The sequence below is a fragment of the Oxyura jamaicensis genome, chromosome 2, assembly GCF_011077185.1.
Source record: "Oxyura jamaicensis isolate SHBP4307 breed ruddy duck chromosome 2, BPBGC_Ojam_1.0, whole genome shotgun sequence".
Lineage (NCBI taxonomy): Eukaryota > Metazoa > Chordata > Aves > Anseriformes > Anatidae > Oxyura > Oxyura jamaicensis.
The window spans coordinates 44510862-44615405 of NC_048894.1; the positions used below are offsets into that span (position 1 = coordinate 44510862).

At 41.4% G+C, this 104544-nt stretch overlaps 2 protein-coding genes across 4 annotated transcripts; one reads left to right on the top strand and one right to left on the bottom strand.

Moving 5' to 3' along the window:
* Window positions 1-9312: 9312 nt before the first annotated feature.
* Window positions 9313-57285, top strand: SH3BP5 (SH3 domain binding protein 5). Its single transcript, XM_035316352.1, has 9 exons — window positions 9313-9606; window positions 11179-11241; window positions 20772-20900; window positions 40876-41040; window positions 48634-48764; window positions 52155-52197; window positions 52708-52927; window positions 54935-55195; window positions 55849-57285. Exons 1-9 carry the CDS (start codon window positions 9490-9492, stop codon window positions 56028-56030), a joined length of 1311 nt encoding a protein of 436 aa, XP_035172243.1. The 5' UTR covers window positions 9313-9489; the 3' UTR covers window positions 56031-57285.
* A 1028-nt stretch (window positions 57286-58313) lies between these two features.
* On the bottom strand, window positions 58314-91227 carry CAPN7 (calpain 7). Of its 3 annotated transcripts, XM_035316349.1 has the most exons (21): window positions 91061-91226; window positions 88154-88262; window positions 86391-86548; window positions 84057-84124; window positions 82995-83195; window positions 81481-81567; window positions 80488-80614; window positions 79618-79703; window positions 78498-78591; window positions 76801-76947; window positions 75070-75176; window positions 73483-73603; window positions 73096-73240; window positions 72004-72103; window positions 70263-70398; window positions 69724-69799; window positions 67194-67339; window positions 66655-66717; window positions 63944-64074; window positions 62350-62442; window positions 58314-62270 (listed from the first exon to the last, which is right to left on the bottom strand). In XM_035316349.1, exons 1-21 carry the CDS (start codon window positions 91160-91162, stop codon window positions 62126-62128), a joined length of 2442 nt encoding a protein of 813 aa, XP_035172240.1. In that variant the 5' UTR covers window positions 91163-91226; the 3' UTR covers window positions 58314-62125. The 3 variants fall into 3 exon arrangements, with proteins under 3 accessions (XP_035172240.1, XP_035172242.1, XP_035172241.1); XM_035316351.1 differs by lacking the exons at window positions 67194-67339; window positions 70263-70398 and having other exon boundaries at window positions 91061-91227; XM_035316350.1 differs by lacking the exons at window positions 88154-88262; window positions 91061-91226 and having other exon boundaries at window positions 86350-86531.
* Window positions 91228-104544: the final 13317 nt, after the last annotated feature.

Genomic DNA, 104544 nt, shown 5'->3' on the forward strand with positions numbered 1-104544 from the left:
TGCTCCTGAGATATACACCGCCTATTGCAGCCAGGACATGGCCTGTCTGCACATATGAGCTGGAAAAGTGCTGGTCTGACGCAGTCAGTGGCTGAGAATGAGGGAAATGCCACCTTTCCTCCTTGTGCCAACAGAGCAAGGGAAACAAAACAATGAATGGCCTTTTGGCACAGTGAAGGGAGCAGCTTTTGTATCCAGCTCTTTGAAGCCACTGTTGCCTGGCACGTAGCAGCCCTATGTATCTCCCTCTCTAGAAGTCTAGAGGGTGTCTCAAAAAAAAAAAAAAAAAAAAAAAAGAAGAGAGGGAAAATGAGTTTTCTGACCAATGGGTGGGTTGCAGGGACTCCCAAGGTGAAATGCTTCTCTTCTGACCCTACAAACTTTTATCAAGCAGGTTTGTAAAACTGCCCTCATATCAGAGAGATTTCAATAGAGATGAAGTTGCAACATCATACTTTATTCTTTCCTAGGGTTAAGGTTTTTTTTTTTTGTTTGTTTTGTTTTGTTTTGTTTTTGTTTTTTGTGGTAAAAGAGACTGGTCTGATGAGGATAAGTGTACTTCAGACTGTACTGCAAGAATTCTCTGGTATCTGCAACAGGCAAGGAAACACTTCTCCAAAGTGGAAGTCAAAATGCTGTAGCTACACTGTTTGCACAAACACTTGTGCTGAAAAGGGGCTAACAGTAAGGGTGTTGCTATAGTTCATATGTAAGCAAAACCTGTTTTTGAATTAATTTATTGCCATACCAAGGCTTACCTTCTGGGGGAATTTGTTTTGCTGTGTAACTTCTGCTATGGAAATTTTAGTAAGTTTTTCAAAAACTATGCAGTAAGGCATGGGTGCTAAATATGCAATTCTAGTTCAAAATGAGAGAAGACCTTTTGCAGAACCAGAGGAATGGAGCAAGGGTGAAGCATGCTAAAAATGAAAGTCTAGAGGAGAGGTGAAGCTAGAATTAAAGAGACTAGAGGTCTGACTTTCAATTTTGCCATGAGTTTCTTATGTGTGGCCTTTTTGCAGCAATTTAGCCTCTTCGTATTTTCACAGGTTTGTTTGAAAAGTAGATATAACAATAATACTAGAAGAGGTCTTCTCTTGGTCTCTTACCCAAAGCCACTTCTGATAGCATTCTCTGTTATAGTGCTTGCTTTTGCCATCTGGGAGAGGCCAGAGCTAGCCTGGCCTTGGAAAGAGACTTTTCGTGGTGTTAATATTCTTAACCATAGGACTAGAACTAGTAAAAGAAAAAAAATGTGAAGCAGTTCAGTTTATACTGAGACCAGAATCAGGTGCCTGTGACCTGGTAACTTTAAGGATCTGATGCTGTGCCTATAGTGCTCCTCAGCTGATGGAGATCTGAACCACTCACTGTCACAAAGCTCTGCAGACACCTTTTTCCATAACTATGCAGTACTTTCCAAACGTGGCAAGTTGCAGAGGCGGTAGGGATATTCCCTCATCCTCAGAAGTCCCCAAAGTGGTGGGCAGCTCTGCTTTCATTTTTGCAGAGCCTACACCATGTCTTGGTGCTGCTGTCTCCATTCCTCACTGGGTGACTCAGGAGTATCCCCAGCCTCTGGTTTATGGAGGCAGTAGCAGCAAAATGTTGGGTGGCTGAGGGACCTGTGGGGAAGGGCTGATGAGGGATTGGATGGGTGAAGGGCAGCCCAAGGGCTGGTGCCTGGTCTGGGTTGCAAGGTTCAGAGAGCGCCACTGAAACTGTGTTGTTGTGGTGGAAAGCTGGGGTGTGATGAAGTGGGTGAGAGATGGGGTAAAAGAGAGATATGAGAGGAAAAACCTCAACAAGGGAGAGTGAACAGCAAATGCTGCCTCTAAGAAAGATTTCCAGGATGCAAAGCTGGGAGGTCAGGAGAAGGGAAAAAGAGAAAGGACGGACAAGGGCAAATGAAAGAAAGGAGTTAATGATACTTCAGGCAGAAGAAAGAAAGGGAAGGTGATAAGACTGTGGAAAAGAAGAGGCTGAGCCAGAGTGGTGAGGTAGAAGTAGAGATGGCAGAGCTGAGGAAGGAGCAGAGATGACAGGGAGAGACCCTGTATCTACATCACAATCCCAAAACATTTGTTCAGCTCTTAGAGTTGTGAGACCATTACTTGGATGCTGCTAGCAGCACAGCTTTGTCAGTGAGGCTTCAGAACCTCCCCTGTGTCACCGCCTTTGTACCTGGGCAGGTCTCACAGCCCTGGAGCTAGCTCTGAGCTGCCAGGGCCGGGCTGCTATCGGTGACCCCAGCGGGAGGGCACGTAGGCCGCTCTGCAGCGGTGCCCGGAGCCTGTGGCATGCGGGGCGGGCAGGAGAGGGAGCACAGACAGGCACTGCTTCTCCTCCTGAAGTACGAAGTTGGGTGCTAAAGCAGACTCTGCTTCCCTCCCACACACAATGTGCTCAGTCGCTTGGTTTTTATGTAACGGGAAGCACTGAAGACTGAGATTCTGCCAGGTGGTGGGTGGGGGGCAGAAAACCTCGCTGTTAATGGTGGGAGAGGGGGCAAAGGTTCTTGGTACACAGGAAGCATCTCACCTCTATGAGGCTGATACGGATTTTTACATCTGAGTATTCGAATGGCTTTTGGATTTCCTTACTTAGGAAACACTCAAAGCGTGGACCCATCATGCAGGCATGAAACTCAGATTAGTTACACTGACAAGTGTTTCTGTGTCTAGATACTGCAAGAGCTCATATTTTCTGGCACAAGGTAAATTAGGCTATAACGAGCCTCAGAAGGATACTGAAGAGGAGGGTAGAGAAACACTTCCCATTTCTCCTATCATGACTTATGGCTCAGCCAAACACGGTTAGGAAGCACAGAGACTGTGCAAAGACCTTGGTGAATACCTTGCTAATTGGGCTTGGCTGTGGAAGGGCCCATCCCCACATCTGGATTTCCCCCTTGGCTGCTGTTTTTTCTCCACAACTCCGAGTCAGGAGTTCCCCTGTGTGGTTGCCAGCCCTTCTTTTATTTCTCTAGATACACACTGGTTTCTGCCTTTTCTCTTTGCACATTAATTGGCCACGACGATAATGAGGTCCCAAATCCCTCTGCCTTTCTATAACTATCTGGGCTACTCAGCCTCCTGTTTGAAAATTTATTTTCAGTCTGTTTTGGTGGTTCTCTGGGCCATCTTGTACTTGAAATATCTCTGCTGCTTCCCTCTGTTGAATCAATTAGTACCTCTAAGATGTGGGATTTGTGCAGGAAAACAAAAGGAAAGCTTCCCTGAATAGCTGGTGCTGGAGTGCTTTGAGGTCCTCTGATGAAAGTTGATCTGGAGGCTCACGTTGTTAATGCTGTATGCTCATCAGCTTAAAATGGGAGATCAGTGAATTTCCTGTCTGGTGGCAAGATTACTGAGAAGCAATGTCTGTGGTCAGAGAGCTTTTAGCAGCCACGAGGTCGCTCTTGTGCAGAGCTGTGCTTCCATCCTACACACACGAGGTAGCTTCGCCCTACGGGTGATGGCTCCTTGGTGGCAGGGAGAAGCACAGGGCAGTGCCCCAAAGCACTTCTCAGGAGGAGTATTGCATGCAGTGGAGAGGTGTGAGAGCCCTTTCCTCCTGAGCTGGGAAACTGTGCTGAAAGGACAAGTGGGGACCCTGTGTGAGGGAAGGGCTGACAAATCTGCCAGCTTTGAGCAACTGTTCATGGCTATCACTGAACTACACTGGTCTAGTGAATACTCTGAACCAGGCCCACCTGAGCTTCCCTAGCTGGGGTTTCATGTTTACCATCACATTTTCATAGTGCTGTGTTGCAGGGATTTCTGTCTGTCAGTGTTGCTCTGAGTGTTGAGAGCAGTGTGGCCTGGTGGCAAGGGACTAGTGAGGAGATTTTACCTGCTACTATAGTTAAATAGGCACAAATATGTAATCTGCCTGAACATTAAGCAAACAAAGGACTGGAAAACGAGATACATCCTTGCATATGGCTAATGTTATTTGGACAGTATAGGTTGTTCTTTAAATAAGTGTTTTAAAAGTGGTTTGTGTAAGAACAAAGAATAAAAGATGAAGGTGGGTGTTTTTGTACTGAATAGCAATGATGTATCTGGATCACTGCAGAAGCATTACTGAATTATCAGGTTGGGTGGAGGAGAATGGCTCTTGCATCTCATTTTGGCTCTCACAAGGCAACACTTCTTGTCTAAGGCCTTATTCTGAGTATAGACTAACACCTTTGCACTTGATCCTGCTCCCATCAAAACTGATGGGAGACTACTTATCGAGGAAAGCAGATGGCAGGACGGCAAGCCTGCATGAATACATTCGACTTAAAAGAATGCAGTGTAGGGTTTTCCCTGTTCAAGTGTCAGGCATTGTAAAGGGGATCTGCCTTATCACTCAGCAGCAGATACAAGGAAGACTCTCTCATGTTACTGTGGTATTTCCTAAATCTGCAAAACCAGTAGACTTAGTATTTTGGGCAGATGGGCAGAGGACCTGATCTGCTCTTCTGTAGACACAGTGTCATCGTACCGATGACTTCCAGTGAGAAATTCCATGCTGCCCACCCTGGCCTGGACAGCTTGGAGGAGGAGAAAGTCCTGTGGTGGTGGTGGTTCTCTCCCAGTGAAACAGCAACAAGCAAGGGAACCCATCAAGCCGTTAGTCATGTACTACATATAGCATCATTTTTGCAAATTTTATGTAAAATATATATTGTACTCACACTATCTGTGTAAAGCATCATCAAGAAGATCAGGTTTCAGAATAATAAGAAAAGTAGCTCATGGGGAACAAATGTATATCCAGTAGAAATCAGCCAAATTAGTAATTTTGCTAATAATTCTTTTATATATATATATTTTTTGAAATATAGTAAGATCAGTGTTGCTAGAAAATAGATTGTACATCTTTAAATGAACTTACTTTCATTGTAGCCTTGTGAAGCCCAGAGGGTATTTTTTTAATCATCCTTAAATGGTTCTGGTTAAAAAAGAAGTGAAACTAAATGGTATTTTGGGATGTAGCATTCTCTTTAAATACATTCCTTGTGTGTGGGGAAATCTGATTGTTTGCACCATAGATGCTCAGTCCCCATTAATGCATCTTTGTGTGCTTCATTTGTATGCAAGTTCAAAAGGTGATTGCATCTTAACAAAAGGTGTAAAAAAGAATAATTGATTCTTAACATGTCCTAAAATGCAGAGTGCAATCATGCTGCAACCATTGTGAGTAAGGAAGAGTGAAAATTTGATGGAGAAATAAGCCAGACGTTTTGATTCTGACCACTTCTGAAGTGTTTAACCCCCTGCATGTGTATCCAGGGAATTTAAAATGTTCTGTAAATGCAGTCTGTATCCTCCAATAATAATAATAATAATAATAATAATAATAAATAGGCTTAGCCTCTTATCAGGGAGATTAAGGCTTGGAGAACCAGATCTTTGAATGTACTGGGATTGTGGGCGAGATCCTACTTAGTGTTTAAAAGTGTTTCAAACATGTGCAATATACTTCTGAAAAGCAGCGAAGCATATGGGGTTTGAATGTTGATAGAGCAGTATCTTTGCTGCAGTTTGGAAGAGAGAGATGGTGACTTTGTTTTTAAATGAGAATTTCCCCAGGCTAAACTAATTTCTGGTGTAATAGTGTCAAAGGTAGTATGGTAAACTGGTCTTCAGGATTACTTCAGTTATTGCAATTACTTAGGTGATTTTATGCCTATAAATGTGTTTTGGGAGCCATGTTTTACACACTTTTTTTTTCTTAGAATTTGATTGTTTATACTATTTCTATGTTTATTTGATGGCAAGTTATTTAAAACAAATTGCAATAGTGCTTCTATATTTGAGGCGAGTTGGAAATTAGCTTCTAGCAGCATAATCAACAAAAGCAGAATAATTTTTCAGGGTAGAACTATTTTTCCAATCCTTTTGAGGAAAGAGAGGCAGGTTTATGGAATTAAGGCTGTCTCAGTCAGTTTTCTCCACAAAGTTTTCCATAAACTGCAAATGTGCCTTCAGTAATTAAATGTGTGTTAATTGATCCCAAACTCTACTTAAATGCTATCAATGTTCAAAAAGAGGAGATAGTAGGTCTTGTTTCTGAGGAAGGAGATGTAGCGCTTGTTTGTATTTTATGTTCTTGCCTCTAGTGTTTGGGCAGAAGCAAGCTTTGAGGGCATGTATGAGCAGAAATTTGAATGTAAGACTAGGCTTGAAAAAAACAAACAAACAAACAAAAAAACAACCTTCCTTAAAATCCATTCAAAATCTACCATCATCAAGTATACATTAAATTATGCTAACCATTTGCTTTGATTCCCCCCCCTCTAAATTATTAACAGTCATTAGTATGTTTCCCCAGGCGGTCCTTCACTGATACATACTACTTCCCAGCTGATTTTATTTAAATTGAGCTTGTATTTCCTCAATGCCTATTCAGAAGATGTAATACCTAATCTACAAAACACCCTCCAGAACAAGGGAGAAAATTCCTTTCTGTACTCCTCCCTCATAGAAGCTTCCCTCTTTTTCCTGCTAAGTGCTGCCTGTACGCAGATTTCTGTGGGACCAGAAAATGGGGTTATCTAGCAGCTTCCCCTAAAAGTAAGACTGCTGTTGGGCCTGAACATCACCTCGCCCAGAGGTTTCTGTGCTCCAGGATCTGGCACTGATGACCAGGACTGCACCCCAAATGGCTCCTGTCATGTGCAACGCAGCCACTCATTGCCCGGTGTGATTAAAAAGGTCATTGAAGTAGTTTCGATCACGGCTCTCCCTGCACTGGTACAACTCCTTGTGTTTTTTAGATGGGCTGTACCATCTCCAGCCTAGCTTTGGTCGAGCTGCAGCCCGACCCAGTGAGTTGGCACTAATTCTCCGCTGTGACCGCCCTGGAATCCCCTTAGTGAAAGAGAGTGCTGTTTCTCCCTGCCTTAACTGCACGGCGGTTGATATGCAAACATTGCTTCAGACCGAGGTTTTGAAATATTGATGCAAGAGAAAGCACACAGATTGTCTTGGTCCATCCTCGTGCGAGCTTGACTCAGCTGCCTTTGTGCATATGGGACCTGGGGTGGAAGTGAAAAGGTCAGCATGACTGGCTTTCTTTTTTGGGGGAGGCTTCTGACTTTTAACACGTTGCGTAGGACATTTGCTGGGATGAGATTACTCATGACTTGGTGAAAGTAATATCCAAACGCCATCATCTGCCATTTACTTCTTGTACTGTGTTGGCTTAAGCAGAGCATGGAGCCCACCTGCGTGTCATGCAGGATGGCTGCTCACAGCTCCTGGGGCTCTGCTGCCCTTTGCATGTGACAGCGGTTTCAGCCAGAGCTGTTTCATGGGGAAGAGAGAAAACTGACCATGCAAATAATATTCTCAAGTCTTTTATTGATATTCATGTGTACCAAGTGGTCTTTCTTGTTTCCTTCAAACCTCTCCCTCAAGGCTGCTTTTCTGTTTACACCTTTGTGATGGAAAACTCACGATCTGTGTGTTCTTCAGCAGTTCCTTAAAAATAAACCTTCTTGATATGTTGGTTTGATATAAAATGATCTCAGTGGCCTGGGGCCTGCGTGTGAGCCGTGGGGAAAAGGGGCTGTGTATTCATACCATCTCTCGCACAGGGCTGATCTGTGCAGGCAGCTCTCCCAGCACGCTCGTTCCAAGTTCCAAGTTTCTATCCAATATGGATAGAAACAGCTTGCTCTGACACGACGGTGGCAGATTGATGAATTTGGCTTGGTTTTATTTGAGCTGTGACAATCACTGGGACCGTTACGGTGGCAATGGAACAACAGGTCCTTGCTCAAACATTACAAAACCCGTGGGGAGAGCATGGTCCGTACGGGAGCATTTGGATACCCCAGGCAGCAGGCAGTGCTTTGCGTGTCGCTGCTGTGGGTCAGACCGTGTGGGTTTTGGGGAAATGTGGTGAAGATACTGTAGTTGTTCTATACAGCCGTGTTTTCTTGAAACATAAGCAGTGATGGTGGGATTGCCAGCATTAATCCTTCCACATACTGCTTTGTGTTTTCTCTGCCCCTTTTAGGATGTCGGACCATCACTGTCTTGGTGTGAGCCTCAGCACAGTGGGGATGAGACACCCCAAGGCCCTGGAAGCTCTGGGCTGTTTGAACATGTTTAATTCCCTTGTTGGAAATGAGTAAGAATAAACCACTTGGGGTTGGTGATGTTTTCCTTTTCTTTACATGTTTTCTTTTGCTGTGAGAAATGAAGATGTTGCAAACAACCCATCTGCGTTTTTGCAACACCTCCTCTGTTCCTTGATTTAAGTTTGTTGGTGTCACTTTCTATGTTTATACTATTTTCAAATGTTTGTGCCACTCTCTTTTTTTTTTTTTTTTTTTTTTTTTTTTTTTTCCAGTTGCTTTATATTGTTTGGAGGAGCTTGAATACTTCTGTTTCCCTCCTTTTTCACCTTAGGAATGTGAATTTTTATCTTCTAATGCTTTCTTGAAATCTTTTTCGATCTTCAGTCTCTCAGAGGAAGCTTCTTCACCAAGTATAAGAAATACTTGCTTCTTTCTAATTTTTGGTATTGTTTGCAGAGTCTCCTAACAAAAAATGGGGTTCAATTAAAAAGGGACACTTTTAAGGTGGAGATGTGTTCCTCACCTGTTGGAAATGACTTGTTACCCACCCACAGGCAGTGTGGAAGTGGTTCAGCACAGTTGGTGTGATTTGAGGAAGGGCCTCAGCTGAGCCAGTTGCTACTTCTTGCCTGATTTTTCCCATATGGGTAGTGTGGCCCACATGTTCTGCTGGGAGGGAAAAGACAAAATAAGGTGGTTTTCCTTTGGGATGAGGAGGGGACACGTTGTTAATCTCTCTTTGGGGTTGCTGTGAGAAGGGAAGAGAAAAAAAAAAAAACACGGTTTATAAATTTGTATTTCTTCACTGCTGCCCATGGAAGGGCTTTCGGCTGTGTCTGAGGAAAGCGAGGAAGGCTGGAGCTAAGAAGGAACCAGTTCCTTTCAACCCACACGACAAGGACATGGCTTCGGGATGCCTTTTTCTACCGCACCCAGCATAGGTGCAACAGCTGCTTGCTCAGCTGCCACACAATGGAAACCTGGCTTTCATTCCTGCTTTCAAGGTTGTCGAAAGCCCCTTATTTTGAAAGTAAAATAATAATTAAGAAGAGAAAGGAGACCTGCAAGGTGCGGGCGGCATTCCCTCACACCTGCAGTTCCCACTTTGGCTTGTGCGGGTTTGGGGGGTGCCGGGTGGGGGAAAAATAACAAATAAAGGAAGAGAAGAGGAGAGGAGGGGGAAGGAAGGAAGAAAGGAAGGAAGGAAGGAGGGGAAAGGAGGGAGGAGGGAAGGGAAGGGAAGGAGGAAGGAAGCCAACCCGCAGTTCCTCCTCGCACAAAGAGCCGGGGGCTGCGGCCGGGGAGGGGTTTCCCGGAGGCGGGGCCGGGCCGAGGTGGCCCCGGCGGTGGTGGCCGTGTCGCTGTCGGTGTTGTCGGTGTCGTTGCCGCCGCCGGTTGCCGCCGCCATGGAGCCGGCGTCCAGGCGCGCTCGTGGCGGCGCCGCCGAGGAGGGCCCGCGGCCCGAGGAGGAGGAAGGGGAGGAGGAGGAGGAGGAGGAAGAAGAGGTGGACCCCCGCATCCAGGTGAGGGGGGGGGAGCTCGTCTCCTGTCGGCGCGGCGAGGCGAGGGATCACGCTGCGGGTTTCTCTGTTATGTTTTAGGAGGCAGCTTTAATGGCAGACGGCGGTTCCCCTCCGTGCGTGCCTTCCCAAACGCCTTTTTGCTCAGCCCCGCTTCCTAAACGGCCAAACCCCAATCCCCGAAGCAAGCACCCGAGGTTGACGGACAGACAGACAGACAGACTGACAGATAGACAGCCAGCCAGCCAGCCCGTCTTCCTCCCCTCCACCGTCAGCCCTTCTGCCCCAGCGCTGTTCGCAGGATTCACCAGAGGCTGCTTGCCGGAGCCAGGCCCGCGGCCGAGCCGCCTCCGCTTCTGCCGGCCTAAATTTGGCCCCGGCTTCCTCCGCTGGCAGCCCGTGTCCACCTGCCCTACACCTGCACCCCGTCGGTGACACCCCTCCGGTTGCTGGTTTTGGCGTTTGGCTAAAAAAAAAAAAAAACAAACAAAAAAACAACTAAACTGGGGTGCCGTGCCTGCCTCCGAGCAGGGGAACTTTCCCAGCCCGGCAGCGGGAGGCAGTTCAGGTCGCTTCTGGTTCAGCAAAGGTGGGCGCGCAGGGATGCGCCCTCCACATCCTGGGAGCCGGGGACCAGCTCTGAGCTGCGAGGACAGGAAAGCGGCGTTGTGGGATGAATCCCCCGCTGATCGTGGCCGGAGACATCGCTGTAACCTCGGGGGGATCGCTAGCTCGAGCGCCCGTCGGTCCTCCTGGCGCTGGGTTCGCCTGGTTCGGCGTTCCGCTGGCTGCAGGTCGAGTCATTCTGTAGCGAGAGCCGCCCCTGCTGAAGCGGGTAGGATCTCGCACGCGTTGCTCGAGTAATTAGGGCTATTGGAATCTGCTCCCCAGGGTTGCTTTTTGTGGTAAGAAAGTCATTAACTGCGAGCTTTGTTTTTACGGTAACTTCGTCCATGCCAGCACCACCTCAAGTAAATATTTATTCAAAGGATTTAACACCTTTGGTTCTGCTGTTAGAGATCAAAATGTTGGCACGAAGGCGCACTAAGTAAACACAATCATACGTACCATTGACTGGCTTTATTATGGAAAGGTTTGCCAAAATCCAGAGTAAAATGCTTTTCATGTGTTTCTTATGAATGCTGTGCTTTAGCTGGACCTACTGTGATAGTACTAAGGTTATGCTATTTTTATTTTATTTTATTTTATTTTTTGGGGTGGGGGGGGTAGTTGTATCTCACTGGAAACTAGCAGATGCTCACTATGTTGATCATCAGGACAGACATTATTGTACCTTATGTTTATTTTTTCTAGTGAGGAATAGCCCAGAACAGGAAACGTACTACCTTAAAATAAAACTACAGAGCTTCTCTGATTATTTTTCTTACAAGCTGCAGAATAGAGGACTAGTGGCAAAGTTATTCTAAGTGTCTCAAGTTTTCCTGTTTTCATTAAACGTGTAAGCCACAGCCCTTGTGAACTTTCGGTTGGGATGCTGAATGACCATTCTCAGAAACATTTTTTTCCCCCTAGATTTCTTAATACATGTTTAACATTTTCTTTCTTTCTTTCCAGGGCGAGCTGGAAAAATTGAATCAATCTACAGATGATATCAATCGGAGAGAGACAGAACTGGAGGTAGAGAATTCATCCTTGCATTTTCCTTCTCTGCACGTTGGGTTTTGTGAGCAATAGAACAATATTTTTTGTGTAGGTTCCCTCCTGAATTGTGTCATCTGGATAGGTTATTTGGCTACAAGGAATTGTTGGTAATTTTCAAAGCTGTAAACTGAGATAACAGCTGGAACAGAAAGAGAAAGGTAGAGGGATGCTGACAGTGAGTGGAGCACCCAACCTCCCCCATGGCCAAACCCTATTTTTAGGTTTTGAAACTAAACTTAGACAAGTTCTGTTTTTACAAGTAACTGTTTTAGGTTTCAGTTCTTGTGATTATGGACAGTGAAAGTTTGTTTGTTTGAAAGATCTCTGGCATACAGGTACCTGCCAGGATCTCCTGTGTGTTTTTTTTTTTGTTTGTTTGTTTTGTTTAAGCTTGTCAGTTTTGCCTTTTTTTTTTTTTTTTTTTTTTTTTTACATTTTTTAAAAAAAATTTTTCAATTGGTGGGGAAAAAAATTTTTTTTTTTTTTTTTTTTTTTTGACATTTAAATATCCGATAGGAAGTTCTTGAATGGTTGTTTCTAAGCTTGAGTTTCAGCCACTTGGTCATTATTCTGGAAGGCTTGGTGTTGTTGATCTAATACCAACTCAGAATTAACTGTCATACTTGAGCATCTAAGTTCTCTTTTGTTAACTGCAAAATAGAAGATAAAACCTGTGAAAGTGTAAGGTGAATATGTTGTTAAAGGAGAACTGGCATAAAATACTACTTTAGATCCTAAATAATTTTGATAACATCATAATACTTTGAATACTAAAATTTGCATCTAAAAATGTCAAAGTCTTGTGGTTTTTTTTTTTGTTTTTTTTTTTTTTTTCTTTATATATGTATGTTCATGAGATGGGTACCTGAGGCATGGGATGGGTACCTGGAGCATTATGAAGTTATTGGAGTAACACCGCTGTATGCACCAAACAGAGCAGCGAGTAGGTAATAGTTAGGAAGTTGGTGGTGTGACAGCTCGCTGGTGCGGCCTCACCTTGAATATTGTATGCAGTTCTGGGCTTCACAGTATAAAAAGGATGTCAAGGTACTTGAAAGTATCCGGAGGAAGGCAACAAAGCTGATAAATAGGCTGCAAGGCATGTCCTGTGGACACTTGGGTTGTCCAGTCTGGAGAAGAGGATACCAAGAGGCAACCTCATGGCTCTCTGCGGCTTCCTGAGAAGAGGAAGCAGAGACAGGTGCTGGTCTCTGCTGCCTGGTCACTGAGGACAGGACGTGAAGGAATGGCACAAAGCTGTGCCAAGGGAGGTTCAGATTTGACATGAGAAAAAATTCTGTACCGTGAGGGTGATCAAACGCTGGAACAGGCTGCCTAGCCAGGTGGTTGGTGTCCCAAGCCTGTCTGTGTTCAAGAGGCATTTGGACAATGCCCTCAGCAACATGCTTTAACTCTTGGATAGCCCTGAAGTGGTTAGGCAGTTGTACTCGGTCATCTCTGAAGGTCCCATCCAGCTGAACTGTTCTGTTCAATCGGGCAGGATGCAGCATTCCCTGAGCTCGTCATGTGGCTGTTTTCTTCTCTCTACTCGTTTCCATTTTCTGTGCTTTCTGGCATGTAGATCATGAATTTATTGGCAAATAAGCTTAGTGGAATGGAAGACTATTTGTTATGCAAAATTAAACTATATTTCAGCTGTGAAAACTGGTCTGTGTCACTAAGTTGATTTAAATTTTATGAGTGAACTTTAAAAAAAAAAAAACAGTATGCTAGTGGATCTGTTTAGTCACAACAGTCCCAATTAAATGGGCTCCAAGTCTCCTCGGGAGCAGTGCTAGCTATATTTTTATCTATATATCTATATATAGATAAGTCTTTTCAATCTCCTTATTTCATACTGAGGTACTGAAATTGAAAGATGGTGCTATGGATAGTTGCCTGGATTTCATTAATCTTGTCATAACCTTGTGCTGAGGACATATTATGAAGCAGATAGAATAGTAATAATAATGCAAATGCATGCTCATGAGGTAAATCCCAATGACTTGAAGATGGGATTTTACTGCTTGATTGAAATTATTCATGTGTTCAAGTGTTTGTAGCGTCTGGAGATTTGTAGCTACTATGCAAGAGACACACGCTGAGCTCTACAGGATGAAAGGCCCTTGGATGTATCACTGTAAATGAAATAGCAGTGTTTCCACATCAGCTTGATTTTATGTTATTGTTTACCTGACTTAGCCTAAGAAATACTAGGTGTCAGCACAGAGAACAATTACACGATGCTTTCTACCTCTGTGCTATTAAATGTTTACTGCAGATCTGAATTGTACTTACTGTAAGCAATGCTCAATGGATTAAATTTTAAGATACCACCAGCAGTATGTTTTCGTGGAAGTTTCCCTTTCACTTTTTGTCCAAAGTCTTACTGGATTGAAGCCAGTTGGTAGCATCATGCAACTGCCTAATTTGTAATTCAGGAAGATTTGCGTTGCTTTTTATCTGCTTGGATTTTGAGGACAAATGCAGATGGGTGATGAGGGCTATATTTATATACATCTTGATAAATGCATTTTAAATGGCCTCAGAATATTTCTAGAGGAAAGATATTTTATCCCTCCCCCTACGGTATAACAGTAAAAAATCCCACATGTTCATTCCAGACAAAAAAAGAGCTCTGCCAAGCAGCTTTATAGGATAAATCCAGAGCTTGGAAGGGGGCATTCAGAATGGGGATTGCTCTGTTTCAAAGACTTAAGTCCTTGAATGCTGCTTAAGAACGTGGGCTTTTGGGAGAGCCACACCAAGTTTGGCTTTGAAGACTTGTTTTGACGACTACTGGCAGCTTTGGGCCCCTCTAGTTGCCCATTCCTAGTTTGTGGTGGTGTTGCTATTGCAAGATGTTTCATTAGAAGTTGTGCTTATTTGTCTTGTACCAAACAATGGAGATTTATCTATCCTATTCCATTCCATTACTGAAAATATGAAGCAAATAATACCTGATCATAGTTGACTTTAATGGGAACACAATATCATTAGGCTATTTATATTACAGGAAGCTGGCATACAACGTCTTGTGGTATTACTTTGAGGCCCATTCATTCCCACTCCTGAGTATTTCCAGAATAATCTGAAAAAGCAGCTGGAGCGTTTGAGTGGAAGGTATATGACTTTGAAGGAAGTTTAGAAAAAAAAAACACGACAAACTATGATGGTTTTTGTGATTTGGTGTACTCCCTGATCAGCAGGAAGAGGAGCCTTGTGGCATATACATTCTGTGAGACTGTTTTGGGCTTCTGTAGCCTTGCCCAAGTTGCTCTGAACTGGACTGCTGCATGTGTCTACTTGCTCCAGTTGCCATTAACAGCAAAAGAGCTGTAGGTATTAAATGTTTGTAAAGCCTGTGCTTCTGTTCTCCCCGTGCCTCAGTTCTACACCTGTAAAATGGTAACATTTACCCACTAGAAATGTTAAGGTGCTAAAATCAGCAGATCCTTCTAGGATCTTGATATTGTGCTCTCCTAGTGTAGCCACAGGCATGTCAGTGTTTTGATGATCTATTGAAGTTGGCTTGATCACAGAGGTGATAAAATGAGGAATCCTCTTTTAAGTTGACCAGCCTGCCTTTTTTAATGAAAAAAAAAAAAAGATAAATTTTGCACCCAAACCACCATGCGAAAGGTGTGGTTTTACATGTGTGGAATGTGTTGAAGTTGGCTATATCTGTTCTTTTAGCTGATATAATTACTCGCTTTTTGCTCTTTTGACCTATTCCACTAAACCCTGGAGAAATATCCTGACCTGACGATGCTCACAGCCTCTTCAGGACACGTGGCCCTGATAAAGGGCACTGAGCGGCTGGTGGTTATATGTCGCATTAATGTATTGCCTGTTAATGAATCTTTGATTAGGCTTCATTTAAAATCCTTAACACTGCTCATACTAAGTGCAACGCTGAGCATTACTGACACAGCAAAATGATGATAAAGGTCCTCCAGGGGATTTAACACTTGGCTTTCCTAACGCCCCTGTTTGTTTGAAGCCTCTGTGAAGAGATGGCAGGCAACATCTTGCAGTGGAGAGGTGAGTACATTTTGACTAAATGCACGTTAGAGCTGTGCTTTACTACTGGGGCTTTTTTCCTGTGTGCTGGAAATGTGTCTCCATCAGAACTCAGATCAGAAGTTGCAAATGTACTTAGCTGGGTGGGTGAGTCATGCACATCTGTTAACTCCTCCGTGCCTTTGACCACCTCTCAAAAGTACAATTCAGATGTAGCAGATTCATCGAGGGACCCTCTGGCAGCATCGTGGGGAGAAAAATACTGCACATACCATTAAAATTACCAGTGGAATCCCAGCAATCTCAAAGTGCGGTTTATGTCAGAGAGAGCTTTTGTGCTGCTGCAGCTGTGAGCCTGCCAATGTTTGTTGAGGGGTGGTGATTGCACATGAGAGTGTGCTTTCAGCCACGCTTGTTGTAAGTAGGACTTGGTTAGAATCCTTCTTGTACGCTTGTGTAGATCCTCTGGCTCTGATCTCCAAGGCTTAGCGCTAATTTTAGGTCTGGGTTTACCCTAAAGGTTACTCTGGGTTGGTGTTGAACAGAGTCACAGGACAGGGTTGTATCTGCTGTGGTGCTCCTTCCCTTGTGAGCCTTGTCAGCATCTGAACTCCTCTCAAAAGGGGAAGGGTCGTTTTATTGAATTCCTCCTCAGTATACTTGTTTTCTCAGGGTAAAGCTTGTGGTTTTGACCATGCTCCATATAAGAATTTTAAGTATTTTTTTTCTTTTTTAAATCCTCAGCCTTCCAAGTTTTAGAAGAATGTCCTGTCAGTGGCAGGAATCTCATTCTGACCACGCCTGCTCGGGCTGGGGAAGCTTATCTGTAGAAACATCCACCGCCTTATCAGCAGCCCCGTGCTGCGTTTTGCAGTGTCCCAGAGAAGAGTGCACAGAAAAGGGAGGAGCAGCTCCGTGGCAGTTTTGCCTGCTGTCTTTTGGAGTGATGTCTTTTGGAGATACACACGTGTGATGGATTTGTGATGGATAGCAGCTCTTTCCATGTCTATAATTCCCTTGTTTCCTTAGGAAATGGCTCCTGCACGTGGACTGTGTGTTGCTTTTGTTGTTTTGCCTTCTGCTTTCGTCTGTGGATGAGTAAGGAAAGGCTTTTTCCTCCGCTCTGACTCTGGAAAGATTTTGTCACCTGAGTGAGTCAAAGGGCTTTGCTTGATTCACAGCCTTGAAGCAGAAATGTGTTTCTAGCTGAAGGAAAGAGGAGATGAAATCTGCTTTGGAAGGAGCACCCAGTTCCTCTCCCTGCCTGCCTCCCGTGGCCTTTTTCTAAGAGGACTAAAAGACAAAAAATCAGAGTATTTGTAGTCTCTAACTGCAAGCAGGAGGTTAGACCAACTTCCAAATACTGATTTATATTGTTCTTAAAAGGCATATTAATATTAATGGCAAATAGTTGTATAGAAATAAAGAGTTTCCCCCCATGCTTCAGAATTAAGTGCTGTGTTACATAGCCCTTTCTTTGCACTGTTTTTTTTAAGGCTTGGTTGTCCATCTGCTTTATCTGAACTTCTGAGCCCCAACTGGATGTTCAAAATGTCAGTATTCAGTGCTCTGGGGTAGTTTTCTGAGCACATGCACACCTGCACCTGCTGTGTGTGTAGCTGGGCAGCCTACCTGCTCCTCACACCTGCAGGTTGCTGATCCTGACACAGCTGTAACCTGGAAGCGAGGTTTCACAGCTGGTAGGTCTCTGTGATGGAGGAAGGCAGGCATGAATGCTGCCTCCCACTTGGGAACAGACGAAGCCTGTCTTTTAGGCAGCAATCTCATTTCCCATGCACCTCCCAAGCTGATTGAATGGGTTGTCAGAGGTTCTGCACACCAAATCCTCAGGAAGATCAGAGGACAACCATTGTAAATGAAATTAAGATGCGCTTGGAGGGAAGATGCTTCATACATGGTTGATGCACTAAGTTCATTTTAAAAAGAAAATTGTTTGAGAATATGTATTTCCTTTGATGGGCAGAGATGGTGATTTGCTTGTCATCTGGCATCTAACACCAGCTCATCGCCATCACTCATCGAAAGGAAAAACAAGCATCCTTTGTCCTTCAGCAGGTGGGTGTTAGGTGCAAAACTTTATTTTTGTTTCTTTCCACCTTTTTGCAAGAAAAGCATGTAAGGGACAGAGGTCTGGCGTGCTCCTTAAAACTGCACTTGTAAAATCAATCACATAGGAGAAAAATGCGAAGGATTTCCAGGAAGGAAGTGGAGCTCTTGCAGCCACTAGTAAAGGATGTTGAGCAGTAAATTGTAGTTGTGCACATGATGCACGAAGCGCTGTGCCCACTGGAGTGTGTGCGTGACAAACACCTGTGTTAGTCAGAGCCTGGTTAGTAAAACTGCCACCTAAGTGGCAGGTGCACCAAGCCCAATGCTCCTGCTGCACGTGGTGCAGAAGCTTTGGTACTTCTGACCCCCCCAGTTTACACACCAAGAGTAAAAATAGCTGCTGCGCCTGTATTTCTGATTTAAACCTCCCTGGTGGTGCCTGCCAGGGGGGTTTTGTGCTGTCCCAAGGGGGCTGACTTTTACAGATGTTCTGGCGGCACGTGGCATGGCTGGTGTGCTGTGTGGGTTTGTGATGTGGGAAGCTTTTGCTCTTGTAGTGTACCTAGGGCATAAGGGCAGCACGTGGAGTGCAGCGGGGAAGAGGGCATGGGTTTGGTGTCACCACTTCTCAGAGACCTCTGCTCCTGGTCGCTGTGTCTGAAGGAGATGGCTGGAAGCCTTTGGCTGCGGGGCTGATCCAGGCAGAGCGTCAGCATCTGCTTTTTCTCTCGTGCAGACGGTGGCGGAGCCAGCGGACTTGTGTTCGTGGCAATCGGGAGCCTGGGAATGAAGATGTCATTTTAAATACATCCTGTAGTGGATGACATGGATGTAAAGTTCCTGGGGTGTTTTTGTTTCTCATTATTCTTCTCCATGGGAAAGAAATGAGGATGGTGGACCCTGTGTGAAGCTTCAAAATAGGAAACCAGCATCTTTGGGGGGGGGGGGGGGGGGATAAGGACTGTAGGTTCACTCCAGTGTGTTCTTCAGCTGAAACTCCCCATTCTGTGTAACTAGCTATCCTGTTAGGTGGGGCTGTGTCCATGGATTAACACGTGCTTAAGTGTTTACAAGACCTGTGCCTTAGGTGCCTGTTAGAAGATCAGTTACAGTAATTTGTATGCACCTCATCCCAGTTGGTGGGAGAGTCGTGGATCCAGATGTTCCTGTGGGACTGCTCCTTACTTGGTGTTTTATGGCTTGGTTTTGCTGTTCTCTTTTCCTTTTGGATAAGTCTTTTTCACATTGGCTAAGTGTAGATGTAATTACATGAATAATTTTGGGGTAGGTCTCTAAGCGCAGATTTGTTAGTGATAATACAAGGTTGCTGTTGACAGATCTCTTTGTTACAAGTGCTTATCTTGCAGACGTGGAAACTGATTTTTTTGGTAAATCGCTGCACAGATCTCTGTTTCTCTCTAATTATTCACTTTCCACAACTAGTATACAAATACACAGCTTTCACAAACGGAAAATCAAAGTTTTAGGTACATTCATTCAGAAATGAATATTTAAATGTTATTTGGGCATATGTAGGAAAATGACTTCTTGTTAAATATACTTCAGTACTTAACATTTTTCTTGCGATATAGTCATCATGCTTGCAGTCTTGTTTCAGTTTCTTGAGAAATTCATATTGAGCAGTGAACCGTGTCATCCAGTACATTAATTGGAAGTATCTAACTTTTTCTCATTAAAAAACTCATTGACTTGGTAGACGTTGTTTGAAAGATACGCTTCATACTATCACTAAGAAACTATTTTATTTAAATAACTCCAATCCAGTCAATAGTAAGTTAATGTGCATTTAATTCTCCATTTTTGCCCTGCTACCCATTTAAGTATTGTCTCAGAATAATTTGGAGCACTTTAAGAAACCAAAGCTATTTACACTGAAAAAAATACTACTGATGCTGATTAAGGTTTTAGAGAAGACTAAAATGGAATGAAAGCAGCTTTTACTGAAGTATGTTTCTCTTTCTGTAAAACTAATGTTGCAGATTTTTCTGCTTCTGTGAGCAAAGTAGTAGGCTCCAATGTATTTTAGTTCTTCCAGTGAATAAACAGTTGTGCATTCTAGAAATCCTCAGCAGTAATGACAAAAGCCTCCTGAATTAGAGCACTTCTTCAAGCCAGCTGCTTCCTGATTTATCAACATGTCACTCCAGCAGTCTGCCTAAATCCTGCTCTCTAATTAGAATTACAAGGCTTGTCAAGAGCTCACACGGCCCTTCATCTTGGTCTCCTTAAATTCTGGGCCAGGTCCCAGCCTGTATTTGCATCCCTCTGCGACAATTCCATTGATTTCGTTTGTGCTGGATGCTGAGATGGAAATCAGGATCGCTCTGCTTGAGGGTAGGGAAGTTGCAGCAGAGCAGAAAAGATAATTACTTAAAAAGGGCAACTCATCTAGTTTGGAAGTAGCTGGAATTTATTTTTCTTAAATATAATAAATAATCAAATGGAAAGTAGAAGTCCTTATCCATTGATACAAACTATACCTGAAAAGATGTGCATTGATGCTAGAAAATCTTTCTTCAATGAAAAGCTGAAAGCTTTTGCTGCTCTTGAAGTAAGTAGGGTGCATTTATAAAACAGAAAGAGGAGCCCACTTGAAAACGTGGGATGTGTCTGGTTCTTCCTCCTGCAGAAAGCAGATCCTGCCCATCCTCATCTGCGTTGTGAAATGGTGTTTCTGCTGGGGGATGCTGCTAGAGTTGGGACACATGCTAAGGTTTAAGAGATGCTGGTTCCCTCTGAGTGCCAGCTTGCTGTGGGATGAGGCCTGTCTGTTAGTCCAGTTCTGTTTACTGAAAGGAGAGGTTCAGGGAGAAGGATTCTGGAAATTTTGTTGAAAATCCTTAGTAAATATCTAGCTTTCAAAATTTGTAAAGCAGTTTCATGGAGACTTCTGGTACGTGTCCTCTGAAAAGCGTGAGGACAGACTTGAATTTCTGTGGACGTTATGCATGCTCCTGAACAATCCCGAACTATGAGACGGTGCAGTGGATGAGATGTCTTTGCCAATTAACTGTCTCTCAGAAGTTGTAACACTGTGATTTGCTCCTCCACCAAGTCAATTACTAGCTATTCCTCTCTGAGAAATCCTGCTAGAGGTGACAACTAGCACAGGCTATTGCGGGCTTTGTACAGAAGCCGTCTTTCTCTGGAAGATGGACATTTGATGTCCGGGATGCTAGCTTTCAGGTGCAGTTCAGGGTTCCTGTTATTACCTCTATTGAAGAATTCTGGCTTAGCCCACATGACAGTAACTGTTTTGAATGCGTCAGCTCATGAGTGAATCTAAAGACCATCCTGAAGGTAGGAGCAAATGGGTAAAAATAAAATTTAAAGTTCTAATCTGTCCTTGTCCTTTCTTTCCTTTTCCCTGCTTCCCTTCCCACATTTCGAAGGATGCACGCCAGAAGTTCCGCTCTGTGCTGGTTGAAGCAACGGTAAAACTGGATGAACTGGTAAAGAAGATTGGGAAAGCTGTAGAAGACTCTAAACCTTACTGGGAAGCTCGGAGGGTGGCCAGACAGGTAAGAAATTTCTGCCTTATAAGCTTATGCTAGAGAGCGCATAGTAATTGCATCGCTTCCCTGCTATTAATAACATCCTAAGTGTATGTACTCGGCTGACACTGTCTATGTCTTGAGTTGCATGTTGGCCATGTGAATCGATGGCAAAGTGTGTTTCTTTACAGTCACAGCTGCACATATTCTTCAGTCCAGACAGCTACAGCAGGCACGAACTATGAATAGCAGCAAGCTCGTTCTGTTCTCTCCTCATTACGAATGGCCTTTCAGAGCCTTGCTCTGTCCTATCAACAGCTGTAATTGTTTGAAAATATAGTGTAGACCTTGTGTGGCTACTTTTCCTTAAAGCAAAATGCCGAGCAGATAAAAAGCTGCAACTGGAAGCATGTGAGATGTCAGGCAGCTTCTCACCTGAAGGACAAATTAGCTGAGAGTTGAACACATGGTTGTTTGGGGAGTGCTTCTGCTTGGCATCTGTGGTGGGTTCTGCTGGTGTCTGAGGCTTTTTCATGTTTTATTTCTTCAAGGGGCAGGCTGTCCTCGAGTGCTACTGCTATTTACTCTCATGGCAGGGAGGGCAGAAGTAGGGGGAAGTGTTGCCTGGGGTTGCTGCTTCTGTGCTCAGCTGGAAATGTGTGTGTTGTAATCGGTAGCTGGGTAACCAGGATGTGACCCTGTTTGTGGGAAGAGTGAGAGAGGTGGGGCAACATGTGAAAGGTGTTGAGGGGAAAAAAAAGACAGGAGGAAGATTTTGTTTATAAAAATAAGTAGGGGATGAGGTTGAGAGGTGAGAGAAGTAGTGTTGGTGTATGCCAGGAGGCAGAAAGTAAACTCACCAGGTAATAGAAGAAGGGAGAGAGAAAAGATGACATCCTCGGAGCAGGGCACAGAAAAGTGAGGTGTGAATGCAGGCTTTGTTGCTTTGAAAGATGATGAAGCAGGAATTGGGCTGTTGAGGTGTGTCACACAAGAAAAGAGGGACTGTGCTTGTCCTTTAAATTGCACAGCATTTATTTGGAACTATTGTCTCAGGCAGTGAAGATGATGTGGGGGAATTACTGGACTTAATCCTAGAGACTAGTGAAAGCATAGTAAAAAGTAAATTGCTTCCAAAGAAAGTGTGGTATCTACTGCTCATCTGTAACTGTTCTGAAAGCAGTCTCTGCTCACAGGGCCTAGTGCCTGTGGTAGAGATAAACCAGTAGTAGTGATGTGGAGAAAGAAAGGAAGTTGATAATGAAATAAGAACAAGGAACTGATTGTTTATATTAATTAGTATGTACAATGTCAAAAAAAAAAAAAAAAAAAAAAAAACAAAAAAAACTGGCCCTGCCTCACATATGATCTCATACTTTTTAAATCCATAAATAGCTATGTAAGGTACAGAATGCTTAGGACTTCAGGAGTTATACTTGGAAACGTCAATGGTAAAAATCCATACTCTGCAGTACCAAACAATCAGATGACTTTGAGGTTTGTAACATCAGGCACAGAGAACAGTGAGCTTTGTCATCTGTCCTGAAGTTGGCAGCAGATTATGTCCTAAAAGTGGAATTTCTTATTCCTACCTCTTTGCTGCTTCTGAGAGTCATTCGGCCATACTAGTTCAAAGGTGCTTTGTGAGAGCACTAAAAAACTGAAACAGCTTCAAGTCCCGAGACGTGCAAAATCACTACGCTTGCCTTGGGCTTGATAGAGAATACTGTATTTTTCTCCTATTTTTCTCCCAATTCATTTTGTCATTAGCTAGGTTTAAATGCTACTTATCCTTGATCTGCTAATTTTCTACAGATTTATTTTTAATTCCGTGACACTTGACAGCCTACCCTTTTAGGGTAATTTTTTTTCTTTGCAGGAATTCCCCTTCCTGCAATTCATTTGACTTTTCTGCATTTTGTGTTAGGAAGCCAGTCAGGGAACAGAGCTCCCTCTTTGTATCTGCTCAGGAGAAAGTGCTGAAAGATCACCTCTGATTTCCCTTTGGTTCCTTGTCTAATAAAATCGTGAAATACAAAATATGAAGGCAAGGAGGAGTGTTAGTGTTAAAGGACAGTGAACAGAGCATCTATCTGGAAATGGGGAGACTGGAAAAGTACAGTAATTGTCAGTAAGGCATCTGCCCAAAGAGTTTTTGTAGTCTTCATTTAGACTAGGAAAGTTCAGTTTATTTGGAAGCGAGTTGGGTGTGGATATGAAATGAAAGGAAAGTACCAGAATATTAGTATGTTTAGATGTAAGCCTGACATCTTTCTGTTACACTTTGATTCCTAAAATTGTGAAGAAATCATGGGAACAGCTTGATATCTTTCCATTCAAGTTTAGAAAAACACGCAGCTTATGAAGTTTCTTTTCTACCTGCTGTCTTTACAGCTATTTCAGAGCCATTAGGCTACTTCTGAAAGCACAGACAAAAGGTTCTGTGTAGCTGAAAGAGCTTTAATTAAACAATAAGGGATAAAATGCATTGCTGTGCTTGCAAGAGAAAGGGAAGTGTAATTTTTTTTTTGTTGTTCTCGGTAAAGGGAAGTAAAAATAAGGCCTGTAAATTGAAGTCTTCTGGGAACAAAGAACTGCATAATTAAAGAAACCTAGTTTGACATAAGTGCAGGAGTTGTCCAGAGTTGCTTGCATTTCAGATGCCAGTTGTAGGGCAAGTTATCTGATAAAAGCTGTATTTAGTGAAACCAAGGAGGTTGCTTTCTCATGGCACCAACGTGATTCTCTTCTGGAAATATTACTTAAGCTATTAAAATAAAACACATTAAAATGGTACCAAGGGCACTGATGTGGGGTCAGCAAAAACAAACAAACAAAAAAAAACCATCCCCAAGTCAAGTACTCCCTGGAGAAGCTTCATTATCGTGAGTCCTTTCGTCTCTTCACCCTTATTCCCATCTTGTGCAATTCTGTGTTGGCAGAAGATGGGGAATTCCAAACAAATTAATTCTCCCGTGCAAGAGTCCTGTAGCATCTTGTTTGTGTAACATATGCCAAGAGAATTTCAGCTTGGTCTGTCTCAGGGTAGAACTTTGCTCTAAAAGAACAATGGGCCCTTAGTGTTACCATTCAAGTGTTTTGTCCTCCGAAGCGGTGGCACAGGGACCCAGGATGCTGTCTGTTGGCACAAGAATATTAATATAGGCTTTTGCTGATGCTGAAGCAAGAGCAAGGTAATGCTCTTGACCCTGAAGATTTCATGCAAATTCTCCAAAGACAACTTTGTTGTGATTCCTCATTTGGTATCACAGTGGGTCTTTCATGTTGACTACAGGGGTACCCTACTGTTTCAGAGCATTTTGATCCAAATTAGTTGTTTAGTCAGATTTTATTATGCTTCTGCTGCAAGGACTCTTTTGCATTTTGCATATTTTCTTTTAAGGTTGTTCTTTGACTTATGCTATAATGCTCGTGTTCAATGGAAGCAGAACCTTGGTGTATAACTTTTTTTTTTTTTTTTGTAATTTGCTTCCCTATGTGACTAGTCTGAAAATTGGCCTTTTTTCGTCCCCAAACGTAATGGGGAAGAAGGTTGACATTGCCAGAAAACATTAATAATGTAAACAAGTGTACGTCTTGAGCTTCTGAGGTAAGGAGTGTCTTAAGCCACTGTTGACTTAGCATTTTGCAGGGTTGGGTCTGGAAAGCTCCTATGCAACAGTGTCTGAGCATGTGGTAAGAGTTTGAGAAGTGTGTTACCTCACTAGTGGTATCGTGCACTGGGACAGGATGCTGTGCTAAAACAAGTGTGGTCTATTGTGTAAGTCATTGGGCTGTTCAGAGTTGATCTTGTGTTGCTGCATGGCTTAAATATATTACTTCATTTTTATCTTAGTTTCTGTATAAAATGGAACTGTCAAACTGCTGTGAAGTGAGTTCATTAAGGGCAGTAAAAGCACTTTAGGGTGAAAGGTGCCATTGAAACACTGTTATCCATACATCATCACTTGGGAATGCAGGGACAAACCGAAAAGGAGAACTTGACTTTCCTGCTTTGCTTCTGATGGAAAAAAGTTGGATAAAAATGAATTCCCCACCCCTACAAGTACAAAAATCTATGCATCTGTAGTGACCCTTACCGGAATAAAAGCCCTGGGAGTGTTGCTTTTAACAAAGCCTCATCTCCCGTTACTGAGCTCTTTTTACAGAGTGAGAAGTTGTGTTTCAGTCCCTAGTACTGGCTCAGAGTGGGAGTAGGTGTGGATGCTTTGCTCAGCTTTAGTACTGAGCCTGTTTTGGGAGGAACATGTTTTTTGCTTTGTGGTATTCCCCCCCACCCCCTGCCCTGTCTAGCTTTTACAAAAGAGCATTGAAAATCTTGCTTGAGGCAAAAAGAGATGAAAGATCTATGCTAGGTCATATGTATATGTGTCACTCACTGAGGGACCCATCTGTAACAAGTGCTCAGAGAGCAATAGATTGAAAGGGTGTACTCATCTTCCTCTTGGGTGACCTTCCCTGCTTAGCTTTACAACTAATTCTGCCTTTCATTTTGTTGGCATACTTTCCTAAAAAGAACTCTCCTGTCACAAAAGGCTTGAAAAAACATGCTGGCATTGCTGTACAATGGTGTCTTCACTGCTGATGTCTCGGTGTACCTGGGATTAAACACAGTTGATGGACAAGTAGATTGTACTCAGCAGGGACAGCCACTGTGCTCTCTACCACTTTGTATAAAGTACCACTCCTTCCCCCTCACTAATAATCTTTCTCTCATGTAATATTTTATTTTGGATCGATACATCTGTTTGAAGAAGTCAGCTGACAAGGTGAAGAATTAAGGGTGAACTTCCAGATACTTGGACCCTGGGTCTCTATTCTGCCTGACTTCACAAAACTTAGGGGAACCCAGTTACCAGTGAGCAATTATTTTGTCTTTCTGATGTGGATTTTGGTGGGATTTCACCAGTAGGATGAGAAGGTTACAGTGGACACTAGTAGGCTGAGTAAGAGTGTAGGATTTAACTTGATTAGCTTTATCTACGGAAGGATTTAGACTCTAAGGTAATCAGTTATTCAGACCCTTAATCAATGTTTGTGGTCAGTGGTGAGAGGCAGGTGCATGTGAAAAGCCTTCCTTAAATGCAGAGGGAGTGTAGACATCTAGTCTTCAGTTGCTTAGCCATTTAAAAGTTGTCAGGTGAATCCTGCAGCGAGTGAGCTTACAAATCTAACATCCAGAGTGAACCAGGGTGAAAAGTAGGCTGTTGTAATCTCACAGAACAGGAACTGAGGAGTAACTTGGCCACTTGATGGTGAAGGTGGGAAGGGTGTAAGCAGATAGGAGCACATTTACCTAGTTAGAAGACTCTTCCTCAGCTGATGAGACTGATAACCATTCTGTGCAGAAGACTGCAATTCCTGTAGTTGAACGAAAATTTCCACAGTGGCCATTGCATCTCGGATTCTAGGTGTTCAGCTTGAGTAGTCTGAAAGCAGTATGGCTCTACAGATGGTAATTTGCTTAGCTCAAGAGATGAAGGCTTTTTACATCAACATAATTTGCCAATCACTCTTAAAAATTAATTAGGAACTGGAAAGTGTTGTCTTGCCAGTGTTGCTTCCTACAACACCCTAGTTTCCCATCCAAATCCACTCAATGAATGATAACTAATTGGATCACAGCACCAGCTGGCTCGGCTGCAGGCAGGGGGGCAGCTCTGAGGGTGAGCGACAGCTCCTGGGTCCAAATCCAACTGCAGGGTATCCAGGTCTTCCCCTCTGGTTCCTAGGTGTGCTACCCATTGGTATATCAGAGGTAGGATGGAAAAGAGGTTCCTTATGACATGGCTACTTTTGTGAGCTGAAGTCCTGATGCTTGCATTTAAGACAGCAAAGAGTTAAGATTGATTCCTATTATCTAGTAAGCTTATCTTGGCAAAAAAAAAAGGTGGAGGGAGAGGGAATTTGAGAAGTAAAAATTAAATGTCAGCAGAACTGTGACAAACTTGAATTCCTGCTTGGCAGTGTGCCATGGAGTTAGCAAAATTATTGGCACGGTTACCGTGGAACAGCCAACTGACCCTTCCTGGCTGAAGGAGTGTTTCTGGTTAACTGTTTAGAAACCAAAAAACTGTCTGGTGGACTCCCATTTCTAAAGCAAGGATATAGAGACTTGAAAATTGACTATGATAAACATTCTACAAATCCTTCCAAATCCTTAGAAAATCCTTCCAAATTCCTTAGGAAAAAAAAAAAAAACACACCCAAATCACGTGACTCCTTTCTACAGCTGTAGCAGTGCATTATCATTGGTAAGTAATAATCGTCTGTGCAGTATTGCAATTAACAGACTGTTAATTCTGGTCTCTCTTACAGTCTCTTGAGCAGGGAGAAAGCAGTAGAGAATGATGTGTGTGGAAGTGCCCCTTGTATCAAAGAGAATGATCCATGTCAATGCAGAGCCAGTAGTTGTCATAGGCTCCTGTGAGCACTTCCAGCTGTGTTCTTGGTGGTGCAGCCTGTAGGAGGTATTCTATTTGGATGTTACTACCCTGGCCAATTGCAGTAACCAGTCCCAAACTGGCAGAATAGAATAGAATGGTTTGGGTTAGGAGGGAGAGACCTTTAAGGATCAACTCATTCCAAGCCCCCTGCCATGGGCAGGGACACCTCCCACCAGACCAGGCTGCCCAAATGCCCATCCAGCCTGGCCTTGAACACCTCCAGGGATGGGGTATCCACAGCTTCTCTGGGCAGCCTGGGACAGGGCCTCACTGCCCTCTCAGTGAAGAATCTCTTCCTTGTATCTAGTCTAAACCTACCTTCTTTTAGTTTAAAGCCATTCCCTTTTGTGCTATCACTACGCTCCCTGACAAAGAGCTCCTCTCCAGCTTTCTTGTAGGCCTTTAGGTACTGGTAGGCCACTGTAAGGTCTCCCTGGAGCCCTCTCTTCTCCAGACTGAAAAACCCCAACTCCCTGAGCCTGTCTTCACAGGAGATGTGCTCCAGCATCATTATCATATCATGTCAACCATTATTGTGGCTCTCCTCTGGACTCTTAACTGGTCCATGTCTGTAGGTTATGTTATTTGTGCTTTGCCTATGCTGATTGTGTGTCCTTTTAAATGAAGATGCTGTTCCATTGGAGCTGCCTTGGTAGCTCTCCTGGGTGTCTCAGTGTGAGGAAAGAGGAGGTAATGGTTCTGGTTTCGTGCAGGAAGGCGGGTGAATGGTGTGACAGCAGCTTGCTACCCAGGTGTCTAAATCGCCCATAAAGGAGTGGCTGTGCTCTGGATTATTTTGCAAGGCTGGTGGTGTGGAGAGGCCACAGGGGAGGGGACAGCTGCTCCTTTCTTGAACTGGGACTTAAGCTTCTCAAACACCATCACCTACCTTTGGGGTGTGGGCTCAAGCAGTGGCCTCAGTGCTAGGGGAGGCCAGGCATGGGAGGGACAGAGGGAGGTAGCACAAGCCCTGCCTTGCCTGGAATGCTGTGGCTGGGTTGCTCCAGAGGGAAGGGAGACATGGACTTGCCACGTGGATAGTCAGAGAGCCCAGTGTGGTAGAAATGGTAAGGAGAAGAAACAGAGGTGAGGTGTATGCGAAGTAGGGCTTTGAAGGATGACACGTGGAGGCTGAGTGTTGTACCAGGTGGCCTAAGAAGTTGTGTGTGGCCTTTCTCTCTTTCTGTTCCCTGTGGGCCTGCTCTAGACCTGAACCCTTTCTTCCCACTATTTCATTTTTGTTGCAGAAGACATCACTTAGGGAAACTGTGTCAATGTGACGTTAGTCCTCTTGTGCAGTGTGAAGTTCCCATTGCTGTGATCCCCAGGGACATTTCCAGCATATTCATCCTCCTTTTTTGCATCATATGTGGCTGGCTGTGGGACCAGGCACCCATCTGAAGAGGAAGTAAGCCAAGCAAGGGAATCTGACATCTGTCATATTATTATTATTTATTATTATTATTACTATTGAGGGCGAGGAGTCACTTCCTGGACCTCCACCAGAGAACCCACTGTATTTCATAAATTTTATTTCTAAAGCAGGATGCACTTCAGGTTAAGTAAAGAAAATGTTTTGCCACACTCCTAACTTCTTGGAGTGCCTCTTGTGCCCTCTTTTTATGTTTGTTCAGTTGTTAATGAAACCCTGTGAGTACCTGTGTTTGGATGCATATGGCTCAGTCTTTCACTGCTGCTGGATGGCACTTGTGCTTGGTGTGTTCAGTTTGCTTCACCTGAATGCTTAAAACCTGCAAACTGTATTTACGGTTCTGTACCATTTTCTTTTGTGTCAAAGTTGTGATTATCTCCTGGGAAGCAGGGAGATCAGGGGGACTTAACCTGGGTCAACCACCTGGGTTACTCCCAGCTGATTTATTAGTACCATTATTTATTTACTTTAAGACTTCAGTTTTACGGTTGTGTTCTGCTTCTGTTGGCTGCTTGAGCATTGTGGTGTTTGAGTGTCTCAAACAGTGCTCTTAAACCGTTGATATAGTAGCAGATGCTGCCTGGTAGGATTTGGAAGGTGATACCAAAGATCAGATCTGTGAAGGAAAGCTCCCAAAAGCATTTGTCTTCCCTTCAGCCCTGCTAATGCAGGATAGTAGGTCACAGGGACGGGCAGCTTTCTGCCATCTTAATCCCAAGCAGCTGGAAATCTGCGCTGTGTTTGGGAACATTAGCAGCTGCTACTTCACAAACTAACTAAAAAAAACCTCCACAAATCCTTACCTGATTCATATTGCTGTTACTTATGTTTCCTACAGACTAGATGGCACCTGTAGCAAACCCATCTTGAAATAACATGTTCTTACCACCTTTGGAAAGTAGCAACTACTGTTTAGCCACTCCATTGAAATACCTGCATTGATTAATTCTGCGCACATACAAGTCCCCTCTAAAGTTAGACCTCCTGCATCTGTTTGTAATTTCTATGCCCTATTGAGGAGGTCTAGTTATTTTCTGGGTTGATATTTATACATCCCACATCTTTGCTTTATGTGAGCATACTGTTCTGTTGATAGATGACTAATTTGTATACGCTGCTGATGCAAAAACTGTGATTGGTTTTATCATCATTAATAGAAGACGTGCCTTGGAGGCGTCCATTATTTAGATTTGTTAGTTGTGCACTGTAAATCAGTCTCTTTCCTCTTCTGCTTTTCTTTCCAGAAGAAGAGGAAAATGCTGATTATCGTCAAAGTGTATTTAAGAGCTTCACCAGAAGAGAGAACTTTTTTTTGTGCATCTCTTCTTTTCATCCACTTTTTCCAACCCAAAAAACCCTTAGCTATTCTGATGGCAGCAACACAAAGGCAGCTAGCTGTTCAACCTCCTCTTCAGTTATTGCCAATGATACAATGAGCTAATTATTTTCCTGCTCTTTAAGAATGCTTTTTCTTGCATTTTTCCACTGTGAAATATTGCAAGTATTGTGCAAGTAGGTCTGGGGTATTGGAATGCCGGGGTGTGTAAGCTGGTGTGGAAACATCCTCCCTTCTTTGGAGTAGCAGGGAGGGGGCTAGGGCAGGGAAGATTTGTTTCTCTGTCAGGTATCTGCTGCCTTCAGCAGGAAGAAGCAATACAGGCGATCTGGCTTCCAAGCTTAGCCACAGACACGATGGCAAACGCTGGAACTGGCAGGAAGGTGTAAGCAGTTCTGCTCAAAGGGTGCTGGGATGTGAAAACAGAGGTGTATTCCTTTCCTCTCGGCTGTTGTCTGAGGATTTGATTATTTTGCATCCTCTTCAGTCTGGAAAACCGGAGAGTTTAAGATAGTGGGTTCCTTTGCATAGCCATATCCTTTGCATTGCCATCCCCAAAACACAGATCTATAGCATTTGAAAAACTCGTAACTTAAAGGAATGATTCCCTTGCTTTGGTCTCTCTCAACCTTTTCCCTCCCAGTCTCTTCTGGCCGTTACTAATGGCTGTTTCAAGAGATTGTAAGCCACAGACATGCCTCTCTGTTAAAAATAGTAGCCAACATTTGAGACTGGGTGACACGAGGTCAGGGTAGTATACTATGTACCTGTTTTGTGTGGTAACAGCTCAGTGATGAGTGTTGGAAGGCAGCATGAGCCTTGCAACTTCTGGGAAGTTGTTCAACCACCCCAATCTTTATTCTATATAGTGGTCTAAATAGGTGGGAGTATATTGTGTAATGAAAAATGCTCATGCTACGGGCTGCTGCCAAAACAAATCTAATGTGGATGTTGGTTACTGCCTTCTGGGGGTGTTTCGTTATGACTTCTAGTAAAACAGTAAGAATTTATGAACTCTTGCCTGTTCTTGCTGAAAAAGATTATCGGTCCAGTTTTTCTATAGTGTGTGTGAGAATGGCTCTGAACAGACTCAGTTTCTGTAAGAGAAGATTCTTATTTGAAGCAAACTTGCAGTCCTTCTGTTAGAAGCTAAAAGTCACTGGTAGAAATTTCTTCTGTGGAAGAAATGTCCATCTTCTTTAGCCGTGTCTGCTTCTGATGTTCCTTTTTCACTTAGTAAAGGGTGCTGATGGCCTGTTCTTCTTACAGGAGGGTTTTATTGCTGTGAAGGGGAAATGAAATTCTGTCCCTGCTACTACCTAGACTTTTTCCTTCAAGTGATGGTCTTAGCCCTTCGTGTGTCCAGGTCACCATCCACAGCTTTTTCCTTTAAGCTAAGCAAGCCTGATATTCACATGTGCTCTGGAGGTGTGTGTAATTCCACTAGGAGAAATGCTTGGAGGTCAGTAGATGTAGATCTTCAACAGGCCCCTTAGGGAATAGTCCATGGACTCCTCGGAAGTCTTGTACATCTTGTCAGAGATTCACAAGGTCAGCCTGGGCCTTTCTTCTAGAGCGTGTCCCTGCTGTTGAGGATGGGCTGTTGCTGTTGCTGCTTTCTAGGGACCAGGAGAACAAGTCCAGAACACCCCATCACCCAGGTGAAACTCCTGTCCCCGTGCCTTCTCGTTGCACATCTGGTGTCTGTGCATGCACAAGGTGTGCTGTCAGAAGCAGGCTGCCAACCTTTTGCCTGCCCTCTGGAAAGTTCTGCAGGCGTTTGCTGCTTTGGAGGCAATGAGGTGAGACGCAGTGTTTCTCCTACATATTTCTGCCGTGTCCACTAAACATTTGTTATCTTGGTTAATTAGCAAGATCCATTAAGGCAGGCTGTGTAAATCTAGCAGTGTGTATTTGTGGGAGTTTGTTCCTTGCTTCTATATTTAATTGCAGCCAAGAAGGCTGCTGCCAGGTGCAGATGAGCATACAGAGCGTCTGTAAACCTAGAAACCAGCTGTAAGCCCTGGACTCACTGAGTCACTGCCTAACCCTCCTCCCAACACTCAGCTGCGTTCTGAGGGCTTGTCTTGATTTTATTTTCTTAATAAGGTGATTATACCTTGGAGAGAAAAACCTGGATGTGTTCTGTGATCCCGTCTTCCAGCAGGCAGCAGCTTTATAATTCTGTACAACTAGCAGGCAGATGGCAACGAGTGCCCAAGAAAGCTGTGTCTGGATGGCGTTAGCATGAACAATTTGGCATATTCTGATGCTGTAGACTCGATAACTAGGCTGGGTAACTCCAGCAACTTGGAACAACCTCTTGAAAAAAGGATGGAAGGCCAAAAGGCTTGGTATTGTATACTTGGATATTTTCTTTCTTGTTTCTTTCCACAGCTGCTAGATTCAGTTTTTGAGGCCATCTGTCTGCATGCTGGCAACAGAACAGTTAATGAAGTGAGCTGCTGGTGACGCCCTGAGCCTTTTATCTCTTGGAATAATATGGCTTGTGAGCCTGTCTTAGGTGATGTGCGTAACTCCCCTAACTTTAGCAACATGCTGCATAGGTCTGCTCTTATCTCCCGGGCCTTTTTGTAGTCCAGGTTTACCAGGAAAACAAAACTGACTCAGAACCAGCAGTCAGGTCAGTTCTATAACAATTAAGCTGTTAGAAGAAGAGAGGTAAGATGCATGAACAGCACCAGAAAGCCTAGCACAAGAAAAAGACACCTAATCGAAAGCAGAAACAGAGACATCTGGTCATTGTATTCCACAGGCGTTTCATTGGTTATGCAGCAGGAAGGAAACGGTTTGTGCTTCAAAACGCGTTAGCAAGACTTATTTTCCCCCTCCCCTTGCCTCTTCCCTTCCTCCACATGAATAAAAATCTTCTGTTCTTGAAAAAGTAAATTCTAACCTGTGTGGTTTCATAGCTTTTCAATCATCAGCTTAAAGAATACAAGGGTGTTTCAGACTCTTGAGAGACTGCGTTTTCTGTCTGTAATGCAGACAATCACCACAGATTAGTATATATCACAAAAAGCCTCAGATCTGCCATAATGAGGTCACTCCAGAGGCTTTGGATTTTTATAAGTTGTTTATAAGCATCTGTACGTAGCCTACAGCAAGAAGGGGTTTCTGTCTTTTGACAAACTCATAGTTCTGGTTTGGCTTGGGGTTTTTAGTCTGTAGGGAGAGGGGAAAGGAAGGTCATGGTCTTTTTTTTATTTATTATTATTATTTAAGTGCCCCAGCCCTGTCACTATTTGAGTTATTCAAGAAATTGTATGCATAGGTCTGAGAATCTAGGAAAACATTCAGCATCAGTGTAGGGTCTTTTGTAACTGTGCTCTGTGTTGTTGATTTCCCACTGCTTGACAAAAAAAACCCAAATACGTGCTATTTGACAGAAGTACAGGTTGTATGGGACCTCTGATCCAACCTCCTGCTCAAAGCTGTACTGTCGGTTCCTGGATTAAATCAGCTGTGGCTGTGCCAAGTTTTGAAAACCTCCAGAGACAGAGATTTACAGCCTCCCTGGGTAACCTGCCTGAGGGTCACCCTGTCCCTCTTGTAGAAAAGATTTTTTTTTCAGTGTGCAACCTGAACATCCAAGCTGTGGCTGTTGGCGTCATGTTATACATTACACTGCTGCTGGGAAGTGATCATTCGACTCAACAACCTTGGCAGCTGCTCTTCAAATCTTAGCTGGTAGCTAATCTGATCACTCCTTAGTTTAGTCTAGCAAGGGAGGGACCAGCCCCTATCCCTCAGCACTCCTTGCAGGAGCCATTATAGGCTCTGACTGATATGGTGGATCTTCAGTGGACCCTGAACAGTGTCTTGACATCTCTCTTGAACTGAGGGACCCAAAACTGGATGTTCCACAGTATTCAATGTGGAACCGCCACACTGAGTAGCGGTGATGGTAACTTCCCATGATCTGGCAGCTACAGCTGACAATCCCTGGAACATAGCCTAGGTCAAACATGATTTGACTTGCAACGAGAGCACACTGTCAGCTTTTTCAGCCTGGCACCCGCTGTAATGTGCAGGTCCCTTTTTGGCTGGGCTGAACTTCCCATCTGCACAAGCCATGGGGTCATTCCGCACCAGGTGCAAGACTCATCGCTTCTCTTTGTTGAACCTCATGAGGTTTCTTTTGGCCCAGTTGAGTTTCACAAGGTCCCTCTAGGTTCAGGTTCTGCCGTTTGTCCTTTCAACCACCTCCTCTAACTTCTCATCACCTGCAGATTTGCTGCAGGTGCAGCAGTGTTGGTATTGAGGTTGGCGTTGGGATGTCAATGTTGGTGTTTGGGCTGCTCTGGTTGTTACAGGAAAATGGGGGGCCAAACAGCAGCACTCGGTGGCTAGTTACTCTGCTGCAGTGAGAGCTTGTGCCTTCACCTTGTAGGTTTCTGAATTATTGAAGCCCCAGCAGTAGTGAGCAAGCCAGGTGATGCCAAAGTAGAGGAGGAGTGATCCTGATGTCTTTGTCCCTGAGAGAAGCTTGTGCAGAACATGGCAGCACAGCCACCAGGGTTAGAGTGATCCCCGAAGGTGCAGGTTGTGCTACTCAAAGAGGGTCTGGCAACTCTGGTAGGTGACTGATGGAGGAAGGTTCCTGTTTTAAAGAATGTTGTATGTTACACAGCAAATTATCCATGGGATGTTGTTCAATGAAGGAGAGCAAGCCAGAATGGAAACATCTGAATCTTACTTGCTTCTGAAGAGCACGACTGGAAGCCAGTTAAGTCATTATCTGTTTTGTAGTAAGCAAGTAAGTTTTGCTGGTGGCAATTAAGCTATTTTAAAGAGTAGTGAATTAAGCTGTTTTAAAGAGTAGTGAATGAGAGAGACAAGGGTTTCACATTAACAGACAAAGACTCTTACAGAGCAAAGGCCTTAGGCCAGCGCATGGCTTGCTGCTGCCTTGTTCTGAGCAGCAAGTGTTCCCTTCACGCTCCACCTTATAATCATTTCATAGAAGAAATTTGCCATGTCTTTTATTGGCAAAGCACAGAAATGCTGAAATAAAGCAGTTGTCATGATCTTGGCAGCACGTGATGAGGTAAGGCAGGTGAACCTATTCAAAATGAAAAGCCCTTTTTGCAGATACTTGAAAAAACTCACCTTTGTTGAACACCATTGTGAAAGGGAAACTGCACAGTCTTGTATAACTACTTGGGCAGCAATAAAAAAATGGAAGTTAGATGAAATGAGGAAGAGGAGTATGTGTCCTGGTTATGTTAAAACAGAAAATTCAGGCTGTGTGTTGTAGGGTGGAAAAAATCCTCTATTAGATCAGTTGGGCAAGGGCTCTAACTGCAGATGGGGATTGGGGCAATAAAAGCTAAGTGGACTGAAGAGAAAATCGTATTTCATAATTAAAGAGTACAGGGTTTTCTGCTTTGAAAATGGACAAGCTGATGTGTCTGTGCTGGCCTGGAAGTACATCTGTGTGCTGCTGCCAACTCCGGAAGGATGACCCTCTTTAAAAAGGTGGCGTTTCTGTGTTCTTCTATGTGCTTGCCACAGCCTACCTTTTCTATTTTCATCCCTACCTTTAGCTAAAAGCGTAATCCAGCAGTTGGGCATGGCTCCCTTCTCTGCAGGGCCCTGTGTAGACTCGGAGGGGAATTGCCCGTGAGGATGCATCTCCCAAAAAGGAGAGCTTGTCATATCTCCCCAGAGGGACCTCACTGCAGTAGTAAATAGCTTGTAATTACGAACCCCTGTTGGTATCCCTTTAATTTTACATCATTATGTATTTTAAAAGCTGATGCCTTTTTTATCACAGTGCTCCACTGGCTTCTGCGAGTGCTGCTACTACTGCATGTTGTTTCTGAGTATCTGGGAGCTGGCTGGGAAGAGGTTTGAGGCTCTGAGTGCTGAGGCGAGGGAGACAAGCTGGTGAGAGGAGGTCGCTGGTGTGGACAAGTGCAGGAGGCTGCTGTGACAGTGGGATTTTCCTTAGCTGAGGTCTGGGTGGTTGTTTAATTGCATTTCTCAAGGGGTCCCATGTTTGTGTCCCATGTTCTACACTGATGGGGAAGGGTTTGTAGTGGTCAAAACATTCACTTACATTTCCTGGCACAAAGTTCTGGTGATCAGACACGATGAGCTCCTGGTAACTGTGGGGCTGAGAGCTGGGACACAGGTTCCTCAGTTTCCAAGGTGTCAAGGTTTTGTCGTTTTCAGTAAGAGATTTTGCTGGTTGAGCTCCTGACTTTTGAAAGAGATGCTCGCCTTTATGCTGATTAATTTCTATCAGGCAGCACCGATACGGGTAACAGGCAGAAAGCTGACATCCGACTTGCCCCCAGCCTTCCTAGGAGCTTTTTGTCCTGATTCCTGGTACGTTTTCACTTGTGCTATCTCAAGGCTAAGCACCTCCCTTCTCAGATACCAGTTTGTGTTTTAAAGCACAATAACCTGCTTCTTCAGCCGTTTGTTTGAATTTTGAATTCTGGTCTTTTGAGAGGAAATAACCACTGTACTGAAACAATGTAAAGACGCTGGCTGGAGATGCGAGCTCCTGCTTTCTTTGGTTTTAAAAGGACATGGAGAGCATGGCTCTGACCTCTTCCATCAAGCTGAGCAACCAATAGGCTTGAGATTGGGACTGTGGGAGCAGTTTGGTGGTGGTGGTGCAGAAAAAACTCATGCATGCTGGAGGGAATTTTAAATGAAGGCTAATTACTGAGTAACTGTACTAACCAAAAAGTGTTTGAGTATCCCTTTTCAGGTCTGCAAAACCACAGGCCTGTTGATGTTTCTCTAATGACTAACGTATCTTTCTTTACCCTACCATTTAGCTTTCCTCTTTGCCAGGCTCTGTTTAAAATTGTTGTTTAAAATGAGACTGCAGACTGATTTCAGATAACTGTTGAAGTGAAATTATTTGGACTAACTCTTTTGCTTAAATCAAAAAACGTTTTGTGTTCCTGAACAGTGTTTTCAAACTGGCCTTGTTGACTAGCATTCAACAAATACAGCTGAGAGTATTTAGGTACGTTTTGGTTTGAGTTTTCCATTTGCCCACGCTGTTACAGGGCATGAAACTGAATGTGGCTAGAATTACGGGCCTGCCTGTTTTCAGCTTTGGCTCTTACGTGTCCTACAAGTCCAGGTGCTAGAGATACCAAACAACTAAAAAGTCTAGCTGAATTGTAGATTTACCTTCTGGTTTTCTTATCATAGAGAACATTTTCCTGCTGTGCTTTAGAGGCTTCATCAAAAGAGCTGCTAGTGCTGCAAGCTGCCATTAAGTGTTGTTTTCCTTGGGGATTTGGAAACTCAGCTCCTAATGCTCTGCAGACTCTTTGCTGGCTTAGATGTGTTGATCCCTGACCCAGGTGTTTGTGCCAACAGAAACTTTCAAGTGCTGATGCAGTTACGGTGAGAAAACTGTACTTCTCCTGGGCTCCTCTTGCCCCTGGGATCTGGTTTTACTCGAGTTTCGAAAACAGACTTGCTGGTGCAGTTCTGCCTGCGCTAGGAATGGGTCGCCAGTCTGTTTTCCTGCGTTTGCAAGGAGCTTCTTGTGCGGGCAGGCCCTCACCTGCACTGGGAGAGCCGTAGAGGTGATGCCTCCTCTGGGACTGGGCTTTGGCAGCCTCGTTGCTGGGACCTGGCTCCCTCTGGATGATCTTCCATGGAAATCTGTCCTGTTCTGGCACAGTTCTTCCCCGTGTCCTCAGTACTTGGTGCAGGCTGTTACTGGAGTCTTGCATTTCATTTAGCTTCTAAAATCCTGTCTCAAACTATTTTTATGGAAAACTTTTAACATTTATTTGTATTTGCCTTTACTAGCATGGATTGAACTTGCTGGAAGAGAAAAGAGTTGTGAATTTTCAGAGTGTTCAGTAGAGGGTATTTTGGGGACCAAGATTTAGGCTTCTTCTGTGTCCGTTGTTAAAAGCTTAGGTTGAGCCTTGTTTAAAGACCCTCAGAAAGCTTTTCAATGCTTGGTGGTTACCAGGGCTTGTGTTAGTGGCTAAATCAAAATATTCTTTAACCAGGTATATTCTGAATTTGTAAATTGCATCAACAGGTTGGAAACAGGCATCTGGTGACTGAGAGTGGTAGGGAAACATCATGTATGAGGTTTTTCTGTTTGTTTGTTTTGTTTGTGTTTTTTTTGTTGTTGTTGTTAGAATTTCTAAAAGACCATATTAATGCATTTGCACTAGGCTAATGGTAAGTGGCCGAAAGCACTGTGCTGCCTTGGGGTGTGCAGACCTGCATGGAAATTAACACTTTAATGTTCTGGCTCTTAATGAAAACTTCAGATAAGATGGAGATGTGTGAGCTGCCTGAAAGCAGCAAAGGGCACAGCTGGATGAACTTCTCTTCTGTGGAAAACAACAGCCACTTCAGAAGGAATTGCATCAAGGACCAAGGCTGAAAGGAAATCATTGCTCCGACTGTGATGACTTTGATTTCCCCCCCTTGACTCCTAATAGCTGAAAGACCTCTGACACGGAACTCATATTTCACTTTGGGGTGAAATACCTTTCTGTGTGGTAAGGGAAGGAAGTAAGCAGAGCTTGCTGCTATTTCAGGACATCATAAGGGAGACTTAGTGTGCTTTATTTCCTTTCAAGACTTGTGTTTAAATTAGGTGTTCGTCTCCACCCTGCCATGGGGCAGGGAGGGAAGGTTTTTCTTTCCATTACCTTTACAAGTAACGATGGTGTCTGAAGTGTGAAGGTATTTGATGCAGCTGGTGTTGAGGATGTGTAGCCAGCTGTTCTCTGGAGAAATGTTTTGATGTTCTTTTTATTTCCCACTTTGTGTCAGGGATTTTTGGCTACTTCCCAAATGACCACCATTTCTTTACACCAAAGCCTCTTCCTTTATTCGTGAAAGACTTCATCTTCCTCGGGTTTGTATTCTGTATGTGAGTCCTTTCCTTTGGTTCAGCCTCAGCCTCCTTCTCTGTGTATCATGACATGCAAAGGTTTATTCATTATTTTGTTCTGTCAGTCATGGCTGCTCAGAGACATTTCCCGTAGGTATAAGCTCAGTAATTTCCAGTCTTATTTTTTAAAAAAAATAAATCATTGAAGTGTAAATGAAAACAGTCTTCACTGTGCTCGATGTTCAGTTAATTGATTGTAAAGCTTATGTTTGGAGGGCTTTATTTCAATGCAAAACAGCTCAAAACCACTACTTATAAATTTATGAATCATATAAAATACAGTGTAGAAAACCTCAGGTAAAGATCTTAATTTTCAGCTGAATGAGGTATTTGTTTGTCAACCTTAAAAGGACTTGAGTTGCAGTAAACTTCTGCTGGAGTTGAAAAATAGCAAATGACCACGAAACTTTGAATAAAAAAAGACCTGATGAAGGAAAGCAATGTGAAATGTGCACGTTTGAAAGCCTGAATGTGAAAATTGCTGACAATTCAGTGATAACTATAAAAGGAGAGAACACCTCTATCTTATTTAAAACCAGACAAAGGGGGAAAAAACAACAACAACAACAACAAAACCAGCAAGCGCTCAACACTGGCCATTTGTTTATGGACATTCTTTGTCTGTTCATCAGAAAGTCACCGGTTTTGGACATCTAGGACACGTTGCTGGTGCTCGAGTGCAACGCTGCAGGCTGCTGAACTCTGTGGACTCTGTTACAACTTCCGTCACCACGATGCTATTGAAGCCTGCAGCGTGTCTGGCATTATTTCTGCTTTCTTGGCTCCTCTCCCTTTTTGGGTTGAATAGGCGAGGGCTTAGCGCTGTGTTAGTGACCCCAGGGGGCTGACACTCGGCTGTGGAAAATGGAGGTGGCTCCAGCCTGGGAGATGGGGCGTGAGCATCCTGAGGGCTGCCTGGAGTGGGACTCGGATATTGCAAGAGCTCCTTTAAAGATTTCAGGAGAGATACTGATGGTCTGCAGGTGCAATCTATGGTAGATGTTTTTATTTCTTTTTTGGCTCAGAGTAAGAGAGATCCCCAGCTCACCGATTGTATGGCTGCTGAGCTGTGCTTGCTTTGTTGGATATGTTGTCGTAGAGCAGATTTTGCTCTCACGGCAACTCTTCTTCACCAGAAGTCTGTTCTTCCCAGCTTATGTGCACATGTTCAAAAGCATTTCCTTCAAGCTCAGACTTGCTGTTATTTTGCTGAAATAACAGCAGTTTCCAAAGGGCACAGCAGGGTCTTTATCAGTGTTTTAAGTGCATTACAAATTCCCTTGGTTGCCCTTGTCTGTGTACTGGGGGCTTGCTGTACCAGTTGCGTCCCCGTGATAGCAAAGCAGAACATCCAAAGAACTAACTGCTACCTTCTTGGAAAAGTTGTTTATGCTTTATAGCAATGTAATACTTGCAAAACATTTCCTCAGTATGATTAATGGTCCACCAGATAAAAATCTACACCAACCAAACTGAGGGAGTGCCTTTCTCAGTGTATTCTTGACAGGCTACAAGTTTGCTATTGCATTTTTTTTCTTTTATTTCTCAGTGATTAAACCTAAATAAGTTATTCATCACTCATCTAGGTGTTTATTTGTAGGCCATCAGCTCTGTGTTTTTGACTACAAACACTGAGGCAGTTCTTTGCAAATTACCTGTTTGGGTGGGAACTGGTGTCTTGGCAGTATTTACTGCAGTGAGGAAATGTGTGTCACTTCTAAGCAAACGGTTGGGAAACAGTAACACAGGAGTAAGTGTTTTTAAAGTCCTAGGATTAGCGTGGTAGATCTTTAAACATGACTGAGTTCCTTTGACTCTAATCCCGATTTCTCCTTCTTTAGGCACAGCTGGAAGCTCAGAGGGCGACTCAGGATTTTCAGAGGGCTACTGAAGTGCTGCGTGCTGCAAAGGAGACCATTTCACTTGCTGAGCAGAGGCTGCTGGAGGATGACAAACGTCAGTTTGACTCTGCCTGGCAAGAGATGCTCAACCATGCTACTCAGAGGGTAATGTAAACGCAAGGTTGCTTGCCACAGCATCTGTCTCTTCCATGTTTTTTTCTCCTTTAGGACACAGTGCTTGTTTGTGGGAAAAAAAAAAAAATTCTATTGGTCCAGATGTGTGACATGTAGGAAATAAAGCCTGAGACCTTTGAGCTGCTTCTGGGACAAGCTGTAGTTCTCTATCTGACTTTACTGGTAGCTGAAGGAGTGGCTCTCAAAAGAAAAAAATCCCCATCTATGTAATAGGAATAAACAATGTCTTCGGGCATACCTGCATTTGGAGCTATGCCAAAATAATTGCATAGGGCTGGATATTCCTGAATGCATTTGTTATGGAAGCCCTGACCATGGAGTACCAGGGATATGTTCCAATTTTAGTATCACCTGTTCTCAGCATGGAATAAATTTCAACAAGACAATGTTTTTCTGGAGTGTGTGTCTGCATGCTGAATTACTCAAGAATGTGTGTTGCATTTTAAGCTTGCACTCTATTCTATTTGAATTAGCTTTTAAATTTAGACAAGATCTTACCTTCTTTGTAAGGTCTTTTTAAATCTACAGAAAAGATGCACTAACAATGAAAGGCAGCATTCATTTCAGCAGCTGTCAAGATGATCTTTCCTGTCATTTGCCTTGCCTCTTTTTTGCTTGTCTGTTTAAAAAAAAAAATGCAGAAAGGTTTTTTTAACATGAAAGAAACAAAAATGTAAGTTAAAAACCTTTGTTCTGTCAGAGTTGCCTTGATATGGCAGTGAAGCTGAGCTTGCTATTCCAAACGTAGTGAGCGTGCCATACAATGCTCGCATTGTCTTGCAGTCCTCAATGTGTTAGCTCTGTTCTGTTGCAGAAGCTTCTCAGTTATAAAAAAAAAAAGCCTCTATTTCAGAGTGAGTTGTAAAAACCAGCTGCCAGAAGATGAAACAGGGAACAAAAAGGATGTTGGCAGTGTAGGGGAGAGATGGAAAACCTGGCATATAAGTAAATAAATAAATAAATAAAACACAAATACTCGGGGGTATTTTTTGTGTTACTGTCCCTGTTGTCATAAAGCATTTGCAGATCTGGTACCCTCTGTGCATTTTTGAAGTGAGACCCAACTTTGTGCTCTGTGTGTGCGTGATGAGATGCCAGCAGCTGTCATTTCCCCTAGTTGTTTTCCCTGTCTGATATGAGCAAAGTCCAGAAATGCATACGCAATTTTTGATTGTAAGAGCAGTTAGGTGATAAGGCTGGAAGCACCTAAGGAGTTGAAGAGTTGCTTAGAGCTTCTGGCTTCTGAACTGCTGAGATGTGGCGGAGAGTGATGGCAACCACTGATCAGCTGCCTCTCTCTAGCTGATGTAATGAAAATTTGTGTTGTGGTGCACAAGGGAAGAGGTGCTGGGCATCTCGAGAGGTTAAGTGGATTCCTCTTCCCCTTGGATATTTCTAGGGGATCCCAGTCTCCTTCTACAACCCTTAGTGCTTCCCTGACAGCCTGCAGCCAAGAGGACCGAGGCACCTGAGGTTTGCAGACCCAGTAACTTAGAGCAGAAGGTGATTTTTCAGAGTGTTATGTGGAGCTGGTGGTGTTCGCATTTATCAGCACCGAGTGCAACACATCTACTTGTTAAAGGGCGGATTCAGACCGTGACATCTCTGATGGTTGCAGCTGAACAGTAAATAGGAACCTTATGTTTATTCATGGCAGATGTAAAGTCTCCTAGGCACGGGCTGAATTGTATAGAGCAGCCGAGTGCTCCTTGGATGGAAACTGTGTTATCCTACTCTTTCTGGTGCTTAAAATAGTCTGGGTAAACCCAGTTTCCAGAACGCATGTATCTGTGCCTTTCCGGGATACAGCAGGTTTCAAGAGAATGACATGGAAGTTTGTCTCCTAATTTCCATTACCCGTGCTGGGGATCTCAAGACTAGGGGCAGAGCCAACAAGGGGAAAAATAAAAATAAAATACTGTTGGAAGTGTTGACTGAACAGATCTGGCATTAGTTTTTTGGAGTGCTGACTGAGTTTTATATCTGCCTTTTAGGAGCAGAGTGAATGCTTTCTTGGTTTCAGTGCATGCAATTAGTGGAGTGCTTAGGGTGCAGTGAGGTAAACAAAATAGCTGGGGGCTCAAGGAGCAGAAAACATCATCAGTGCCTACCAAGCCATGAATGAAAACGAGTTGGCAGATGAGATCTCATAGAACAAAGGTACTTCTTGGCTGTTGGTGTTCTTGTATACTCAAATCATTAGCTGTTAATTACATTAGAAATTACTAATGCTAAGTAATGTTACTAAGGGTGAAGGCTGGGCTTTAAAAAAGAATTCCTCTGCTTCCACGTAGCAAAATTGGAGAAAGTTCTTGCACTTTAGTTGCACTAGCCTTTTTTTTGATTGAATTTGCTAAGTTTTTTGCCTGTACTTGTAGGTGACAGATATATTGGACAGAATAATCCAGTGCTGTGCTTTGTACAGCAATGAATCAAGTGCAGAAAAGCATCTCTGGGCCAAATGTCAGAAGTGGGTTTCTAATTCACTTGTTTTTATATTGGTAGAGGTGTCAGGCAAGAGCAAAGTGTTTTTATTTGCTATTTTAAGGCAGAGGTAGCAGGCCCTATTGAATTAATCTAAAATTTGGAACAAATCCGAGCCCTACAACAGCTTGGTAGCTGACAAACAGTGCAAGAACATAAGGGAAAAGGGTAAGCAAGAGAACAAATGAGACACTTTTCCCTCTTTTTTTCTTTTTTTTTTAAATATAAATGTTTATGGAAATACTGCCAGGTTGCTTTTGCACTTGACCTAGTGGCTGTGGACAAAGACTTGTATTCCAGGGCACTGAGCAGGAAATGCTATTTGCAGACCCTTGCTGGAAGGAAGTGGAGCTAAGGGCTGCACGGTGTAACTGCTTTTTGATTTCTTCTTGGATTGAGAAGCTGCTAATACTGCTATTTTTAATTCAGCAGTCTAACAGGATTCTGTAAACAGGCCTTTTGTATCCACTGAAATAGAAAAGTCATCTGTGTAAACTGATGAGAAATGGAAGTGTTGCAGAAACATTGCCTCTCCTGGATGGGTTGGAAGCAGAACGTGTGGAAGACACTTATTTGCGGAGCAGGCATCCAGCATGAGTAGGTACAGGGAGTACGGGGTGTCAGTAATTTCTTTACCTTTTGAGCTAGGTTTCCGAAAAAGCGAAGGAAGCTGTGTGTTTAAATAGATGCCAGCCTGCCTGTGAAGATGCAGCTAATCCCTGCAAGTGTCTGCGCTCGAGCTATGCGCTGACCACAGAGAAGCGCAGGACTGTGAAGCGATCCTGCAAGTCAGGCAGCTTCTTTTCCCACCTCGGCTCTCAACGGGGTGTATGTTTTTGAATAAATTCCTGTGCTTTTTTTTTTTTCTAAATCCGTTTCTCAACAGATCTGAGATGGCTGTAATGACACGTAGGCTGGGATTTAGCTCATCAGTTTTAGGTGTCCAGAACATCACTTTGTACATCTGAGTTAACTGCTTAAAATTCCCCTGTAATCAAAGGGGGTCTGATCATCAAGCTGACGGTGTCTGGAGAACAATTTGCGTGACCAGATGAGGATGTGCACCGTGAGGTGAATTCTCTGTTGATTATAATGGAAATGCAGTCACCTGGCTTGTACGTAGGCAGGTCTGATGAGTCCTTAAGCTGCCTGGAGAAGAAAAGTGCTGTTGGCTTACCAGTGTTTTAGGTATGCCATGCTATGCGAGGGCCAGAGGATGGAGGGCTTTGGAGGGATGAAGGGCAGAGATCTTGGCACTTACTCTCCTGTAGAAAACCATTCTTGTACATAAATATGTACAAAAGTATGAACAGAGCATTACCTGAAGTTTGAGACAAGTTGGAGCAGAAAGGAAGATCCTTCATGAATTTCAAGAGAAACTGCTAATTTCTAATTGCTGATGCAATCTGCAAAATGTTCTGCTTTTATAGTCTTTTGTGAGATATGCTCACTTCATAAATTCTGGCAGGGAGAAGAAGTGTTTTGGCTCTGGATCATGAAACATTTTTTAAAGGAAGGGGTGAGGGGAGAGTGAAGAGGGAGGAGGCATGCTCCCTCTTGGTTTAACTTGGCTTGTGAAGCTCCCTTTGATATTACACCGTGCAGTACCATCTGTCAGTGTAAAATGCGTGGGTACTTTGTGATGTGGAGAGAAGAGATACTTCCTACAGATAGAACTACTTGGAGAAAAAGGGGGGGAAAAGGTGATGAAAGAAACAACAAAAATACCCACAGCCTTCCCTGCCCTAATCTCTCCATCCCTTCGCGCTGGAAGTCAAATGCAGTATGGTTTCTGTTCTTCCCTCTAATATCTTTATCCCTTGTATAGTTGATTCTGTCCTTCTGGTTTACTGATCTTGCGTTGGCTTACCTCTTGTATTTCTAATTCTCCTAGATAAGTCATCAATTTAATTTTTGGAGAAAGGAACAGATGTCCAGAACAATTCTCTGGCTTGGATGGTCAGCTTTGCTCAGTTTCACTGATGTTTCTTTTGCAGCTGTTGTTGTTACTGCAGTTTTCCTGGAGTCCATCTTTGACTTCAGCTCATGCACGTTTCTTGGCTGGGAGGAACAAAGCTCCTTGTGCAGACCTATTCACTAGTAACATACATTCTGTACTGACCTTCCTTTCCCAGATGTCTGGGTTGGAAATAGAGGGTAGAGGAGGGAAGAGGAATTGATTGATACCTGTGTTGGTATTTTTGTTTGTTTTGCAATAGTTGCATCCTGTTGCCTGGGCTACCTGGGAGGATGAGTCCTGCCTGGAGCTGGCGGTCTAGTGATGAAGGATAGGTGAAGGCTACAGAAATGTCATGCTAGGCAAGCTCATCTGCTCTGGGTGTTTCTATGTAACAGTATGTTTCCCCCCTGCTGGGTATGAATGGCAGGTACAATGTCAGGGGGAGAGAGGTCTTGTGAGGAGTCTTAATTTGAGCAGGTGCCATCCTCATGCTCATCTTTGGCTTTTTTGAAGTGATGATATTGCATCTGTGATGGCCTCAGCAAGGTTTGTTGGTGGAAGCACAGTAACATTTACTAAACAAAGCAGCTTATTCAGAAAGTGTGACCGAAAAATTGTAAGGAGTCCTTGTAAGAAAGCATTTCCCCCCCAGCAGTATTGCGGGGAGTAATTACAAGTGCATCTTTCCCACACAAGCCTTGTCTGTCTTCTGTTAAGACCCTCATAAAAGGTAACGCTTTTCCCTAGCTCGTCTTATGTTGAACCTCCTGGATGTAGAGCTGGCTGCATGGTTTGCAAGTCTGTTTCTATCCACATGCCCTGACAGTTTCTGTATTTAGAGGCTGCTTGGCTTTAGTGGAGGAGTGGATCATCTTTTGGTTTCTTCTTGTCTGAATGAAACCCTTAAAAGCATCTTGGCAGAAGCAGGATGTCCAAGGAGATACCTCTGTGGGGCAGCCTTCAAGTATCACAGAACTGCGTCTTTGTCCTCAGCTTGGCACCTTGAGCAGCTCTCCCTTGGGAAAGGCACGCATTGTCCCTGCCCTCTCCCCAGGATTGTGTGGGTAAGGTGAGCACGGCAGCAGAACACCTATAGGAAAACCAGGGAGTGGGGGGGATGGCGTTCCTTACATCACCGATTTCTCAAAAGGATGAAGTATACAACCTGTTTTCCTTTCCCAAAAGGGTAATGAGCGTGGGTGTGTATGGCTGGCAGCACGTTCTGTGTTTTGTCAGATAGTTTGAGGTGTTTACAATCTGTCATCCTCAAATCCCAGTTTTGCAGGGGGAAGCGTTTCTGTGATGTTTGAGATGAAAGATGTGCAAAGTCAACATGGTGCTCGACACCTCACCCATTTTAAGTCCCTAGTGCTAGTAGCACTTAGGTGGTTGATCCCAGGTATCAAAGGCAATGCTAATTTTGCCCCAAGAATGGATGGCAAGGATTGACATCTAATTAAAAATCAGCCAACTTCAGCCGCTCCATGATTTTGTACCTTCCAGTGCTTTTAAATTGCAGTTTCTTTACCACACAACAAAGAAGGCAAACCAGCCTCTGTGCAGCCTTTGGAGACTGCATTTTCATTTAAGACACATGCTAAAACCAGCCTTGTCTGACATATTTCACCAGGGAAAGTCTTCGCATCAGCCCAGCTTTCTAACGTTTCAAGATGAGGCTGCAGCTTGTTTTCAGGATGCAGGAGAGCGCGCTGTGAATCTGGTGGATTTTCTTGACCTTTTTTCCAAAGCCTTTGCCTTACTGATATGTGAAGCAGGGTGTTGAAGTGGGCTTATATGTGCTGAAGGGTGTTACAGTTGAGTATGTTATTTTAAGTAATCAGAAGAGCATTTGGAAACCTTTCTTCCTGGTAGTTCTGTAGCAACTTTTGTTTAATAATAAGTGGCGTGTGTGGTTGATCAACTTGGCCTCCAGTTGTGGCAGCAGGAGCTTCCAGCTGATGCAGCGCAGCTTTGGCCTGTGGCAGTTTCACACTTACATTTAGGTATCAGAAAGGACAACGTACCAGTTCTCCCAAGCAGACTGGCACACCGAGCAGGTGAATGTTGACTGTGCTCTTTTTCCCTAGTTATCTTAGCCTGAGGGCTGACACTTCACTCATAGCTCCACGTTCTTGAAAGTTTTTCAAGATAAAGATACTTCGAATTTTTTTTTTTCTTCTCAGTGCATCTAGGAGCATAGATGACATGTTCTGGTGGTGGAAGCCAGCTGGAACAAGTGTGCCTGAAGTAGTTAGTTTTATGGCTGAAATATTTGAAAACTTAGTACTGGAGAAAGTAGGTCCTGCCTTTCTGTTTTGTACAAGTGCCTTCAGAGTTGAAGGAGGGGGAGCGTGGCAATGGCCTGCTTTCTCCTTACTGCCAGACCCGTGCAGAAGTGTCACCAGTTCTATTACTTTAAACATACCAGGTCTGGATCCTGTCCGCTAGTGCATTTAAGGAAAACGCATTTTCTGACTTGCACCTCAGCAGCTCAGATTTGCCAAAGAAAAGTACCCTGCATAGAATTACCGGGAAGGCATGACTGAGATGCCAGCAGAAAAGCTAATGAAAGGACATCTCCTCTTGCATTCGCAGAATCCTCCTCGTTGCTTTCAAATGCCCTGGCAGTGAGCATTTATTTATGAAGCTTTGAACAAATGGCTGCTTGAAGAACGTGCTACCTTGTGTGCAGGGCAGTAGCCTGGACGGCTGGGGAAGGCTCAGGCTCGCCATGGAAAGCGGCTGACACTGGGGCTGCTGTGTGTTACGGGGCTGGTCATCAGCGTATCGCCACCCCCCTGCATTATAGGGGGTCAGCTTGTGGCCCAAACCTCTGCGTGTTTTTGATGTTGAAAGCATGATTTGAGGCTGGCCAACTCTTTAAAGAGAAAAGTCAGTTTTCTAGCCTCCTGCAAGCAGGCTGTCTTATTGGACATGCTGCTTTCTGGTGACTGGTGGTTATGGTGAGGGGACAGCCTGAACTGCGTTTCAATCCTCTCACCCCTGTGGTTGGGCTTCAGCCCTCTCCTGACTGGAGAGATTATGAAGATACTGTTAAGTAAAATGATCACTGAGTCTTGCCGCTCAAATACTTGAACCTTGTCTTTTCTCCCTTGAAGGTCATGGAGGCAGAGCAAACCAAAACGAGAAGCGAATTGGTTCACAAGGAGACTGCAGCCAAATACAACGCCGCCATGGGAAGGATGAAACAGCTGGAGAAGAAGCTGAAAAGAGCCATCAATAAATCTAAGTAGGTTTCACATTTGGAGATGGGCTTAATGATCAAGTCTGCTTGTACGAGATACTGATTCTGGGGGTTTTTTGAAACTCATGACAGTGTGTTGCCCTTTACAAGACCATTGGTAGAAGAATATTTCTCCTTGCATGTGTCATCATCCTAAGCGTCTTTTTGAAGCACCTGACTTGATAGATTGGTGAACTAAGTGGGATAAGAAAAGCTTTCTGGCATGTTCTTAGTTGTGTTCTTGTGCATTGAACCCTTTCGTGGCGCATGACTAGAGAAACAGGCATATGGGATTTCACGTATATGCTGCCCACAGAGCAGCAGAGCTCTGTGCGTGGATGTTTTGCAGTTTAGGATTTTTTTTTTTGTGATTTAATTCTTATTTATAGTTAGGAAGGCAACAAGGCAAGTGACAGAAACCTGAAAGGTGCGAGACTGCATCAGGGTAGCATGCTGTACGTCAGACTTGTTTACTTCCTAACGCTGCCGTAGCAAAGCTGTGTGAGAATTGTTCTTGGAGAAAGAAAGAAACTTCAGAGAGCATAGCTAAACAGTAAATGTCATGAATAAGCGTGTGTGCATTTGATGAGCAGTTTTGCTCTGTTGCAGAAAAATAAAACAGCTTTTTGCTCAGAATCCATTTAAAATTTTGGCCCTGTTTACAACCAATTCTTAATCCTCTTTATATTTCTCAGTCTTTCTTTATATTTCCAGACTGTAGCCTGTCTAAACAATCTGCTTGCTGTGTTTAGCTTTTAATCCCTCTATCTTAAAAATGATTTTTTTCATGAAATTGGTCAACTAAAAGTCTATTTTGATTGGTGTTTGCTCAATTCAAGAAAGGGTTAGCACTTCTCAAAGAAGACCCAGGCATGTTTGCTAAAACAGTATAGCAGTGTGGCTTGCTAGAATGAGTTGCATGCTGTTTGTCTGGCACTGCACAGGGACTGTGCAAAAATATCATCAGATCACAAAATGACAGATTCCTGTAGATAAGAGCAAAATTTGAGAAGTGGTTTGGCTACCAGGAGTATCTTTCTTACAGTAAGATTTAAAAATAAAGACCCTGGTAAGTTGTCAGTGGGCCCTTATACACCTTTTTATAATGATTATGGTGCTGAGCCTGATGCACCAACTGCCTCTTGTGTGATTTGTATTCTAAGTCTTTATTTCCTTGCTGAAACTACCCTTGTAGGGGTGGTGGTGTGTGTTGTTTTCCCCAAAATAAGGAGATTTTCACTTGTGTGTGGAGGGATCCCAGTGTATTCCCTTTTGTTTCACAGCAGGGCTGACAGCATAAGCCACCTAGGCAGGATGTTTTGGAGTTTCTCTCCAAAAAGGAGAAACACCAGTTATTGTAACCTCGCATTAAAATGGAAGATAACAAATGGTGTAAGCAGGTGTATTATCGTGGATGTATTGAAGTCATGCTACCTAGGGATGTTGGAAAGGTGACCTGTCTCACGGCATTGCAATTTTCATGCAAAAGAAAATGGAAACTGAGCAGAAAACATTAGTGCTGTCAAGTGGGAGTTGAGACCATTGAATTTGCAGCTGCTGGTCTTGCAGGGCATAACTGGCAGGTAGCTGCTTTTCACAGAGGAGTTAGTAACAGCAAACTGCTCTGCTCTCCTCCCTCAGCCATGTGGCACAGCCTGCAACACCTGGGCATTTTGGGATCACGTTGTCCAGCCTCTCTCTCCCAAACCCATGGGCAGACATGCTGAAAGAGTTGCTGTTTTCCTGCAAAAAGTGATTTGCGTTTGCTCCACGTTTCAGTTTGAATTAAGATGCTTAAAGCATTACTGTTCTAAAGTAAGACCAGGACAGCCTGGAGGAAAGTCATTTAGATGATTTGCCCTGTAAAATTGATGTGTGGATGATTACGGGATTGTTTTGGTTTTGATTTTGCTTTTAATTTTATTTCTGGGTCCTTGCTTGCGAGCTCTGGATGTGCATAAGGCTGCATGTTCTTAACATTCACCAGATCTTATGGTTCAGCGCCACTGAGCTGTAGGACAATGAACTTGTCTGTATTAGCTTTTGGAAGTCACTTTCTGCTCTGGTGACTTGGGCAAAGTGCCTTTCACTCTTCTTGTCATCTGCTTTAAAAATCACTTTGAATGACTCGTGGGCTTAGGTATCTGGTGACGTAGGACGCCGATCGCCTCCGCGTAGCCCTTGCCTGCTGTGTTGTGGGCCTGGTTTCAGTAACTACAAGGTGGTGGATGTAAGAGAAAGGAGTGACCTGAGGAGATGTGAGCCCCTGCCCTGCTAGTGCAGTGCTCTCTGCTCTTCAGGCTCAGTGTTGGGTGCCTGGGTAGTTGTTAGCCATGGGCGAGGAAGAGTGCTCATGTTTGGGCTCCTACCTGTCACAGTGCTACATCCTTGTCCTGGCTTAGGTGTCTTACCTGTCAGCATGGCTGCTCATACATCTGTGTGTGGATATGCACATGTGCAGGCACAGATACATATTTACACCACACAAACCCACGTGTGCTCATTTGCTGGTACAAAACATTTGTGGAAGCTGATGGGAGGCCAGGATTCAAGCCTGGCTGTGCCTGGTTGGCACCAGGGAGAGAAAGGGAGGTGCCACTTTGTCCGTGCCTGCGTTCCCATTGCTTCGAGGTGGGGCTGTAGGAGCCCTTTAACCGTGGGATCCAGGATCCCAGCTGTGACAGCTTACCACGCCTGGAAGGTCCATCTGTGCGGACTTTGGCAGGGCTGTGTCCCAGCAGAGGGAAGACGGGTGTGATTTGGCTGGATCAGCCTCACTGGCAACATCGTATAGCGCTTGCTTGGCTGTGTGCTGCTAGTGAAGTTAAAGGGGGGCTGACTGAAAAAATAGGAGCTATGAAATAACCTAAGCACAAAGAAATGAGTACAGGTTATTTCGTGTATGACTGTGTATTGAATTCAACCCAAAAAAGCATATAGGATTGGAAAGCTGGAGTTTCGCATTCTTGAGCTCTGGTGCACAGTCCACGATGCAGCTGCGGTAGGATTTACAGCAGAGGCAAGTGCTGTTTGCTCAGGGAAGTGTTATTTGCTCAGAAAAGGTTGCTGTTGGTTACAGACAGGATGTCTATGCCTGAAGCTGGACGTTGTGTTTAAATATTGCAGAATCTAGGCCTGAGGGAATTACATTGTCAGCTCTAAAAACTGGAATTCTGCTATTTGTCTTTAGGGTAAAGACCCACAAGAAATAGATGTGTTGGGAGGGTGGGGGAAGGTTGAGAGCACCTGTAGGTGTTCTATCACCTACACAGTAGTCTGAGGATTACACTGAAACACAACATAGCTCTGTTAGTGCTGTGAGGAGAGTAACTCCCACTCTAGTACTCCGTGTTTTGTCCCAGTGGTTGTAAACAAATGTTCTTTGTTTTTCCACAGACCTTATTTTGAACTCAAGGCAAAGTACTATGTCCAACTAGAGGTACGTGCGTGGTTCAGATCCACCTGAGACTATTTACTGCTGGTGGTAAATATTGAAATTGCATATAAAGTGCTACAAGAATAACCGTATTGCATTTCTGTTCAAGACCAATTCCATTCCAAACATCTTATGTTGAACAATTCGCTATGCACATTTTAAAGAAAAAAGACGTTTTGTTTCCTCATGCGCAGTAAAAGCGCTCCAAGTCTGTTTGAACCCTGCTGCTCATTTTCAGAGCTGAACACTGTTTGACTGTCATTGCTTCTTGTAGTCTCTGGATTTCCCCCGCCCCATGCTTTATGCATTGGGCTGCTCATAGTGCTCAGACACTACTCAGATGTGAATTTCAGGTTTTGGAAGAAGTGGGATGCCAAGCCCATGGCCTGGGACGTGGGCTCCAGGGGGTGCCAGCCCAGCAGGGGCCCGTGAGATGGACACGTAACGGGGAACTGCATGCTGTGTGTCCATGTTCATAGCAAAAGCACGTCTAATACCTGTCTTCCTTGTTAGCAACTGAAGAAAACAGTGGATGACCTGCAGGCAAAACTCTCCCTGGCAAAGGGAGAGTATAAGACTGCCTTGAAAAACCTGGAGATGATCTCAGATGAGATTCATGAGAGGAGACGGTCCACTGCCATGGGGCCCCGAGGATGTGGTGTGGGTGCTGAAGGAAGCAATACATCTGTGGAAGACCTGTCAGCAAGTAAACTGGAGTCAGACAGCGTCTCAAGTGAGTACAGAGCACTCCCGTGTCTGGGAATATCCCATGGGCACTGTAAGAAATGTCGAAACCAGTTGGCTGTTGGGGGACTGGTTAACTTACATTAGCAGTTATTGCAGGAGTTTGTATTCTTCGATAGCCAGTTTTCAAGGGGAAGATGTATGAGCTGAAGTGCAAAAGCTGTTCCCTGTTGTTCTTTGTGCAGTATGGTATGGCAGGAATAAAATTAATGCGTTTCAGATAACGCTCCTAGTTTTTAAACCAGCAGTGCTGTTCTTGGTGACTTGGCTGGGGTGGTCACGGGTTGCTCCTAGATCATTCAGCCAGTTTGCTGAGGCAGCGGTACTGGTGTGAAAATAAGCCTTCTGGTTTTAAAACCTTTAAGCCTTCCTGTCACAGCAAACAATTTTGATGCCTGGGACAGCTGGTACAAGGTGGTTTCACTATGGCTTTTGAATTCCCTGAAGTTCCTAGGTTGTGTACCCATGAGTAAGACGGGAATTGGCTCTTGGGATGCCCGCAGGCTCTCCTTTGTTGTGCAGAAGGCCTCCCAGGAGACTTAGGTGTAAGAGTCGAGGGTTTCCTTGTGCTGAAGACGTTCAGGGGCAGTGCGATACAGGTGGAAGCACTCCAGGTTGTGTCTAGTGCCAGCGTAGAACTGGGTTATGGCAGGGCAGTGCTAGCAGCCTGCCAGGCACAATAACCAAAATAGCCACAAAAGGTTAAGCTCTCATGTTGCAATGTGGGAAGTTTCCACCAAGGCCCTTTTATATCTTTTATATATGGTTTCTGTCTGCTGGAGTTAAATAAAGCAGCATCAGCAAGGGTTTTCTGCCCTAGCAGATGCTCCTGTGGGGCATAGTAAGTTCAGATGGTAATAAATAAGCTATAGTTAAAGTTTTGCTGTAGACTAGCTGGTGTCAGTGCTCCTGGCCAAGCAGAGGACTCCTGTAATGGGAAACATCTCTTTTACCCTACCTTCTTTGCAGGAGGTGAAGGCAGTTATCTGTATTGCTTCCTACATGTAGATAAAACACAGCAAGTGAAACGAAAGGCCACTTTGCAGTCTTGGATTTGGCATCTAAAAGCAAAACAACAAAATCCAAACCACAACAAACTGTCTCTGAGGATGAAATGCCACAGAAGGGGGCTCAGGAAGGTGGAGAATGCTGGTTATCAGCTTTGTGTTTTTGAAGCCCTTCTGGTCAGTTCTGCAACGTGTGAATACAGTCCTGCAATCTGAACATGCAGCAGAAAGAGGCTGGACATCTCTGAAATAACCATGGTGGCAGCTGCCTCCATTTGCCCCCTTTGTGTCCGAGGGGTGTGCAGGGATAACAGGAGGACTGCTTTGAAAGATTTCCTCTGAGCCATTTTGTTAGCGCTGCCGCTTTGCTCCTGTTCTTCTCTCAAGTTGGTTCTGAGCCTTTCTGACAGCAGGAATCATGAGGAGATATAACTGAAAATAACCTCAGGTCATCGTAAATGTCTTGCTGTTTCTGGGACTTCTTCAGACTGGTGTGATTCCAGCACACGTTTTGGTTGTGCAGAGGCTGATGCTCATAACAAACCTTCTGATCCCAGTGAGACTCCTGGAGTGCAGAAAGCCTTTGGTTCGCAGGTCCCCATGCTGCAGGGAGCCGAGACTGAAAAATGTTGGTTTTTTAGCAAAATCTACACCCTGTATCTAGTACAAAATGGAACTTTCATTATTGAATTCCTCCTCCTGTTGCTAGCAGCTTAATCTAGTCAGCTTGGAGTTGGTTCGCAATCTAGTCAGCTTGGAGTTGGCTCCAGATAGGAGCAAACATGATCAGGGAAGGTGATAGAGGCGAGGTTTGTTGTTGTTTCCATTATTTGTTGTGTAGTGCTCCATCCAAAAAGAAATATTAAGTTTGTTGAATTTTAACTGCAAATGTGGGAAGATAAGGTGGAAGCAGTCTGCCCCTAGAGCTACGTCTGCCTTCTAATTAGGGAGTGGGTTTACTAATGGGAATGTTTCTTTCACCATTGCAGTGGCTTCTGAAGTGTTTGAGGATGACAATGGCAGCAGCTTTGTATCCGAAGAAGACTCAGAAACTCAGTCGGTGTCCAGCTTCAGCTCCGGCCCTACGAGCCCCTGTGAGGTGCCCACTCAGTTTCCTCCCGCAACGCGACCTGGAAGCCTGGATCTGCCCAGCCCCGTGTCCCTCTCTGAGTTTGGGATGATCTTCCCTGTCCTCGGCCCCCGAAGCGAATGCAGCGGTGCATCGTCCCCTGAATGTGAAGCTGAAAGAGGTACGCACAGCTGGATACGCCCTGGGCCAATGCTTTTCAGCCTTATAAAGGGAGCAGGAAAACCCTCTCAGCTCCCCTAGGCATGTTGCAAGCTCGCTGAGCTCTGGCCGCTTCCTTGGGGAAGACAGTTCTTGAAGGCCCTGCGTGTCCCACAGTTAACGATGACATCTAAATGCTTTAACTGTTCTTCTGCTGGCTGCGCAGGTTCCCCAGTTTTGTCTCAGTGCAGCAGAGGGGTTCAAGGTTCCTCAGAAATCAGTGATCAGTGGGATTCTGATGGAACACTTACTTTAAGGAAAATTTAATTTGTAATTACTGTCCTGCTTGCTGAAATTCCTGCTTTTCAGAGGGGAAAAAAAAATAAGGTGCCAAAAGGAACCACTTGCAGGCTTTGCAAGCCCTTGCTGACATATTCAGACTAGAGGATTACCACTGCTCTTGTGCACTCCAACCTAAGTCTGTTTCCACTGTAACTTACTGATGCAGTGCACAAGATGAGCATGGCTTGGAAGGCCAGCTTCGGTTTAAGCTTCTTGCTCCTGCTCCTATATTTTTGCGCACTTTGGCAAAGGAAGCTGCAGAGGGACCCGCTTGAGCCTTAAGTTGCAGAATGAAATTTGGATTTAACATCTAGTTTAATCCTTTCTTTGCAGGGGATAGGGCAGAAGGGGCTGAGAACAAGACAAGCGACAGAGTGAACAAGAATAGGAGCAGCAACAGGAGCAGCTCCACTGAGGGGCTGGCTTTGGATAACCGAATGAAGCAGCTCTCCCTTCAGTGCATGAAAATCAAAGAGGGAATATGCGCAGGCAGAAAAGCTGCCCAGATTGGCTGAGTCCTCCTTGTGCCCTGTCCTGATTAATGGGAGTATAAATATTTATACATGAACTTCTAAGTGTTTGAAGAACATTGTGCCAATAATATATGCCAAATCTTAAGCGTTTACTCTAAGAATTTGAAACTGCACTAAGAAGTCTAATTGATGTTGAGGGCTGAAGTTTTTATTCAGTAAATCCTTTGTAGGCCAGACAAGTTATCAAATGGTAAGCTGTGCCCCTATTTCACAGACTTTGTAAATTGTTTTGTAGCAGCCTGGCTGAAGCAATAACTAGCAATGTTCCTGTGTAAATTCATGCCAGTAGGGGGTCTGAAATTCAAGCCAGACATTTGCAGAGAGCAGTTTGGCTTCAGTTTTGTAGAATGAAATGGTCTTCAGATACAGTGGATCTCTCGAGTATAAGTGGCATATTCTTTAAACATCTGTATTTGTCTGTATTATGCTGAAGCTGTAGAAATATTTTGTGTACAGGAAAGCTGCATGTGTGGGTCTAAAAGCCTTCACTCTTCCCTTGGTGCTCACAGAAAGGATAAAGATTAGTCATGCCTATAAAAACTGGCGTAAGAGACAGAAACGGAATGATAACGCTCAGCAGCGATAGGCCCTTTCTAGCCACCTTCCTGAGTCTGGCTTGGACTCTAAGGGTGATCCAGTGACCAAAAGAGTTGATTGGCCCCTCGCCCTTCCCCTCCCCTGAGAAGTGAAGTATTATTTTTCAGCACTTTAAGTGTTATTGCTCGAAAATGGGAGTGATAGATGTTTTCGGGACAGTTATGATAAGGGGTTCATCCTTAAAATATGCATGAAGAAAAAGAATTGCCAGTGTAGATTGACAATGTGTTCTTCAATTTCTCCGTAGGTTGTACTGTGTGGGGTTTTATAACTGTTAAAAGGACTTGAGGTTTTAGTATGCCCTAGAGAAAGTGTTCAATAAAACTAGAAAGGGCACGGGCATGTTTTGCCAGCAGCTGTTAGGCAGTAGTAGTGTCTGGTAATTATGCTAATAAGTGGTAGTAAAAATCCTAGGACTCTTCAGTTTTGGTGGCTAAGCATTTCTGAAAGCACCATTTTATCTAAAATGTCAGTTTCTATTGTTAATTTGATGGGAATTTTAGTATTGCCCAAAGTATTTTCTATTCTATGTTTTTGCAGTCCTGTTGTATTTTGTCCTTGCCACAGCTTGTGTATCTATTCTCAAAGTTAATGTAAAATTCTTCACACTACAGTAAACATTTTCGTTTTCCACATTTCATTTTGCGTCTGTGCAAGCTAAGTGTGTCTCAACCGAATCTTCTCCCACAGCAAGTTTAGACTTTAAATATCTACTCCCTGCTGAAGACTGCAGCCCAGTGTCACTCACTCTGCTATTTAGAATCCTTTGCAGTGCGTGGAAACTGTTACCTCCTGTCAGCTTTCTGAATCCCTATATCCATGATTCACTTCTTATTCTGAATTGTGAGACTGGAGATGAAGTCAGGTTTTCAAGTCTCTCAGTACACAGATAAGAGGAAGGTATTCTGTGTTGTACAACAAACACCCCTGCACTTAATGCTGCTGAAATTTGCTCTAAGGATGTGCAGAACCACAGGTAAAGAAACCTGTTTCCATAAAAACTAAATGCAACGCATGGTAGCTGTTAAACTATAGTAGCTGTGAATATATGCACTTACATGTTCCAAAGACCATTGGCAGCATTTCCCAGCCCAATACATGCTTATGAAAAAGACTGGTTCCAGCCTCTCATGTGACTATTACTTGGGGAAAAGCTGGGACTGACAGTGTTAAATATGAAATGAAAAGCAGAAGCACAGTGTCACACTATTAAATGTCTTACTTAAAACTTCATAACTGAGCTACTGTCTGTATTGCATACAGTTAGAGAAACCAAGAGAGGAACTTGGGGCTGAATATCTATTTTTGTATACCTGCCAGTCAACCTCTAATACACTTGCTTTTTTTTCTAGGCCTCTTGCTATCAAATTTCCTCCTAGTGCCAGTTCTGACTGGAAACCTAAAGACCCTGCATTTGTGTAATGTTCAGCAGGATACAGGAATGTTGCATGTGCTGCCTTGCATGTGTCATGATGGGGTTCAGTTCCCAGCAGATTAAAGCCATTGATCAGAAGTGTGGAAGGGTGTGGGACCCAACAAACCCTTTCTGTTACGCTGTGTTTCTTCAGTATTTGTTCAAAGATCTTGCTACAGCCTTCTTCCTTTGGCAACCCATGCTCAGCAGGTAAATTATACTTGAAATATGAAGCAAACAGGCACAACTACATGTCTAATAAATTAATGGAAAACTCATTTTATTTTAAACTCCATAAAAGGTATAATTATAAATATGACAAACTTAAATGAACATACAACACTGGAGTACAGGCAAATTAACAAGCTTTCTCTGGTTACTTTTTGAAGGAATTTTTCATGTATTCTGAAGTGTAACATGATGGTAGCTACCTTTATGGGTATAAAAATAAGCCTCTGGTGTATCAAAGTATATGTGATCAGTGACAATGTATAAAGCAAACTTTAATCTAGGAATTCTACTACTCTTTGGTATTATCACACAACTTAAATGTCATTTTTTGACTAAGTGATAAAAACCTCTGTATGTACACAAACTTAATTCTAAGCAGCTGCTTGTTCAAACACTTTGTAGTTCACATGGTCAAGTGCATAAAAATTACTGTACAAAATAGTTGCATGAAACGTGCATCAGGAAACTAGGACTGAACTTCAGACTTGGGACAGATGAGATAGAAACTTGGTATCATTCATCCACGTACTAACTCTTGGTAAGTCTTTGAAAATTGATGGATTAGATTAATGAAGGACTAACCCCATTCCTTCCTAACAAAACAAACAGACGTGTGTGTCTGGGGGGCATCTCACCCTGAGCTATAAACAGCAGCATATGGTGTTGTGCATGGAGCATTAAGGTAGGATTTAAAAAAAAAAAGGCAAAAAAATAGAACCTCAGAAAAGGTGTTTCAGCAACATCAGCAAGGAGAACATCCAAACATTCTAATCTCCAGTTATCCCCTCAGCACCAAAGATAGAGAGAATTAAAAAAAATAATTTCTTTATAGGAGCCTTAGTAAATCAAAGAAATTATAAATCCTCTTAAAGCCCCTTACAACAACTGGCTTTCGTTGTCATTTAGCTGCAGCTTAGACAGTTTACAACTGTACAGTATGTGACAACTTAGGAATACAGTCTGCTTGTTGGTCAGCTTTCTAAGGCTTTGTATTTTAATGTTTAAAGGCTTTAATTGAATGTTTACAGGCAGAGAACTCTTAATGGTCAAGAGTTGCATGACTGGAAGTAAAGTAACATGACCAACGTACCCTCCTTACAATCTGAGCTATTGTGCAGCTATTTCAATTTTTCCCCACACAGGCCTTACTCTTTTCTAGAAGTATTTTCTGTGCAGCATTTCCCAGCTTGACTCGATCTAATATTGTCATTAGAGATCAAAAATGACAACTGATGTAGGGGAAAGAAAAGCTTAACCTACATCTTGGGCTGAGGCTGCACTATAACTTAAGGAGCAGTTTACTCTCCAATCATTTTTCTAGATTTGTGGGAAAAAATGGTAGATGTATGTAGTTGACAGAAAATATCAAAGGAAAGAATAATTGCGACTAATTTCCTAATAAAAATGGTAATACAATATTGTAAAATTAATTTGTCACAACCAGAACTGGCAGAGACCAGAATTTACAAGAATAGCTTGTGTTTTTCTTTTAAAATGCTCCACATGAATGTTGTCCTAGCTGTGAAAGGAAAGGTAGAGTGATGGGATGGTATTCTACTAACTCTGCAGGTACAGTATTTGAATATGACTTGTCTTTAAAAGGACAGTGATACGGAACTTAAATCCTGTGCATTTATGGGCATAAACCCAATCCACTGACTGTACTGTGTATGTACAAACTGTTACTGTGTCTGGGTAGAGACAGCTTTGTCTAGCATTCCTTGCCTTTGCTTTAGTACAATATGGAAGCTGAGCCTTCTATGTGTATTTCATCCAACATAAGCTTTGGCACTAGCTTGTGCTTGGAGAGAGAAACAAAAAAGGGGAGGGGACAACTTCCTACAGAGCAGAAACCGACTACAAAAGAAAAACAGATTTCACTGTAGGCAAGTCTACCAGCTTGACCTCAAACAGCAGAGGACATGCGAAAACTTAGTTCTGGCATCTGCAGTCAAGAATATACTGTTTAGACTTCATAACTACCTCTAATGTAATAGGTGTTAAAATAGATGCAATATATTCTGGTTTAGCCTGTACTAAGATTTATATTTTCTCTATAAATCTGTGTTAAGTGAAACTTTAGTTTTATAGAGAGGAAGCAGTCCTTGGCACAACTGACTACTCCCAAAAGCCAAGGATAACCATAAAGGACTTGATTTTTGCTCATCTTGTGCCCATACAGTTCCCTATGTTGATTTATTGTAATAATCATCAGAAACTTCCCTGCAAATGAAGGTAAGTCACACTATGACAAACTTGTCACAAAGCCCAGATAGTCTCTAAGAAAACTGCAGTCCAAAAAGACATGTTTTCAGTGTCCTTTGAAAGCTAGACATTTGTTAAAAAGCTGTCCAGTGAAGGAGATGAAACAAAAAGGGACTCTTACTTTATGGAGAAAGTAAATAGCAGACTTCCAGGAGAGTGACTTGAGCCCACAGGTATTTCTTGTTCTCCTGTACTACACGCTTGCTTTCCTAATGAACAAGTCTTATTTTTTTAGAGCACAGGTATTATTTAAGTAATATATTTTTGGTCAAAAAATTGCCAGGTAAACCTGAATGGCAAAGAACTTCTATGGCTGTTTTAAAAGCACCCTCTCCTCCTGTCACAGCGTTTTTTTTCTGTAATTTATTTGAAAAAAAAGTTAACCTTTAATCCTTTTCAGATATTTATATTTTAATATATATATCTTACAGGCTAGGGATAGGGCAGCAACAGTAGACTTCATTTTTTTCTCCTGGAGTAATTCCACTTCTGCTATTTTCTTAAGAACTTTAACCCTATTTCTATTGATGACATGGGTTAAGTGCTACTTTTATTCATCGGTTTCAATTTAAAAACAACTCTTCCTATGCAGGCTAAGTACTTGCAAAGAAGTGTTTTATCCTTATTATTTTTGTCAGGATGCTGCTAAGAGGGAGAGAACTACCCCCTAGCACCAGCACATGAGACTACTTCAGTAGATACAGAGAATCTTACAGTGCACCTTCAGATGAAAACATTTCATGTCTGCTAAGTGAACGGGGTGCTCTACTGTCTGTGCATGACTGTTGGTTAACTGATTCTAGTGCTGATTGTGATCAGGCTAGGTTTTGCAGCTAGTAGGAAGAAAGCCATACAGTACCTGGTGTCATAATATGTATTACAGTAATACCAATACAAAATAACAGCTCTTAAAGTAAAGTGGGTGAAGCCATTGCTCTTCTTTTAGAAATAGCTGAAGCTGGAATCTTCCTTATCTTTTACTTCCATGTACATACTCTAGATAAGCTGAACATGTTAGTGGCAACCTGGACTACATGCTCAGCAGTAGTAAGTTCACATTTAAATGTGAGAGCTACTTCAGTGCTAAAAACATTCAAGCCATTCAGTACAAATAGCAATTAATACATATTTGGTCCTGAGGTTGAATAAGCAGAATACACAAGAATACTATTTTCTTAAATGTTTACTTCTAAGAATAAAATCCTAAACCCATAGACCCTATATTTCAGAAGTAAATTTCAGTGTTAGTTTTTCTCTTATATAAACCCACTATATTTTGATTTGAAATGTAGAAAGATTACAGTAACCTATGTTCTGCCAGTTCCTTTGAACGTAAGCATTTTAGCCTGCTCGCAAGCCTAGTGAACAGTGCTCACTCTCATACCCTAGCAGCAAAAACCACAGCTGTCTACCACAATTAATCAGCAAATGGGTGACTCCATGCTTTTGGCTATGACTTATGCATAAAATAAAATTGCGTTCTTTGTGTAGTAAGAGTTATTCACCTCTTCTTAGACTGTAGGACAGCTCAAAAATACTTCTTTAAAGAGTAGTGCGCAAGTCTGTCTCCTTACTGAAGCTGTGATACCTTAAGAGGAGTAGTACTGTTGAAATCTAAGAAAAAAGGACCCTCTTGTTGAGGCAAAAATGTGGTAGGGATAATGTTGTAAACTCCAGCAAGTATGTTTTCCACTTCCAAGTAGCAAAATCCACACCTATGATAAAAGAAGTGATCCATTGTAAGATCTGAAATGTTTCAGACTGCTAAGAGTTCACTGAATGAACTATTATTACCTGTAGTCACCACTGCTCTTCTTCTGAAAGCCATAGGAACCAGGATCTCCTACTGTTGAGACTGTGACAATTTCAAAGCCAACGCTGTATTGCCTGCAAGTAAAGTGACAGGCTTATTTTAGTCATTTGGGTCACCAGGGCTACCATAAAGAGAGCATTAAAAAAAAACAACTATACAGCTGGAACACATCTAAAAGTTTTGTAACATTTGTGACAGAAATGCTAATGAAAATTACCACCCCATGAATGTACCATTTGGAGGAAGACACGCACAGCCATTTCAGAACTGTACTCTGTGGAAAATTACTGCTAGTTTTGTCTCTGCACCAAAACAGACTTCAAGCGGTTAAACTTGTGGTGACATATTTCTCTCCTGAGTGGCACAGATCCTGGGCTGTGATCTTATCACTGTCAGAGGAATGGGAATGTTGGTCATCTCAGCAGAACTCTCATGTTGCATTACAACTTGGGACAATGTGTCTACTACCTCTCAATACATGTAACAGGCACAGCTGGCCCTGTCATTCAAACTGCCCAAGAACGAGCAGAAAATGCATATAGAAAAAGAAATGCTTAATTAGTGGAGCAGGAGAGCCACCCCTTCATGGAAGCACATCTGTACTCATCTTCATTTCAGAAGATTTTCCTCAAAAAGGGGAGGAAAGAGATGTGCTGCAGTGTTCTAGGGTACAGCTTTAAAAAAAAAATCCACAACACTTGACTGCACATTAAGAGATACGTTGCTATTTAGAAGCTCTGTATGGTGGTATTTTGAGGTGGAGAATGAATTCTGCTGAAGGAATTTGACCTGTATAACCTCAGCAGTTGGACTACCAGTTGTAAGAAAATACCTTTTTTTTTTCTTAAAGAATACTGACGCTACTTTGCTTGCAAATGGGGCTGTGAGGGTCAAAAGCTCTGAGCTACGTTTTAAGTTGAACCTATCTGCTTTCTCAAGTATCCCCTCCAAAGCTCAGTCCTCTTAAGCCCTTCCAGGAATGGGATGCAGTAGTTGATACAGGTATATTCTACCAGAGTAACAGCTGAGTGCCCATAAATTTATAAATATTACTTGCAACTCCAGGGAGAAGCTTTTAATGTGATCGATACTCCACAGGGCACAGACATCCAGTTCTTCCCCCTGATCTGCAGGTCACAGAGTAAATGCACTTTCAGAGCTCAAGCTACTGCCCAGGCCATTATTTAAAAGCCTGTAAGTTAGTGTTTAGTGTCCTGCATATTAGCTCCACTATAAAAGAAAAGGAAGTATGACCATAAGATAATTTTATGAAGAAACAAGTCCTTTGTACCCTCTTCCCTGCTCTGCAAGACCTAGCTCTGCTCAGACCCCAGAACTAAAACGAAAGATGACTCCTGCTTTCCCTGTACATCAAGGATTTCCTTAGTAGCAAAGATGGAAGTTTAAATTGCTACTGCGAAGTTACAAACAAATAGCACTATTTATCTGAGCTGCCTCCTGTATCTTGTCTTCTGGGTTTTCAGGGCGCTTCCCACCCTCCCCTTGGAAAATACTGACAACACTCGTCCATAGCACATAATACTCTCACTGTTGGTACATGCTTATTCTACAAACCTTGGTCCACGTAGTTCAATTAGTAATGGCCCACTCTTGTCCATCTGGAATTGATAAATGGGGTTATTTTTGTAGCTGTCTCTGAAATTTCCACATCCTCCAGCACTGTGACCTTTCCATTGTCCATTAACCTAAAAAATGAAAAATAGAGAAAACTTTATATCGTGAGGTTTTGTGTGTATAGAAAAGCAATACAAGACTAGAAGCTCCTCTCACTTCAGATGTCACTGACTGAGGGAATCTCTGAATTTTTAAAGTGTAAGTGAAATGCAGAATGCATTAGTATTTAGAAAGATTCATTGCAGTCCTCCCCCTACCTCACTCAAAGCCTTAGATCCATTTTAAAGGTAGTATATTTCAGCTTATGAATTGTGTCTAATGAAGAATCTATATTTCCATCTGTCCTGTGCCTACTTCAAGGTTTTTTGGTGTAGTTTGTCATTTATTTTTTTTTGTTGTTGTCATTTATTTTATTTTTACCAAATGAGAAGCATGAACAGCACAAGAGTTACAATATTACTTGTGTTACAGCCCTTGCTTTTGAAATCACTCCTCCCACCACTGGTCCATTCACATCTATGCACTCTGAGAAACAGCATTGCAGGGACAAGAAAGGTATGCGTAAGGACAGATTCCAAAGGGACAAAGAAATACAAGAAAAAGAATGCTGCTCAGACTTGGAGGAACAGGCCATCTGTTTGTGAGTTCCCCCTGCTAGTCATTAAAGTGAAAGCTTAGACTTGTAAGACATGCCAGGCATTCACAAAATTTATAGCTGAGATACATTCCTTGTACGTCACTTCCCTCCCCTTTCCATCAAACCAGTAGGGATCAAGATTTTTTTCTTGTGATTTATTTTCTCTGCCCGGTGTCCAAAAACCTCAAACATAACAAGTTTGGAAGCAAGAGGGATTTCTTCCCCCACCATGCTACCACCCAGGAACCTGAATTGCTGTGTGCTGCTAGCTTTCCAGACCTTCTCCACCTTGGCTGCACTTTGCCCCAGGAACCCCACCACAGCTAGGCTAGGCTAGTGCCAGAAGTTGACCTCTCAACTTTAGTATGAGCTATCTAACAGGGCTTTCTTTTGCTGGTAAACTGTGAATTAGTTATCTGCTTGTTTTTAAGCATTAAAGAAAGGCAACTTGCTTTTTGTGTTTACTCATACAGATAGAACATGCCTTTTGTTTGAAGGCTAGACACATCTTCAAATAATTAACAGGTTTCCACATACTTAATTCTCTCTTTAAACATGTTACAACATCAAACAGATGACCTGCCTCAAACAGTTGTGTCACCTTCAGTGTGCTTTTGCCTTCTTAAACCATTCTCCCAGCTCAGTTTTTAAGAGCTAGAAGTGACAATTTTCTGCATTGAGTGTTCACATTGTTCCCAGGAATCTCTCTAGCCACCTACCGTTCTCCTGAACCAGCCAGATTAAAGGGGCTGTTCCAGAACTAACAGCTAGTATGGAACACTGTCCAAACTTAAGAGTCTAGCTGCAAGATGGTATGGTGCCTTGGCTACATGAAGTAACATAATCCTCAACTTCAGGCACGAGCATCCTAGGAAATGGACTGTTCCACCACTGTGGCTCAAAGTACTCCTGTTTCTCTTTTCCTGAAGACATTGCTTCTTTGGACAGAAGACTTCTGTCTATAATAAGATTTCCCAGGGTATGTACACAGTCAGTAGAGAGATGAAAGTTAACAGCTGGTAATTTATTCCTTCTTGAGGATGAAATTGCTAATACCAGGTATAGCTCTGAAAATAAACATCAGCCTGTGATCTCCTGTCTATATTTATACTTCAGCTGAACGCATAACTGCGGCTCATGTTAACATCTGAAATACTGAAATAGCTGGCCCCCAAACTGCCTGGGCTTCTCACTAGTTTTAGTCAAGTTTTTTGCTCTTGCCCCTGCTGCTGTACTCTTGGGGAGCATTTCTATATGAAACATACCATCCATATATCACCTTATTCCTATTTTGCAATGCAAGTGCTTATCCCAGTGATTACAGACCTTTGAGAGGTCTTAGCAAAATATAAGACCAGTGAAGTATCGTGATATTGCCATGCTAAATCCATTTGTTACAGTCTCGGTATTGGTGCTTTTACTTCGCCGTTGCTGATTTCGCCCAAGATTTTTTTTCAAGAAAACCATACACTTCTAACAAAGGAAAATGAGTGACATCCTGGGCTGAGTTTTTACTCTACAGTAGCACTGGCACAATCTGATCTCTGCACAATAATTACATGTTAGGGTACAGGCTGTTCCTCCAAAGGTCTGTCTATCCAACAAAGGTTTTACAGTATTATCTGCACTGGTACAGCTGTAACGCTACTATGGACTTTACATACCAAATAGGATTTTTATGCCAATAAAAGTTAAGCAACTATTCTTACAGAGTGGTGTGAACAGAGTGAGTCAACCGCCCAAGGCTTTTACGTTGGTACGAACAATACCTAAAGAGCAGTTTTGGCATGTTACATGCTACAAAAGTACAGGATTGGTGTTAGCTAGGTATGCTTAGATTACTTAGATTAAGCTTCAGTTGACCTTGCTAAGAAGTTTTGTTTATGAGACAATAGCCTAAGCTGGCATTTCTGGGCATTAGTGTCAAAATGTATTTAGAAACGTTATAGATCTCAAATATGGAACAGCCAAAACAGAATTATTATACAGTGACCCAAAAAAATTATTTCTTTACCCGTTTGGAAATGGTGTAAGGTGTAGGAATCTTGGAAAAGGTAAACTTGCACAAGGAATACACCTGCGTTGTAAAAGCAGAAGTTGGTTATGCATTCATCTGGCTCTTTTTACATGAAATCATAACATATTAGAAAAGAAAAAAAGCAAAATTGCCTACACACAGTTTTTAGATATTTGTTCACTTTACATGCTTTGAAAATCACCACAAAGGAAATGCAGCTTTAATACTTGGGTAAGAAGGAAGGAGGTCATTGGAGCCCATGTCTTAATTAGAAGAGATCTCAGGAGAAAAGTAGTGGCTGACTGCCAAAGCAGGCATGTCCTGTCCCTATCCCCCCAGCTATATTGTATAGACACAATATATCATACAGGGGAGAACATTATCAAGCACATTATCCAGTGGTTCTGCTCCATCATTCATAGCCTCCCTCAAAGTAACAATATCAACCCAATAGCACTCTTGTTCATCAAATTAACAAATAAAGTACATTTTATAGTATAATTGTTTACAATCATTTTGAAGCCAACAGTACGTACCCTGATGGTGTAATGGATAGTGTTTTGTTTCTCGTACTGGGACACCACTAAGGTAAACGTATGGGTCCCCGGAGAGGTCAGCTTTATCTTGGTCAGATAATGAGGGCTGTTGATCCGAATACCATCAATATATGGAGGAGGATCAGCTGAAAAGAAAAAGAACTTTTTGCACATCAAAAAAATCCCCCAGCTTGGTAAACTTCTTAGCCATTTTATAATCAGTGAATTTTGCCCAGAAAGTCAGATTGTTGGTACTAAGGTCAGACTATAACCAGACTTGAGTGCTCTCAAAAGAAAGCCTCAAGATTTGTTCATAAAAGAGGAGAAATAATAATAAGAGCAACTATCATTTTCGGGAGAGGTACATCACATGTCAGGACAAATTCTGCACTTAAAAGTTCAGCTTAGATCCCATAACTTAGAAGAAATGCTTGCCCATCTCCTACCAATGTCTCTATCCAAAGGAGATCATATCATGATTACGTTGAAGTTTAAAGAAAAGAATGAAGAATGTTTGAGTATTCTATACAAATAAGTCTATGAAGTATCTTTTAGAGATGCTCCCTTCTCTGTTGATAGGGCAGTTCTAGTTGATAAACAAGACTCTGCAACAATCTTAATGTCTTCAGGAGACAAAAAAACAGACAAAAAAGCAACAAAAACCCCACTATCTCCATCTTTTTCCCTCCTCCCCCTTGGTATCATTACACACGTAGTTGCATCCCAGTAGCAATGCAAATGCAGTATTTATTATAAACATCCCAAACATTTTCTTTTACAATTACACAATACAATTTGTTATTCAGTCTCTAATTGGTTATTTCCAGAGTTCTTTTAATTTTAGTGAAGCAAGAACAAACCTAGCCAATTACTTCAACAGACCCAGGCTCAGGTCCTTTGTTCTACAAAGCAACATGGGAGAAGGGAAAGGATTAATATAAAACAATGAGAAGCTTAGGAATGGGAAAGCCCTGCCTCTGTGCCAAAGGATTAACCTGCTTTGTTCTGATCTCATTTTAACAGATGGTAAAAATAATACTGCAGCTTGACAAATCTATTTCCATGGAAAAAGGTTTTAAAGGAGTTTCAGCTCGTGAGATTAAAAGTTTATAAAAGAGTTTGGGTAGCAAGATAAAACAGATTAATTATGCAGCTCATATACAGACAGAAGACTGTCTGATTCAAGCAGAACCCAACAGTTCCTCCACTGTACAAATGTGTTTCACTTGCCCACTTGAGAATGTTTTCAGTATAACACACATGCAAAATAAGCGCTGCTACAAGAACTAGCAAAGTCACAGGCATGTCTTGGGCTGTAAGGAGAAGCAAATTCTTCAACAAGATCAGCTCTTGCAACAAGTGGTGATTATTTGGTAAGGTCTCAATGGATGCTGTCTGTTCACAGAGAATTTGGATTCTAGGCAAACTGGTTGGCATAGTTCAGTGAAACAAGACCAGAGATGAACACCAGAACCGTTATTAGCCATTCCAGTAGGAGAAACAAATAAAATGAAAAAAAAAATAATAATCAACAACAACAAAAAACCACAAAACAACATAACAAACAGAAGCACAAATTCCACTCTTTGTTCAGAAGAGCTTTAGAAGCTGCTCTGATTAACTCTTGCTATTACCTGCTGTGTGAGCAGCTACCTGAACACAACCCTAGTTCTGAAGGAGTTCCATATCTGTAAAAGCAACAGACCAAATCCTGCTTGTGCTAGGATGCAATTTCACTGAATTAATTCAAAGATATTTTTTTTTAATGCCAAGACCTCTATGTTGACATAGAGAACAAATGAAACCATGATGTTATCAATCCGTTCTATCTTAAGGTTGCAGTCTACCTAGCCATTACCTTTACTTGCTGTGTCTCAGATCTGCTATTTGTCTTGAAATAAAACATGCATGGCTTTTCTGCAGCTACAAAGCTCCAAAAATCAATCCCCTTCTTCTTAGGGTAAGCAGAATCTGACCTACAATGACCAAGAGTAATGCAATGCTTGGATAAAATTAAACATCTAAATATTTTTTAAACATTACATACCCGATGCAGCTGAACACTTCAAAGTATTTTAGAGTATCTCATGAACTTACTTTAGATACTTTGCAAAGCCATGCTCATAGAACAGTTAACAGTGATTATTTTCATTTAGGAGAAGCTGTAAACCAGTATCATTTCACCAATGCTATCTGATAAACAGAAGCAGTGTCTCTTAAAGAGTTAACTACCGTCACTGCAAAAATAAACAGGTCAATAAAGAAAATGCTATGGCTAAATCAAGTGCTAGCAACACTGTGGTAAACCTCTAAATAGGGTTAAGTGCTTCTGATGCTTGCAGCTTGGTTTATTCCTTCAGTGTAGTCTATCAAAGATGGTCAAATGCTTGAACAACTATTTCAAAAGACTGACCTCTTAGAATGAGACATCCAGTTTTAAAACAAACTGTGCCTTTCTTTCCTACAAAATCCTTTGCAAGAATTCATTTACTTCTAAGCATCATCTTTTTGACAATCACAGTATACTAACCTGGATAGTAAACTTTTTTGCCATCAGTCTTGTATACAACCATTGTAATGAATTCCCGATTGTGTGCAAAGTCATCCTATAAAAACACAAATTAAGTAGAGATATATATTTCTGTGAAATGTAACTAACATTCAAGCTAAATCAAGCACAACATTCTCTCAAACCCTTTGATCATCACAGGGTATGGTCTCACAGCTGTATTTAGTGAAATACCTCACCAATTCCTTTTTAAATGTCTGGAAAAAAAATACCACCAATTACACTGAAAAAACTTCATACCCTCGGGATTTAGAATTACTTCAGTACCCTTATGGTGTACTCTCAATTTTTTACTCTGGGTCTGTTTCAACAATCTTGTATGCAGGTATCTTTTATCTATACCCACTGAATTTAAATTTTATATATATACACACATGCATACATACCTGAAAGTGAAAATATAAGCAGTATATGCTTATACCAGAGACAGCAGTATAGAAAAATTTACAGAAGACATTATAGAATTCAAACTAGAAAACGTAATTAAAAGAACTTGGCACCTTATCTGTGATGTGTCTGCTAAGCAGGACCCAGACTGCAGCACCACCTTGTGGACAATGGACCTCCAGTTTGTACTGTGGATTATTAGCCAGGCTGTAAGCATCCTTCACTGGACCTTGTTTTGCATCCCAAGTACTAGAAGCAATGCAGACACTTTGTTAGATCAGTAGGATATTAATTTGTGCTTTGAAAACTAACTCAAAATCCTACATGCATAGAGCTGTCTACTATCAGTAACAAAATTACCAAAGGCTAATTTTCTACTGGTACCTACAACTACTGTATTCGGTAATTGCTGTGTCAGAAGCTTTATCTTATCTTTGTTTTTATAAATGACTTTGCTACAATACAAGCATGGTTATCAGCAACGCTAAATGCACACAGCTTGTTTGGTATGGTGACTGCAACCACACAAAGCACAGAAAAAAGGTGAACAATTCAAAGAGCCTGGGCTTACCAAATACTGTCACATTTGCCAATTTTTTTCCCTGTAGTTTTTTATTCAGGTAAGCTTTAAAATAAAAATTAATTTGTTTCATGTTTGGAAAGGTGTCTGCATGAAGCCTTATATCCTTGAGGTACCCTATTATAAAACCTGCCTCATGAACTGTCTAGACAAGAAAAATGCGGTGTGGAAAGCAAGAAGTATCGATGACAATGCAAAATGTGGCAAACTGGGAACAAAAATGGATGATGCTATTATTAAATCCCATTGACCCTCCCACCTTTTTTAACTGAGCAGCATGTGTGAGTGGCTGGCTGCATTATCAGCTGAGCTTCAAATTATTACTATCATTATGCCACTTCTTATGGCAATTGCCACTGTGCTAGGCATTTCCCTAAACAGAGGCCTGAAAACCACTAATAAAAGGAAATACAGACCAGGAGATGAGACGTGAGATTATCAGCAAGTTTGCCGATGACACCAAGCTGTGTGGTGCAGTTGACACAGTGGAGGGAAGGGCTGCCATCCAGAGGGACCTGGATGGGCCTGAAAGGTGGGCCTGTGTGAACCTCATGAGGTTCAACAAGGCCGAAGGCAAGGTCCTGCACCTGGGCCAAGGCAATCCCAAGCACAAATACAGGCTGGGTGGAGAATGGATTGACAGCAGCCCTGAGGAGAACACAGGGGTGTAGCAAAGCATACTGGAGTGGATAGACAGAGAAACCCTCACTACCAGAAACTGAGGCATTTCTCCTCAAACTGGGTAACAGACAGGCTGAACGTGATGGATACTAGGTAGGAGACAGGTATTGTGTTCAGAAAAATTAATGGGCAAGGAAGATAACTTAAGACAACTACAACTGGTAAAAAGTGGAATTTGACTGTTCTGATGCGAGTGAACACACTTTGTAAAGACAACAGGCACTGCACAAATGACTTGAAACTGTCCAGGGGAAATAATTCCATATAAAAGCTAGGTTACTCAAGCATAGCCTAGTGGCTCATTAAACAACCATGGAGTGCACAATCTGAATTCTGTTCCAATACAGAGATATAGGACTGAGGTCAGAAGCTGCTTACACAACCTTATGTACACAGCATCATCATAAAGGTCACAGAAGTTTTAACATTACAGAAACACTCCAAGCCTGAGTTCTGAATTTAGAAGTATAAAGTCAGGCTCAAGAGCATGGTCAGAGTCCAACCTCTTCAGCTGTAACTGGGAAGAATGGAAGGAAGAAAACACATCAAAAAAAATTACTGCTATATTGACAAAAAATTTCTCTTGGACCAACCTGTGAATACATGTAGACTCTTTAAAAAGACCTGGGTTCCAACTCAAATAAACAACATCATAGTACTGGCACAGGTCCTCCCAGGCAATCCAGAAGATCCCTAAAAAGGGACTGCTGTTACTGTTTGCTTACCAGACATCTTGCTTTTACTCTTTTTTTTTTTTTTTTTTTTTTTTCTTCTTCCAGGAGTCTCTTTCCAGGTGAATAATATAGCTTACATAAACCTACATTTCTGTAAAAACAGTCATAATGTTGCATTGCCCAAATTCCTAAATTTAAACTTAATCCCCAAAGCAAACAAGTTGAAACAAGAAAAACAAAGAATAACTGCACATCTCCAGATTTTCAACCTGAAGCTGTCGGGACATTTTTCATTATCAAGCACTTATCAGAAGACGTAAGAAATTCTTTGTTGTATCCAAAAAAGACATCACTAACTGATTCTGAACTGCCCTACTATTTCCTAAGTTTCTGAAAAAAATTACATAGTCAAATAGGCTCCCCTAGATCAGAGACCTAGTTTAGTAGCACAATAAAAATTTAATAAACTTGAATATGTTTAAATGTATTTCTAAGGTACTTCACCAATATCCATGGGATTGTTTTGGCACCCCAAATCTGCTTTGTCTTTACAATTCTCATGTATTTATTATAATTCTCTATAGCTCGGTTAATTGTAACTCCAACCAACACCACATGCAAACTGACAGATTCCCAATAAAGTGAACTCCCCCAAAAGATAACATGATCATAATGCAAGTCCCTGATACAGGCAGCTACAGATCTTGCAGCACTACAAAAAAAAGGAGAGAATAGCTACACTTAGACAAAAACCAGTATGTCAATACAGTCTGAAAAATTAACTTCCTCAAAATTTATATAAAACTACATGAATAATTTTAACTGCTACATTTTATAGATACACAATTCCTTACTAAATGAATCACCAAGTAAATAATGAGCTAATCATTCATAACAATCAGAAAAAACAGAGCTGCTACTTTTTCTATATCTCTTTCTACCTTTCTGCAGGGATAAACCACAAAGATCTACATTATTTAGTTATGTAGCTACTTTTTTATGCTTTATTACCATTGTCTATCTTTTGAGCTGTTCTTGGATCAAAGTTCAAATACTTTTGTAAATCTGGGGTCCAATTTCTTGTGTCATTTTCACTGTATCTTCCCTTCCAACGTAAGTGGCTCCAGGGATTTTTCAACTGAAGGAATCTGAGTCCCTAAAGAAATACAAAATAAAATTGCTGGATTCATCTTGTCACGATTCTTTTTATAAATATGTGAATATGGAATACAGACCAGTATCTTAAGGAAATGCATCATCATTAGGCTTCTGGAATTTCCCAATGAAGCTCAGACAAAATAAACTATGCAAGCCATTAGAACAAAAATCAGTAGATACCTATCTCAGACACAAGTTTCAAGCAGGTATTTGAAAAAAGCTTTCAGTTTCACTCAGTACCTTATATTCTCTTATATCCAAGACTGCATAGGCATGGGTTGGAACTAAACCCCATTTTTCTCCTTCCTCTTCAGACATCACACCTGTTGCTGTTGTGATAAGGACATCTCCCTTATGAAATCTGTTCAAAAAGAGGTGAAAAATAACTTAAAATGTTACCAGTTGCAAACTAACATTTGACAGGTACTGCAATGGTATGTTTGTACACTATCTGTGTGACCATGCTTTTTTAAAAAAAAAAAATAAAATACATTTTTTGTAATCAGAAATCACACCTGAAGTAACTTCAGAAAGTGGAACTACTTTCTTCTAGTATCTAACTACAGGCTGCAAGTAAAAAAAAAAATCATTGTTTTTTTTACAAATTAAAAAATCATCATCTGTCAGCCTGAAGTTCAATCTGTATCACTTAAAGATACTCTTCACAGATCTTCAGCTGAACACAAACGAGGTTTCATCGACACTTGGCTAAATCACTACATATAGTAAATTAACAACTCCACTGACCCCAGGATTTTGAGGGGGTTTTCCCAAACATGAGAGGAAAAATTAAACCTTCTAGACTTTTGCAAATGTTTACACTAAGGTTTTGTGTTATTCAGCACAGGCCTATAGGGTCTGAATCATCAACTCAGTTCTGCAATTGTTTTGAATTGCAATTATTAACTTCACAGCAAGTACAGCTGTGAAGACCTGCTAGTATGCTTTCCAGCACATGCTAAAAAGCAAGTACACATTCAGGGTACCTACATGGTTTACAGGGTCACTGGACTACTGGTTGTCAGTTTAGCACAGATCAACAACAACAGCAAAGCTATAATCTCATCCTAATTGCAGCCACACCTCCAAACTGCAATGCCAGAATATCTGAAAAGCTATCAGCAATTAAGTGTTAGCTCCTAACCAACCGAAAAAGCACTGTAGAAATAGTCACACACTCTCATCATGAATGGAGTTGTTTCAGTCAACAGAATATCCCCCTTCCACTGCTGTGAAACACATAAGAAACTGGTTGAAAAGAAGTTCTGAAATAAATCCAAGTACTTGCTAGTTGCCGTTTAATACAGCTGACAGCTGTATCTTTCACTGTAAGTAGAATTGTTACAGTAAGCCTGAAGATCAGTATCACAATTTTGACCGGCTTCCTGCTGCTACTCCAGATTTACTAGTGGAACATAAACAAGATCTTGTGATATGATTATTAGCACCGTGCTGTATCCACTTGCTAGGGACAGTAAATCAAGTTCCAGGGGATATGCTTCCTATACTTCCTTCTACTTATTAAAGACTTAAGTTACACAGTGGTTCCAACCTGCTCTTCTCTGACTCTATATTCTATTTTCTTCATCAAGAAATAGGCTACTGTTTCCCCCGCGCTAAGTGCAAATAAAACAAAATTCCACAGTATTTTACATTTCTATACTAATAAAGTCATCGATCCATCATTTTTTATTCTTCCAGAAAGCATATGGAGATTTTAAAACATACAATTGAGGGATCTGTGGTGATTGTACTGCTTTTACTTTGGCATTTGAGCTACTACACAGCAATCATTTTAATTATGATTTAATAAGAGAGAATATCTACCTCTGATAGAGCATTCTGAACGTGCTATCTTTATCAAAAGCTTGATTGTCAGAGTGCATAGCAATTCTTTCCGGTATCCAACCCGTCAGTGCATGGAGATCAATATTCTGAAATACAAACATTCAAAAGAAATCGTAACTGATAACCCATCTATAAGCTTATGATGCCCTGTACATAAGTTATGATTGCCTTGAAAGAAACCAAGTATACATGCTACAATATATTTCCATACATAAAAGGCTCAAGATTTAGACTATATAAAATTAGAAAATGAACTGATTAAGAACTAGAATTTCAAAGCTACATAAACATTAAAAAGTGATCAATCATGCACAGTTCTATGATGTGTTGCATTTACTTCTTTGATTCATATACTTTTAAAGCACAGTCCTGGAAGAACTATTTGGAACCTTGCATTTTTAAGTAACTTTTATTTCTAAGGCTCAGGGTTTATGATTTTTCTTCTTTTTGTTAAGGCCTTTCATGTTTTCTGTTGTGCTTTCCAGTTAAAAGACACTTTAATCTCCCCATTTCATCTCCTTGAAATACTACTTCTTCCCCTTTCTTTTGCTTTGTACTCCTCAAAGGAAAAGCAGGAACTATAAATGCTTGAAGGGTCAATAAACAGCACTGGTGGGTGGGAATTTCAGGAATTACAAATACAACACAGACAGTAAGTAAGCCTGGGCAGACAAGGAAGCTATAATACAGTTAAAAGACGTGGGATGGGTGGAGATTAAATGTCATGAGTCAAGCTGTTTTTCCGGATAGCAAGTTATAGGAGGACAATGCAAATAACACCGCTATTGTCTCCTAATTTTTTTGCTCTGCAAAACAAAGCAGCCCACCACTGACAAACATACATGTTTCTATAGCATACAAAAGTACGCTACATTTACTCCTTATGCTTATCAAGGCAAACGTGGCTTTGCATATTTCCAAAGGTGATGATTACCTGTCATATCCACAGAGAATGTAATTATCAAGATGCCAACTAGAACACGAAGAGCGCCATGGAATCGAAAATATACTATTAAAACTCTTAAGTTTGAATGAAAAAAAAAAAAACACAAACAGAAATACTTCTTAAGTAATGAATGAAGATTAGTTGGGCAACTCATTTGAGTCAACTAGCCTCTTTGAAAGAATAGCTTGCATGTCAACTTAGCTGCAGCATTATTAATGCTTCTTCAGTAGCTACAATATAGGAACCTGAAACATAATTATATAAATGCATGGAACAATATGGTAAACTTTCACAGACCAAAAGTACTTGCTCTCCATATATATGGAATACTTCAGTCTGTTCCTTTCCTATCTGACTCTTTGACCTAACAAGGGAAAGCTGCCCTATTTATAGAATAACAGATGAAACAAAAATCACCATTATTTATGCAGGCAAAAGAAGGTATAACTTTGCCCAAAACTCTCACCTAGACTCAGTAAGAACACATACACTTTCCAACAATACGTTCCAGTCCTGCAGTCCAAAGTACCAAGATTAATTCCATCAAACTAGAATGAGTAAGCCACCTTCACAGGCAGAGATCTCATCAAGCATAGTTAAGTACACTTGTGGAATGAAGAAACAGAAAAAAACAAACAGAAGGAATCAAATACTTGCCTCCCCAAATAATTAATTTTGATCTCACTAGAAGGAAAGTTATTTGACAGGTTGTCTAACTGGATTTTTTTTTTTTTTTTGCTTGTTAGAAATAACCTAGTACTTACAGAATTTGATCCAGGAAAATCATATCCTCCCATGACCTTCATGTAGGCCTTTTCTATTAGTGATACCCATAATTCATTCTTATTGTTAGAATAAGAGCAGAGGAGTTCCCCACTATGATCAACAGGTAACTGGTCATCTATGATTACCTGTGTAAAATAAATAAATGAAAAGTCATCCTAAAGCTAATACAGTATTCTGGAAATACTTCAAGAACTATAACAAAGCAGAACTCTCAGCAATACATATCTTCTGAGACACAGCCAGACCTGACCATTTTTTTAGATGTGGACACCTGTATCAATCCTGCAGTGATTTGCCCTTGTGAACAAGAAACTGTCTTGCCAGCTCTTAAGGACGCTGGTCCACCAGGTGACCAGCAAGCACCTGCCTTGGTTTCCCCTATATAAAATGGAGCTGTTGACAGTACGTGTAAAGTGTTTAACATCTATTGAAGGCAGCTACAGAAAAGCTCAGTAACTACCAGCAGTAAAAGAAAAAAAACACACTAACAATATCCCTCACCTAATTAGGAAAAAAAAGTATACTGTCTTCAGTAGCCAGTAGAAAAATAAACAGTTACATATCTACAGTAAAACATGTCATGTCACTTTCACAGTCTCTAGTTCCAGATTTTAATTTCTTCTCTCTAGAAAGGAAAATAATGTCAAAGCAACACTTGTGAAAATACTAATGCTTCTTCTTTAAATTATGTCAAATATACTTTGCATAAGTACAGATAATTAATTCAGTACTTATCATGGTCTGAAACAGTTTCCCAGTATGGATGTTTCAGTTTCAAATTGACATCAGTCTACTACCAACAGTACATTTTCTGGTCAAATGCTATTCGTTTGTGAAAAAGATTGTCTGTTCCTAAAACACAGTCATTCATCCTAACAAAAAGCAGCAATTAGAAGATCTTTTGGAAAGAGTACGAAGAGCTTGTCAAGTACATAAATGATACTTCCATGAAGTATCTGCTGGGTTGCCAACAGACTTCCTGACACAGAGGTTATATCTTAGTATTTAATAGCATTTGAAGACTCACCCCCGCAGCCCCTTCTCTATGAATAGAACCACTTGATTTTTGAACTCCCATAACCATTCATCATCCACAACGATCTGCAACAGTGACTGCTACACAATTTTATGTCCTTATTTATATGCAGTAAGAAAATTATATTTGTGAGATTATAAAGCTCTGTTATTTATCTTCAGGCACCTCCTCTCTTTACTAAAAATCTTTGGTCATCCGATTTAGTTCTTCGACCATTCCAGGCCTATAGCCTTCCTTGGAAGTTCTTCTCTATACCTTTCTCATTCTGTAACTTATTTTCTGAGATGGGGTTGAAAAAAGGAATACTCATTCACGAATGCATTTTTTTATGCTTAGATGTATAGATGCGTTTTTTTTCCTTGTATAATTTTCATAATTCCTTTATAAAATGTAAACATTTGTTATGAATTGAATGAGAGTTAGGCCATTCTCATAGTTGCCTGCAGATGAAATATCTACTGTTACATATTTCACTACCAAAATGAATCCCAGAAAGTTTAACAATTAAAAAACACTTTCCAACAAAATGTACCTTTAGTTTTTGCTTTGTAAGCACAGCTTCACAGTGAAGCAGACCAAGCCTTCAAAATATATGGTTTAAACAGTAACAGTATTAAGTTTCCGCCCCCAACCATTTACCTTTCTAGGTACACCATTGATATGAAGTTTTACCATGTATTTGCCACATGGATTGTACTCTGGTTCTCCTTTTTTATTCTGAGGGTAAATGATACTGTTAAAAAAAAAAAAAAAAAAAGAATAAGAAATTGTGACAAAGTACTTGGCTGTAGATACACTGATAACATGAGAAGTGAGATTAATATGGTCTGTTTCTAGAATTCATGCTAAGGATAAATGTGAAGTTTCATATGAAAGAGTCACTCAAATTTACTAAAAGTGATACTCGTGTTTAAGCAGGTTTTATTTTCATACCTTACTCTTGCTGCAGTTTCTCCCTTAATCGACTAAGAAAAAGAACACAAGTAACCTAATTGTTTCTCTAACAGAAGCAATGCAAACAGCTTTATCTTACTATTACACATACTGAAGATATGCAAATACCATTTAAATACAGTAACTGCCTGAATGATAGTCAAAGGTTTGAAGACTGCGATGGTACAGAACTCACTGTTCATGAAAAGAATGAATGTTCACTTCAAGAAGTAGAGGCTGAAACAAAATTCCAGGCACAACATTCACACACTGGTCTGGCAATGGGCTCCTGACAGACAGTCAGCCAAACCCATGCTAAATTTATCACAGAATGCTAGTTAAACTGAACTGAGATAGTGTTGTTAACATTAACTCTGCAGTGAGATTCAAGATAGACCATCTGGCAGCCTTAAGTATAGCAAATAAAGAAAACAAACCTATAAAATGCTGTAAGTAACATTTCTATTTAAAATAAAGCAAGCCTTCCAAACTATTTGTTCTTCTCAAAGCACATCTGAACTTAGACTCCAGTGTCTTTATAGTCATCTACCTCAAATTGTTTTAATTTTTAGAAATACTAAAGCCTCACGAGTCCCAGGGAGATGAAGGTGAAACAAACACTAACTTCTACTGTGTCCAACCATACAAATATAGAATCTCAGCTAAAGTTGATGGAAGTAAAGAATACTCATCCAAATATTTTTCTATTAGTCGTATAGCTATACAACTTAACAGGTATCAATTTAAATACCACCACTGTAGAATATACTGCCAAAGCTCAGCAGTGCTAAGTCTGACAAGATCGTAGAAAATAATAGCTATTTACCTTGTAATCAACTTTTTGTTATATCGTCTTTCATACGCTGCACTGATAGCTAGTGATGCCACAAACGAACAGTCAGACACTATTGTCTACAATGAAAAGAGAACAATGATGTTATTTACTAATACTTAGATACTGAAAAAAAAAAAAAAAACAGGGTGTGTGGAGAGGTGAAAAAAGTTATCGTTAGTTATGCCCTTCAAAAGGGAAAGGACTTAAACCGAGAGAAATGAGTTACTACAAAAAGGCAGGAAACATTTTGCTTGCAATACTGAGCAAACCAAATTTAAAAGAATTAATAAAGGCAATTAGAGACAAGTGCAGCTATCTCATCACTCACATTTAACCTCTTTTTCTGCCCCAAACGCCCCAAAACACTCTATAATGTAAACTATACTCAATGGCAAAATTGGTTGCCGATTTCAGAATAGCTTAGGCCATCTGCAACTTAATACTACACAAAACATTTCCACTATCCTCAATGCGGCACTTCTGCTTTAAATAAAAATAAAATATTGCCCATTATTTTTTGCATGGAATAAACTAAGTAAACTATTTGCCATGGGATATACTTTGCCTTTTTTCATGCTAACTTTACCCCTGCTTCTGGAAGAAAGGACTTTTAGCTGGAATTCAAATTCTGGTTTTCATTTCCATTGATGACATACCTCTTTATTTTCATGGCTAGAAAATGCACGGAATCTGAGGTGATATTATCTTTTGATTTTTTTATTTAGTCTCAAGAGAGTTAAGGAAAGCTCTTTCACATTTAGAGGTTTATTTCTGAAAAAGTACTCTCTTTCTTCTTCATAAGGTCTCATATTCCCTGCAATCAACTCTAGCAGCATACATTTCTCTTTGGGAACAACTTACCTGCTTTATGCTGAAACTTGATACGGTATAAATCATCGTAGGGTTATTTGTTATGTCATCTGGCCGTACCCACTTTGCAAACATCGCTTTCTGTTTGGGGGATAATGGTAACTTCCCACATTTATCACTAGATTTAAGAGAGGAAAGAAGTAGAAATAAATCAACAGCTTAGAAAAGCTTCTCATGGTATATCTGGACTCTGTTCTTTGCATATTTTGTACCATCTATCAGAAATACAATTACACAGCTGTAAGACAACTTCAAAGAACAGTACTCCAAAATTGATGATTTGGGATGAAAAGAGGAAAAAATATTGAAAACGTGAAATAAAACCCAGAAGGTTCCTTCACAAGACTGATCAGGAAAGAAGAATTGCAAAAAGCCATCTATACTAGCAGAAACCCAAATTATTTCCTTTACTTCAACATGATGAACTACCACTAAAATTTTCTTTAGTTCAGAAAATATCAAGGTTTATCCGATTGTCAAGCCTGCAGTAGAAAACTGAAAAAAAAACACTACCAACCAGATGTCTTGTCTATTATGACTGTATTCTGAACCTATACCATGGCCACGAATAAACATCTAGCAGTTTATATATCGCTCTTCCTCTGAATAGTTCTTAAGAGAAGAAACAGCTACCACCTTCACTTTACAGGTGGGATAACTGAGGTGGAGTGATACATACAGCAGTCAGGAAGTGGACCCAAGCTTCCAGCTTAGTCCAATACTCCAAAAAGCCAAATAAAACATTCTGCTTGTAGGTATGAAGAAACAACTGCAAAAGCACAGCAGAGCAGGACCTGCTTACATTAAAGTTCAAAGACCAGACTGGGAAAAGGAGGCCACAGTATTGAAATACCTCAGCCTGAATCATGCTTAAAATCCTACTTGAACAGTTTTAAATTCTGAAGAAGAAAACACAGCAGTACTGATTATGGGAAAGCTTTGGAAATAAAAACAAAACAAGTTTAGTAATTGAATAGCACTTACGAAAAAGGCATAGGGAAGGCAAAACGTTCCCTCAGATCAACACTCATGAAAGGGACATACTCGATACCATTAATTTTTGAAGTCTTTCTGGAAGTCGAAAGAGAAAAATATGGTTACAAACTTATCTATCATCTTTCCAAGACTAAATTCATAGAAGTGACAATCAAATTAGTTTTTAAAACAACAACAACAACAAAAAAAACAGTGCCCTGAAGACAAGACCATCACCTCTTGAAAATGCACTGTCATTCATTTGATTTTGAGATTTGCAGCATTTGGTGGCTCAGTCACTAATCCTACAAGTACATACCTGTCGGCAAGTCACCATGCCAGCAGAGAAATGACTAAGCCACAAACCTCTTCATAGGTCTAGAAGTCACACGTAAAAATACCTTAATCTAAATAGAATTTCTTAAGTCCCTTCAGCAACTCATTGAAGAGAATTTTAGGGTAAAGTGACAGCAATTAACACTTAGGGATACTAAATTTTATCTAACTGGGGAGTATTTTGGAATGCTTTGTCAAACAATAACCAATAAACACAGTGCATGATTTAATTAGTACATTTTTGATAGAAGTGCATAGACTTTTTTTTTTTTAAAGAAGAGAATGATACTTAAATGTGTATGCAATTTAAGTTGCAATCAAGAATTTAGCTGAAAAGGGTATGTGAAATATTTTAAAATCAAATTATAATGAAAGATAAGAAACAACTCTAAGCTATCTGGCAAGACTTAACACTCCCCCCAAAAAGCCACAGAACAGAAATACACACCACACAAACAAATGAAATTTTAAGAAGGCGATTCTACGTGGTCTGCAACTTTTCAGATGCACATACACTCATATCTTTAGTCCATTTAAGTCCCTGAAAGTAAGTGGACTAAATATTTTAAGATCAAATCCTGAACAGTGTTGAATTTCACCTTGAACACAATCTTATTTACTATGGAGGGAGAAGGAAGAATGCTGAAACACCTACCTAACAATGCATTTTTGCACATAATTGATATTTTTCAGAATTCACAATTTAGGCTAAAGAGTTTATGGATTCCTTACTATTTGTATATTATGCCTCCTATAATAAAAAAATCAGTGCAAAAAGAACTAGATATAGTAGAAGGCATAATCCTGAAATATATTATGCTTCCTCAATTTTCAATGAAATATTAATTGTATCATCTGTAAAAACAACTTTGTACCTTGGCATCTCAGAGTCAGATCTTTCATGAAATCAATCAGGTATATACAAAAATAAAGCTACAAAAAATAATTCTGGCAGTCAATTATAAAAAATTGTCTTCTAAACACACTCCAGAAAGTACGCTCCATGAATAAAAGCTACTGATTGCATGACCACAGAGAAAACAATAATTTAACATGTATATAATGACAAAAACGGAGTTAGTAAGTAGTGTTTTTCCAAGACTGTTTTGTGTATAATAATTTACTAAGATACACAAAGGATGCGTACACAAATTTTAAAACTTTGGAAAAGCTTGGCCTCAACTTACCTGAGTACTTCAATCTCTTCTGCAGTGTATCTCTGACCTTGAGATTCACTAGCTTGTACTGCTCTGATCGTCTGTGGTTTATCATTTAAAGAAAAATCAGGTCCCAGTGGAAAGAACGTTCTGACCGGCTGATTTGGTTTAGCTGCATTTGACTTCTCCTTCTGAGATGACTTTGACATAGATACCTTCAGTGCCTCTGCTCTAAATAAAAAAATATATATTCTATTTACAATCTTAATAAAAATAGTTATGTTTCAGTCATTTATTTCCTTGTTCATGCTCCCACATTTGTTAAATGGGATGAACAAATGCTCAAGTTGACCAATATCACTTTTCCTATGAAAAATCAATTCACAAATAATATAGATAGAAGATAGGTGTTTCAGAAAAAAAGTTCAGTACTGATGCCGGTACTTCTTTATTTTTCCATTCTAGAATCAATGAAAATACACCATTTGCAATTCAAATATAAAGTACTTTCAGCAGAACTCATCAGATTTTGTTACCTTTAAGACTAAGCTAATAGGAGAATTTGGGTAAGCATTCATTATCTGGAACCTCAGAAAAAGACCACAAACTCTGAGAGAAAAAATTCTCTTAACAGACAGAACATAGTAGGATCAGAGCAATCCTACATGGTGATCATAATAGGATCACCAGTGTTGGCTTCAGCACCACCTACTGCTTTGCCTTCTCTCAGAACTTCAGGATTTAATTTGTCTAGCTACTGCCATAGCAGGGAAATCCCACTACCATTACCACAACCCAGCATATCAACTGCTTGAAGACTGTGTATTCAAGAGCCATCTTTTTTTGTTGCTGCATTGAACTGCTGGCTAGTCATATATTCAAATCAATATGGGTTTTTTAACACAGACTGAAAAAGTGCTGGAAAATAGTTTATACTGGAACAGCCCAGCACAGTTTTTTTCCATCGTACTGCTGATTTATAAGGATTTACATTGAACTCACACTCACGTAACTTGTTTTAGATATAGACTCCCGTGCACTAGATTTACCCATACAATTAAATTGCCACTTCAAGCTAAGTATTATACTCACCTATCCAGTGCTTGCCGAGCCAGCTGTTTCAGTTTTGACTGCAGGCCTGCTTCTGAAGTTTCAGTAGCCTTAAATTAAAAAAGAAAAAAAAAAAAATAGAACACTACACTTTGGATGCTACACATCCAAAGAATGTGGATGCTACACAGTTGGATGCTACACATCCAAAGAAAGCATGTTTTATAAGCTCAGTTGGTAAAATTCCACACTTTTATATTAAAGCCAACAGTAACTGTCCATTTTTTCCAGTTCTCCTTTGAAATGAGCAGATGTTTTTTAAAAATCTCAGCATAAAAAGCGTACTAAGTGAATATCATTTTGCAATCCTAGCAAATGCCTGTAGAATGAAAGCGTTATTTGTAATTCTTCAGTGTGGGAAATGTACTATATGCAAAAAAACTGCCAAAAGAATTAACCATACTAAAATTCTGAACAGGAAAAAAATATTTAAAAACTAATGTTATGTACGCTACTGAACTTAGATGTGTTCCTTTTTTTTCCCTACAACCAAGTCAAAAATAATCATAGTAACTTAGGAAAAGATAGATTTGAATGTTCACTTTCATTAAAAGAGTCTACTTGAAAGTTAAAAATCTTGTTCTTGCAGATGTTAAGCATAAAATTATCCATGTCACGGCACCAAAACAGTTATCAAGTGTGCTAACTTCTATTCCAGTTGTGAGGTAAGCTATAATAGATTACTCATACAACCAGTTTACACTTTTTTTTCCTTCCAAGTGAAGCATAACTAGTAGAGCTAGGTAGTTTGCATGAGGCACAGCATGAGACGTGGCTCTTTCTGTGACACCCACAAGCAGGTTTCAGGGTCTAGCTTTGTACCTTGACTGATTCTAGGTCAATTGAGGAAACAAAAAGCAAGTTACTTTCACCCTAAGAAACGAAACTAGAAGCACTCTTTATAAGGAACTACTTTTATCTGGTAATAAACTACTCTTAAGAGTTCCTTGTTGGAAAAGACTTTGAAAGATCCATGAAGGTAAGCAGTGGATGTGGTACTCCTACAGACCCATCCAGGAGACAGCCACAGAATAAAAGGAATGGTTGCTCTCTGACTGCTCAATGGGTAAGAAAGTAAAACTCTCCACCTGAATGCACAGAGCAGAAAACGAGATAGTACTGCTTCAGGACACTAGAGTTCCTTCAATCTTCTTTCATCCTAGAAAGGCACTTTTTGATCCCCTTGAGGAATAAGCTTACAGTCACCTTAATAAAACAATATGCTAATCAAGATCAAAAGAAAGTTCAGTACTATCTGCACACAATAAAAGATCAGGTAACATCTGTTGTTAACACGAGATAATTTTGGAATAACTTCTAGGTAAGTAATATTTGCATGCACTGACACAACAGAAGGAGGAATGCAGCAGAGGAAAAAGTATGCTGCTGCAGTAAGTTTTATATAATAGACTGAGGAAGTTCTGATGCAACAGCTCAAATGGAAAAAAAAATTGAGCAGTTCTACTAGCTGTTGGTCTGATTAAGTTGTATCGTCAAGGTTTTTCAGGCTACCTAAAACTGGTTTGCAAAAATCAGAACAAAGGTTTTACTCTAGTGTGCAGCAATAGTAATGTCCCCCTCCCAACAACCCATGTATATTCACGCTATAAAAAGGGAAGAGAAGAGGAAAAAAGAAAAACAGACTTGGTGGAGTTACATTATGATGGTGAGCTCTTCCTATAACGAGTTAGTTATGACAACTGGACTTAAGAGAAAAAAGCAGTACCTGTAATTATATTTTTCTTGTATTACAGCCAATTTATCCCTATCATTAACTTCAACGTGAATCAAATTCACTCATAGCAGCTTTAATGTTGAGCACTGAGTAATTAAGTGGTACTTTTTCTTTTCTTACTACTTTTGGCATCGGGGACTTATGTTTTCAGGAAGTGTTACACGAAAAATTTCCCATAAATTACTTCCTTTAATATACTCAGAAAGTAATAGAGCTGACACACTGGCAAGTCATCTTCAATTTTAACTGAAGAAATTAATTTTAATTTCTGCTTTAACACCACATTTACTCTAGTGCAGAAATGAACAACAACAAAATTCCAGAATATTTCTAGTTTTTAGTATAATCTGGTTCAGAGAAAAATACACAAATCACAAGTCCCCATGAATTTATTGTTGAACAACATAACAACTGGAAGAAACACTAAAAAAAATAACCAATGGAAAAGAGATCCAAAAGCAGTTTTTAGGAATACAGGTACTCCATTTTTAAGCCAGTCTTTAGGGGTCAGTCACTTGTGTAAATGGAAGAATTTCTTACCATCACATAATTCCACCAAGTTAACTTGTAGCTTAACATACTGTTTTCAAACAGAGTTCCACCGCTTCTGTGTACAACTCTATAGCTTCTTCTGCATTGCCTTTATCATCTTCATCAAAAGCCTGCGTAACGAGGAAGTGAGCACGCTCCAAGTCCAACTGTTGCTTTGACTTCAGAGGGTCTGTTTTCTGTGACTGAACTAAATGAAAAAGAGTATTTAGCATTCAACAGCAGCAGACACATAAAAGCATCCTTAACACAGTTCTGAAACCCTAGCAGTTGTATCAGATGAGCATTATCTACTTTTTGACTGGAAACAAAAACTTTGCTACATACAACTCTGCAATGATGAAAAACAAATGCTCCCCCCAAGAGCAGGGGGACATGCTCTCAGGATATTTCATATGTCAAGTAACATGCACAAAATCTTTCATATTACACTAAAAACAAGGTTGTTTCATTATATAAAACACTGCATCCTTTGTGAAAACATATCACCTGCTGTAACATACATGTTCCTTAGATGTCCATCTCATTTAATATTTTTATTAATGACCTGAAGGAGAACATGTAGTGCATCTTCATCAAGACTGCAGACCCCACCAAACCAATTCACTCCAGAGCACAGCTGGTATTCAAAAGGACACAGACAAACTAAAGTAACAGGGTGACAGAAAACACAGGAAGTTCTACCAGGACACGTGCCACGCCCCAGACCTGGTACAGACCAATGCAAACCAGAAGACAGACTGGGATTGCCCAGCCAGGGATCAGCTCTGCAGAAAATGGCATGGGTCCTGGGGAACAGCTGGGTAACCAACCCCAAGAAGCCATGGAGGCTAACAGCACCCTGGGCTATGCCAGCAAGAGAACAGCCAGGAAATCAAAGGCAGCAATGCCCATTCCCTACTCAGGGCCCAGTAGGCTCTCTCTGGAGTACTGTGTCCAATAATGCGGGTCCTTAATCATGGTCAGGAGCAGGAGGACTTGTCCTGCTAACTAATAGCAACCTGCCAATAACCATGAGGTTATCAAGAAAATGGATTCAGACTCTTCAGTGTGGTGCAAAGCAAGGGAGTGAGAGAACTGCCTACAGACTGAAATGCAAAGTTCAACTAGACACAAAATAATAATCATCCAAGAAAGATAACTGCACCCTGGAACACAGGCCCAGATACTTTGGGAAATATCTGTCCATAGTGATTTCCTGGACTTAACCAGACCCAACCAACCTGGTCCAAAAATCAGCATCTACCCTGATTTGAACAGGAGACTGGTCTATAGACCTCCCACCATCCCGTCTGGGCTGAGTGATTCTAAATGAGATTTGCAGGTGTACAGTAACTGAAGATTTTGATTTACTTCCAAACACTTCTTGTGTTCTTTCAACCTCTTGAAGTTAATAATTCTACATAAATATCAGAACACACCTGCTTCAAATCCATCATGCTTCTGAGGCTTAGATGGAAGTTTTGATTAGTTCCTCATTTTTTTTTTTTTTTTGCTATTCCTACTTTTACTTATTTTCTCAGGTTTGCTGTGCAGATATGGTTCCTAAGAATACTTGAAAGAATATCCACACCCAATTGCTTAGAAAATAAGTCTTCTGCACTGTGCTTTACTTCTGAGGTATTGCAGAATTCAAAACGCTGATGTGCTTATTGTATTTATGGTCCGTTACATAGGACAAAAAAAAAATTGAAACATGAAAAACAGAGCAAACATCACAGATATATATTTCACAGCACTGAAAGGCATTCTACTCAATTTAAGCAAAGGTTTAATTAGAAAGCTCCTTACCCACCTGCTGAATGGAGAGCTTGAACTCTCTCCAAGTACTCATTTATTTTTTCTTGAATATTTTCCAAGCTTGACCCTGCCATCCCAGCATAAATCAAGGCTTGTGCAGCTTCCTGCAAGGAAAAGAATTTGAAACAAAGATAATATTTCCTGCCTGGAAAATTATTCTGAATGAACAGAGGGCCCATAACAGCCAAAAGTTGCATGAAAACAGGATCCTACATCTACATAAAGACTCAGTGGCTGGAGTGAAAAGTCTGTTGCAAGGAAGTTATAAATGAGATCCAATCTCCTATGTTCAATTTCTCACACATGGGACAACCTGTAAAACTATAATAAACCTTCTGAAGTTCTTTAAGGCCTGATTTTAGATCTGCATGCATAGTTAAATGCATGGACTCAGAAATTTAAAATAAACTTACACCAGCATGCACCATTTAAGTAAAGCTCACAGGTCACAAGCTGTCTTTTATTTTTAAAGCTGCAGATTTATGGTTGGGAAAAAAAAAGAAAAAAATTAAAAAAAAAAAAAAGCTACTGAACTTATTCACATTGAATTTGGTAATAATAAGAAAACCAATATAAAAACTTTTCGACATCAAACCCATAGGATTTTGGTTTATAAGGTCTTTTCCATTAGTGTTACTCATATAATGCTATCAAATCTTGAAATTCTATAAAATTAGTTTCCTAGCTCCTCAGACCTTGATCTTTAAACGCTTGTAAGCACACAAAACACTGGATATTAATCAAAGTACTTCAAGGAGTGAGCATAGGTCTCCAGCTCAGATGCACAGCATGTTATCCACGTTAAGGCTTTTTCTATACTGTACAAATCTATGTATTAAAAATATCTTCAGTTGCATAAGACGTCTATCCATTCACTAAATTTATGAAAAACATGTTAAGGTTTGGCAGGGTTGTAATCAACAGCCACAGCTGACACAGTCACACAAGCATATGGAAAACTGAAATTTGTCGCTCCTAAAAATGAGGATAAAAACCTTACTTTGCCCTCATTATTGTCACAGGGGGAAAAACAAAGAACAAACAGACTTCTGCAGCAGTGCTTTTCTTCCTAGCAGCAGCAGATGAGAAGGTGGCAGTCACGTAGCAGGCTGTGTTTGTAGGAAGCACAGCAGTAACTCTCGGAAAGCTGCTCCACAAAGATGGTCTCCAGAAAGGCTGCTCCTTGCGGGAAAAGTACAGTCACAGCTGGCGTGTCTCTTGCTCACTTTGTGGCTACGATGCTGTCAAGATTATCAGTTTATTCTCATAGGCACCTGCCTCATTTGCCCAAGCTTAAATATTCATCCTGGTAAGTACAGGCTGTATTTTACTGATGGAGCATCGCAGAACCAAGAACTTGATGCTGATGGTCAACATCCATCACCATATTACAAAGCTAAACAGAAGTCCTGTTCATTTTATGCATAGCAATTAACTACTGCTAAGGTCTAGCATATAGCTATTTTTGAGAAAAACATTCTTTAGATACCTATTCAAGGACTGTATGCACATCTGCGGCATACCAGAAGCAAATATAGATCAGACAGATGTTGTATCCCTCTTGTAAGCTGTCTGTGTATGACGCACAAAACAAATGTGGATCTTCAAACCAGTGAGTCAAAAAACTATGCATAATCGATGCTGCCCCTGAAGTTTCCAGCACAACTGTTCTACCTGGCTTTAAGAGGCAGAGTGACAACAGACTTCTACACATTAAGCCTCCAAAGGGCTAAAGCAGCTGACCAAACGCCTGCAGAGCCAGCACACCAACTGTTTACAGTGACATGATGGAAGCGCAGTTCAGAGATGACATTTATGACCAACAAAGTTGCACAACAGCAGGAAGCAAACGGCCATTGGAACTCCATTCAGGCAGGTCTAAGTACCCCAAAATACTAGATAATATTTTATAATTACTCTTGTTTAGTCCAACTTTGACAGACACTTTTTGTGCAACATCTAGGAAGCCAAATTTACCTATGCCAGATCACACGTAAAAAAATCCTGCTCTATCAACACTTACTGAATTTGCTCACTCACCCTTTCTGATCACAACAGGTTGGAACACCAACACCCTCACGTATAATTTGACACAAGATTCACCATCTGACCTCGGACAGCCAAGAGCCACCTGTCCAAACACCAAAATCGTTAAGCGTGGGGTCACGATTCAAAGCTTTTCTCTTACAAGGCAGCGTCCATGCTCACGCTGCTCTGTGGCCGAGCATCTCCAAACCACAAGACCTTCTCTGCGTTACTCTCCTCGTCACACACAGCATGAGGTGCGCCAACACCGCTACGGGCGCACTTCTGCGTTTAGCAAGAATACCATCTCTATACAGCAAGGGAAAGAGATTTTATGTATGTTGTATGGAAACGTGAAGGATTATTTGCACTGAAAGGTGGTTTCCTCCTGAGGAGCACCTGATGATTTCTTATAGATACGTTGAGCAACTCCTGTAATAAAGTAGCACTGCGCACAGCTAGCATGCGCACACCGCTGCTGATAAGCACAGGGCTCATCGGCATTATTATTGGCAATTATACCTTTTGCACGTATACACTTCCCATAAACAAACTTAGCTCACCCCACATTAACAGGTTAAGACCTTTTCCGACCCTTTGGCACCCGCAGGCTCACACGCTTCAGAGCCAGGCAGTGCTCACGAAGGAAGCCCTTCCCCAGCTGACGGAAGGATGATGGAATATCTGAGGCTGCTGCTGCGACAAACAACAAACACGGGCTTCCAGGAAACCCTCCTGAACTCCAGCCTAACCCCACGACACGCACACCCCCAGGACGAGGCGGACAGCGCCGCTTCCCCTCCGCCAGTGGCCGCCCGCAGCCCCCAGCCCTGGGGCAGGGACCCCCCCGACCCCGGCGCTGCCCCCCCGCCCATACCCTGTAGTAGAAGACGGCTTCCTGGTAGCGCCCGCTCTGGTCCCGCTGCACCGCCAGTTGCGCGAACTTCACCGCGTCCAGCTCCAGCGCGCTGGCGTCCATGGCCGGGCCCTGCCGCCCCCTCCCCGGCCCCTCTCGCCCCTTCCCCTCCCCGCCTTCCCCTCCCCTTCCCCGGCCTCCGCCCCCCGCCCTGACACGGAAGCCGGGCGGCGCATGCGCGCCCGAGGGAGGGCGCTTGAGATGGCGCCCGCCTGCGGCGTGGCGGGTGGGGTGTGCACCCCTGCCTAGCTCGGGGGTGTGGGCTGCCGATGGGGGAGGCTGTGGGGGTGTTACTGCTGTCCTCTGAGGCAGAGAGAGGGGTTTTGTTTGTTTTCTGCTTCTTATTTTTTGAATGGAGGTGCTCAGTGCAGTAGCTTTTTCAAAGCCCTGTGCTATGCAGTTGGTTGCTTTAGTTCATAGAATTATAGAATCATTGACACTGGAAAAGACCTTCAAGATCATATGGTCCAACCAACCCTCTACCACCAATGTCACCCACTAAACCATGTCCCTAAGCACCACGTCCAACCATGTTAAACACCCCCAGAGACACTGACTTTACCACCTCCCTGGGCAACCCGTTCCAATGCCTGCCTGCTCTTCTGAGAAGAAATGTCTCCTCATTTCCAACCTGAACCCCCCCTGGTGCAACTTGAGGCCATTCCCTCTAGTCCTGTCACTGGTTAGCTGTGAGAAGATGCTGACCCCCAGCTCCCCACACCTTCCTTTCAGGTAGCTGTAGAGGGCAATAAGGTCTCCCCTGAGCCTCCTCTTCTCCAGAGTAAACAACCCCAGTTCCCTCAGCTATTACTAACAGGACTTGTGTTCCTGGCCCTTCACCAGCTTCATAGCCCTTCTCTGGACATGCTCCACAGCCTTGATGTCCTTCTTGTAGTGAGGGGCACAAAGCTGAACTCAGGACTTGAGGTGCAGCCTCACCAGAGCAGAATACAAGGGGACGATCACTTCTCTGATCCTGCTGGCCACACTATTCCTGATACAAGCCAAGATGCCATTGGCCTTCTTGGCCACCTGGGCACACTGCTGGCTCATGTTCAAGTGATCATCAGCCAGCACCCCCAGATCCTTTCCTCTGTGCAGCTTTCGAGCCACTCTGCCCCGAGCCTGTAGCGCTGCATGGGATTGCTGTGACCAAAGTGCAGGACCCGACACATGTTGAACCTCAACCTTAGCCATGTTGAACCTCAACCCATTGGCCTCTGCCCATCAACCCAAACTGTCCAGGTCCCTTTGCAGAGCCTTCCTACTCTCCGGCAGGTCGACACTTCCCCCCAGTTTGGTGTTGTCTGCAGACTTACTCAGGGTGCACTCAATTCCCTCATCCAAACCATCAATGAAGGTACTAAAGAGGATGTACCCCAACACTGACGCCTGGGGAACACCACTGGTGATTGGTCGCCAGCTGGATTTTACTCTGTTCACCACCACTCTCTGAGCCCAGCCATCCAGCCAGTTGTTAACCCAGCAAAGAGTGTACCTGTCCAATCCATGGGCTACCAGCTTCTCCAGGAAAATACTGTGGGAGACCGTGTCAAAGGCCTTGCTGAAGTCTAGGTAGACTACGTCAACAGGCTTTCCCTCATCCACCAGGCAGGTCACCCGGTCATAGAAGGAGATGAGATTGGTCAGGCAGAACTTGCCTTTCATGAACCCATGCTGACTGGGCCTGATTCCCCAGCTGTCCCAGATATGCTGCATGATTCCATTCAAGATGAACTGTTCCATCACCTTTCCTGGTACCAAGGTCAGGCTGACAGGCCTGTAGTTCCCCGGGTTCTCCTTATGACCCTTCTTATAGATGGACATCATGTTAGCAAGTGTACAGTCATCCGGGACCTCTCCAGATGACCTTAATTCTGATAGATGATGGAAAGTGGCCCAGCAATCACATCCACCAACTCCCTCAGCACCCTCGAGTGGATCCCATGGACTTGTGACAGTCCAGGTGGAACAGCAGGTCTCTAATTGTTTCCATCTGAATCATGAGGGGTTCTTCTGCTCCCCATCCCAGACTTCCAGCTCGGGAGGCTGAGTACCCTGAGGATAAGTGATCTGACTAGTAAAGACAGATGTAAAGAAGGCATTAAGAATCTCAGCCTTCTTATAGTAGTCATGTTGTCCCCTTCATACAGTAAAAGATGGAGATTCTCCTTGGCCTTCCTCTTACTGTTAATATATTTGTAAAGGGAGCATTTTAGTTTTATGTCTGTATGTTGTTAAAAACCTGAAGTAGAAAAAAATTATAAAAAAATTAGTTATGATTCCCCCTCTTAGAAAATCACATTTCTTTTGGTGTGCTGCAGGCTGGTAGTTCTGTTACCTGTATTTTTTTAAAATTATTTTTTGTTTGTTTGTTTTAATCTTAGGACTAATCAAGGGAAAGGCTGTCCTCATTCAAAGACTGTTGCTAGTATTTGATTTCTTGTTTGCCTTCTATCGCCTGCCTCTTCCACCAAGCTTTTGTTGCAGGGTGAATTTCTGCAAGTTGGGAGGGTTGAGCTGATGAGAGCTCCAGGCTAGAAGGTCTTGTCTGTGTGCATTGTAAGAAGTGTTTTCAAGGCTGTGTCCTGGAAGTATTGTTTCTGTGAATTCATAAATTACACGTCAGTGTGAAGAACAGTTCAGCTATATGTTTATTCTTTCAGAGTTTCTACCTAACATGATACTGTAAGATAATGTAAGATTTTACTTCTCTCTGAAAACATAACTTACCACAAAATGTTGTTTTAAGGAGATGTGGAAATATGCCCTGGAAATTTATTTGGAGGCTTTTGGAGCACCTCTCCTATGGAGAAAGTCTGAGAGTTCAGCCTATAGAAGAGAAGGCTCTGGGGAGACCTTATTGCAGCTTTTCAATACTTAAAGAAGGCTTATAAAAAAGATGGAGAGCTTTGCTCAGGCAGATAATGATAGGGCAACAGGAAACAGTTTTAGGCTAAAAGAGAGTAGATTTAGATTATATGTAAGGAAGAAATTCTTTACTGTGATGGTGGTGAGGCACTGGAACAGGTTGCCCAGAGAAGCTGTGGATGCCCCATCCCCAGAGGTGTTCAAGGGCTGGATGGGGCTTTGGCAGCCTGGTCTAGTGGGAGGTGTCCCTGCATACGGTAGGGAGATGGATCTGGGTGATCTTTAAGGTCCCTTCCAACCCATTCTTTGATTCTGAATAGACTTAAGAAGAAGTGCAGCTAAATGTTGGAATACTAAGTACCCAAATACTAAAATCTATTATTTTTCATCTCTGAATTTCATATGTATAGAGATACTGTTCCCATTCTATCTTATTTTCTGCCCTATATTTTTTAAACTTTGTAGACTGCACTGATATAAAATGCAGTAATATTCTACATAAAAGATGACTTGCTTCTCATCATCTGCCTGGTCCTCAGATTTGGAGGACCCTGACTGAGGGAACAGTGACTTTGTCTAAGGTCACTGGAATTGTAAGGAACCTGTAGTATAGGTTGAACATTCATAAGTCCATGGGGCCTGATGGGGTTCACACCAGAGTACTGAGGGAGTTAGCGGATGTTACAGTTTGCTAGCTACAGGTAACTAGTTCCCTATCAACAGTTTACCAAAGGCCTCAGGAGTCTGGGGAGGTTTCTACCACCTGGAGGTTCGCCTGTAGAATCATAGAACAACTTGGGTTGGAAAGAACCTTAAAGATCATCGAGTTCCAACCCCCTGCCATGTTACACCCATTTACAGAAAAGACACGAGAAAAGGCCCCGGAAGCCACAGACCTGTTTAACCTCAGTCCCTGGAAAAGTTCTGGAGAACACTATCCCGAGGATTATTGAAAGGCAGTTAAAGAACAAATAAAACCTTTAAGAGGGCAGATACTATTGCAATTATTAGTATGTTAGGAAGCACTTCTGTTGATGGGGCTTTGAATGTATGAAGCTACTTAATAAAAGGAGTCAATTACACTGCACCACTAGATGTCCGTCTACTGTTAGATAGAACTAGCACTGGAAGTTTTTGCATAGTGAAAAAGGCAGAAGTTTATTTTGGCTCTGGTTTAGTTACAGATGTGTCTTAAGTTGCTTCGGTTCATTTTGAAATTATAAAAATATGTCATTCTGTAGATAATTTTTGATTAAATAGAGCTGTTTCACCAGAGATTGGATTCCTCCGAAATTTCTTTAGATTAGTTTCTTAGAAAAAGTACTATAATGCCCTGAAAGTAATGAATCCCTCTTTATACAGTTAAAACGCTGTCTCTCAGCTTTCTTAGAGGTTGTAATTTTTGGCATCTGTTTGGAAGTAATCAGTCACGATGATAGGAACTATGATCCTAACTGAAAAATAAAGGAAGAAAAGTGAAAAGTGTATTTTGTTAGAAAGATTATTTTTCACCTTAGTAAGCACTCTTCCTTTTGGAATTGCATCTGTAGATCCTTTCTTCTGATTGTGTTGGCTGGGAAAATGAGATTAACAAAAGGAAGCTTTATTAAATAAAGCTTTATATGAAATTAATGTTAGAGTGGAGGGTACTGATGACTTCCACTGAATGAACTATTGCATTAAGAAGTCTGCACCTACTATTTATGCATATATAGATACATATAATCAATCACATGCATCAGGCTGATAAAATTTGTATGGAAAATGAGAGAAGCTTCTGCTGCAGTAGTCAGTTGGTCTAGGTTACTTGCTAATTGATCTTATGCATGTAAGGCATAACTGAAGATAAGATACCCATTGGAGGGGAGCCATTATACAAGTAGTTCAGGTTCCCATTCTAGGGTTACCTTGAGCTATTGGTAACAGGTGTACCCCAAAGTGAAGTTTGTCGATTAAACTGCATCTACATCTGCAGAAGGAAATTAGGCAACATGGTCTGCTTAACCTGATGTTGCTGAATCACGCAGGGATAGCCGCTGTTGAAGAGCCAGTTGGAACATGTTGTTTATCAAGGGGACAAAAGTTAGAACCACTGACACCTCCAGTGATTTGTACCCTCCTGCAGCTGCTGGTCATGTGAACATATGGATATTAAGCGTTGATTTCTCATATTGTAAGGGTGTTCATGTGTTTTCACCATACGGTGTGACCTTGAGGAGTATCTGCTGCTAAATGCCAATTTACCTTGTAAATGATTTTGCCCTGCAATACTAAGTGTGAGATCAGTGAGAAAGAAACTAGTTTGTGCATAGTGTATTCAGGAATGTCATGTGCTTGGGGCAGCTGCTGATATAGTTTACACTGGATCTTCCCAAACTGAAACTTTAGTTGCATAACTTGACAGAGAGTCCTTCAAATGCATGACAGGGCTTTGACCCCTTTTTGTTTGATTCTTCTGAAATGTGTCTTATTAGATGGTAGGTTCATCAGAGTTGATCTCAGTTTATCAATTCCAAGTCATTTGGAGACGCTTGGCAAGGATGGTCTTTTCTGTAGAGCAACATCTGAGGCCAAAATACGTGGCTCTAGGTTAGAGCTAAGCATGCAGCATGATGTACTCAAACATCTGGAGCAGATGGTTTTAGAGTTTCTGCTTCCTGTAAACTCTCTGGCACAAAGAAATTCAGTCAAACATCCATTTCTGAACTGCATCTGTAACTGTCTTTAGAAACACTTACATGTAAGGTGAGATTACTATTTAGTGCTTCCTAACCTTGCAGCTGAACCTGGGCGGGTGGAGTTCAACGGTCTGACCTGTATACACCCAGTGGCAAGACTGGTATTATGTCCCTTTAGGAAGAGACCCAGTCTCACTTTGCGTTTGAGCTTTGATCGGTGTCTTTGATTTGATAGCATCTTCAGTGCTTCCAGTAGATTACAGACATATCAAAACGGGTTAAAACTCAACTGACGTTTAAGCATGGAAATACCCAGCTGTGTGGAAGGCTTGGAGAAAATTCACAGCATTTGGATTTAATGAGAAGATCACCTCAGTGAACTGTGGGGAAACTGAGAAATGCCTGGGATCACAGCAGTGGTCTCTAGATTGCACTTAAGCTGGTCTGACATTTGAACCGCGTAGTGTATCCTCCTGTCACTGCTGATGATAACGTTGATCCATAAACATTGCCTTAGAAACTGACTCTTTTTTGTGCTTGATATACTTACTCTCATTAGCAGAAAAATCTTTGTTTAATTAGAAGGCTGCTTCTTCAATAAAGCACATTCTTGCAGGATTTCATCAAATATCTGTATTTTTATTAGTGTATTTTGGGGCTAGCTAGCAAGATTTTTGGATTGTTAAAGTTATCTGTCTTTCCCAAAAGAGCTTCATTACTATACTAATGACGTTGGACTTTAGTAATTATGGAGGCACCTTTTTAGTAAAAGTGTTTTCATGTCCTTATGCCATAAGATCTAGGTGGGAAGAACAAATGTATGGGAGGGAATGAGGAAAAGGGGAAAAACAAACAAACAAATCTGCTTAGAACACCTGTAATGGGAGGACACTAGGATACTGAAGAACTCCTTCAAGACTATTTTTCTTGATCATGGTAAATGTCACTCTACTGAGAAAGTTTGTCCTTGTCAATTGATGCAGAAAACAAATTTCATAGTATTCTGAGTAAAGATTTAGCCTGCATCTTAAACTTCCCCAGTCTTTCCTGTCGTGTACAAATATGTTTGTGTTCAGTCGACCCCTTTTTACCTATAGATTATCTCTATTTTTAAATATCAGAAAATGATGTGATTATTATTTTTTTTAACTTTGTAGGAGGCCAGATGCAGTATTGTTGTCATATAAACAGACAGACAGCAGGCAGACCTCACAATGTATGGATAAATAATGCCACTTGCACTGTGTAAGAATGTGTCAGAAAAGGTAAAGACACTCCAGTGTTTGTGACACAAAAATGTGTGCATTGATAGACTTGATTCAGTTTTTGCATATACTAAACTTATAATTAATCCTGGTGACATTTTCAAGTTTAAATTTGGTCACATGCATACGTGTTTACACAGCTGGAACAAAATAAATGGTGTACACTATGTTTGAGTCCCCTTAATCTAACCATAGTTCTTCAGCTATTATCAAAACAAGTGTGGAAAACCAAAAAAAAAAAACAAACAACCCTTAGTTCTTCAAATGAAAAGCTAGCTGTTTTTTCCTATCTGTAAGTAACCAGAATCTCCCTTCAGTCCTGTGGGACCACTGTGCAGTGTTTAACTGTGTGATAAAATAACACCAAGTAGAATCTAGTATGGAGTTCTAGCTCCCTCATCGTTACAGGATATCTACTACAAACTTCCAAAAATGATTTCACACTGACTCTTGAAGTATAGATATTTAGTCTCTTTAGTGTAAAATGGATGAATACAATCTGAAGGAGTTAAAGACAGAAAAACGGGTGGAAATGTCACTTCCAACCTGGCTATCATCACCCTACATTTCCACCTGGAGGTGGCTTTAAAAATGACAGTCTCGTTCTTACAACTATTTTTTTGGTGTATTGAATGCTTCAAAGTTTGAAGCAAATAGGGTACTTTTTGGTTTTCAGTAGGATAGGTATCCATCAGAAGACAGTGAAAAAAAGCATGATCTGAAAATGTCCTTCTAAACTAAGACAATTTCTATACCCTATTTTTTAGGTACCATGGGCAAGGAAGGTGGTATTGACTGTGTTCTGGAAGTCAGAAGTGGAACCTCCGGCAGTACTAGCAGCTGAATATTTCTTCACCTGTTTTTCTTCCTAGAGACATACAAAAGAGCAATTTAGAGCTGGAAGCAGAGCACTCTGGAAGTTATAACTGTTCAGGACAAAATCCCTGGTGTTCATTACAGGAAATTGTCTTTCTGCTCTGTTTAATAAGTGACTTGTGTACATCCTTTTATTTAGTTGATCCTACTGTTAGAGAGAGCTCAACTTCAGGCTTTATGTAACAATTTTCTTTCTGAGTTGTAGGAGGAATCCTTGTGTTCTGTATAATTCTATAAATTGTCAGATCCTTGGCTGAGCAGAAGCTGTTCAAATTATTTTTCCCTGTCCCTGAAAGTCAGTGTGGGATAAATACTGCTGCAAGGGCTCTTGTTCTTAAACCAGTCCTTAAGTATGAATGCTGGTTTAAAAATCAGAGTTGTTCTTTGATAGGCAACAGGCTTGCACTTGATCTGTAGGGCTTGATTGCTTACTTTTGTTTTTATGTCACTTGTGACATTAGGATAACTAGCCATAGAAGCCTGGATGACAACAGTTGATCCAACCAATGTCTCTCTAAGCTGCTATCCTGTCTGACAATGCACACATGCAGCTGTATAAAGAGCACAGAACAAAGCAGAAATGTGGTAATACTTGCAGATTTTTCCCATCCTCCAACAGCTCAAGGACTGGGGTCTCCTAAAGCTAAGAGGTGGCATCTTTGTATTTAATGACCTCTGATATTCTTTACTTTCAATTTTACTGCTCACACTGACTGCTGATTTGAACTCTTAGCAATCACAAAATCATGGTGTGAAATGTTCATTTACTTAATACATGCACATTTTGCTTACTCTGAATCTGCCAGCATCTGAATTTAGTTGACATCCTCTCCTTTTGTTAATGAGACGTTGTCTCCAAATTGCTCACAGCTTTATAAACATCTGTCATATCTTTCCTCAGTTATTTTTCACTTAGAACTCTTTCCGTACCTGTGACTAGCCCTTTTGCCTTGCTCTGTGCTTGATTGAATCTGCTGGTCTATTTCTAAATGACTGTTACTTTACAGCACTGGGGATATGGGGTTTTGATCACATGAGAGGGAAGAATACTAAAAACAACAACAAAAAGCATGGGATTGACAGGTCTGAGCTGTCAAGTTCTGCAATTAGAGGCAGTTATGCAAACATTGCTGCTTCTGTTTTTCTTGTATGACACTGATAAAATTCTTTAGGATAGGTCAAAAATCTCTGAAACCAACGATACGACACCAGAACAGACATAAAGAGCAAGCAAAATCAATTTTTAAGTGAAGGTGATACAGGTTATGAAACATTAAAGGAAAAAAAAAAAAGAAAAAAAAAGAAAAAAGAAAGAAAAAAAGGATGTGCAATTCTGAAAGTTATATTAACGTGATCTAATATCATCTTCATGTGGCAATCAAGTGCAAAGAATTGTAGTTTATGTAAGGGAGCTCAGTAAACCATCTATTCTCAGGAACATGGCAGAGGTCATTTTTCCAGATGTTCTGTTTTCCTTCCTTTTGTACTAGGACCAGTGATTACCAAGGAAAAGGAGGAAAAAATATTTCTATAGAAGATGGGGGGTTTCTCTGAGGATTATTTTTATGTCCTTTGGTTAAAATCCCTATCATACTCACTAAATACCAAAAATTGCCATTGCGAAATTTGGCTTCAGTAATTAACTTCACTAAAAGCCAAGTGTTTAGAGATAAAATCATGTACAGTCTTACAGTTTAGATTCTTTCCCCTTATTAAGGCTTTAGAGGTTTTACTTATTACATTTACTGCTTTGGCATACTCACTTTTGCATATTTGTAGTGGGACACAAAATTAGTCAAATGAGCCAATAAGCTGTGTTTCCAATGTCTTTTTTTTTTTATATTTTTTTATTTTTTTTCTATGGAGTGCACATATGTGAAAGAGGCACAGTGAGGATTTGCTACAGTGAACTGTAACGACTCAGGGGTGGCATGGTAGTATGCAGGTATGAGCAGCTGAGTTTTCTCCCAGAGCCTGAGTTTGATCACCCAAATAATCACACCAGAATTGTATTGGGCTCAAAACCTAATCCCAACAACAGCAAAATAACCCACCTCTTGTTTTCCTCCCTGGTTTGTTTCTATCCGTGAGGTGCCTTAATGTTTGCAGCAACGTAAGCAAGAAAGAAACCAGACTCCCAAGAGACCCAGTTAGTTAGAAGCTTTGTTGTTCATCATAGAAAATCAATTATATGGTAGTTTTCTTCTGACCTATAAAAGGATATTGTGGTTTGAGTTAATTAAATAATAAAATCTGATCTTGCATTTAATTGTGGAAGAATATAAGGATGCAGTGATTTCTTAGACTGGAATGGTTTTAGTCCTAGATCTCAGTTTTGACTGAGCATTTAGGTAAGTTTTTTTGAGAGAATGCATTAACAGTAAATTAATATAGAATATTAATTTACTTCTTGTTGGCTTTTGCAAAGCAGATATAAAGCTTCCTGTAATGATGGTGTAATTAACTAAAGAGGTTAGATCACATAAATACCAGCTACCTGATGTTCTACACCTTTATATGTTCCCCTGTTTTCTCCCTGCTTTTTGACATGTGTTCACTGCTGGTAGTACCGTGGAGCCATGAGATATCACTGCAGGGTTTAAAATTGAGACAGTGGTATTTTAGAGAACTGACAAGTTCTTACAAATGTGTTTTTTATGAAAAATTTCACCTTCCTTTGTTGACTTATCAAATACAATTTTCCTGAGAATTAAGGATTTCTTGGCCGTGTAGGATTAAGGCATATGCTGTGTATTGTCATGCCGTGACTTGGCAGTGCTGTGTTAAAAGTCAGACTTGCTGGTCTCAGATGTCTTTTCCAACCTAAGCGATTCTGTGATTTTGCCACAGGAACATGGTGTTCTAGAAACTTCTTCAGATATGCTGCAAATAGATACTGCTGGAATGATCCTTTGGGAAGTGCAAACATTCAGCACTAGCAGCCCTATACACTGAGCGGTGAGCCCCTTCCACCCTGCCCCAGTATGGGAGGGATTGGCAAAACACTGCAGTATTTTGATACCTGAATTCAGTTATTCACTGAAAGGCACAATAAATAGAAGTTGTCCAGCAGTAACAATTTAACCTGCTACTTGCAATGACAGGTATGATGTACGCTTGTAAGGGAAAAGATTGTAGGTGAGTCTTTATTTACCTTGTAGGGCAATGGTCTGTAAACAAGGATGCATCAAACTCATGAAACTAAACATCCTTACCCTTTCAGGTGAGAAGCTTGCCTTACAGCAAACCTGACAAATTTATTTTAGAAAACTTTGTAGCTTGCTGCAGTGTTGCCAGTTCAAATCTTCATTGGTGATTTTACTCTTTTGTAGGAAACTGGCATTTAGTGAATGGCATAGAAGTTTGCTTCCCCATTGCTGACAGACCAGTATCTACTTTATAGGGGAGTAGAGGGATGGGGAGGGGTGGGGAGTTTTTCAGTTATCCTTTAGTTTACCATTGATTTCATTTCTTCCATAAATAGGGTTTATGAAATGACATGAAATTATACTGGGAGCTGAGGCACACAGGGTTTCTTAGGTGAGCTTAATGATGCAAGTCCGGCTAATAAATGGATGCTCTGGGAGATAATCTGAACATGAATTAAAACGAGCTGTCTAAAACAAAACACTTTGGGCAGTCTTTACATCCATTTGCAAAATACATGGTACTTACGTGCATAAGCAAAAGCTGCCATCACAGGCAAATGTAGTAGTTAACAGAATGTTTACTGTAAGCCTGTTTACATCTGTGCTTTTTGTCAGATAATCAGACAATTTCTGTTGAACTTCAAAATACACGTGATTTATTGCTTCCAGCTGTTGTGTTGATGTGTTTTTATCCTTCACATTGATTAAAAAGAATAAAGTGTTTATGCATTTAAAGGCAACAAACTTTTTCACATAGATCCTGAACAGATCTCACTGGATAACTGCAGAGCCCCTAAGTCTAGTATTTAATTTCTTAGCAATACTGTACCTCGTTTGTTGAGACCTGCTTTTCATTGTGAAACACCTGCAGAATGCACAAAGAAATTGCTTAAGTGTACTTCTTTGTGTACATATACAAGTGTTTGTGCAGCTACCTTGAAAGAAGTTTTCATCTAAGAGCTGCTCAGACTATTGGGGAAAAAAACCCTACAGTAAGGTGTCAGTAGAGTACAATACTAGACTTGCAAAAGTGCACCTGTATGAATGTGCAGCCATGAGGAGGATGTTTCAGTCAGAGACATTGTCTATTTGCTGTCATTTAGTCCTCTTTCACTGCATTCTTAAATTTTTCAGGTAGACCAGCTAGTTTTTCTCATGACCAGCCCTCAAAATTAGAAGTTTAGTGGCAGATTTTTTTCCAAATTTAACTTGTCACTGATTACAGCACTGATGGATTAAGTATGCAGAGTATAAAAGTAGAGTTATGAAGAAGGACAACCTATAATTTGGGGTCTGGAATCAATGTCATGATAGAATTTTTTCAATTAGGATTAAAAAAAAAAAAAAAGTAGAAGACTTCATATTGCTTATATCATTCAGACTGTCATGCTTTGGTTTGATTTTTTTTTATTTTTATTTTTATTTTTAACATAAGCCACCTATATTTTATCAAAGAAACTGAACTATTGTCCCCGTACTTGGCATGCTGTAGTCCACACTGCCTACAGCTCTTTGATGGGAAAAGAGAGACTCACCAGCAGCATCAACTATGTGATCTTTATTTCAGCATTAGCATTGGTTGTAATGGAATTGTCATCTCATCCACATCACGGCTGTATCTAGCCCTGTTTCTTACACCTTTTTCAGTAACTGCATTCAGGAAGGATGGACTTCTCTATTAAATATTTCTTCCACTGGAACTGAACTAAAAGATCTCTCTAGTACTTTGAAATCATGTGAGCAGTGGAGTCTGTTGTACAGTACTTCATCACTGTCTGCAGCCAAGAAGTCTAAAATATAATAGCTTTTCTTTTTATTTCCAAGGAAAGATTACTGCAAAAGTTGAAATAAAAGCCCCATCTGAAAGCCAGATCCTCATCCACTGTAAACTGTGGCATTAAAGTCACTGGTGCTTTGCCGATTCATCTCCCCAGGGATATGTTGGATCAGAAATAAATTGTGGAGAAAAAGAAAAAAGTTGCTAATGATCCTCCCTGAGACAGCTCATTGCTATAAAAGGAAAGAGAACAAAATGTGTGGGGGTTTTGAGACTAATACACAGAAGATGTTTCCTGGAAAAAAAAAAAAAAAAAAAAAAAAAAAAAAAAAATGGGGGGGTTTTAAAAAAAATAAAAAAAAAAATTTACAAAAAAAAAAAAAAAAAAAAAAAAAAAAAAGATGACAGCTGTAGGTTAAAGCAAGTTGAAAATAAAATGAAAAACTGAAGAGAGAAAGTCAGGGGTTTTCCATCCTTCTTCTATACATTCTATAAATGCTGTATTCAGACAGGATGCTTTGATTCTTGGCAGAATTTGAAAATTAGAGTACTGCATAAGGCAACCATACAAATTTCTTAAGCTTATTTATGAAGTTTCAATAGCTTTATATTTCATTGTAGAAAGAATTACATCCCTCAGAACATTTAGTGATTGAAAACAAGCTTTTTGTTAGATTCCAGAACCCTTGCCACAGTCTGCTTGAGATGTGGATTTTTTCAGGGAGTAGAAAATATATCAAGCTGTCGTATGGTAGGGCCACGGCCTTCTGAAGAGGTGCAGTGTGTAATTAACCTTGTTATCAAGCTGTTGTAACATTTTACAGTATTT

Bases quoted from the DNA above. Each gene is read 5' to 3' on its own strand.
- SH3BP5 (XM_035316352.1), top strand. From the start codon at position 9,490: ATGGAGCCGGCGTCCAGGCGCGCTCGTGGCGGCGCCGCCGAGGAGGGC. The intron at 20,901-40,875 runs GTAAGAAATTTC...CTCCTTCTTTAG, and splicing joins CTCGGAGGGTGGCCAGACAG to GCACAGCTGGAAGCTCAGAG. The intron at 41,041-48,633 runs GTAATGTAAACG...TCTCCCTTGAAG, and splicing joins TCAACCATGCTACTCAGAGG to GTCATGGAGGCAGAGCAAAC.
- CAPN7 (XM_035316349.1), bottom strand. From the start codon at position 91,162: ATGGACGCCAGCGCGCTGGAGCTGGACGCGGTGAAGTTCGCGCAACTG. The intron at 69,800-70,262 runs GTGCCAAGTTCT...GTGTTTTTATAG, and splicing joins GCAGACACATCACAGATAAG to GATGACTTTGCACACAATCG. The intron at 62,443-63,943 runs GTTTGTAGAATA...CTTTACTTGCAG, and splicing joins ATTGAACTACGTGGACCAAG to GCAATACAGCGTTGGCTTTG.